We start from the raw sequence: 132,391 nt of genomic DNA on the forward strand, positions 1-132,391 counted from the left end.
GTTCACTTACAATTTTATCTACTTATCCCATGTGATATGTAATCAGAGCTCAGAGCCCCAACAGGAAGTCTGTAACTGTTCTTTCAAACAAACTTAAAAAAACAGTGTAATAACATTATCTAATAGTGTATAAAGCACTGCTTTGCACGGCTTTGATACCATTTTATGATCTCAAGCTCTTGCTTTCCATTTCGAAATAACAGAGGGGCTTATACAGAGAATGTAATTTGACTTTATGAAACTTTTTCTTCTTGAAAAAACGTCTATCATATTTAGGACAAAGCAAACAGTGTTCTTAGGTGTTTTTAAATCCATAATCTACAAGAGCTCTACAGGGAGTTAAGCCAGCGAATGCCATCCCAAACATAAGAGCAACACTTACATAACCAAGTTTCATTTGAATTAAATGAGCTTTTTAAAGAGCAGTTCAATTGGTCACTCATGAATTATTTACATACTGTGTTTTGTGTTGCTAAATTAGTTTCTCATATATCCTCTTTCACCAAGTAGCTCAAACAACCCCAACTTACCCCTATCTCTCCTTTTCAAGATATAAAACCCCGCAAATCTATCTCTTAACTATTTTATGTCTGTTAGCTTTTACCCAGCCCCCCAAGAAAATTCTAAGCAAGGTAAGGGCCTTGTCTTAAACATCAACACCTCACAGAGACCCCATGATTACAATGTGTTTGTCGAGGTTCGAGAGTTGGCCCAGTTCTCCTGTTAATCTCTAATTCGTATGCTTTTATACTATTCAATTCATGTGTGTGTATAGATTTCTAATTCATGTTCTCTTCATTTCTAACACATACATTTGTGTTGACTGCCCCAAAATCTTCAAAACCTCTTGATTTTCTTCAGAATAACCTCCCAACTGTAAGGGCCTATTTCGCCAGAGCGATTCCATCCCATCCAGTTAAACAGTGATTTTGTTGTTTATGCAATAAAACTTCAACTGTCCCTGTCCCCCCTTCCCCCAGGGGACTTACTTAAAAACAAGTCCTGGAAACCAGTCCCAGGTACCAAAGCCCAAATACAAGGGTGGGTCAGGCCAGGTGGAGGTATCCAATCAGTGGGGGCGCATACTCCCTAGGAGTATGGGCCCTGCCCTTACTAATTGGGCGCCTTTTGGGCGCCAATTCTGACCAAGGTGATAGGCTAGTTCAAATATCTACTATAGGATAAATTGTGATTCAATTGGTCACTTATGTGTGACCTAGCATGACTGTGCAGCTTTCTCTGTGTGTTACAATCTCATTGGCCACCTGTGCATGGCCAGGCCCAACCACATGGCCTTTGCCCTTAACAGCTAGTCTGTGAAGCAGAGAGAGGTCGCCCTCTCCGTAAGAGGCGTGGCCCCGAACGTTCGGTTTGATTTTCGATGCTTGGTGCGAAATAAAGCTTTGCTTGACCTTCGCTTTGTATCAGTCTCCTTCCTTTGACCATGGACCCTGCACCAACAACTTAGTATGGCTCTCAAAAGTCATCTTCCCCCACTTACCTTTGTAGCTCGAGCATGACACACCAACACCAACACCAACACACCAGTGCTCCAGGTTCCCCCGCTCCCTCGGCTGCTCACGCCTCCAGGACCTGGTGGTCTGTTGTGTGGCTCTCCAGTCTATGAGAAGTCCGTCAGTCTTTTATTTATTTATGTATTTATTTATTTTTATTTTATTATTTTCTGTCAATCTTTTAAAGACCATGTAAAAAGTTGTCTTCTCGATGGACTCTTCCTTATGAGAATGAATCTTTCCTCCCCCCCCCTTTTTTTTTTTGAAATTTTCCTTTTAAGTGCTCCCACGCCCTTCGGTGTTAGACCACATCTCACAGCTTGCCTTTTACAGTGCTTCCGTGCAGGTCTTTCTTTCCTAATATTCTCTGATGTTTGAGACCATTTTATTCATGCTGAAGTCCCCCAATGAAGGTTTGTAACCCCTTTGCCTAGACAGAATAATCACTCAATATGTGCTTGCTAGATTGAATTTTTTTTTTTAAGATTTTATTTATTTGAGAGAGAGAATGAGCGAGCGAGCGCACAAGCAGTGGGGAGGAGCAGAGGGAAAGGGAGAAGCAGACTCTCTGCCGAGGCAGCCCAACGTGGGGCTCAATCCCAGGACCCCAAGATCATGACCTGAGTTGAAGGCAGGCGCTTCACTGACTGAGCCACCTGATGGCCCCTAGATTGGACAGTTCTTATCTTAATTTCCCTACAACACCAAGGATAGTGTGGAGCACATAGCAATTAATTAACAAATAATGTTGACTGATAAAAGCTCTGGGTCGGGGGGGGGGGGGGGGGCGCGGGGAGCTCAATGACATCTCGACAAAGAAAAGCATATTTTCTAATCCTCTAAATTGCTCCGGCACTGAATTGGTCCTAAATAACAGATGTCTTGATTTACTGAAAACAATCAATGGAGTAGTTTCAATATATTTTTATTTTCAGTGGTTCTTATGGAGAGAAACTATTTTTACCTGAGGAAAACACGTGAAAGAATTTTGGAAGTCAAATTCTTAGGATGTGAATGGATTTTTCACTGTCTATTCAAGATTCATTCAAGCACTTGGTAATGGTCTCTAGACCAGACACAGAAAAAGGAACTAGATCATAAAATGAATATGATAACCCCTGCCCTGAAGGTGTTTACATATCCTGGAAGGCAAGTCTCAAAGGAATCTGGGTTTTGGTGCTTTAGAAAAACAGGGACTACTTAGCCCTATGCTGATGAATCTGGAAGTTCTTTAAAATGTACACTCTTCAGGGGCACCTGTGTAGCTCTGTTGTTAAGCATCTGCCTTTGGCTCAGGTCAGGATCCCAGGGTCCTGGGATCAAGCCCCACATTAGGCTCCCTGCCCAGCAGGAAGCCTGCTTCTCCCTCTCCCACTCCCCCTGCTTGTGTTCCCTCTTGTGCTGTCTCTCTCTGTCAAATAATTAAAGAAAAAAAATCCAAAAAAAAGAAAATGTACCCTCTTCAGTTCAGATTAGAAAAATTACATGTCAATGTATATTAAAAACATTAATAGTATTTTATTTAGAAAACCACTTTGGATTCACCAAAACAGCAAAACAGATGCTATGAACCTGGGCTTGGAAATATAATCAGATGATATGAAGCTGGGCTTGGAAATAGGGTTAGGCAAGAGAGTTTCCTAGTGTAAAATGTAGGGAGACTCTCCCTCCCCAGTTCCTCAGTCCATGCAAGTGCAGGGTCAGCCTTGAGAACCAGTGTTCCCTTAAAATCTCACACCCTAACCTCTCCTGCCTCACCCTAGTTCTGGCCCGGCTACAAATATTTAAGAAAATAATCATTTTGCATTTATAGTCAATTTTGTAGACTTGGTACACTTTATAACAAATGCTTTACAGATTATTTCTGGCTTACCAAAAATGGAACTGTGAAATCATGGGGGAAATGAGACCTATGCAAAGAGCAGGTCTACTTTTTGGAGGTAGGGGGTAGATATTAAGGGAAAGAGGAAACATAATTAGCATAGTATAATAACTGCCAAGTTCAAAGCTGCCAACTATTCAGATTAGAAGTAGTTCTTATATCTAAACTGTTCTATTATTTATAACCATTAATTTATGGGTTTGCTGGCTTCAAGTAACTTTTTTTTTTTTTTTTTTAAGGATTTACCCATTTGTTCAAGAGAGACAGCGTGAGCATAAGCGCGGGGTGGAGGTGGGGAAAGGGCTGAGGGAGCCGTAGAGAGACTCTCAAGCACACTCCCCACCCAGTGCAGAGCCTGACACGAGGCTCGATGTCAGGACCCTGAGATCGTGACCTGAGCCCAAACGAAGAGCCAGACACTCAACTAACTGCGCCACCCAGGCGCCCCTCCAGTAACTTTTGATTGGAGTTTTTCCAAGATCAATATCAAGTGAACTGAACAAACGGTAGTAAAACCACCAGAAAGGTTACGAGACAATATTAATATTCTCTCAAGACAGATTATTTCGAGGACTAGTACCTGAAGATGACTCCCTTCTTAGTTCCTTCGTCTACTTATTGATGGTTATTCAGGACCAAATATGGAAATTCTGGATGCCTTGGGTTGACAGGCCTATACCTCAGTAGTTGATTTAGGTTCGCTAATAAATACAGAATTGGGGATAAGTGATTTAGATTTCAGACATTGACATCAAGTGGAAAAGATTTTCCCGTGACACCGAAGTCATGACAACTTGGAATCAGCCTGTCAAGTATCACTGCGTCTGGGAATTCAATGCTCAGTGTCAGGTAAGGTTGTGAAGCAGCTTTCTGAAAAGTCCCAAATACGGAGTAAAACATTTTCCTCTGTACTGGCTTAATCCTATTTCTCCCCTACATGTGTTTAAGATGTTCAAGAGCTGTCATCCGTTTATTTTGGGTTGATGGTAGATTTCTTCTTCTTTCATTTCACTTTAAAATTGAAATTTTTTATCTACCGAAGTGTGAGGTGTTGGAACTAAGAATTTCATATATAGCTCTCGACTGAGCCTCGGGGAGTTTGGCTGTGATTGTGACTTATATTTAAAACTCTTTGGGGTGGTCCCTAAATGAGGTTCTGCATGTTCTGCTGCAACGGCAGTGAACAAAATCATTCCGAGCTGCTGTAAATAGTGCTGTTTGTGTCGAAAGAGGTTTTATGCATTGGATAATAAAAAGGCTGAGGCTGCCCTTAAATAACATGCTTGGGTTTTTGAAGTCAAACCTCCAAAATCATGAAAAATCTTTTTACCAATGAAAAAGGACAGTTTTAAGAAAAAAACTATTACTCAAATAATAAACTAAAATGACTATAAATGACTTGACCATCTCCCCAAAATGCCTGTTTTTGAGGACTACACAAAGTTTTTTCTAATTGTAAGTTGGAACAACTTATAAGTTACAAAAAGTTTAAAACATCAAAAGCCCGAACAAGTTAAAATATTTTAAATGTGTAATTGAAGTCAGCGGAGAGCACAGGTAAACTGGACTTATTGCCACTGTGCCCCTAAAAGCTTTTCCTCCCTTAAATGTGATCCCTCTAGGGGCGCCTGGGTGGCTCAGGTCCTGATCCTGGGGTCCGGGGATTGAGCCCCGCATAGGGCTCTCTGCTCAGCAGGGAGCCTGCTTCCCCCTCTCTTTCCACCTCCCTTTTAAAAAAATGTGATCCCTCTAACTCTGACCTCCACAGCAATGTAAAATCCAAGCTTGTGAAAATAAAGTTCATGGAGAATACTATCCTTACTGAAATCATTACTGGAAATAATTTTCCATGAAGACATTAATTAAGAAATTCCCCCAGATAATTTCATTGCTAGAGGTAGTGTAAAAATATGCATATACACACATGCATATGTGCATTATACGTGTTTTCTCATTTAAATCCCATAAACACATTTATTTATTTATTTATTTATTTGACAGACAGAGATCACAAGTAGGCAGAGAGGCAGGCAGAGAGAGAGAGAGAGAGAGAGGGAAGCAGGCTTCCTGCGGAGCAGAGAGCCCGATGCGGGGCTCGATCCCAGGACCCTGAGATCATGACCCGAGCTGAAGGCAGCAGCCCAAACCACTGAGCCACCCAGGCGCCCCCCATAAACACATTTTTAACATGCATTGGTCTGTATCAATTTTTTCTTTAAAGATTTTATTTATTTATTTGACAGAGAGAGAGATTACAAGTAGGCAGAGAGGCAGGCAGAGAGAGAGGGAAGCAGGCTCCCCACTGAGCAGAGAGCTCAATGCGGGCCTCGATCCCAGGACCCTGGGATCATGACCTGAGCCGAAGGCAGAGGCTCAACCCACTGACCCATCCAGGCGCCCCTCTCTCGAATTTTTATTTTGGATCAGCTACTTTGTCTGTGGTGGGCGACATCAAGATTCATGAATTATATAATCTCACTTAAAAAACAAAGCTGAAATCTGAACTTCTAGTTATCTGACATCTTGAGTAAACAGTTCAGATAACATCTATTCACACAAACTTTTCGCCATCCTTTATTGGGTGATTACCTAGGCTCTCTGAATCCTCTTCTTTAGTATCAAATGTTGAATTATTTCCCTTGAAATTTTTAAAAAATTTCAAGAACAGGGGCACCTGGGTGGCTCAGTGGGTTAAAGCCTCTGCCTTCAGCTCAGGTCATGATCCCAGGGACTTGGGATTGAGCAACGCATCAGGCTCTCTGCTCAGCGGGGAGCCTGCTTCCCTTCCTCTCTCTCTGCCTGCCTCTCTGCCTGCTTGTGATCTCTGTTTGTCAAATAAATAAATAAAATCTTAAAAAAATAAAAATAAAAATAAAATAAAATTGCACGAACATCACAGCTATAAATCCTAAAAACCAAAAGACACTATGGCAAATTTAAGATTTTTTTATTTAAGTACATTATAAAAGTTATTTCATAAAAATATGCTCCATATTAAATAATTTTAAAGATACATAATTACTTATATATAAAGCTTTCAGTGTCCTTTATCTATGATCAGGAGTCCTTTGGTCCCTAAGGCTGCCTTTGCTGCCTCTCCTGAGGCTAGATGCAGAGGATACCTGCTCCCGATGAAGGAGCAAGAATCCAGGGCCTGGGAGACCAGTCTCCATCATCACTGATGATGCTGAGAGATGCCTGGCACCAGCAACACGCTATTTAAACATAAATGAGAGTGCTCGCTTCGGCAGCACACATACTACACATAAATGAGAAAACAAGCTATCCGAGCAGCCTTCACAAGGTTTTCCACACACAGCATATTTCAGATCACTAAATATTTAACGAGTAACAAGCTCTAGCTAAGTGACTTAACTAGATCTGAGTCCTTTCGGGTCACATCAATATCCAGCTTCCAATTTCCACTCTTTAAAATATTTCTCCATTGTCCTCCTAGATTTCAAGGTGCCAACATTCACGGTCGGTATGATTTTCTGGGGCTTCAGCCACTGAACAAAGCGTTTCATTTCTAGGTAGCTGCTGTGTTCACTGTAAGGGATTCCTGTAACACAAAAGATATTGCAGACAAAAAAATCCAATTATTTAAAAAAAAAAAAATACACAAGCCCAAAGCAAAATAAAAAAGGAAAGCAATCCAGAGTATTGTCAAAAACTCCTTGGTACTTTATTTCTGATAAAAAAAAGGTTTGTTAATGACTTTTATGGAGAATAAAGATTAAAACATTAAAATGATACAAAACTTTGAACATGAAATAATCCTATTACTTTTCTATGTAGACACTTCGTATGTATTTCTATAGACTCTTATTTTTAATCAGGCTTTCTTTTTAAATTAGACTTCTCTGCAGCACTTCACTCAGCTATGGATTTCAGGAATATCCTGGAAAAATTAGGAGAAAGATGTGAAGAGTGACAAGCAAGAGACTCTTGGTTTCCAGAGCAAGTAAGCAGAATCTAGTCCCTGAACTTTGTACACGGGAAAAAAATAAGCAAAATAAATAAATAAAATCTTAAAAATCCCTTTATCTTTCCTAAAGATCAAGTGGCACAGAGAAAGGGAGGGGTCCTGCTTTAACTGGGATCTTTAGGGGATGAAATTAAGTCACTAGTCCAGGGACATATCAAAAACGTTTCCATCAGCCACGACTACAATAAGCGATTTCTGAGGACAAAGGTAAACCTCCACCGGGAAATGAGAAAAAGGAGTCAAGCCTGTCGATTGCCGTCATGGCATCTAATCCAGTCTTCCTGCTGACAGTTGGACAGTGGGTGGCTCCTGAGCTTCCAGGCCCAGTGGCACCATCCGCCCCTCTTCTATGCGTTCCTCGACACAGCATCAAGCACGCAAACGAACCATGTCTTATTAGCCCTTGACTTTTTCCTCCTGCCATGTTCCTGTCTATCAGTGTATGACGTACTACAGGGACAGCTTTAGAGAGTGCAGAGCAATTTGAAACTTGATTTTTAAAGATCCACCGGTGTCCGTTTTTCTGAGATCGAATTTTTACAGTTCCTTTTTAAAAATGCTGTAACAAACATTAAAAGTGAAAAAAATTAATTATACCATATATTGAAATGTTTCCTTTGGTCTGGGGAATAATGTCTGCTATCCTTGTTAACTTGTTAGAATGCGTCCATCCCGTAGGTCGAAAAGCCAAAATCTGATCATATTTTCCACCACACTTCTTCAAATGACTCTGTAAAGCCTGTTAAATAGAAACAGAATATTTATTTAACAGTCAGTGAAGGTGGGTTATGGGGAATAAAACAGAATGATCACATGGGTATAGTCTTAGGTAGTGTGCACCTGGTACACATTAATTTGCAATAACCTAGAGCCGTACTTCCAGAAAAAACCAGAATCATTAAAAAAAATTTTCCCTTTATCTAAAGTTAAATAAGCTTGAGCGCAGGCTGAAAAAAAGTAAAGTGAGGCCACATAAGAATTATGAATTGAAAGATTACAATTCAGATAGCTACCAAAAAAGGAAGAAAGAAAGAACAACAGAAAGAGAAAGAAAAGAAAATAGAAAGAAGGAACTCTCCAAATCCTACTACTATTAGGATACTGAATATACTGTTAGGGTGTTAGAGGTACCAATACTAACACTGGTAAACAACAGCCCAAACCGATCCATATGCATATGTACAACGGAGGACTGACAGGTGGAGAAAGGGGGAATGAGTCTATGAGCAGCATTACATTCAACATGCACGTACATTTCAAAGAGTGCACTAGCACTCTTCTCAGGGTCTTACTCCATTTCACTCTTTAAACATGAACTAGAATACTTGCAAAACTTTTCCTGCTGCTACAATTCGGAGTACTATGCTTTCCTAATACACCCTAAGACAACCAAACTAAAGTTATCAAAAGTGATGACATTTGATGAAATCTGAAAATCAACGACCAAGGTTCAATCTTTGAAAGATAAGGAAAATCCAAATAAAAACAGTGATGGCACCAGAGATAGAAAAGTCTGATACTTTTGGTCTTCAGGCAAAACCCAGTGTTGAGGGCTTAGTGTAAATTAATAATAAAGTTTTAGCATTATTTAAAATAATAAAAAAATCTAAACTGCCCATGGTATCGTTTTGGATTTCCCCAGGTTTGCTTTTCCTGCCTTCATCACCCATATTCTGAATTATTAAAGTCTTGTAGGAGATGCTGGTAGAAAGTTCTGAAGAAAACAAAGACAAACCCATGTATCTGTCTACTCACTCCTCATCTAATATATGTCTGTTTCAGGATCAGGCCATGTTGTGGGTGTCAGAGTGGTGGATACCAGACATAGCCCTTCAACCTTCTGGAAGCTTAGAGCCTAGAAGGGAGATGGTTAAAAAAACCTACTTCTTGGGTCTTTTTTTTTTTTTTTTTTTTTTGTAATGGAAACTATGTTTCCTTTCTTAACTTTTTCTAATTCTCATCATCTATTATACCATTAGCAACTAGAAGCCTTGCAGATTGACCTTTTCACAAAGGACTCATTTTGAGTAGAAATTCCTAGAAATGGGATTGTTGAGTTAAAGGATTTACCCCTAACTTCTAATTCTACCCAAGTGGACGAGAGTGCTAATTTCTCTAAGCCACAGCATAGGAATATTACTTTTTTTTTTTTTTTAAGATTTTATCTATTTGACAGAGATCACAAGTAGGCAGAGAGGCAGGTAGAGAGAGAGAGAGGAGGAATCAGACTCCCCTCCGAGCAGAGAGCACAATGTGGGGCTCAATCCCAGGACGCTGAGATCATGACCTGAGCTGAAGGCAGAGGCTTAACCCACTGAGCCACCCAGGTGCCCCGGAATATTACTTTTTTTAAAAGTATGCCAATTTGGTAGGAGACAAACATATCCTTGTTTTGCTAGTTTTATGTTTGATTACTAGTTAGAAGCTAAACATTTGATTGTGTTTATCAGATATTTATATTTCATTGGTGAATAATCTTCTGATTTCTCCTCTGTATCAATCAATGATCTCTTATTAATTTAAATACCTACCATTTATTTTTAAAGATTTTATATATTTATTTGACACAGAGGGTCAGAGAGTGAGAGAGAGAGCACAAGCAGGGGGAGTGGCAGGCAGAGGAGAGTGAGAGGGCGAAGCAGGTTCCCCACTGAGCAGGCATCCTGACATGGGGCTCGATTCCAGGACTCTGAGATCATGAACTGAGCCAAAGACAGCTGCTTAACCAAGTGAGCCCCCCAGGAGCCCAATACCTACCATTTAAACAGTCGTATTTCTTACTAACTACTGCCTCCCCACAAAAAAGTTTAAGTTATGGATCAATAACTAAGCTTTCATTATAATCTGGCTCTACAAATTTTCAGTGTTTTGTCTCGCTTAGTCTAGGATGTAACTAAAGGGAAAAGGAAATAATACAAAACTGAGGTTTAGAGCAATTACACATTTAATATCATAAAGTGAGAGTCCACTTTTCAATACAGGTCATCAAACACATCCATTCCTATTTGCTCCACAAAATCATTCAGTAGAATTAAGTGAGAGTTTATGCTTTTCATAAAACAAATTAGAGTTACCACAAAAACATCATTAACCTATGCCACAAACAGAAAGAGATTCTCATCCAACCCAAACACACAGAAAAGGCTGCCAACAGCCACTGACTAAATCATAAACCACAATCTGGGAACTACTGCCATTTTATTAATTTTATTAAGAATGAACTAGTCAAGGGGTGCCTGGGTGGCTCAGCTGATTAAGTGTCTGCCTTCAGCTCAGGTCATGAGCCCAGGGTCCTGGGATCAGCGGTGCAGCAACCCTGCTCAGCGGGCAGTCTGATTGTCCCTATCCTTGTGTGCCCCCCACTCCCGCCATGCTCCCTTTCTTTCAAATAAATAAAATCTTAAAAAAAAAAAAAAAGAATGATCTAGTCAACATAAAGTCTCTGATCCATGACTTGTCTGTTTATTGGTAACCTATCTGTGACAAAAATGATTTTGGTATATGCCCCTAGAATTGTTTCTCACAGGTAAATGATCATCTATTACATTATTGTTTATTACTATAATGTTTTACCACATTCGGTTGGCTGGGTTTAAATTAGAGGTGGTAGTCAATCCGTATCAAATAAGTGGATTTGGGATGTCAAACTCGGCAGCATGAATGGTTTTATGGGGTTTCTAGGGCTTTCAAGCCTGCCTTACAAACACTGAAAATCGTATCCATTGACATTTTCACAAAATGGCATTGGCTCTGATGCAACAAAACTATTTTTGGTGGCAAAATATTGCCTTTAAGTACTAACAAAAATACAGTCTCGTGTGACCATCAGCTTTTTTTCCTTTCCTTTTTTTTTTTTTTTAAAGGTTTTTTATTTCTTTATTTGAGAAAGAGCACAAGAGGGTAAGAAGGGCAGAGGGAGAGGGAGAAGCAGACTCCCAGCTGAGCAGGGAGCCTGATGTGGGGCTCGACCCCAGGACCCTGGGATCATGACCTGAGCTGAGGGCAGACGCTTAACTGACTGAGCCACCCAGGCGCTCCAGTAATGTTGGTTTTCTTTTTTCATGTTTTTAGGCTATTTACACCTTCTCATTGACTTCTTAGCCTTCTGCCATCTGGTTCCTCCCAATACCACTTCACTAAAACATTTTTTGTGCAGGTCACCAAAGATGTTCTAATCACCAAATTGCCATTCTCTCCTTATATGACCTCCCTGCAGCACTGGGAACCTTAAAAACTCTTTCATGAAAAGTTCTAGTCCCTTCGTTTCTATAAAACTCTGACTCGTCCACCCCTGCTATCTTCCTAAATGGATCATTTGTTCAAATGGAACAAACTAAGTTAGTAGGAAATAAAACTGTAAGATAAAATCATTAAAAATAATGCTATCTCCTCAAGATATCAATGTTCATTTTATAATTAACACTTCATTAACCGCCATACAAATTAGCAGCCTCCCAAATTTAAAATATGTTTCCAAACATGGCTTTAAAGGGACAAAACACTGCTTTGTTTATCCCTGAAATTTTTATGAAGTATATACTCATGATAGGCCATAAAAATTTCACCTTAATCTCATGAAGAAAGGATTTCTGTCACTTACAATTTCCTTGTAATTCCAGGGATAGAGCTAAAATATTCATTTTATCAATAAATTTTAAATGTTATTATTTATAAGGCAGATACAGTAATGGACATCCTAAGCTATTTCAAAAAGTTCTATAAAAGTTAGTTCATGAAATTATAGCAAAAGTGAAAATACATTCTTTGGTGTACATTATGTTCTGATTTGTTTCTAATACACAAGTCTGATGTATTCATTGCTAGGTTATCAAAATGTTAGTAAATGGAAAGAATCTTAGTATATGAATAAATCTGACAGAGAAGTCCCCCAAATCACAGTGAGGTCCTAACAGATATCTTTTTCTTATTTATTTGTTTTTAAGTAGGCTCTGTGCCCAGATGGAGCTTGAACCTACGACCCTGAGATCAAGAGTCACATGCTCTACCGACTGAGCCAGCCAGTGTGTGTCCCAACCTCTCTGTATCTTAATCCACACCTCAAAGCCGATACCAGAACTTGCTCTTAGGATACACTTCCGCTGGTTCACTTAATCCTTACAACAAGTCATATTCCAACATAAATCAGTGTTATCAGGGATTAATATTAACACAGAAAAGATCTGAAGAAAAGTTCTCTGTTCATTTCCGCACTCAATGGAAAGAAATGGAACACAATCCTAAACACAGAAGATTTGGATGAGCAGATAGTTGCATACTTTTCTATTTTTGTTTCTTTTATAATAATTCTCTAGTTCCTATAGGCCCATGAATTACTCCACACAGCTGCACACACACAACAAATAAAAACATTTCTATTTCCACTTAAAAGATCTTCTAGCACAAGGTTTACTATGACTCCACTATAATTGAATTCCTCTGCATTAAATGCAGCTATGATGGCATTCCAGATTATAATCATTGTATTACCTTTTCTAGTCCATCCTAAAAATGCATGTCTCGTGGATGCTTACCTTAAAGTTAATCTGCATCATTGGGAGGAGGTGAACCAGTGAACTACACATGTCTGTAGTGATGAAGGAATTAAGTTCTGGTATGTTGAGGCACTGCAAGGTTTTATATTTTTCTTGGGACATGCCCACTTTTGAACCTAAAACATCAGCAATGGCTACAGGCAAAGGAAAAGGTTTAAAATGGTAAAACTGCAGCTTATGAAAAAGATAATTAAGTTACAACTTAATCAAAATTTAAAATAAGAATTTACCACCACCAACACCAACAAAAATTCAAAACATTCATGCTTTTGCTATATTTCAAAAAGGCTAAATACTTTTGTTGGTTAAGTGTAGGAAGTAAATTATGAGAAATGCAAAGAATTTCTTTTTAAAGACCTAGTATTTAAAAACTGCAAAAGATATACAGAAAGGGGTAGAGGAAAAGCAGCAAAGTTGGAGGAGTTAAAACCCAGGCTTTATCATTTCATATTTTAATGTCTGACATGACGTGACCATAATTAGGGAGACACAGAAAGTATTTTGTGAAATAGTATAACGCCATCTAGACAAGCTACAATTACATATCCAAAATCATTTATGTACAAAAACTAAAACTGTTCTCTAAAATAATTGATGGTTATCCCCAAAGGAGGCAGCAATGTGACTTTGCACTTGTCATTTTTCAAAGTTCCCTGAAATACTAGTGTAGTGAGGATATTTGCTCTGTAAACATTCTGCAGATGTAAAGGCTACCACAAACACACTTAACAAGGGTTTCCGTTAAGGAAAGCCTTTCAAAGTTTAAATGAATCCAACTCTATCAAATTTTTCTTCAATGGTAATACTGCACCATTTCAGGAAATAAGGATCGAGTGCATGCACCCAGACTGAAAGGGCTTTTATGCAAAAGAGAATCTGATCTTTATAATATATTAATGTAAATTAGAGACAACCACCACCCACCCAGGAAGACTTTCTCTTTTCCAATAGAGTAAGTGCCACAGACGATGAGAACACGTGGGTTTAGAGTTACTGCCTCAAAGGCAGTGTTGATGGCAAATTGGATAACCTCTTGCTGAGATGGAAAGGAGTATTCTGGGCTGCAGTATCTGTAAGATGGAAATATGGTACTTATAAATGAGCAACAGAAAAGCCACAGCTTTAAGGCAGATGCTATTTTAGAAACCAAGCTCTAGCAAACTTACTTGTAACGGTACTGTAATACATTAACCCCGCCGCGGTCATTCCACTGCCTGTGGTTAAAATATTTGTTACGAGCTATGGATAATTTATGATGGAATTCTACATTTCCAATACGGCTTTTACAGTGTGTTTCTTTTATTGCCCTCATATAAGGAAATTGCCTCTTTTGCTTCAAGGGCATTTCTAGCTGGCTAGTTTAGCTGTGAATTGTATACCTCGGCATCTTTTTGTTTTAACTCTCATCACTACTGAAGAAAATACAAGTGACAGGGTTTGTCTTTGAACTAAAGAATTCTGATTTAGTTTAAAAAATTCTTAAAATAATAAAATGAAATGTGAATTTAATGAAGCAGTTTTAAATCAAAGAGTTAATATTCACATGGTTATCTGCTCTTCTGAGGAGATAGAGAAATATATGGAGTATTACAATACAACAAATCCAGTCTACCTCAATACAGTAACACCCAATGAAAAATTAACCCTAAGACTACTAGATAGCTATCTCTATTTGGGATGAAAATTAAGCATTTTTTCACTAAAAAAAGAAGTCATAAAGTACAAACATTAAAAAAAAATATTGTTTTTGCTAGTCAGCCATAAGAAGAGAAAACATTTGTCTTCTCTCTGTGAAAAACTCACAAAGAAATTCAGAATTCTAGTAGAGAACACGAGGCAAAAAAGGGGGGGGAGTTACTTATTATTTTCTTAATTTATTTAGAGTACATATACAAGAATGGAAAAATTAGCTACAGTGTTAGAAAACTGGATGTGGGAAGACCATCTTTTTTACTAAAGTATGCCATCCAAATTCACTTCTCAAAACAGGTTGAAATAGTCAACATAATTCATTTCTAACAAATTGATGAGGTATTTTAAAATGTAATAAAAAATGGCTAGTACCATTATGTTTATAACATTTAGAAATTCAAAGCTGTCACTTATAAGTTACCTTTTGGAGAAGAAACAAAGTAATTTTGAATATTCAGAAACAGAATCACATTTTGGCCTCTGTTTCTTCTTCACAATTATACTTAATAGTTACATAGGAACTTTGAAAAGATAAACTAAAAGGGTGTTTTCCTAAAGTTTGCCCCCCAATTTTTCTTCCTTGTTTCAGTAACAGGATTCTCACATAAACCAAAGGAAATCACAGAAAAGAAAAAACTGAGTTGTAGTTAGTTAAGACATGTCATCCCAAATTTGTTCTTAAGCCACTACGTATTTTTTCAAAAGCAGTTCTTGATAAATGATCTTAAAATGGTAATTGACAATAAGTCGTATTCTTCTTCTTTTTTTTTTTTTTAACAATAAGCCATTGTTTTGATTACCTAAGCAACCATACACATTGTTCATAAAAAGCAGGGCAAATATTGTCAGTGGGAAAACACAAAGAAAGCTTCTCTTACGTTGTATCTAAGTAAAGCGTGTGGATTTTCTGGCCTGCAAGACGAGAACGTTCCATGGTGGGATCTGCTCGGAAGTCGCCCGTGTGTAAGAGGACGTTACCATTAGGAAGATGAAACAGGATCATGACAGCACCTGGACAGCTGAACACAAACATTTCAAAGGAGTAGTCTTAACACACACGAGGCAGCTGAAGGAAGAGGGCTTCTCACGCTCAGCAAGGTAATACACATGACACAGCACGTGTGTGGGAAAGGGCTAATTTGGCTTGTTTGTTCCAACTCCACACTTCCCCACCTAAGCCTGCCTTGAGGACTAGTCCTTGGCTGGCCCTTGAGAGAGGAGTTGAACTCTTGGAATATCCTGCCTGATAAGAGCGCTTTGTATGCTTGAATGAGGCAGGGGCCTGTGTGTCCCTAGTTTAACTGGACAGTCACCATAGATAACATCGTTGGCATCAACTGTCTGTTTTGCTCTAGGGGACTGGAGTCTGAGGAGCTAAGGCAAGTGACACAGGCATTGCATGTGTACAGGACTGACCTTCAGTGAAAGCCCTGGCTGGACTCAAGGCTCAGATGAGCCTCCCCGCTTGGCCACGCGAGCCTCCCCGCTTGGCCACGCGTGGCCCATGTGGTGAACGCCGCTGCCGGGAGAACCAGCGCATCTGTGCTCCTCCGTCGGACACAGGATATCCGGAAACCTGTGCCTGCTTTCTCCTGCACGTGGCCCCCATTTGCCTTTTTCCTTTGCTGATTTTAATCTGTCCTGTCACTAAAACTGTAAGGACAACAGCCCTTCTGAGTCCGGTGGGTCCTTCTAGAGAACCACTGAGCATCAGTGTGGTCTTGGGGACACACTGGGGCTTGGAAATTACTGCCAAAACACATAGAACTTTCAATCTGAAACTTCACTGTGAAAGGAAATAATTACTTTTGTAGCTAAAAACTTCCTCTTACCTCCCTCCCTAAAACTTCAGACTGCAATCACTACTGGGGAATTCTATCAAACACCTAGGGAAGAAATAGCCCCAATACTATACAACAACTTTCAGAATGGAGTAGGAGAGAATAGTTTGTGAGGCCAATATTATCCTAATATCAAAACCAGACAAAAGTATTATTAAAAAAACTACAGACCAATATCCATTATGAAAACAAAGAAGTCTTTAACAAAATATTTAGCATATCAAATCCAGCAATATATTTATTTCTAAAGCAATATATATTTTTCAAAATATATATATATTTATTTATTTTAATTTTTTAAACGATTTTATTTATTTATTTGAGAAAGAGAGAGAGAAAGAGAGAGAGCGCATGAGAGGAGAGAGGTCAGCGGGAGAAGCAGACTCACTGCCAAGCAGGGAGCCCGATGTGGGACTCGATCCCAGGACTCCAGGATGATGACCTGAGCGGAAGGCAGTCGCTTAACCAACTGAGCCACCCAGGTGCCCCAAAAATATATATATATTTTAAAGGCTAAGTGGAGTTAAACCCAATGAAACAAGACTGGTTTAAAATTCAAAAAAGTCCCTCATTATTGTCTACCCTGTTAACATTATAGAGGAGAAAAATGATGTGATCACCTCAGTAGAAGCTAAAGAAGCACTTGACAAAAGTCAACACCCATTCATGATTAGAAACTCTCCATAGACTAGGAATGGAGGGAATCTTCCTCAACCTGATAAAAGGCATCTACGAAAACTGTATTGCTGACATCAAGTTAAAGGGAGAAAGACTGTAAGCTTTCCTTGTAGGGTCAGGAACAAGGTAGTACCTGCTCTCAGCACTCCCATTCAACACTTTACTGGAGGTCTGATCCAGGATCATAGACAAGCTGAACTTGTCACTCTGAACAGAAAGTAAAAAGTAAAACAAAACTGTCTATATTTACAGATGACATGATAGTACGTGCAGAAAATTTTCAGAAATCTGTAAAAAACCTACTATGACTAATGTGCAAGTTTAGCAAGGTCTCAGGATACAAGTTCAATACACAAAAATCAGCTGTCCATCAAGAGGTGAATAAAGACTTCTTGGTGTGCCCTTACAGTAGATACTACTCAGCAAAAAAAAAGAAACAAACTACTGATACACACATCGGCATGGATGAATCTCAAAAACATGATGAGTGACAGATGCTGGAGGCTAAAGAGTGGATACTATAGGATTTCATTTCACTGAATCCCTAGGAAAGACAAATTTAAGACATAGTGTATTCTATAATACAGATCAATGGTCCCCTGAGCTAGAGTTGGGTTTGGGGACTGACTGGGGACTGACTGACTAGAGTTGGGTTTAGGGACTGACTGGGGACTGACTGAGCTAGAGTTGGGTTTGGGGACTGACTGGGAACACAAGGAAATCTTCTGGGGTGGGGGAAATTTCCTATATTTTTCTATAGTGGGTATTACACTGCTGTGCATTTTTGTCAAAATTCAGCAAACACTTTAAATAGGTCTATTTCATTTATGTAAATTGTACCTAATAAAGTTAACTAAAAATATCAGAACTTGGGCTGTTAAAATCATTGATTAAAAAAGAAGCACCAGCAGGGGTGCCTGGGTGGCTCAGTTGGTTGAGCATCTGAGTCTTGGTTTAGGTTCAGGTCATGATCTGCAGGTGGTGAGACTGAGCCCTGCGTGGATCCCTGCATCAGGCTCTGCGCTCAGCGGGGAGTTTGCTTAGGATTCTCTCTCTGCCTCTCCCGCTGCCCCCTCCACTCCCTCTTTAAAAAAAAAAAAGAAAGAAAGAAAAGAAAAAAGAAAAAACAGCAAAGTTAGCAGACAAAAAGTTAAAAGCAACCTGAAGACAGAGCATGGATCTGGATTTTTGGAGACCTAGTCTTAATTTTAATTCTTAAAGCACCTGTGATGGCTAAAATCCTATGAAAACAAGGCAGAAGTGCAGTTGACAGTTGCATTTTGGTAACAGGATACCAACAGTGCTTTATACTAAAAAGAAAAAATGAGGGGGAAAAGGGAAACTACTTCCAAGAAAAAAATCTTCCAAGTCTTTAGTATTAAAAGCCTGAAGGATTTCTTAAAAGGGGGGAAAAAATCCTTTGGTATCTAAATGGAGTGCAAGCTGTTGACCTATAAAAGCGATACTAAAGAAGATGGCAAAAAAATTAAAAAAATAAAGAAAATGGCAAAAGGTTAGCTCTTCAAAACAGCAGCATCACATTAAAATATTTTTTTAAAAAATAAGATGGTCTCATATGTCAAGGACAGTAATTTAAAATGCATTAAAAATGAATTAGGTAACATTTAAAGGATTTCTCAGTACAATTAATCTCTGATTCTGTAAATGCATACATTGTTTTTTTCAGAAGGAGAAACATGTTTTACTCAAAGTTTTTAAAATATCAACCATATTAGTTCCAATACAAGAATGTTCTTTAATACCCAAACTAATATGTTTTTATTTTATTTTAAATAGTTTTTAAAACTAGGCTAGTCAGAAAGTAACTTTAATACTTACTGATTGGCATCAAGCAAAACAACTTTTATACCATTTACTATACATTCCGTGTCCATCGGCAATGGATGGATGTATTGTTTTTGTATGTGAAGTTTGCTCTTCAACAAATTTCCAGTTATCTGCAAAACAGAATGTGCTTATTGCTGATACAGTAGGACACTAGATAAGTCTTTTACTTCAGATCTAGTTTAGAACCAAGCATCTTAGTCTCTCTGTTCTCCCACTTACTTACATTCATGGAAACCCTCCAGAATGCCAGAAGAATTTCCTACCATGACTCTGTCACAACTCTGCTTACACACAGTTCATGGACTCTCCCTCACCTGTGAAAAGTCCCTCATCCCCAGATGACATACAAACCCGTTATGACGGGCCCCTGCTCATTTCTGTGGCTTTATCTTCTGTTGTTCCCTATCTCACGGTTAGCCGTTGGGAATTATCTGAAGAGCCTGCAATGCGTAGATTTCTCAGATGTCTATGCCTGAATGCAAACTCTGCTCTCTACTTGGGATGTCCTCTCCTATTTCCTCTGCCTAGTTCTGGAATCAGACAGACCTGCAAATTCTGACTCTGCCATTATTGGCTCTGGACTTAGGGCACATCACTTAATCTCTCCCAGCCTTGGTTGCTTCATTAATAAAAAGAAATTCATTTTATTTCAATAAAATAATTTAAGAATGCTTGAGGATTAAACTAAATTCTAGTAGAAGCCCTTAGTAGTGACATTAAAATAGTCACCTTTTAATAATTAACTCAAGGTATCTCTTCTACTGTGAAACTTTCTCTAACCTTGGCCTGGGCCAGAATAAAGCACTTTCTTCTACTTGGCTGGTGTTTCCTTCCGTTTTTGGTCACAATACCAATTCCATTGCAGTGTATCTGTGAATGTGTCCCCCGAAGGCTGTGAGCTCCTTGAACTTGGGTATTTCCCCCTGAATGTCTTTTTGGGCATCAATAAATGTTTACTGAATGGAACTTAGGTGTTCTAGTTACACTGTAAGGTTGTTTACTGTTGCCATATACTAAAGCATTTTTAAAAAAGTCTTTTTAAACTACTGACAATAACTCATCTGAGAATCTTAATGCGGAAATCTGTGTTCTCACATCTTTTCTAGTAGAATGATAGATCTTCAAATGTTATTCTTTTTTAACCAAATCGCTTAGAAATTCACTACGTCATAAATTTAGAATTAGGAAGGCCAACACTTACCTCACTACAATAAATTGGAAATGTGAAGTTTTTAGACAATCCAGCATAGTGATCAGAATGAAAATGTGTGAGAAAATAGGCTGTGCACCCCTCAACCAGTCCATACTGGAAGGCGTCCACGGTAAAGCCAGTCCCTGCAACAAAAGAGCACATGGCTGCTTGAGCAAGAGCCAACATCGTGAAAAAGGGCCAGTCTGAGTGTAAACAGTGAACCCCTAATGTCTTTACATCTTGATTCCAAATTAACGTCATAACTTAAAAATTTGTGCAACATAAATTCAGCAAAAAGGCATACTAGAGATGAAAATTAGTCTTTTAAGTTTCTACTAAACATCCCAGGATTGGCTTTTAAAAAAAAATTTTTTTTTTTTTTAGTTTTGTTTGTTTTGTTAAGTAGGCTCCATGCCCAGCGTAGAGCCCAACAGAGGGCTTGAACTCATGACCCTGAGATTAAGACCTGAGCTGAGACCAAGAGTCTGATGTTTAACCAATGGAGGCGCCCAGGCTTGTATTTTTTTAAGTGAATAACTGTACCAAAAAAATTAATTAAGCTGCAAATGAGTTATTATTATTTTTTTTTTTACTGACCCAAAATCCTTTGCTTCTGTGAAACAGCGAAAGGAAAATGCTAATGTTCTTCTTGTATTATTCTATCGTGGCAATTGATACTGGCGCAGAAATGATCACAGGCCCAAATAATCATACATATTACAGTGGTCGTGGCCCTCCATTGGGTCACAGTTCAGTAACAGATGGACAGCATGTCCGTAGCATTTGAATTTCATTGTGGAGAACAGGAGGCAGGGGAGGAAGAAGGGAAAGAAGAAAATAAATGCCAAAGACAGGCTACCTAGAGGAGCAATAAAGAAAAAAAAAATGGCAGAGCTCTTCTGAAAAGTGTTCATGGAAGAAATAACCAAGCGTGTGAATTGTGATAGGTAAGTCAACAAACCCACCTTCACAACTCACTGAGGCTTATCCCTACATATGGCCTACTAGTCTCAGGCTCACTTAAAATACAGAAAATTCATTGCCATAAGTACTAAAAAACAAAACTGGTGCTGTGATGTACAAATATGATAATCCCTACACAAACCTTTTGAGCAAATTATGGATTGCGACTACCAAAGTACTTTAAACAATCTTTCTGAAACCAGGTATATTTTGGCAGATTTTATATCCTTTTCAGGATAAGAATTACTGGTTTCATAAAATTCATTTAGGACGTATTTGTCTAACTCATCTATGAAGGCATGCGAACTTACAAAATAAAAAAAGGATGAGAAACTAAGTTATTATGATAGGGATTAAAAATATCTGGCATCCAAACTGGAAGGAGCCGAGGTGCCCTTTGGCAGCTGAATGGATAAAGATGTGGTCCATATACACAATGGAATATTCCTCAGCGATAAAGAAGATGTGGTCCATATACACAATGGAATATTCCTCAGCCATCAGGAGGATGAAGAGCCACCATTTGCATCGATATGGATGGGGCTGGAGGGGATTATGTTAAGTGAAGTAAGTCAAGCAAAGAAAGACAATTATCATATGGTTTCACTCAAACGCAGAACAGGAGCCATAGCATGGAGGACCATAAGGGGAGGGAGGGAAATTTGAAGGGGGAGAAACCAGAGAGGGAGACGAACCATGAGAGACTATGGACCCTGAGAAACAACTGGGGGGTTTCAGAGGGGAGGAGGTAACAGGGTGATGGGTATTGAGGGCACGTGCTGTGATGAGTGATAAGTGTAACACTGAGTGTTACACTTCATCAATGAATCACTGAACACTACATCAAAAACTAATTATGGACTATACAGTGGCTAACAGAACATAATAAAAAAAAGTTCAGCATTTATTATGATCTATACAATCTGTTAATTTTCCTTCTTTGAGGCTATTTAGCACTTTGTATTTCTCTTAAGCGCTTAGAGACTGTTACTTCACTTTAATTAAATTTAATTATAATTTACATATGTTTTTATTATAATTACTTACAGAGAGCCTCTCCTCCTTCCATATTAAGCTGACCTTTACTCCTCTGGGTCAAATCTGTGAAATCTACCTACTAGTATAGTATCTTGTACACAAAATACGTTTAATAAAAGTCTGCTGAATTGAATGGGACAAAAACATTTAAATAGGCAAAAAAAATCTATGTTACAAGTCAATGATGTATAAAAAACAAAGGAAATACATACAAAAAATTGTTCTGTACAAACACACACAACATAGGCAATAAACACACAATTTTTGAAAGCCGATTCTTTGTAGATACGTAAAGTATTGCTATTTCAACTTACCAGGTATTTTCTTATAGAATGGACATGTCCTTGTTCTTAATTGTCCTGCATTAGGTGACTCTGGGGTTTTCGAGTTCCCTCTCTGCAGCCTGCCGTAAGGTGATTTTACGAAGACTTTGTCTTTCCTTAAATTGACTCTTCTGGATTCTGCCCTGTTAAGGTGATGTGACCTCTTCTGATGTTCTCCTTCCTGTAGTGAATCTGATTTTTTAGGTCTCTTTCTTTGACGCCGTGACCTCTCACTAGGAAGTTCTACAGAGGCCTGACTCTCACTTAAATTCTTTGCATCAAATTCTAAATCACTTAAAGATTTTTCTGCTTTCCTCTTGCGCTGCCGGGAGGACCTCTTTTCATTAGGACTTACAACGGGATTTAAGTTCATCCCTTCCACTGCACCTCCCTCCTGCAATTTCTCTTCTTTCCTTTTGGGTGGGAGTCCAAAATAAACACCTATATCCATTTGTTTCATTACTTTGGAAGAAGGCGGCGTTGCAGGACAGTTGGGACCAGATGGCAACATTTTCTGGGACTCGGGAGTATTAAGTGAACTGGAAGAATTCTCTCTATTGGGAACTGTAACTTTACTGTCTGGTCGACCACCTAATGCCTTTCTGCAGACACATGCTGAATTAGCATTGTTCTTTGCTTTGACGTTCTGACTTGATGATTTTCTAATTTTACTTTGGGTTGGATGCAAAGAAAGACCCCCTTCTCCCTGCCCCTCGGGAGCTTTGGGCATCTCACTATTAAGCAACGGAAGAGAAACCCGATTGCAAACAGCCGATTCTTCAAATACCAGTTTCTGTTTATTTGACTGAGATGGGTGACATTCTGGCTTACCAAGTTTTGCATTAGCGGCCTGATAACTAGAAGTAAGCCCTTGTGCTAACGCAGATGGAAACAGCGCAAAATTATTATCGGTGTGCGCAGGGTCATCGCACGGAAAAACATCCCTATTTTGGAAAAAAGGCTGAGATGAATCAGGTAGAGTGCTGGATTTATACAATACTTCGTGGTATTTATCCTGAGTTAAGAAGCTGTCCAAGTAGGGGCCGCTGTCCTGCTGGTCCTTCAGGAAGGACCCATGGAGTTTTCGGAACAAAGTGGAGGGGCTGTCATCTTCTTCCACGCTGCCATCTTTAGAGCTCCCCGTCAAGAGTATCTCCTGCTGCGAATCACCCAGCTTTTCATCCATACTGTAAGTTTCCTCATCACTTTGAAGTGGAGAATAAGAGATTTCACAGCTACTAAAGTCATTTTCTGGCAGTGGGGAGTATATGTATTCTGAGTTGCTTTGGCTGTCTCGTTCTTCAGCAAGAGCCAAACCGACTCCTACCAGGTTGTCCTTATTAACACTTTCTGGAAATAGTGGGATTTGTTGGGACGTTTGGATAGCTGTCGAAGAAGAAGAAATCTTTTTACTGGTTTCAGATGGAGACTGAGATTTCCTTAGACACGGTGTCACTAACGAGGGGTGAGCTGCAACATTTCTTAAGCTTTCCGTTGGCTTCTGATGCAGAGACCATCTTTCCTCAAGGCCACAGAGAAGGCCTGAATTAGTCTCACTGAAGCAATCCTCTGACCCAGGTAGTGGGCTGCTGAAGGAACTACTGCTTGCCCTGCTCTGAGCCAGCAGGAGATGACTGTATCTCTTAAAATGAGAAGGAATTGTTGAGGTGCACAGAAGACCATCAGGACACTCTGAAAATTTTAAAAAAAGGTAATGCAGGATCAAAGCAGCGACAGCTTTAAAACCTAAGTGGGAAGTCTTCAGTCCTACTTTGAGGCCTTAGCACCATGCCTATCTTTATACAGTCAAAAGATCCAGCATAAAATAATAATAATCCAGCATGGCCTTGCAACATGCTAGTTATTATCTCTAAATCAAATACTTTTCTAAATTTCTTTTCAGATGATTGTTTCCCCAAAAAAATTTTGTTAAGACTAACACCTTTTCCTCCCTTAGTAACTCTCACAAACGTGAGCCCCTTCAATTACCCTCCATATTTACACAAGGTGTTTATAGGTGCTCACTAGTTCATTATTGTTCTGGTAATAAAGAGTGAAAAAGGCTAGTTCACTGGTTGAACTAAAGTTCAACCCCAGTTTTTATCTTATCAAGTAATACGGATTTGTGACAATTTAGAGTACACAATTAGGGTCCGTTATTTAATATTTATACCACATACAATAAGAGTAATAAATATCTTAATTAGTTATAGCTGTTCATACACTGAATAGTTTAGATTCTAAGATATGAAATTGAATTTGATGAGCTTTAATAATAATCGGGGACGTATTCCCCGTCGTCACATTATAATAGAGAAACAGTCTGTAAACCATCATGGCGTAACCCCTTGTATGTTAATTTCCAGGTTGTTTTAAGTTTTATTAATTTAAGCAATCTCTACACCCAGGGTGGGGCTTGAACTCATGACCCCGAGATCAAGGGTTGCATGCTCTTCGGACTGAGCCAGCCAGGTGCCCCAATTTCCAGGTTTATCCAAAAAATGATCCACTTTCCCTCCTCAAAAAGACGTTACATTAAATTAGAAGACCTCGCTGCTTAACTTAAAACCACCTCATAAAAGTTATTTGTTGTGGCACAGAATTCAGTTTAAGAGTCCATCTGAGATTCTATTCAAAGGAGTTTAGTTAGCGAAAAACCAAAAGAAAAATCTCATTTCACCCTGAGAAGCTCACCGTGAGACTCCAACTTCCATTTCTGATTTTCAAGCCACTTAAAACACTTAAAAGCAAATTAGCAGCATTTGACGAGACTTCCACTTTATTAAAAAAAAAAAAAAAAAAAAAAAGCTACTACCAGGGGCGCCTGCGTGGCTCAGTGGATTAAGCAGCTGCCTTGGGCTCAAGTCCTGATCTCAGGGTCTTGGGATCAAGCCCCGCATCTGCCTCAGCATCCCTGCTGAGCGGAGAGCCTGATTCCCCCTCTCTCTCTGCCTGACACTCTCTGCCTACTTGTGATCTCTCTCTCTGTCAAATAAATAAATAAAATCTTAAAAAAAAAATCTAATACAGATTTTTTTTTTCTTTTGTGTCTTTACGCAGTACTTTAAAATAACTAGAGGTTAATAATAAGATGTCCTCTGAATCATAAATAACATGAAAGCCGTACTGAGTAATATATTTATTTTGCTGAATTCTAACTCTTTGAGATTTAAAAATCCATATATGGTATATATAACTTTGAAATATACAAATCATCCTAACAACGCATTCTCCATATACTCCCAAGTAGGACTACCTACATGTTAAACATGACATTATATATCTCAAAAGATAATAAAAGCATAACGTTACTTCAGTTATCATTTGGCACATTTTTAATTCAAATCTTAAAAATCTAAGACTCCTTCCCAGATCTCCTTCCTGTAAAATAGCATGATAAATTCAACATTTACAAGACTCGACTATATGCATAATTCTCTAAATTTCTGTTTCACAAAAGGTAACAAATGGGGAGTTTAACTTTCAAGAATGCTCATCTGTAAAACGTCAATACTACCTACCTTCTGCAATCATTGTGAGAGTCAAATAAGTAAACGGAATGAAGGCAGCATAGTCTGTGCTCAATTAACATTTATGAAAAATCACTGAGATGTTTAGGGACTTCTACGAAATAATACAATGCATTTCAATTGCTTTCAAGTTTGCAACATTCTCTACAATTAAACCACTGACGATGATCTCTTTAACCTCCTCAAGAAGGGTTTCCTTGTTTCCTTCTAAGTCATTTACACTTCAGTGCCTCATCTCCCTTTCACTTTACTGCTTGCCTTGCTCGTTCCATTGGACTGATTCATCGGCCGAATGCAGGTTTTTTAGACTATTTAAAGACTACTCCCTTTTTTTGTCGTCTTACCTGTTTCAGAGACTGGTGGAGAATCCAAACACTCAAAAACATGCCACCGAGGTGTTTGACCTAGCAATGAGGAAAAAGGCATCTGGCAATTTGGGCAGTATCCGTCATAAACTGGACGTATCTTTGGAGACACCTGTTTGTTTTTGCGAGTCCTACTGTGCTTTCCTGGAGTTGTCTCCTTGTCTTGGGACTGGTGAATACCATCTCCACAGCTAGAATTCTGACTAGAAGCTACGGAATTCTGACTATCTGTTTCTCCGAGGCGCACTTCGGGGTCCTTTGTCTTCTCCTTAAGTTCTGCAGTTCTTTTTTTATTTCTGTTGCGTTTTGACTGGTATTTTCCATCTGTTGCTTTTTCAACAGATTTTGGAATATTCTCAGAGCAATTATTTGTATGTACTGGTTTTGGTTTTCTTTTAGATTTGTATTCCCAGATGTCCTCTTCCAAAAAATCATCTTCTAACATGGCAAAATGATTTTTAAGTAAATAAGAATCTATTTCTTGTTATAAAAATTTTTAATGGAACTATTTTGCTGAGGGAAAAAAAATAACAAAACCCCCACTAACTTGATGGGAATCTAAAGCTTTGGTAATGAATATATTGGCAAACTACAAACCTTATACCTGAGAACACCAGCTATTCCATTTATACCACTATAAAATTAAGAGAACCTACCCCAGGGGTAGCATCTGAGAATTTTCCCATTGCGACCACTATTTCATTCCAGTGTGTTAGCCTTTCCAAGGACTTGATTCATAAACATAAAAATCAGTAATACTTTGAAAATTAAGCACTCATAGGAAATAAAGGTCCAAGAGTTTAACTTTAGAATGAGCTTTGTAAAATTGTTATAAAGCTCCTGTCAGTTCCCTTTCAACTGGACGACTGTCCAAATTATTCACAAATAAAACCACAGTCTCTGGGCAATCTGCGTAGCAGGGTTTCCAAACATGAAATGGCTATCTCAGCTTGCTAGTACAACCATAATCACACCATAATCAAAGAGGTGTGTGAATAGGGGGAGGAGGTTTAGTAATTGCCCTTCTTGTCTCTTGGATATCTGACCACTTCGCTTCCCGGGTCAGTCCCGTGTCTTCTTCAGCAGCAATGAGCACACACTGCACAATGAACAAACAAAATTCAAATATGTGAAGTTGTGCCTGCATTGAGGGCACCCACACTCCTAACTCCAGCTGCATAAGTGGTCTACTCTAGATGTAGTCAGCCCTCTCTCCACGAGCCTCAAAACCAAGGGTCACCTGCCTGATGCCTCCCACCTGCTCTGCCTTCTCCTTGAGCTCAGGAGGCTGCAAGGCCAACTTGCAGTGAGAAAGGCCTCACCCCTTCTAAGGCAGGGAATGAGTAAGCTGCAAGCACAGCCGGTTCCATAAGAGCTCTAAAGAGCCCTCCGCTTCTGAAGTCGGAGGCCCAGACCACCCGGATCCTCGCCCCAGCCCACCTGCCACCCGTACACCCTCGGGAGTAGCTCCAGCTGCATCCGCTCCTCTCGGCACCCCCCTCCCCCAGCTCCGCTGACAATCTGTTCGTGCTCGCACTTTCAGCACTGCGGGGCGACAAGATACTGTATTTGTGTATAAGTCAAAGCCATTGACTCTCAACTTAAAAAAAAAAAAAAAAAAGCTAAAACTAAAACCCCATCCCATGAGGATATCCCTACCCGCTTTACCTCTGGTGTCTTGGCGGGAACAACTTCCTCTTGCCAGTGCCGTGTCGAATCGGCTGACCCTGGTCTAAGGGCGGGATTTTGAAAAAGTTTGTGTCCTTTTAGGTCCTACTGATTTATATTATTTTATCTTATTTTTGTTCTAAAACCTGCTAATTTCCAAAGTGAAGTGTGGGGGGAATGGTTCTCACAGCTCCAGGAACGCGGACCCAGAGACTTTCCCCATGCTGAATCTGGCGCTCCGAATGTCCAGGCTCGGTTGTGGCGGGACGCTCTGGAAGGGGCGGGGTGGTTTGGGCCGGTGGCTAAATTACGGGCCCGGGAATTCCGACAGTTTGTGTCTCAGCATTGGAATGCATGATTACAAAAGAAAAAGGTGTTGTTTACGTGGAGCGGGGGCCGGTGGCGAGTGAGGTGAATGTGCTGTTTTGAAACCAAAGGACAGTAATCGCTTCCTCTCTCCCTACTGGAGACCCTCCCGCGGGCCCGGCGGCCGCCTCTGGACTGTCCGGAGAGAATATGGCGGCCCCCGGAGCCCGGGGCTGCAGCCTCGCGGGCCTGCTCCCGGCGCAGACCCCGCTGGAGTACGCCCTGCTCGACGCCGTCACCCAGGAGGAGAAGGACAGTCTGGTCTACCAGTATCTGCAGAAGGTGGACGGCCGGGAGCAGGACTTGTCAGTGCCCGAGTTTCCGGAAGGTGAGGGACAGGCTTCGGGGTGGGGACCCTTCCCGGAACCTCCCCTTCCTCGGGGACGGAGCCCTCCCCTGAAACGGGGGGCGAGGCGGGGTTGTGCAACCGCGCCCGGGCGGATCGCCAGCTCTGCGGCTTCCCCGGGTCCCCAGGCGGCGGGAAAAGGTGGTTTTCTGGAGCGCGGGGAACGTGCACATTCGCCTCTGGATCCGAGTCCCTGCCGGGGCCTTGTGTTAACTCAGTAGACATTCCATGAATGTTTAGTGGCCCCGGTTGGCAAGGATTGAAACGTCCATGCCACCCTCTTCTTTCAGTCTGGCTGCCCAGCATCGTCACTGTCATCCTCTGCGCGTAATGCTGGCGTTTACTGAGCACTTCTGTGCCACACGCAATTGCAAACACATCGGGGGACTGTTCTAGTTACTCCTCTCTAGAACTCGTTGAGACCTCTTCAAGACCTCTTTATAGTTGAGGGAACTGAGCCACAAGTCGGCTAAGTAATTTCCTCAAGGCTTCGCAACTAATAACCGCCGCCGCCGGATGATGCAGACCCCAGACTGGCAGGTGTCTTAGCTGTACCACACTGCGCTGGTCAAAGTCTTGAAATTTGTAATTTTTAAAAAAATCTGCATCAATTACGGCCTGTCTCCAGGGTTTGAACCCCAGCTCTGTGAGGGTTTAGAACCCCAGCGAACGGATACTCCCTGTAGTGCTATATGGGAAGAACATCTTGCATTGATAAATGAAACCGTACTTTCCCTTCTTTGGTTGAGACTGGCCTTGTTTTGTTGGTGTTGGCATGTCTCCTGGCGTGACACTGAAACCACATGTATAGTTAATTGGTTGGTTGTGGCAGGGTTCGGTATCTCATGGGAGATACACCAGAACCTTGCCTTTGAAAATAGAGTCTTATGTGTCTTTCCAAGCCTTTTGCTCCCACCTTCAAAAATGCTTATTTTTTTCCATTACTAATCCTATCCTGAATTTGAAATATTGTGGAGTTATTATGAAAGAATTAGGTTCATGACTGCTTCTCCCATCAAAAGAACTTTAACAGAGTATATACATATGTGCATGTTTTTAAAAAACTTTGTAAGAAGTTAGTTACATAGTATAGTGTTATAAACAGAGAGGCTTCCGGTTAGGTTTTGGGCCAGTGTTTTTATTTTCTAGTCCTGTTTATATTTACAGTGGGTATATTTTATTACACCCACTCTATTATGTATTATTATGTATGTATGTATTATGAGATTTGACCTTAGTGACTCATAAATAATACAACAAAATATTCAGGCTTCATATGTGACCTAGTCAAATTTTCTTAAGGGTCTGATTATTGAGCTCAGAATACTAGGTAACTTTTTCTTGGTTTCTTTAAGCTGTAATCAAGAAGTCATAAACAACTATCTCAGAAACAGTATGCTTTGTTCATTTCTTAAAAGAGATGTGTTTATGGGAAACTGGTGTAGTGGATGGATTCAGACAGATTTGGGATTAAATCCTAGTTATTTCATTTGTTAGTTGCATGATTTTGAGCAAGCTACTCGATTCTCCAAGCCTTACTTTACTCCCTCATAAAAAAGAGCAAGTATTTAGCTTTCAGGCTAATAATGTGGATTAGAGGTAGTATATCTAAAGTTCTTGGTTTTTAGGATAGCTCAATGGATGTTAAGTTTTTAAAAATTATATTCATTGTAGTTATTGTAAAATTTATTATTATTAAGCCTGGTAAGCACAATAACTGACATGTAATATACTTTCTTTACTTTGCAATCTAAGTCACTCTTGAGTATTTACAGAAAATAAATTTAAAAGACCGATTCATAAATGTTTTGCAGTTAAGATGTGAAACATACATAAGTTTGAAGTTTTATATGATTATGTGATCTGGTATACAATTAACACTTTATTAAAATGCACAATTAAGAGCTTACTCTGCCGTAAAACTTCACTAGGTTGGACTAGTTAAGGCAAAAGACTAGTTTGATTTGCAGGTCATTTATTTATTTATTAGAATTTTGTTTTAATTGAGTAATTCCAGTTACTATTATTAGTCATTAGCTGCTGTTATTCACTTAATTCCACCCAGTTTTGTTTTTCAGTTTCTATAAAATATTTCTGAATACTTTTTGAGATGTAATTAATAGTGTTAGTGGCTGTATTTACTTATAAACAATGAGCTCATTATCTTTGTTTTTCTAAATTGGTTAAGTAGAGATGTTGTACTTTTAATCTTTAACAAAATCTTTACAGTCCATAGTTAAAGTTGTAAGTCATGCTCAAGTAATTATAAATTCTGACTTATCAAAATACAGATTAATGAGATTCTACCTTTCTTTGGAGGGAAGGAAACATGTTCTTCATCAATATTAATGTTGCTTCCATGAAATCTGTAATAGTGTATTTTGCTTAACTTTGCATTTAAAATATTTTGTATTTAAGGTTTCATTCAAGTCCAGAGCACTTTAGTTCTTATGAAATTGGCATAGGCATTTCGTATGTTTATATTTTAACACTTTACTCCTTTTTGAGTTTAGTCCTGTTTTGCTTTTAAAATAGCCTCATTCTCAAAAGCTTATTTGAACCTGATTGTGTACTTAGGTCCTCTTAATATTTGCTGTTTACTCTCGCTTTTTACCTAGGTGTGTTGATCTTGCTTTCTTTCACACACAGACTAGTGTACTATTTCTGAAAGAATTTAGTGGTTTTTTCTGATTATATTTGCATACTGCCCCATTATAGAATCTTTACCATCTACCCCACCCACTCAGCCCTTCCTTAGAAATAGTAATGGTTTATGTTTTAATGGAAAGTTTTAGATAAGTTATCTCTGCTTTTTCCTTTAATCATGATAGTCTGTTTTGTGTAAATTTCAGGATTAGAATGGCTGAACACCGCAGAACCTATTTCTGTCTACAAGGATCTGTGTGGAAAAGTAGTCATCTTGGACTTCTTCACCTACTGCTGCATAAACTGCATTCACCTATTGCCTGATCTTCATGCATTAGAACACACATACTCCGATAAAGGTATCTGCCCTTTAATTGGTTTCTAGCAGACTGTCCAGGCATAGGCACTGGAGGAGTAGCTGACTCATTTGCTCATAGGAGAATGAACATTTGGCAAGACTTCAGTGATTCTAAAAGTAATTTCTAATCTATGATTTAAGGACTCCCTGTACCTTCTCATGAAGAGTTAAGCTTAGTGATAATGGTTTGCCTTCCTAAGGAACCAGGATTTAGTATATTTTTTTTTTCCTCTGAGGTTAAGGACATGATTTATTTTTTATGATCAAGTATTTTTTAAAAGTTCATTATGTATATTTAGACTTACCTAAATTTGTCCTATGAGAAAGTAAAACTTGTGACTCTAATCTTACACTCTTCTCACTAAGATATAAAGGTTCAAAGTTCTTATTAGGAAATGTGATTAGACTTCCTTTAATTTCAGATGACATGAACTACAGTGGAATGCCAAATATTATAGCAGATACTTTTTCTTTGACCTTGCTTTATTAAAAAATGATTTATAAAGGTTAATGTTTTCCAAAGCACACTAGGAAATCCTCTTTTATGGTATTACAAATTCTGAAGATGTGAGAGAGATTATACTTAGTATTTGCTTTAGAACTTTGAAATTTTTTCAGATCTCTTTCCTCTTGTTTACTTTCTTCTAAAAAAGAGCATATGAGGTTAATGCAACTAATTAAAGGTTTGATTTGATTAGGCTTAAATTAACACAATTGGAGTGATAAAAAGGGTAGAGGATCACTGATCCTCTAAATGAGGATAAAAATGAGAATATATTACAGAATTGAAAGATAACTTGGTTTTAAAAAAAAGAGTGAATATTAAAAAGGAATGCTGGGTTAAACTCTTCAGTGCAAGTGAAACCTCAGATGCTTATAAATTATAATATATTTTATCTTAAAATTGCCAGTCAGTGAGCTTTATAAAGGTCTCTGGTATTACTGGTAGCTAACTCATGTTTTCAAAAGTTTAATCGGTATTGATTTAAGAAGTAAAAGTATCTTGGGGCACCTGGGTGGCTCAGTGGATTAAGCCGCTGCCTTCGGCTCAGGTCATGATCTCAGTGTCCTGGGATCGAGCCCCGCATCGGGCTCTTTGCTCAGCGGGAGCCTGCTTCTCTCTCTCTCTCTCTGCCTGACTCTCCGCCTACTTGTGATTTCTCTCTCTGTCAAATAAATAAATAAAATCTTTAAAAAAAAAAAAAAGTAAAAGTATCTTATTAGCTGCTAGTTTTGGATCCCTCTGTGTTTTGGTCAAGCTCATGCAAGTGAGTGTATTTTTTGAACATGTGATATATGCAGAGTACTCTGCTAGCTGCTGAGGAGAATGTAACAGAGTTGAATAAAAAGCATCATGGAACCTGTGGAAAAGAGTAATTCACTTTGCTTAGAAGCATTGGAAAAGATTTCACAGAGGAGCAGACAGTTAAGCTTGAACTTGAGAAGTAAGCAGGACTACAGCTGAAAATGAAAAGGGAGCTGGACAAAGCTGGCTGAGGAAGTGACAGATAAGTAGGCAGGCATGGAAGAGTGGGCTGTTTGGGGAGAGGTCAGTGGTTCAGTGTGGCCGGATTGTAGAGACTTCTGGGGAAGATGAGAGGAAGGTGCCTTAGGTTCAGACCAGCTGTGAAAAGTTTCATTATTAGCTTAGCCTTTCTCTTCCACTGAAGGTACAGAGATATTTAAAGTTGTTTTTGATTTATTATTTTTTAAAAAGATTTATTATCTTACTTGCCAGAGAGAGATTGAGAATGAGAGCAAGCGCGAGCGTGCACGCGCAGGAGTTGGGGGGCGGTGGCAGGCAGAGGGAAAACAGGCTCCCCGCTGAGCAGGGAGCCATGTGATGCGGGGCTCAATCCCAGGACCCTAGGATTCTGACTTGAGTCAAAGGCAGACACTTAACTGACTGAGCCACGCAGGTATCCCTGTTTGTTTGTTTAATAGGAGGATGAAAGACTGGGTTAAGAATTCCAGAATTAACTGTTTCCATACTTGGATAACCCGTAAAAGACTGTATGTGGTTAACTTAATTACCGCACACCTGAAGCAAATTCAAGAATTTATTGGAATGGGTCTTTGTAATCTCTTTATCCATTTACTGGAGCATCATTTTTATAGCACATTGTGACACAAAAACTATTTCTACATGCAAATGCACTTCTGAGAAGTAAGATACTTGAAGTGATCCCAACACTGTAATTTCAAAGAAACATTACTTCAGTAATATGCTACTTTATGAAAATGCTGGTAACTTCAAAATATTTTTTATTGTTCAAAATCTACATTCAATTCATATTCACAAAAGCAGGTATACCCAGAGATTTTCATATGAAAGCTCAATAAGCTGTCACTAAATTAATTTGCTTTCTTACAGCGAATGTGTCTTGTCTCATCACTATCTGCTATGTTTCTGAACATATTTGCAGCAATGCTAATAGTATTTGAAGTGACATTCAGCAGCCTATTTTAAATTCCATGGAATATTCAGCTCATTTCATCAGTAAGCCAGAAATGCTCAGCCAACTGAGGAAGTGCTTATTAATCAAAAACAGCCTGAAAAGGGTCCAAATTAATACCCAGTCTCCTTCCTCTGTAAAATAGCTTTTAAAATTAAGTTTGTAACGGTGACCGGTATCATTTTCATGATAGCATGAGACATTATAAATGCCTTTTGATCTTTAGGAAATTCTTAAATGTAGCCGTGCCCTAAGCTTGTTATTGATTCATAATGATTTAGCACATGTTTACATTAACTGATAGGTAACTCACATTTTGAGGTTTTATTTTTCTCTTTGTACTTGAGAATATATAAAACTGCCTTTTTATGCTGGATGCATTAATGATAATGTTATTATATAATACACAAATGTAGCACAATGGCTATTAAGGAAAAGTATTCTTATTTCATAAAAAAATCTATTAGGAACACTTGACATATTTTAAAATGTGACTGCTAGGTATATGTTAATGCATAATTAAATCAGACTTAACCTAAATGCTAGGATTACTACTGGGTAAATGCTGGTATTCTCACTATGTAGTAGATGCTAATTTTCTGTTTTAACTTTATTAAAGATTAGAAGAATGAGTTCTAATTTTATAATGAAACTAAACCTTCCAGTGACTCCATATATAATTTGATGGTGTGTCAGTTTTCCCAGTACCATCCCCAAGTTCCATAATTCTTTAGGAGGACTCTTAGCTGTAATTTGTTACAGCTAAAGGATACAACGTGAAAGCAGCGAAGGGAAGAGGTGCCTGAATGAGGCTAAATCCAGAGGAGACAAAACACAGGCTTCCTATTCCCTTAGTAGAGTCATACCAGGCAACTTAATAGCCAGAGAAGAGTTGTTACAGCGCATTTGAGATGTTACCAGCGACTCTCATTAGAGACTCAGCAACCAAGGTTTTTCCTGGGGGCTGGCCAAAATAGGCAGCTTCTGGAGGAATTTTCTGCAGGAAAATTCTAGAGTCCCAGAAAGAAAGCAGGTGTTCAGCATAAACCATATTATTCGTACACCAGTTTAGGCCTAGCAAGCCATCCTTACCGTTCTGGGAATGGCAGGAACCCTCCTGAAATCCTGGCAAGGGCCACCCTTGTAAGCAGGCCTTCAAAAGAATACCATTTTTTCTCTGTAGCAGTCCTTATATTCTGTTTTATATAGATGAAGTATGATGAAAATACCGGTCAGTTTGTGGCACTTTGAGGGTATGTCAGGAGAGACACAGGGCAACGTCCGTTTTTGAAATTATTAAAAAAACTTTTTAAAAAATTCAAATTTGTTTCAGCTCTGTGTTTTAGTGTTCAGTGATTTTGCCTTTTCATGTTTCTATTGCTTTTAGTACGAAATCTAAAATCCTACCTGTCCACACCCTACTCCTCTTCCTCACGGCGTTCTAGCCTCCCTGGCTTGCCTTTAGTTCCTCAGTGTCACTGCTCTTCTTGCTTTAAGGCCCTGACAGTGTTCTCTCCGCTTGGAATACCCTTATCTTTTCTAGTCTAGGAAGTGTCATCCTTGTCGTTTAGATCTCAGAATGTCTCCATTTACAGTTTCCTAGCATGTAAAACTCCTCAACTGGTTTTCAGTCCTTGCATTTACCTAGGTTATTACAGTGTTTGTGATTTAACTGTGCTTTCTACTATATATTATATAAATATAATGTGATATATACTGCTATATACAGTTATAATCTAGTACAATTCTGTATATTTGTATCTCTGAAAAATAAGACCTTTGAAGTTTTTAAAATGATTTTTTGAAGTTATTATTTTATTACTAATATTTTAGAAGTGGTTATTCTTTTTATATGGCTTCTCCTTCCCACTTCCCTCCCAGTTTCCCTCCTCCATTTCCCTCTCCCTCCTTCCCTTCCATATGGAGTAGTTTTGATCCCTGTGCTGGCAGAAGATTCATAAAGGGAAGGATCTTTCACATTCTATTTTTTTATTGTGTATGATTAACAGAAAAAGCAAAGTATTTTTTTAATCTGTTTACTTTAAGATTATTGATACTGAAAAAATGTGAGGCATCATTACTTAGTTGTCTTTATAGATTAATATAGTGTATTTAGACAATATAGTATGGTTTATATATTGTATAAATACATAAATTTCTTCACTGTTCGTGTCCCATCTAGTCATTGTTTTGTTTCCAACTGTGTACTAAGCACTGTGCTAGTGAATAATGAAACATGCACGATACCTAAATAATTAATAGGAATTATAGTCTTGTTAACAGGGGCAAGACTTATAATCAAATACTCACCAATAGCTTTATAATTTCTGATTAGTGCTAAGGAAAATTATAGGGTGCTATGAAACAAATAATGGAGTTTAATCTGGAGGAATTTAAAGCCTAAGAGTAAAAATTGAGCTTGAGATCTAGATGAGAAATGTGGCTTTACCGGGTGAAAGAGGATGAAGAACATAGCAGGCCGAAGGAGCATTGTGTGTTAAGGCATCAAGCAAGAGGAATAATGATACTCTGGATGAACCGGAAGAAGGCGGGGCTGCCGTAGCACCCTGAGGGGAGGGAAGAAGGAGTGGTAAATGTACTGGGGAGATGAGATTTGGTTTTTATACAAAGGACAGTGAAAGAGGGTGGAATGCAAGAGGGTGATATGATGAGATTTGTGTTTGTTTAAAGATTAGTCACCCTCCTGGATGGGTAACTAATTAGTGTTCAGGAAGGGATGTAAGAGATCTATATGACAAGGTTGTTGTGCTCCCTCTGGGACCTGATAATAGCTTGAAACTAGTTATAGAGGAATAAAACTAATAGCATTTGGTTATGGGTTAAATATGGATAATGAGAGAGGCCTCTTGGGTTATTACAGAGATCTCCTAGGTAGATTTTTGGCTTGTGTAATTGGACAGATGCTGGTGCCATTCAGAGAAAGGACACACTATAGAAAGGACAGTTTGGGAAGGGAAGGTTATGGATTTAGTGTAAATTATCTTTGAGATTTGCACTTCATTCTCCATATGACTTCCATTGCTCTTAAGGATAACATCTAAAACATCCTTTAAATGACTTACAATTTTGATCCTACCTATAGGGGTTTTTTTTTCTTATTTTGTCCCCTGCTTCCCTTTGTTCTCTGCGTTTAGTCACTTACAGTCTTCAATCTCTTCTGTCTTTCATGCACTGTGTTTTATGTGTGTTGTTTTCGCTCCATGAATCTCCTTCCTTATTCTCTTCCCCTGGTTAGCACCTTCTCAGGATTCCCATCTCCCCCTAATCTTCACTTCTTCGAAGAACTGTTAGGTAATGTTTATCGGAAGGAGTGTATGTATGTGTATGTAATGTGTGTTTTGATGTATATATATTGTGTGTATGCATGTTAAACATATATATAAAGATTTGACTCTTGAATCCTTATTTAAATCATTGGGTTATAATCATCACCATCAGTATTCAGATGTTCGTATTTTCCCTGTTTGACGAAAGGAATCCTCATCAGGCTATCACCTGTGTCATTCTGACACGCCCTTAACATTCTTTGAGTACTTCCTTACTTGTCGCAACAAAGTATTTAAAGGTTCCTCTTGTACTTTCCCAGCCCCTTCCCTGAATCAGCCATTTCTCCAGGGAGCTCTGATTCCTTTTAGTATTGAATATTGGGAATGGTTTTGAGAAATCAAGGTCTGTGCTGCTTGTGCTCATTGCTGTTGGGGGTCTTTGCTTCTAGTCCTTCTCAACTAATTCAAAACTAACTTAGACTAGTCTTTCCCACTCCCCATGAGGTTATGTTATTCATTTGAAGTACAGTTAGATTCATTTGTTTGTATTTTTAGTTGATTTTGTTTTTGAGGATATAAAATTTAAACAGGGTCCTGAAAGTCAGAACTGTGTAGACAGTATAGTTCCATCTACCCATATCTTCTGCCTGTTTCTTATTCTTTCCATCCCATTCTTCCGTTCTTTGTTTTCTTTCTTAGAAAAATACTAATGGTGACCTACTCTGTTTCTGTGCATTTTGCTTTTTTTAATGTATCAGTGTATCCTGGTAGCCACTCCATATAGAGAACTTCCTGATTATTTTTAATAGTACATAGCACCCCATTGTGTGTGTGTGTGTGTGTGTGTGTGTGTGTGTGTTGTAATTTATAATAATAAATAATTCAGTCATTGTCCTTTCCTTTGTATCAGCCCTTAGTTTGTTTTCAATATTAAATAGTTACAAACAGTGAATAACTTCGTGAATATGTTTTTATATTGCTGGTATCATATCTTAAGGGTAAATTCTTAGAAGGGGGATTTCTGGGTCAAAGTTAAATACATACAGCATAGTTTTGTTGGGTATTGCTATATTCAGCACCAGGAGACTTGTACTAGTTTGCATTCCTGCTAAGAGAAGGTAAGATGCTGCTTTCCCCACTGCTGCCCCAGTAAAATGTATTGACATGCTTTTTAATTTGGACTGATTTAATAGGTGAGTGGTATCTTGGTGTAGTTTTATTTATTTTTTAAGTAAACGCTGCATCCAGCATGGGACTCAAACTTGCCCTGACACCACGTGTTGCATGCTCTTCTGACAGAGCCAGATAGGTACCCCTTGCTGTAGTTTTAAATTGCATTTTAGAATGCAGTTGGAAGTGTTTTCATTTATTTGTGGCTATTTATTGTAAGTGGGGTTTCACCTAGCCTTAAATACTCTAACTGGTTGTTGTATAGGTATATAAAGGCTATTGATTTTTATCTATTAATTTTATATTCTGCTTCCCGAATCTTTTATTACTTGGTTTGGTTTTATAATTGTTTCTCTGTGGTTTCCCTAACATGCTATATTATCTTCAAAGAAATTTTCCAAATCTTATTTCTATAATTGATTTCTCTTATCTAATTTTGTTAGCTAAAAACCCCCTCCCAATTCATTATTCAGTAGTAGTAGAGACAGTGGGCACCTTTGCCTTGTCTTTATCTTATTGGAAATATTTCTCATTTTTCTCCGTTAAGTAAGAGGCTGGTTTTAGGGTTTAGTTATATTTATTTAATCAGTTAACAAAGTATTGAGGGACAAAATTTACTTTAAGGAAATTATATCTCAGTATAACGGATGTTAAAAACAGGAATCTCTCTCTCCTACTTCTGGGTTTGGAGGAGAAGGAAGGCCACCGGATTTTGAATCTCCTCATTTATCTTTTCATCTTCCTCAAATACAAAAACAAAAAGAGTAACTAAAACCACACTTGATCATTCATTCAGCAGTAGTAAAAGACAGAATGTCATGGCCTTCAAATTACCTGCATTGAGAAATAAACTGAATTCCATTAAAGGTCCTCTTCCTGCAAGCCTGAGGTACTGGAACAGGAATGGGAGAGGCTAAACGACTCCGTGAAAAAAAGGAGAGTGGATCACAGCTCTTGGGCAAGGCACAGAATGACCCCTTAACCAGTAGAAAGAGAAACTCCAAAATTAGATGCAAAATATTGAACACAGTTTTAGATCATAACACTAGCTCTTGAAGGAGGAGTGTGGGACTAAGAACAGAAGCTTGAGAGAAGCATTGCTTCTTAGAGTGAATTGGACATGGAGGTGTAGTTTCCCTTGAAGATAGTTTACTTAAAAAAATTTTTTTTAAATAAGAGGGAAAAGTTAAGGATTTGCAGGGAAAAAAAAAAAAGAAAAAAGAAAGAAAGTACACACCAATCCCTCCTTCTAATGATGCTACCCAAAAATGAAGCTACATAGGGAAAGGGAACTGTTGGAAAAGCATACCCTCAACCTAGGAGCCCTGTCCACAAAATGGAGAATATTAAAAAGCAGATCACATCCATATAAAACTATAAAAAGCTGAAAATGTGGTTCAGAGTTGAAATGCTGATGAACATTCTTGCTTAAAAATGATCAGGGGGTGGCTGGTGGCTCAGTTGGCTGGCGGCTGCCTTCAGCTCAGGTCATGATCCCAGAGTCCTGGGATCCAGCCCCGCATCAGGCTCCCCGCTCAGCGGGAGGCCTGCCTCTCCCACTCCCTCTGCTTGTGTTCCCTCTCTTGCCATGTCTCTCTCTCTAAAATAAATGAAATCTTTTAAAAAAGTGATCCAAAAAATGATAAAAACTGTAACACAACCCATACTGAATTATAGATAGATCAATCTATCCTCAAACAGCATTTAGAATACTGGAAAAGGATCTTGATTCAGAAATTCAAAAACTAAGAATGGAAATGCCCCCCCCCCCACCCAAAGGTGTAAGAAATAAGTGGTGCTTGAATTCAGAAAAGGAGTTAAGATCAGAATTATGTTAGAAATGAAGACTAAATTATAAGGTGCCTAAGGGGCAATAAAGTCATATAAAATGAATAAGGGGCATTGAAGTAAAGCAGGAGGTAAACCAACTTAGAGAAGGAAAATTGGCTAGAAAAAAAAGTAGAAACAGGAAATGATTGAACAGAAAGACAGGCAGAAGAGATCAAACATAAGACTGCTTAAAGACTGAAGACAAAAATCAAAACAACTGACCGAAACTAATAATGTAAAATTAGAATCCAAAAAATGCTATGAAAATAAAAGAAACCTTGAATCTGCATATTGAAAGGTACTACCAGATACCAGGGAAAACTGACACAGAATAACAGCCCAAGAAGTATCCTATTTTAAACTATTATACTTTAGAGATGTTCAAGAAATTACAGGACCTAGGGCACCTGGGTGGTTCAGTGGGTTAAGCCTCTGCCTTCAGCTCAGGTCATGATCTCGGGGTCCTGGGATCAAACCCCACATCGGGGTCTTTGCTCAGCAGGGAACCTGCTTCCTCCCCTCTCTCTGCCTGCCTCTCTGCCCACTTGTGACCTCTCTACCTGTCAAATAAATAAAAATCTTAAAAAAAAAAAAAAGGAAACTTCAGGACCTCCAAGAAAAATGATGACTTTCAGAAGCATGTGAATTGGACAGGACAGACTTTACATACATAACATACAAAGCAAAGCAATAGTACATTTTAAAGAATCTTATATAGAGAAACTATAAACTAAGGATGTTATAGCTAACCAGCTATCTTTCAAGATTCAGTCAGACTTATAGAAAACTAGTTTTGAATGTTCAAGAACTCAGAATCACCTGTGAATAGATGCACCTGTGAATCTACTTTCTGGTGAATCTGCTTTCTGGTGAATCCACTTGAGAGATGGATGGCTGAAGATTTCATATGTATATCCATGATGAGAAATAATAAAGGATTTATTATGGGCGCTTGACATTATATAGTTGCAGGAGCTGCTTATCTAGTCTGCATATGACTGTTACTTGTGTTTCTGGTGCCTCAACTTGAAGTCAGCTGGTCAGGCAGTTGAAAAGGAAAGAGGGAGTTGAAATAGAGGAGAGCAGAAGCAGCTGCCACCTGCAGGCAAGAACTGGGACCCATGCAGACTTCAAGCTAAGTAGTGAGGTGACCAACAGAGTAAGTTGTCCCTTGTTGTGGAGTTCCACACTCATATGACCTAGGAGTTGGAGAAGCTGAGGGAGGAGGTCTGGCAGGAGCTGTGGTTCAGCTGTGGGGGGCTTAGCTGCTATCCCACAACCAGCCGGCCAGCAAGGTGAGGCGGCAGATAAGCCGCAGAGTATGAAATGCAGCAGCGCATGGTCGCTGCACCGGTCTTCCAGGCAAAAGAGAATGTGGCTGCTGCTGCCTCTGCGCCTTCCAGTTCGCTCGTGGAGTATCTCTTTCACTAAAGGATAAGAACTAGGCAGGGAATAGAATACTGGAAAACAGTATCACTTTAGCTAAATTGACAAAATATAACTCTGTCACCTGTGAGTAGAAGAATAATGTAAAATCATATAGAGATAGAATACAAGTAAAAAGAAAGGGGAAAAAAGGAGAGAATGGAAAGCAGAAAACTATTGATTATTGTATAGGTAATAGGTGGGAATTAAAGGATGCCATTTAAAATGATTGACCGGGGTGCCTGGATGTCTCAGTCGGTTGAGTGTCTGACTCTTGGTTTCTGCTCAGGTCTGGATCTTAGGGTGGTGGGATCAGGCCTTGCATCAGCCTCCACACTCAGTGCAGAGTCTGCTTGAGATTCTCTCTCTCCCCTTCTGTTCCTCCCCCTGCGTGCTTGCTCTCTCTCCCTCTTTCTCTTTCTAATTAATTAACTAGTTAATTAATTAGAAAAAATTATTGACCAGATAATAAAAGGTTATGAAAAATGGGGATTAATACTTTTATAAAATGATAAAAGGTATTATTACAAAGGTAACCACTGGAATAAAAATAGAAACCCTCCTGAAACCCAAAGAATATGTTTTTAAATATTAATTGCAGTATAGTTAAGATACAGTGTTACGTTAGTTTCAGGTGTACAATATAGTGTCTCAGCAATTCTATTCTCTGAGCACATAGTGCTCATCATGACAAGTATAGTCTTAATCCCCATCACCTATTTCATCCATCACCCCACTTGCTCCCTTCTGGTAACCATCAGTTTGTTCTCTATAGTTAAGAGTCTGTTTCTTGGCTTGTCTCTTTCTCTTTTTTCTTTTGCTCATTTGTTTTTTAAATTCCACAAATGAGTGAAATTATATGGTATTTGTCTTTCTCTGACTGACTTATTTCACTTAACATTGTACTCTCTAACTATCCATGTTGTTGCAAATGTTAAGATTTCATTCTTTTTTATGGCTGAATAATATTCCTGAGTGTGTGTGTGTACACATGTTTATCTGTTCATTTCTGGGTGGACACTTGGGCTGCTTCCATAGTTTGGCTGTTATAAATAATGTTGCAATAAATACAGGAGTGCGTGTATCTTTTTGAGTTAGTGTTTTTGTATTTTGGGGGTAAATACCCATTTCTGTGATTACTGGATTGTAGGATAGTTCTATCTTTAATTTTTTGAGGAAACTCCGTACTGTTTTTCACAGTGGCTGCACCAGTTTGTGTTCCGACCAACAGTGCAAGAGGGTTCCTTTTTCTCCACATCCTCACCAACATTTGTTTCCCGTGTTTCTGATTTTAGCCATTCTGGTACGTGTGAGGTGATACCTCATTGTGGTTCTGATTTGCATTTTTGCTGCTGATGAGTAATGTTGAGTATCTTTTCATGTGTCTTTTAGCCGTCTGGATGTCTTCTTTGGAAAAATATTCATGTCTTTTGCTCATTTTTAAATTGGGTTATTTGTTTCTTGGGTGTTGAGTTGTATCTGCTCTTTATATATTTTGGATACTAACCCTTTATTGGATGTGTCATTTGCAAATACCTCTCCCATTCAGTAGATTGCCTTTTAGTTTTGTTGATTTTCTTTGCTGTGCAGAAACATTTTATTTTGATTTCGACCCAATAATATATTTTTTGCTTTTACTTCTCTTGCTTCAGGAGACATATCTAGAAAAATATTGCTATGGCTGTTGTTAGAGAAATCACTGCGTTCTTGTCAACGATTTTTATGGTTTCAGGTCTTTAATCCATTTTGGGTTTATTTTTGTGTATGGTAAAAAATTGGTCCACTTTCATTCTTTTGCATGTAGCTGTCCAGTTTTCCCAACACCATTTGAAAAAGACACTGTCTCTTTCTCATTATTTATTCATTCCTCCTTTGTCAAAGATTAATTGACCATGTAATTACGGGTTTATTTCTGGGTTTTCTATTCCATTGATCATTGTGTCTATTTTTATGCCAGTACCATACAGTTTTAATTGCTACCACTTTGTAGTATAACTTGAAGTCTGGAATTAGGAGACCTCCAGTTTTGCTTTAAGATTTTCTTTAGTTTTTCGATAGAGAGAGAGGGGAGAGCACAAGTAGGCAGAGCAGCAGGCAGAGAGAGATGGAGAAGCAGGCTTCCCACTGAGCAGGGAGCCTGATGTGGGGCTCGATCCCAGAACCCCAGGATCCTGACCTGAGCTGAAGGCAGATGCTTAGCCAACTGACCCACCCAGGCACCCCTGTTTTTCTTTTTCAAGATTTCTTTGGCTATTTGAGGTCTTTTATGTGTTTTCCTAGATTTTTATAGCAGGATATTTAATCATCTATTTTAATTTTTTATATAAATGTTTAAGGATCTGAATTGAAGACTATGAATTTTCTTCTGTCATAAATTATATAGTATGTTCATTATCATTTTTTAGAAATTCTGTAATTTCAACTTTTGTTTCACCTTTCTGTCGAGCTGATAGAGAGTTTTAAAATTTTTAAGTGGAGAGGTATTAAGATAATAGAAAATATATATATTGGTCTCTGTCCTGGGTTCCTGGCACATAGGTCCTGACACTCCTGTGACTTCCCAAGTGATAAGAGCACTAGGGCATCATTTGTTTTAATATTTGGTTTTTGACACCCCCCCCCACGCCCCCCAGTTCTTGACAGAGTTCCTGAATCCCTTGGAATTTCCTGGGAGATTAACAGTGTGTTTTATTCTGAGGTGATCTTTGGTGGGTAAGCCATGATTAGAAGTGAGGGATTTTGAACCCTATACCCCCTTTTCCAGAGGAGAAAGGGGCTGGAAATGGAGCTAATGTTCTATAATGCTTATGTGATAAAGCCTCCGTAAAAATTCCAGAGGTATGGAGTTCAGAGAGCCTCCAAGTTGGTAAACACATGAAGGTGCTGGGAAAGTGAAGGCCTTGGTGAGAGAATGGAAGCTCCACCCCCACTCCCACAACTTGTCCTGTGTATCTGTGTCCTTCATCGTATCTTTTTATAATAAACTGATAAACATAACCGTTGCCTTGAGTTTTGTGAGCTGTTCTAGCAAATAATTGAATCCAAGGGGAAAGTCAAATCTCTCTTTTGTAGACAAGTCCAACAGAAGTTGAGGATAATTTGGGAACCTATTACTTGTGATTGGCATCTAAAGTGGCAGGGCCATCTGTCTTACAGGATTGAGCCCTTAACCTGTGGTGTCTGCACTGACCGTGGTTAATATCAGAATTGAATCATGGGACACCCATTCAGTGTTACAGACAATTGCCTAATGGGGGAAAAACTCATATTTCTGGTGTCAAAAGTATTGTGAGTGTGGTCGTAATGTGAGAATAAAGGAGAAATACACAGAAATAGTGTGTTTCTCCTAAACAAAAGGCATTTTGTGTGCCCGTGTATCTCAGTAGGTTGAGTGTCTGACTGGTGATTTCAGCTCAGGTGTTGATCTCAGGGTTGGTTGTGAGTTTAAGCCCCGCATTGGGCTCCACACTGGGCATGGAGGCTACTTTTGTTTTTTGTTATTAATATGCAGTTTTATTATAATGTGGTTAGAGTGTATTCTTCATAATGCTTTCTTTATGTGATCAGTATTTACCAATACTCTGGGTATATTTCAGAAGGAAGTATATTATCACAGTATAATTTGATATGTATCAATAAGATCTACCTCACTGATTATGTTAATTAGGCTTTCTGTATCTGCTTGAACTGGTTCACACTGAGAGTGGCATGTTTCTGTTTTATTAGATTGCTGCTTTTATTATTTGGTACATGGATATTCATTACTTTTTTATCCTGTTACTGTTTTATCTTTGTTGTGAATGCTTTTTGCATTAAAATGTTTGTCATGTTTAATGCTTTGGTGCTTGAAATCTGCCTTATCTAATATTAGGATCATGACCTTGTATTGCTTTCTTTTCCTGGTGCACCTTTGTCTACCCCTTTATTTTTAGCTTTTTTGGTTAACTTTGTTTTAGTTGTATTTCTGGTATACAGAATGTATCCAGATTTTTTTCTTTCAATAGATGAGTGAAGCCCATTCATATTTACTTATGATTATTATGCATAAGCATTGTATGTATTAGCTTTTATTTGTTGTTTGTTCAAACTATGTATTTTCCTTGCTATTTTATTTTAGTAATTGCTTTAGTTAGAAAATGTATTTTTCTTTGTTTATCTTTGTACCTATAACTTTAAAAAATTGATAGTAAACATTCATTGAGCTTTTACAGTATACGAGGTACTATGCTAAATGTCTTATACAGAGTATTGTTTTTTTTTTAAAGATTTTATTTATGTATTTGACAGAGAGAGACACAGTGAGAGCAGGAACACAAGCAGGGGGAGTGGGAGGGAGAAGCAGACTCCCCACCGAGCAGGGAGCCTGATGCAGGACTCGATCCCAGGACCCCAGGATCATGACCTGAGCTGAAGGTAGACGCTTAACCTACTGAGTCACCCAGGCACCCCAGACGATCTCTTTTGATCCTCAAAACTGACCTATGAGGCAGTTACTATTATTTTCCGAATTTTATGAATAAGAAAACTAATGCCCAGAGAGGTTAAGTAACTTGCCCAAAGTAACTCAGCAAGTCGTAAAGCCAGAATTTGATTACAGGGAGTATGACTCCAGAGCTAATGAATTTTTTTAAAACTGTATCTTTGTATACTTGACACCCAGTAAACTACACATATTTTGTGTGTAATTCTTCCCACTCCTCCTCACCACCATTCTTCCCAGTGCCTAAACAACTACTAATCACAATATCATTTCTGTGTGTATTTTCTTTCAAAATGGTTATAGGGTTTGGTTTTTAATCTTCGGTTTTCAGAGCCTTAATGTGATTTTCTTTTGATTTATCCTATTTAGAGTGAATTTCTTGAATTCTTGAATTTCTTGAATTCTGTAAATTTATATCGTCAGTTGAATTTTGGAAGTTTTGGTATTATTCAGACTTTTTTTCTGCCCAGTCTTTTTTCTTCAGTGATTCCAAGTCTGCTTACAGTAAATCATTTAAACTGTTCCACAGGTCCATGAACTTCTGTTCATTTTTGCTTTCCAGTCTTCTTTCCTTGTGTTCTTTATATTGGATAATTTCCATTGAGCTATTTTTAGGCTTATTGACTCTTTTCTCTGTCATCTCTTTTTTACCATTGAGGCCATCCAGTGAATTTATTTTATTTTTTAAAAAATTTTTAAAGATTTTATTTTAGCGAGCACAGGCAGACTGAGTGGCAGGCAGAGGGAGAAGCAGGCTCCCTGCTGAGCAAGGAGCCCCATGTGGGACTCGATCCCAAGATGCTGGGATCATGACCCAGGCCGAAGGCAGCTGCTTTATCAACTGAGCCACCCAGGCATCCTGTGAATTTATTTTAAATATAGTATTTTTAAGTTCTAAAATTTTCATTTAGCTCTTTCTTACAGTTTCTATTTCTGTATTTCCTATCTTTTCATTTATTTCAAGTGTGTTTTTCTTTACCTCACGGAGCATAGTTAAAGTTCCTTTAAAGTCTTTCTCTACTAATTCATACTTCGGCTTTATTTTGGTGCTGGGGTCTGTCCCTTGTTTTCACAGGCATTTAGCTTTGTTGGTTCAGACTCTAAGTTCTGTCTCATCTTCAGTCAGATCTGCTCTGCTTTCATCAGCTCAGCAACCCAATCCTTGGTTCTTCAGCTCAAGCCTCCGCTACACTTTTGTAGGCCTGCCTCAAACAGGTATAGTTTAGGAGTTAAGCCAAGACTTGTGAGTGTTCATACTTAGATGTGGGGGGGTCCCTGTCTCCTGCTCTCCTCCCCTTGAGGTTTTCTCCACACCCTCCAGTCTCCTGGCTCCTTGGGCCAGGAAGGGATTTCCATTGTTTTCACCACCTGCATTACTTCTAAACTGAGGCCCATCTTGAGGGCAAAGCCATGAAAGAGAAAAGGAAACTGGAAACTCCCCTTCAGGGTCGACTTCTCCAAGTTTTGCCCCCCTGCTAACAATGTACCTGCTTTTGTGTACTTTTCTGGGTCCTTAGACAGGGGGGCTCTGTGTGTATGTGTGTGATGTATGTGTTTTGTTGGGAGTTAACAGTTGCAAATGGAAGGATGAGCTATCAGGAAATTACACCCCCAATTATTGTGGTTTTATTTTTTCTTCATGCTGATGTGCATAGTTTTTGATGAGTGGGTTGGGAAATTGTAATTTACCTATTACTTCTGTTATCTTGGTAATCAGTATTGAGTTCTTTCTCTGAATCCAGCCAAATCCTTTTTACTTTTTTTTTCCCTATATCATTTTCTTGACACACTGTTTTGATTAGGTAAAAGAAATATGTTGTTCTTAGTTTTTAGCAGTTCTGCTATCTACAATTAAGGCCTGTTTAAGAACCATTTAATAGTATATTTTTTAAAGATTTTATTGATTTATTTGAGAGAGAGCATGAGAGGGGAGAGGTCAGAGGAAGATGCAGACTCCCCACCAAGCAGGGACCCGGATGTGAGACCTGATCTTGAGACTCCAGAATCATGACCTAAGCCGAAGGCAGTTGCTTAACCCAACTGAGCCACACAGGCACCCCCATTTAATAGTAATTTTAAATAAAGACCTTATATTCATTCTGTTAATCTGTAATGTAGGTAGGCCGGAAAAACCTAAGAGGATAATATGACAATAAATACCAGCAAAAAGCAGTCATAGCCACTATGAATTTTAAAGGGGAAAAAATGACAGTATTTTAGTATCTTTGTAAGAAATTAATGTTTTGGGGACGCCTGGGTGGCTCAGTGGGTTAAGCCTCCACCTTCGGCTCAGGTCATGATCTCAGGGTCCTGGGATCAAGTCCCTCATCAGGCTCCCTGCTTAGCAGGGAGCCTGCTTCCCCCCTCTCTCTTTTTCCACCTCTCTGACTACTTGTGATTTCTCTCTGTCAAATAAATAAATATAATCTTAAAAAGAAATTAATGTTTTTAAAAAATTTGTCTAGATAGAGGACACAAAGAGGTTCAGTCCTGAAATACCCACATTATTTTGATCATATGTATTTTTATGTAATCAAGATTGTCATGAGATTTAAATGTTAATTTTTTTTATTCATGTTTAAATGGAGTTGAAAACACTATTTTAGTTCTACCCTTAAAAAACAAAAACAAAAAGTCTGGACTGTTTATTAAGGACCCATAACCTAATGTGTGGATGGTGACATTCAAACTTCAATGCTTCGTGATGTTTAACTTACAATTTTTCCCATTTAGATGGTCTTCTGATTGTTGGCGTTCACTCGGCTAAGTTTCCAAATGAAAAAGTCCTGGATAACATTAAGAGCGCTGTTCTTCGATACAACATCACCCACCCCGTGGTTAATGATGCAGATGCCAGTCTTTGGCAAGAACTAGAAGTTTCCTGCTGGCCAACTCTGGTCATACTTGGACCCCGTGGAAATATGTTATTTTCTTTGATTGGAGAGGGACACAAAGATAAACTATTTTTATATACTTCCATGGCGTTAAAGTATTACAAAGACAGGGGACAGATCCGAGATAATAAAATTGAAGTAAAACTCTATAAAGATTCTTTGCCACCTTCACCATTGCTGTTTCCTGGCAAAGTAACAGTAGACCATGTTTCACATAGATTGGTCATAGCAGACACTGGACATCATAGAATTTTGGTCGTCCGGAAGAATGGAGAAATTCAGTACAGCATTGGAGGTAAAGTTTGCTTCTAGTTATGATACGTAATATATTTTACAGTAAAAAAGCTCAAGGAAATATATTAAAATTGAAATTTATCACGCTGGTTTTAGATCTAAAACAGGCTCATACTGACATCTACATAGTTAATAAAACCTGTTAAATACATCTTATTAATCCTGCTTCCTCAAGTTGAACTGACATCTAGTAACATAATAGTCAAAAGTAATTCATCTCTTTGCAATCCTGCTTTGGTAACATGCAGCATTAATACATAAAGTAGGGGTTATCTGCATTACCAATGCAAATAAACTAGTCTTATTCCTAAGCCTGGTGCTATTCTTAGGATGCCTAGATACTCTTCCCTTAGCTCTTGAATTTTTCACATTTCTTCTTTTTTGTTTTTGTTTTGTTAGAGTGTATGTTAGTGTTTATGTTTCTTTTGTTTCAGCAATTTGATGTTTGAGTTGAGGACAGGCAGTTATGAGAATTGTTGCTTAAAAATTATGTTTTGGTAGGTTCATTTAAATGGCTAAAAGGTTTTTAATGGTATAATTTTCAGAATGATATAAATATTTTCCTTTGTTAAACAGAAAAACCAGCAGTAAGCTATCTTTCCCAAACCTGTTTTTAGGAATAATGGTATCTTGCAATAAATTGAAAGTTATCTACAATAATTTTTAAAAATTCTGTGGTCAGATACAATTAGGAAATATTGGTTAGGTGTTTAAGAGACATTTATTGGTGTTAGTGTCCTTCTACTCCTCAGTCTTCTACTTTGCTTATGTACCTCATGAATATTCAAGAGAGGTTATACCATACAGTATTTTCCAATCTAAAGGGACCATGATTCTCTCCCTTTTTACCACAGGAAACTCCCATTAACAACAATAATAGTAGTATTAATAATAATAATAGCAAACATATATATACCTGGCATTATTCTAAGCACTTTACCTGTATTAATTTAGTCCGCACAGTGCTATAAGTTAGGTATATTATTACTCCATTTTACAGAAGAGAAATCGAGATATAAAGAACTTGCTTAGATCATTAGCTAGGAAGAGGTAGAGCTTAAACTAAGTCACATGGGCTCTTGAGTTCATGTTCCTGGCCACTACGTTATACTACTTCTCTTACTAACATCTAGGACAGCAGAGTTCTGCAAAGCATAGTTTGGGAGTGCTGACTTACAGGCTTTGTATGGCTTATTGTCTGGTCACAGAGATAACACTTACATGTTTTTGTGTTGTGTACTCTCCACCCTTGAAACTCTGCATGTATTAGAGAAGTTGAGAAGTGGCCATTAGACCAGAGCCACTCTTTGTCTCGCCAAGCGTTTATAGGATATTACAGAACTTTGTGGCAAAGTGAAATAGTAAATATGCAGGTTTCTTAACCTGGGGTACATAGACTATTAAGAAATGCTTGAATGGCCCCCAGGATCTAGGAACCCCTTGAAATTGTGACATCTTACAGGCATATATATTTTTCTAAGGAAAAGGTTCATAATTTTCTGTGTATTGCCAAAGGAGTATATCTTCTAAAATTGTTAAAAAATCATTCATCTAGATGTGAAAAGATTAAAATTATTTTTAATTCTTTCTAGTCCAGGTAGTAGATAATTAAAATAGTTTAAAATATATATTCTCTTCTGATGTATGCTACTAAAGTAACCATTATCCAGTAAGCCCTGTCATTAGCAAAACTTAATCTTGAGAAAAATGTATCTTGAGAAATAGTTTTTAGGTGAAAATATCATGCTATTTATATTAAAATCCCAGCTTTAAATACAAATTTTATTTATTTATTTTGGTTTGATTTATATATGTTGTAAGATGATTACCACAACAGGTTCAGCTAACATCCATCTTCCCCTATAGATACAATAAAAAGAAAATAAAGGAAAGAAAAATATTTGGGGGGGGTGGCAGTGTTGAGATAACTTTTTAAGCGGAAAAAATTGTCTTGTGGCAATCTTGTCTTTTAGGACCCAACCCTGGAAGAAAAGATGGAATATTTTCAGAGTCAACTTTTAATTCACCACAGGGTGTAGCCATAAGGAATAATATCATATACGTGGCAGATACTGAAAACCACCTTATAAGAAAGGTAATTTTCAATTTTAAGGAAAGTTTTAATCTTCTACTCAGAAAAAAAATGGCATTTATGTGCTACATTAAATATTTCGAATGAGAGGGTGATACTTGAAACACTTCAAATCCTCCTTATACAGCTTTTTTTCCAGAGGTAACTGCTTTTGTTTTATTCTTAGGTAGCTTGTTTTTCTGTGTGTCAGCCTGTAGTTGTCACAGAAGACAAACCTGCCAATCAAGTTTTTTTTTTATCCTTTTTTTCAAAGTGCCTAATCACCCCAAAACTTCTCATTTTGTGGTATTTTCCTAACCACTGTTTACAGAGTGATGCTATGTCCTTTTTTCAGTTAAATTTTCTCAAACCGAGAAAAAAAAATCATACCATTCCCACCTCCCTTCAGCTCTAATGCTTTGCCTGGCAATAATTATCAGTCAGTCTTAAAATTTGTTTTACCTCATTTTTAAAAATTATTTTTAAAAGATTTTATTTATTTATTGGAGAGCAAGAGACAGACAGACAAACAGTGACAGAGCACGAGCAGGGAAAGGAGGCAGAAGGAAAGGGAGAAACAGACACACACACACACACACACACCCCCCCCCCCGCTGAGCAGGGAGCCCGATGCGGGACTCTGTACCAGATTCCTGGTACAGAGGTCATGACTTGAGCCAAAGGCAGATGCTTAGCTGACTGAGCCACCCAGGCACCCCTCGTTTTACCTCATTATAAAAGTTATATATGATTCTTATGTACTAAACATGAATTAATACATAAAGGTAAAAAAGGCTTGTACCATCTATTCTGGGTCGCTAGAGATAACTAATCATTGTTAAAATATTTGTCTTTTCAGTAATTTTCTACTCCTGTACAAATAAATTTTTATTTAAAAGGCTGTCTCTAGAGAATCCTTTTTTAAACAAATGACATCATACTGTACATAATAATCTTCTGCAGTTCTTTCAAATTTGTTTTCCATACTAGTCACGTGAATGATAAGACTGCATAGTATCCCACCGTAGAAGTACTTAGTTATTTTAAACATCTCATATTAATAAATATTTTGGCTCTAATGCATTGGCCTTTACGTTGCTGTCTATTTAGAAAATAATTAAGTTCATCTAACCCATCCTGCCGAAGCACATGGTTTCAGGTACTTCCTTGCTTTTCTCATTTTTTTCTCTGTATTGATATTTGTGCCATTTGGCAATATTATCATGTAATATAATAGGAAAAAACATGTATAGAGCTTGTATACCACTTTAAGGTAAATTTCCATGAGGTCACAAAATTTATTTTTACTGCTGAAATCTTAAGCACCTAGGACAGAGGCTGGCCCATTATAGGTGTTCAATAGATATCTGTTGAATGAATTTTTGAGTAAATAACCTATTTAGTGAAATAGTTTCTGAAGTGTGTATTCCTCTTAATTTGAAAACATCTGAGGCAAGGATTTTGTGGATTTGTTAATTAAGGCAGATTTATTCTTTATAAGTCTTAGAGACTTTGTTCTTAGAGACTTTAATATGTTAATATATTGTGAATACATTAGTTGGGGGATATATGTGCAGTATTTCTAAATTTATTTGACGGAGGAGTCTTTTTTAGGCAGACCTTTTTGTAGGATTAATGATTTTATGGTATGTCACCATTTCCTGCTTTGGGAAAAAGTGCCTTTCTGTTGTTACCAATCCTTAAAGGTCACTGTTTCTTTATCATTGTCTTTTCAGGGTTGTATGTATGCTTCTATAATTCAGAATGGTGTCTTAGATATCTAACAAGATGTTAAAATAGATAGTTAGCCCACAATATTCAGAGTGTACTTTTTATAGTTCTGTAGTTTTTTCTTGCTTTAGAATGTAATGGGTTTTAGAGTATTCACTGCATTTCAACTACATTTTAAGTAGCATAATCACAAAAATTTAGACTACATGACCTTATTTTTAAATTATATGACTTAGTTTAATGTCTGCAGAATAAAGTGAGATGGAATTATTATTTCTTTTTTTAAATATATAAAAATACGGACTGTACATTGAATGGTACACTTAAGATATGTGCATTTCATTGTAAGTCTCGGCTCCAAAAAAAAGGGAACTGAAAAAATACAGAATTCTTGTTAATTATAAGCCTGTTGAGATATTTAGGGCCAGTGTACTGATGTTTATGGTGTACTTTGAAATGCATCTAAAAGTGTAAATGGATAGCTCAGTAAGATACGTGAAAAGCAAGTAAATGAAATGTTGATAGGAGGTTGCAGGTATATAGATCTTTGCTGCAAAATTCTTTCAACTTTTGTGTTTGATAATTTTCATGGTAAATGTGGGTGGAAGGATTTTAGGAGATTAAACCAAAGTGCCTTTTTTCAGTAGACTTCATTTTTCCAGTTTATAAAGTGGAGGCAGTGTAATCTAATAGAGCTAGAACTAACTGGGTTTAAATCCCAGATTATGTCTGGGATATTATTGTCTTACCTTTATGATCTGTGCATCAGTTTCCTCAATATTAATCAAAATCACAGTCATAGGTTATTGTGAGGGTGGATGGATGGATGATTCTTGGATCAGTGCCTAGCACATATTAAGATCTATAATTGTCAGTTACTAGTCAAGCATAATTGAAATACATATGTTTACTTTTAAGAAACATGCACCTTTCTAGATTTTGCTTTGAAATTTCAAATTTCACTTTCTTCAACATCTTTTGTAGTTAAGATGACATCAGCACCAATCCTTGTAGAGTCCAGTGATGAGGAAAGCAGGGAGTGGGTGGCTGGGGAAATGAAAAGGACTGTGTTTTGTGCATTTGAATAACAAGCTCCCCCTATTCTTGATTAGTCCTCTTTTAGCTTTTTATTTTTTAGGAGTATTTGTGTTGCAAAAACTTTCTGTATGTTCTATTGGAAATCTTCATGTACCAAAGGGAAAAAAAAAAGTAACATACATTGCATAAAACATGTTAATTTTTATAGATTGATCTAGAAGCTGAGATGGTGAGCACTGTAGCTGGCATTGGAATTCAAGGTACAGATAAAGAAGGCGGAGCTCAAGGAGAAGAACAACCCATTAGTTCCCCTTGGGATGTAGTTTTTGGAACTTCAGGTATGTAAACTTTTAATACTAAATATAAGTAAACTTTGCAACAAATGTTAAAATTTTTTAAATATTCTGGGGACATTCATTTGGATTAATTCTTTTTTTTTTTTTTTAATTCTAAAGATTTTATTTATTTATTTGACAGACAGAGATCACAAGTAGGCAGAGAGGCAGGCAGAGAGTGAGAGAGGGAAGCAGGCTCCCTGCTGAGCAGAGAGCCCGATGGGGGACTCGATCCCAGGACCCCGAGATCATGACCTGAGCCGAAGGCAGCGGCTTAACCCACTGAGCCACCCAGGCGCCCTCATTTGGATTAATTCTAATTGCTACTTGTTTTATACTTTCATTGCCTATGGTGGGATTTATTGTGTAAAAATAAAGCTAGCAGTAATAAATATAACTTACAGTATACATTGTTACATATAACATTGTATATTATATTTTATACACAAGATAGACTATATATTACTCTAATGTTAAAAAATTTTGTCTTAGCTGCAGTTTCCAATTAATACAGTTCTGAATAGTTTTACATTGGAAAGATTGTAGTTTCAGAACCTAAAGTGATTATTCATGAACTGTGCTAGTTAAGAATGTCCTTTTTATTTACTCTAGTATGAAATCAAGAAATGATAGCTGGTTTTTTTTTTTTTTTTTAGATTATTAAAATTTGCATTGAAATATTAATAGCCCCATTTGGGTAGTTAAAGAAAACTTTACTAAATTATATAGATATCGATAGTGGATGAAATTTACATTATCTTTGTAACTTTATTACCTGTATTAATTGACTAAAAATAATCTTGGAACATTAGTACTATTATTTTTCATTGGCCCTCAGTGATTCTGAGATAGTAACCTATTATGTAAAACCAGAGTAATGAATAAAGAAAGTTAGTAGAATACATTGAAAATAGAATTTGGGACTAAATGGTTTGTATGATCTGAATTATATTTATAGAGTGAATAAGATAGTTTAGTGGCTTTACATTTGAGATAATTTCCTATTGTGATGTTAATCCGGTTATAATTCAAAGACCTTAATTTTTTCCATTGTGATTAACTTTATAAAGCTTTTAATATTCATAAAATAATTGAATGAACTTCTGGTACTACTGCACTTATGATAACAACTTGGGTATTTGCATAAGTTACTTTGCGACTTTTATTTTTGGAATTTTGTTTTAGTGGCTCACAGGGAGAAGGGGTTGGAAATGGAGGGGAGCAGTGTCCCAAGGCACAATCAATAAGGGGATGTTTGCAGGGAATTTTAAAACAGCAGTAAAAGCAGCTATAGTTCAGTCTTCTTTTTGTCCCCATGCTCCCTCAATTCTAAATATTTGAGGGTTAAAAATTCTTATCCCCACCAGGACTTATCAATCATCCCTGCCTCCTTGCCTTTGATTCACTGAGCTATTTGAACATAAACCTTATAGACAGAAAAATTGTTTGAAACCTGTCTGTCAGTAAAATAGTCAAAGTGGATGAGAATGGTTACTTCGGTATATGCTGTCACCCTCCCTCATGGGAAAAAGAAAATTTTTCTCTGGTTAGCATGTAAGCCCCGAGGGATTTGAAGCTAATAGTGCGTATAACATTTCAGTTAAAGATATTTATGTTTTGCAACTTAAAACTTGTATTTACTGTATTTGTTAGTAATTGCTACAATAACACTTCATAAGAAATCATCCCCAAACTCATACGAACCTCAAGCTTTATCTCTACTCATACACACACACACAGACACACAGACACACACACACACACACACACACAGGATTGGGGGTCAGCTGATGAAGTCTAAGCCTGGACTAAGTTCCAGGCTGTTTCTTGGGTCTAGATCTGCCCCGTTTGTTTCTCAACCTCCTTGAACCAGCCGCTGTCTGAAGCATATTCTTTTGCCAAAAGGCAGGAGCACAGGAGAGTAAACCCAGTGAAACACATTTTAAGCCTTTGCTCATGTCGTATCTGCTTATTTACTGTTACTGAGCATATCACACGAGTAAGCCCAAAGTCATGGAGCAGGGATATGCACTTTGCCTGCAGTGAGGACATGGTAAGGGTATGGACGTACAGTACTACAACCGAGGAATGAAGAATTAAAACTAGTTAATTCCGTCTGCCACATAAATCAATTTGCATTGCTTAAAAACAGGATATACTTTACTGGATACTTTATTTAGTTGGATTTCTTTAAGGATTTTTTCTAGGCTAAAAGATTTTCATACTTCATAGCATGGAATCTCTGGTTGTTTATTTCCTATTGAGAAGGCACCCAAATTGTTTTCTAAGGGAAATCTTGGCAGTAGAGACAAGTACCCTCCCAGCTTCCAACTGGAGTAACGGGCTGAGACTGCCGTCTTTATTAAGCTCAACTTCTCGATAAGGGAAGTGAGTCCTGCCTTAGCTTAACAGATCATTAAGAGCATATGGCTCTACATTTCGCTTATGATTTAGAATAGCTTCACTCCAGGTACTTAATCTTGAATGCACTCAAGCTTAACACCTTTCAAAATATTAAGAGAAAATGGTTTTCAAGCACTACTTGAAGGACCTGTAATCACAATGACTGCTCCTAGTAGAAGAGTTTTTAACCTTCAGTCGTATACCCCAGGCACTCCTGGTTAGGCTTTTTTGAGGTACTTAAACTTCTCAGAAATTCTGTATAAGATTTGCAGGGGGGCAGAGTGCACCTGGGTGGCTCAGTCAGTGAAGCGTCTGCCTTCGATTCAGGTCATGATCCCAGGGTCCTGGGATCGAGCCCCTCATCAGGTTCCCTGCTCCGTGGCAAGCCTGCTTCTCCCTCTCCCACTCCACCTGCTTGTGTTCCTTCTCTCAGTGTCAAATAAATAAATAAAGTCTTAAAAAGAAAGATTTGGGGGAATTGGTCAGTTTTTCATCGGAATTTCAAAGTTGTACATTACCTGAAAGCATTTTCAGAGCCACTGCTCTCAAATACTCTAAAATCTAGTCCTGGATTAATGTATATTGTCAGAGTATGGGGAAAGTGGTATTTGTTCTTACAGTTTTTACTAAATAGTATTTTGGCATCGTATCATTCATTAAAAAATGTATCAACACATCTATATCTGTATGTGTGTATATGTATCTGATAGTACGTATTTCATCAAAATAGAGTCCTTTGGGACACGTTATAATTTTTACTATAGGGATTTGTTGGTAGTTCAATCATTACCTTATAAATAAATTTCTCTACTAGAGAAATTTTTTTCTGATCTCTATATTATAGATAATACTTTTTTCCTAAGTATTAAGTTTGATTTAAGCTCTTGATAACTTGAATATCATAACTGATTTTATTTGCTTTGTTGTACTGATTGTTAGAAAACAGAGAGAAAAGTTATCTTTAGTAAAGTATAATGGAAACATGGCATTCTTTTTTTGTTTTTAAGATTTTATTTGTTTATTTGACGGAGATTACAAGTAGGCAGAGAGGCAGGTAGCGGGGTGGCGGGGAGAAGCAGGCTCTCCGCTGAGCAGAGAGCCTGATGCAGGGCTCGATCCCAGGAAGCTGAGATCATGACCTGAGTGAAGGCAGAGGCTTAACCCACTGAGCCATCCAGGAACCCCGGCATTCATTTTTTGCTATCAGTACAGCTACATCTCTTTTCTACCCTATTTACTGTCTGCTTCAATTTTTTATTTTAAATTTATTGGTATTTCTTTGTACACTACCTGAATCCTCTGTGGAAATAAAAGAAGTAAATGAAGTAGAATCCATTACTGATGTGATTGACTATAATTGGTCCATATTGGGAAAAAAAATTTTTAAATCTGAGAATCATATAAGTAAAAATACTTTCTTCTAAGAATTACAAATGAACATTTTTAAAAAATATTTTATTTATTTATTTGACAGAGATCGTAAGTAGGCAGAGTGGCAGGCAGAGAGAGAGGAGGAAGCAGGCTCCCTGCCAAGCAGAGTCTGATGTGGGGCTCGATCCCAGGACCCTGAGATCATGACCTGAGCCAAAGGCAGAGGCTTTAACCCACTGAGCCACCCAGGCGCCCCACAAATGTACATTTTTAAGGCAGTCTTTCAATGTAGGACCAAAGCTGTCATGTAGCCTCTGACAGTCTTGTACCACTCCGTATCAACTGTTTGGGTTTCCTTAAAGTGTGATGAGAATTTTGAAACACTTGGAAGGAAGTCTGAGGGCTGCGGTGTTTTTAACTTACTATTTCAATTGTCTTTCCACACTTAGTTTAACAATTTGACTTGGCTACTTGCTTTTATTAAGTCTTTCCATAGTATTCAATTTTGTTTTCATAAAAAGAGCTTTCCATTTGCATTCTTAGTGAATTGGTTGCTATATAAATAAATTATGTAATCGTACAACTAGTTTAAACAGATGTGGAATTAAACGCAACTTGAAGGGGACTAGCTTAGAAAAATTGTTCTTCTAAACACTTGGGTTTTTTAACACTTTAAGAGAATGTGTGTGAAATTCTGGTATAGTTGTGAGTTTGAGAGAGGATGGAATTATCAGGAGGAAAACATGGAAACTAGATTCAGGGTTGTGGTATCTTCCTCCATGAGGATGTCTTGCTGTGCAGACAATGGCTCCCAGCTCCAGCTAGCATTTGCAGACAAGACTCAAGCGTCTGAGTAAGACATCAAGGTACAGAAGAGACCTAAATATGATTTCTCTTACAGAAAGTTGACTACGAAGCAAGACTATACAGTTGACCTTTGAATATGCAGGCATTAGGGACACTGACCTCCCCGCAGGGAAAAATCTGCATGTAACTTGGACTCTCCCAAAACTCAACAATTATACTTAACTATTACTTAACTATTAATAGCCTTACTGACAGCATAAACAGTTGATTGATGCATAGTTTGTATATTGTATGTATTTTATGCCGTATTTTTTTTTCTTTTAAGATTTTGTTCATTTGTTTGTTAGAGCATGCAAGCAGGGAAGGCAGCAGAGGGAGAGGGAGAAGCAGGCTCCCTACTGAGCAGGTAACCTAATATAGGACTAGATCCCAGCATCCTGGGATCATGACCTGAGCCAAAGGCAGACACTTCACCGACTGAGTCACTCAGGCGTCCCTATATACTGTATTCTTACAAAAAAGGAACCTAGACAAAAGAAAATGTTAAGAAAATCATAAGAGAGGGACACCTGGGTGGCTCGGTGGGTTAAAGCCTCTGCCTTCGGCTCAGGTCATGATCTCAGGGTCCTGGGATCGAGCCCCGCATCAGGCTCTCTGCTCGGCAGGGAGCCTGCTTCCTCCTCTCTCTGCCTGCCTCTCTGCCTACTTGTGATCTCTATCTGTCAAATAAATAAATAAAATCTTAAAAAAAAAATCATAAGAGAAAATACAATTACAGTACTATACTGTATTGATTGAAAAAAATCTGTGCGTAAGTGGACCCATGTAGTTCAGATCTGTTTCCAGTGGTCAACTGTACATTGAGAGATCCATCCAGACATAGTAAAATTAAAATAGAAAATAAAAATATGAAAAACAGAAATTTTTAGACTAGTGGTTCCTTGTGGGAAAAAGAGGGGATATGATCATGGAAGGACTTTCAAATAATATTCTTCTTCAGCTTGGTTGTGTGCATAGATTTTTAGTTAATAAACTTTATATATAAGGCATCCATTTTTATGTATTTTTTTTATTTTTTTAAGGTTTTATTTATTTATTTGACAGAAAGAGATCACAAGTAGGCAGAGAGGCGGGCAGAGAGAGAGGGGAAAGCAGGCTCCCTGCTGAGCAGAGAACCCAATGTGGGGCTCGATCCCTGGACCCTGTGATCATGACCTGAGCCGAAGGCAGAGGCCTTAACCCACTGAGCCACCCAGGCGCCCCTGTATGTATATTTAATTAAAAATTGAACTTTAAAAACAATAGATTAGGTAAAGAATGAAAAATAATGTGGATGAATACACAACTGAATGTGTATCTTATCAAGAGACCCATTTAAGAAACAACATACTTCAGGAGCTTAGAGAAAGGTACTTTAGTACCTCTGATTATTTAAATATACATGTATTGTGAAGGTGCATGTATGTATTTTAAACGGTGACTAATGGGCTAAATATTTAGCCCAGTCATGCCATCACAGTAATAAAAGCATAAAAAAAACACAAAATAATTTTTACAAAAGAGATTGTTTCATCTTTGTTCATTTTTTTATCACTGTGAATAATGGTCAGAGCTTCATAATGCACTAAAAATAATTACTAGCTACAATAAATTTATAGGTTTTCAGAATCTTTGCGGTTTTTCTAAGAGCTTTTTTATCATAAAGGTCAAAACCCCTGCTAGTCTCTAAGTACTTTAGACGTTACCTGATTTAGAATAATTTATGGAAAGGACAGTGTGCCCGAATCCCATTAACCTTCCCTGGCCCTTTAATCAGCATTTTATAATTTAGCTGTTCTTCTACAACTTTAAATGTTTGAAATCCAGCTGTTTAGTATGCTAGTCTAAAAATCTAGTGTTGGTAGTTACGTGCTTAGATAATATGCTTCTTTGATTTCCATTAATAAAAATATAAAAAACACCCTCTAAAGTAGATGAGATTTTTTTGAGGAATAAACTTTATACAGCATGACTAATGTGTTTTTATTTTGTTAAAATGGTTTCATATTTAAAACTTGAGAGAAGATTCTTTTATTATCATATCACATTGACTTTGGATTTATAAGATTTTTTAAATAAAATTTTTTGATGAGGTATACTTTATAGAAAGTGAAATTCACCCTTATTATGTATAAGTTCTGTGTATTTTGATAAACCTATACAGTCTTCTAGCCGTTACTACAATTAAGATACACAATATTTCCATCACCCCCAAAAGTTCTCATGACCCTTTGTTCAGTCTCCCTCCCACCCCTTCTACCACTCACTGCAGCTACTGGCAACAATCATCTATTTCTTGTTGCTCATTATAGTCTTCATGTCTGTCTGCTTCCATTTAGCATTTTTGTTTTTTTTTTTAAGATTTTATTTATTTATCTGACAAACAGAGATCACAAGTAGGCATAGAGGCAGGCAGAGAGAGAGAAAGGAAGCAGGTTCCCCACTGAGCAGAGAGCCCGACGTGGGGCTCAATCCCAGGACCCTGGGATCATGACCTGAGCCGAAGGCAGAGGCTTTAACCCAGTGAGCCACCCAGACGCCCCTACATTTAGCTTTTGACATTCATCCCTGTTGCTGCTTATATCAGCAGTTTTTTCTTTTTTTTTTTTTTTTGAGTAGGCTGTAATACACTTTGTTTATTAATTCACTGGTTGATAGACATTTTTAATATCTCTAGTTTATGGCAGTGACTAAAACCTCTATAAACATTTGTGGACAGGTTTTTATGTGGACATAAACATATTTATTTTCTTGAGTCGATGCTTAGGAATTGAACTGCTGGGTCATATGGTAAGTGTATGTGTAGTTTTATAAGAAATTGCCAGACTGTTTTTTTAGAGTCTCGAGTGTCCTGGAATAATACCACTTTAGCCTGGAGAACTTCTGTAACCTTTCTTGAGGCACATGTCTACTGACATTAATTTCTCTTGGCCTTCCTTTTTTAAGTAGGGTGGTTGGAGGTGGGATGTCTGAAAAAGTATTTACCTTCGTTTTTGAAAGGTATTTTTTACTCCATATGCAAGTCTGTATTGACTTTTAAATATATATAATATATAATATATTTAACGTATTATATAAAATATATATTTAATATATATTAACAATTAGTATAAAATAATATATTTAATATATGTGTGTGTATATATTATTCACACATACACTTTGGAGATGTTGTTCTATTGCCTTAAAACTTACATAGTTTTAAACAAGAGGTCTAATTATTTTCCTAGTTCCATGACTGCCATCAAGATTTTCTTTGGTTTGACTGATATGTCCGGGAGTTATCCTGCTTAGAATTCTTGAGTCTGTAGTTTTGTGTCCTTCATTATTTATGTCCTTCAGCTCTTCAAATGTGTCTTCTGCTCCTTTCTTTCTCTTCTTTCTGGGATTTCAGTTACTTGTATGTAAGCAACTCTTACATACCATGTTTTCTTTTTATTTCATCCCTTTTTCTCCCTTTTGTGTTTCAGTTCATATAATTTGTATTGATTTATCTTTAGGGTCATTGTTTCCTCAGCTATGTTTAATCAACTGATGAGTTTGTTGAAGGAATTTTTATCACTGATTCTTTTTGGTATTGCATTTCCATTTTACTATTTCTTATAGATTCCATCTACCTGTTTAAATTCATCTGTATAGGTGTGTTGACCACTTTTTTTCTCTAGATTCTTTAACATAGAAAGTCCATGTTGTGTAGTTGTAAATTTCAGGTCATCTCTGAGTCTGTTTCTGTTGATTGCTTTTTCTCTTGAAAATGGGGTTTTGGTTTTGGTTTTGGGGTTGTTTTATTTTGTTCTTCTTTTCCTTCATGTGTGTCTTCTCATTTTGTTATATTCCAGTAATTTTGAATAGAACTGTAGAGGCTGATGAGATCAGTGTATTTATGCCATTATAAGGGAGGTTGAGTCAATTAAACAGAACCTAGGCTAACTTGGGGTTTTATTGCTATGCTTACTGTCAGTTTATCACAGCTTTCACATCGCTCTGGCACTGGACTGCTGTTACCTTAGCACAGGGGCCTACGTGCTGGAGGATTTTTCTCAGTGTGAGAACCTGGCGGTGTTCAGTCATCCTGTACAGCTGAGCCCCAGGGTGGTCATCTCTCTGCGCTCTCGCAGCTCCTCACGAGGCAGATAGCTGCTATTTGGTATTCTGTACTAGGCTGCAGTGGTGCTAAGGTGGTGTTCTGTTCTTCTGGTCAGCCTCAGTCTCCGGGAGACTCTGTGTGCCTGGGCCTCCTTATTGTTCCTGTTCTTTCTATCTGGCAGCTAAACTCTGAGTGGTTCAGAGGAATTTTCTGCTGCTCCCTTAGCAGTGGAAAACCTGTATTGGTATCAGTATGGGGTCTTTGGCCAAAGGTAGTTCTCTGCCCCTCCTCCAGAGAGAGGTAGAAAGGTTGTTTTTTTTGTTTTTTCGGTTTTTGTTTTCCTACCCTTCTACAGCTACGATTTGTGTTTTCCTGTGCAATGGGGGTGTTAGGCTTTACTTCTTTCTCCAAATGGCCTGAGGTTTTGCTTCCTAGGAGGTTTAGAGACTGTGTAAAAAAAAACTACACAAATGGACAATTTCCCAGTTGCTATTTAGAGGGTTCTAATGATTGGTATCTATTTTTGATCATAGCTGCTTAATATAACACTGAATTTTTAAAAGCTCATTGGTAGGTAATTTGCTTTTATTTTCATATTTCATTTGCTGGTTTTATTCCTGCCTTCAAAAATTATTTCACTAATCCTTACTAATGAAAGATTTTGTCTTTTGAAATACTTGCTAAACCTTTCTCAGCTTTTGGCATTGTCTCTCTTATTTTTAAGTAACTGTTGAAAATCAATAATACTAAGTGTACTCTTAATTTAAAATTGAGATGTTTATGATTGTCACATTCTTGTTAGAAGGAACAAAACTAATACCCATATGTGGTAGTACAACTGTGTGCTTCACATTTCAGACTCCAGGGTGAACAATATACATTATTAATATGATTCTGGTTGGTTTGATAAGCCTTATAAATGCCAGACCTCTTCCTTCCTTCCTTCCTTTCTTTCTTTCTTTCTTTCTTTCAACTCATCATTTTATCTGCAAGAACAAATCCCTCAGCCTTCGGGGGAATGATCGGGCTGGGTAAAAGCTTCCTCAGAGGCAGTAATGCATGGACTGGAGCCAGACCACTTGGGTTTTAATTAGTTTTACATCTTAGTAGTTATGTGATTTTGGACAAGTTACCTATTCTCTTTATGCCCCCAATTTCCTCGTCAAAATTAAAGATATTAATAGTATCTAGCTCAGAAGCTTATTATAAGAATTATGAGGGCTAATATACATGAAGCACTTAGAATAGAGCCTGGCCCCATAGAAAGTACTGCAGAAGTATTTGCTATAATATAGAGTTTCATCTTGTGAGTCACAGAGAGCTGCCGATAAGCTGAAACAAACCAAAAATGGAAAGGCAAGGGATTGGGAAAAAATCCTGGTAAGAGATGATTCGGCCATAGGCTTATGCCACAGGCTATTGGGAGGGAAGGACAGGAGTGAACCTAGGCACACATCCTAGAATAGACAGGCATGATTACATTTAGTCAGATCTCTGCTTCCGATCACACAGAAAATGCTTTTGTGTACTTCAAGCCTGAGCTAAGTCCATGAGGCAGAGGCAGGAGGGAGGGAGAAGTCAAAGGGCCAAGCAAGGACTGGGCCAGAAGAGCCCAGGCTCACTTCTGTATTTCCTGCATTCTGATCAGAACACGAATAATCTGGAGTCAGACTCACTAATAGATTATTATTCCAGGTTTAGCTATGTGAATTTCAATAATTTATTTAGCCCTTTTCAGTTTCAGCTGCTTTGTAAAATGGAGATGATAAGAATAAGACTTACTAAAGTCATTAAAGGAAGTAATCCCCATAAGGTGCTTGTTCCTTAGCTCAGTGCCTTAAATATAGGAGATGTTCTGGATGGTCACCATCCTCCCTCCTGCCCACTGTCCTCATCATCGTCACCATCAGTTGTCATGGGAAATCCCAAGACACTGAACTCATGATCTGACACAGTCTTTGCTTCTCTACTTTTTCTCATTCGTCAGGCTTCTAAAGGAAGTAAGTACACAGAGAGCAAAACCAAGCAAACTGTTTACACTTTACTACTATGAAGTTTGGCCTTCATATAATAGACCCTCGTTGAACTAGGCTGGTCTGTTTGGAGAACTGGTTTGGTTTTTCCCTCAGCTATATACCAACACAGCTCTCCTTTGGCAAGGTAGAGGCTTTCAAAGCAAGTCATCTTCTGATAATTGCAGCTTTATTTCTAATCTTTATACTTTTTGCTTCTTGTTGCACAAATTGGGGCCTCAAATGATGCTAAATAAAAATGTTGATTAGCAGATATCCTTGTCCCATTTCTGTTCTCGGGGGAATGTCTTAGTCACCTCAGGCTGCCATAACAAAATATCACAGTTGGGGTGGCTTAAACAACAGAAATTTATTTTCTCACAGTTTTGAAGGCTAGAAGTCCAAGGTCAGGATGCCAGCATGATTGGTTTCTGGTGAGAGCTCTCTTCTGGCTTATGGATGGTCACCTTTGTACCTTGTCCTCACATGGCAGGAGCAAAATAAAATACTTAGGAAAAGCTTTTGATCTACTCTGAAGGTGATTAAGCAGAGACTGAGTCCCCAGAATAAATGGATGCCCTTGTCACTTTTAATATAATTTTTGTTCATAAAAATATTTGACTATGAAAAATTAAATTGAAATACTTTCCTTAAGATTTCATAGGATAGCAATTAAGAACACAGAAAAAGAGGCAGCATGTGATTCACATTTTTCTGTTGGTCTGCCTGGTGTCAGATTCCTGTTCATTTACTGGCGCTGGGATGCTGGCAAGTTCCCTCACCTCTCTAAGGTCTCAGTTCCTTCATCTGTAAAAAGGGCCTAATAGCACTACCTTTCCCTTGGGGCATTTGAGAAAATGTAAGTGATAATCTCTATGAAGTTCTTGGCACATAGCCACCACAATTTACTGAGAACCATCAATACTATTTTTGTTGTCGTTAAATTGAAAGACACTTGAAGGTAATACAAGTGAAGGAAAACAGGTTCCTTCTGGACACACACTACTTGAAGTTAAAATAACAAATAAAATGGCCTTACCAATATCTTTCTTTTAGCAAAAGGAATATCTGACCAAATTATTTTTAAAAATCTCTACTACATGTAAAAGTCACCTTAGGATACAGTTTAAAATAGATACATTTTTTAGGCCCCTCACCCCCCAACTCACGACTAAGATCAAGAGTCACATGCTCCACTGACTGAGCCAGCCAGGCACTCCTAAATTAAATATTTTAACAGTAGCATTAATTTGAAAAATAGAGCCTTGTCACATTGTAGTAAGTTGTAACAGTCTAAGAAAGTAGAAAATTACTTACAAGTTTGCGTAAACAATTATAATATATTGTATAGTCTATATTGTAATATAGTTTTAGCTTTTTTGCATGTCAACTATAGTTTTTGGAAAAAGCCTCAAAGCCAATTAAATAATGGATTTTCAAATAGGAACTGTGATGTGTTTCAAAGTCTAGCCGATCCTGTGGTGGAAATATATTTTAAATATATATATATATATTTTTAAAGATTTTATTTATTTGTCAGAGACAGACTAAACACACAAGCAAGGGGAGCAGCAGGCAGAGGAGAAGTTCCACTGAGCAGGGAACCCAGTGTGGGACTGGATCCCAGGACCTGAGGATCAGGACCTGAACCGAAGGCAGATGCTTAACCAATTGAGCTACCCAGGCACCCCTTTATTTTACTTTTAAGTAGGCTCCATGCCCAATGTGGGGCTCGAACTCATGACCTTGAGACCAAGAGTCGCATGTTCTACTGACTGAGCCAGCTGGGCACCCCCAGTGGAAATACCCATTTCTTACACTATTAAAAGATAGGGTTTTTTTCATGAGAAATTATTCAAAGAACCTGTTATTAAAGCATATGATTTCAGTGGTTAGTGCTAGGTGTTTGACCGGCAGAGTTTCTTTGGAGAATGTATGTCAACCTATTTTATCAAATAAGAAATCAGATATTTAAAAACATTGTGCCCAGAGATGCAGAGGGACTTCCTGCTATTTAAGAATACTTTGGATTTCTGTGAATTTACAGGTAAGTTCATAAATCTAAAGAAATCTTTCACAAGGAAAATGGAAAAATTTCAAAAGCAACTTAAAACTGTAAATACTTTTTTCTTCTTCAGATGATTTATAAACTTACTGCTGTCTTTAAATTTCTGAAAGACGTAGAGTATTTGTATTAATGAGATATTAATTCCTTTTTATTTTTATAAAGTTTCGGAAGTCCAAAGAAATGATATTCTGTGGATAGCCATGGCAGGGACTCATCAGATATGGGCACTGCTGCTGGACTGTGGCAGACTACCGAAGAAAAAGTAAGTGACCGTCTCTCTCTTTGGGCGAACTACACGAGTCCACAGAATCCCCTCTCCTCGGGTCTCTCTTCTCGCAGCACCTCTGTGCTAGTTGGGATGCGCTGGGCTCTGGCACCGTAACAAACAACCCGGATTCTCAGGAGCGTGAGATAAGGTTGGTTTCTTCTTGCTCACGTAGGTTCGGTGGGGAGCACTCCTCTGCCGAGCTGTTGACCAGGCTGATGCAGCAGCCATCATCTGGACCTTTGCCGGTAATCCTGGCAGAGAGAGGGGTGGTGAGTTGCTCAGAAGTGACACACATCAGCTTTACTTAAATTTCATCAGCCCAGGGATGTCTTGTGGCCACCATCGCTGACTTCCAGGAACGGGGAAGATCAGTGCTGTCGAGCCTCCGGAGAAGTGTTTGGTGGCCCCTCATCTCCCAACACGCGGCTCCTGTACCCCTGCTCAGGAACGCGGACATTTGAACACTACTTGGCAGAGTGCTTAGGGGCTCAGGTTTTGTGGTCCTGCCTAAGATTGAATCGTGGCTCTGCCACTCGCTGTCTGTGGGAGCTTAGGAGAGCCGGTTTAACCTCCGTGCTTCGGTCTCTTGGATCTACTTCATAGGCATGTTTTGAAAACGAGTAATATGTATGAAGAGCTCAGCCTAGTGCCTGGTTTATACAGTAAATGTAGGAGTTTCACCACCACTGTTGGGGACATAAAGATGAAAAAGTAGCACACCTGCACAGTTCCTTACACCCCTTCTGTAGAGCCTTGTCTCTTCTCCCGCACGTTCCAGGTAGAACTGACCGCATTCTTCTCTGTGACCTCATTACCCTCCCTACGTAGTTACTTTACTGCCCTGATAAGTCCCTTCTCTCCCCACCTCCCTTCCTCCTTCCCTCGTTTTCCTGCTCTCCCCGGTGCTGTTTCTGGTTGCATTTACTGGCTTCCAGAACCATTTCCTCCTACTCGGCTGTCCCTTAAAGTAAAATTGGCCCTCACGTAAATAAGAGGAACCCAATATCAGTAAAATATGAGGTATCAAGGAAGGCTTCCTGAAAGAAGCTGCTAAATTAAAACTGGGTAGAGGAGTAGGACTTAGGAGAGTGGAGGTTTCCCAGGCAAGAAGTGACACTCGTTTTGTGAGTAAAAGCCAGATCATGAAGCGCCTTATGCGTCCTTTGAAGAAATGTGAACATTATTCTGCATGCCTTTATGGAAAGTTTTGAGCTAGCTAGTGAAATGATTAGATCTGTGCTTTTGAAAGAACACTGGCAGCACTTGGCCTGGGACAAAACTAGAGACCGAGATAGCAGTGAGGGGACTATGGTTATCTCCAGGCCAGAGATGATAGCCAGACAGTACAGTGACCAGAAACGCTGACATGAGGCGTAATTATAAACAGTAACAGAGATGGCCAGAATGCACTGTTCTAATTGATGGCTGTTTTCGACCCATATGGTCAAGAGTGGGCTAAATTTCCAAATAAGTAGAGTTCTCTTGTCGGATCCCATGGACGTGTATCATAGTTTTAAGGATGCCTGATCTGTATTACTGATCTTACAGTGGTAAAGACTGCTAACATTTTAGAAGTTACTTTTTCTCCCCACTCTTTAATTAAAGAAACTCCTTTTTGAAATTAAGATTCATATTAATTACCTCTTACTTGTTTGGCATATTAGCTATCACATATATTTCCCTGACTACATTTTTATATAAGTTTGTTGAGTAAGTGGCTGACTTTTGTACAGTCTGTGCCTGTTTGCTCTATCTCCTGTTCTCTACCTAATTTAGCATGGGGAACACATCAGTGAATAAGTGGTTGGTGGTCATCCCTAGACTTCGGCTTGCTGGGCCATACCTGGAGATGATGATGAACATGCTGTCTCATTATTTTGCATCCTGAGTCAGCTGCTTCCCCTCCCTCAACACAGCACACCACCATGTCTTCCTTCTGTTTCCTCTAGCATAAACCCAGAAGACAACGTGTAAAACATTCTCTTAGAAAAAGAATCATTGTGAAGTCCTTTAAGTAGAAGTTTCCCTATTGTATATAAAAAATTGATTTTACAGTTGATTAAAACAGCATAATCGTCCTTTAAGAAGTTAAGGTGGGATCCAGATGTATCTGTCTCTGGCCATTTGTAGGAAACACACACACACTATCCAGTCAACCATATGGTCGTTCTTGTCAGGGATTTCCTTTCTGGCAATTGAGAATAGTTTCAATTTTGTGTATGTCCAAAAAAAAAAGTATGTCAATGATTTAGAAAAACTTTAGAAAAAGCTGACTTGCACACTTAAGGCTAAGATCACATGTCTGTCTTTTTTTGTTTGTTTGTTTGTTTTTAATTTTATTTATTTGACAGAGAGAAATCACAAGTAGGCAGAGAGGCAGGCAGAGAGAGAGGGGAGGGGAGGAAGCAGGCTCCCTGCGGAGCAGAGAGCCCAACGCGGGGCTCGATCCTAGGACCCTGGGATCATGACCTGAGCTGAAGGCAGAGGCTTTAACCCACTGAGCCACCCAGGCACCCCACATGTCTGTTTTTTAACAATGCTTATCTCCACCAGTTTCATCACTTAAATTCATTTGATTACTAAATTGGACACAAAATAATGATGTTGATTCCACCTGTGAACTTGGCTTTTTTTAGTGAGCTGAAAAAAGGAACCTGCCTTCGGTTTGCTGGAAGCGGAAATGAAGAGAACCGAAATAACGCATATCCTCACAAGGCAGGCTTCGCCCAGCCTTCAGGTCTTTCTCTGGCCCCGGAAGATCCCTGGAGCTGCCTGTTTGTCGCAGACAGTGAGAGCAGCACGGTGAGAACCGTCTCACTGAAGGACGGAGCAGTGAAGCACCTCGTGGGAGGAGAAAGAGATCCCATGGTAATGTGTGAAGGTCACTTTCGCATGCTACGCCCAGACCCTTAGCATACTTGCGTGTTTCAAATAGTGAAGAGTTAATAAATTTCAGGAGAACTAGTTCTTGGCCTGTCCATAAATTAAAGTGGAAGTCAGGCCCAAGGAATTGTGAATATAAAGAAACACAAGTAACAAAACCATCTAAGAAAAATCAATTGACTCTAATTTGATTACACAAATGTCAAGGCTTCAGGAAGTATGGAAGGATAAATACTGATCACCGAGGGAAGAGGAAAATGTAAATTAGATACTTGGCAGGAGGGTGGAAAGAGCAGATTAGTAGACTTGACTGGTTCCTGACCAGATGTGTGATTACTGTGAATAAAACTACCAAGTGCTGCAGGTAACATAGGTTCAAAACTCTGTCATTTTTTTTGGTCTAAATTGAATACCCAGGCCGATATATATGAAATTAGACCCATTTCCCTTTTAAGTAGAATATGTAGTCTTTTTATACCCTGTGTGGTAGCACTATAAAAATTTTAATGCGTGATGTTTTTTCTTTAAAAAAACAAAAAGAATTTATTTGCTTTTGGTGATGTTGATGGAGTAGGAGTCAATGCCAAGCTTCAGCACCCACTTGGAGTAACTTGGGACAAGAAAAGGAATTTACTTTACGTGGCGGACTCTTATAATCACAAGGTGAGTCTCAACAGAATTCTAGAATATCCTGCTTTTCATCTGTGGCATTTAAAAGCTGAAAGCTTTGTGAGCCTCCTCCAACTGCCACTTTAAAATAGAGAGGAGTAACAGTCTTTGACAACTATGTACAAGCCTTTGCTGTTCTTTTCTTAGTCCTTTCTTTGCAAAGAGGATATGATGGCACTTGGAGCTGGGGAAGGGACTAAATAAATCCCCCATGACTACAGCAAAAAATCGTGAATTGCGATCCATCAAAGCTGCCTAGTGACAGGGTAAATAAGAAGGCAGCAGGTGGCAGGGAAATTAATATGTCAACTAGCAAAGGAACGTTTTTGAGCTGTTGCATAGTTGCACTGCCTGCTAGCAAATAATTCCATTTTCAGCAGCATTTCCATTTTTGTCTCTGTTGCACGAATTATTCAACTGTTGCCATTTTTATTGCATTTTTCTTTTCTATAAAAATGAGTGGAAAATGTTAATACCTTGTGATGACACCATAAATTAACATAATTGAGGCACAATTGGAAATCATTAGGTTTAACATAGGCGGTCAATTCTCAACCCGTGTTAGATGTTCATGAGAAAGAAGAAAGTCTGTTCAACTGCGTCTCATTGTGAAGAAAAAGCATAGCATTTAAAAAAATTTGATTCCAGAGATAATTTCATCAAAGATTGCTGCTGAAAGATAAGATGTAACTGGGTGTTTTACGGAGCTTTTAGCTCTCAAAATGGAGTGTTTCCCCTGAGTCTGTAATTTGAATATTTGACTTTTCAAGAAAATAGGGAAATGCCTATTTTTTTCTTTTAAGATTGGTTGATTGATCTGAGAGAGAGCACCTGCGTGAGTGTGGGGACGAGAACAAGGGCGAGGCAGAGGCAGAAAATCTCAAGTAGACCCCTGCTGGGCACGGAGCCGAATCAAGAGCCAGGCGTGTGGAGTATCGGGCTCTCTGCTCAGCGGGGAGTCTGCTTCCACCTCTCTCTGCCTGCCTCTCTGCCTACTTGTGATCTCTGCCTGTCAAATAAATAAATAAAATCTTAAAAAAAAAAAAAAAAAAAAAAGCCAGACACTTAACTGACTGAGCCATTCAGGTGCCCTGGAAATGCCTATTCTTTTTCTCAGATTTAGTAACAATGCTAATAGCAGTCAAATTCTCTGGTTTGCTTTTCAGGACACTTTTCTATACTATGAACATGAAATTGACCTTCAGATATATACTGCATTGTTCTTTCTTTTTAGATTAAAGTTGTGGATCCAAAAACAAAAAACTGCTCAACATTAGCAGGAACTGGAGACGCTAGTAATGTTACCACTTCGAGCTTTACGGAGTCAACTTTTAATGAACCAGGAGGCTTGTGTATTGGAGAGAATGACCAGTTATTATATGTAGCAGACACCAATAATCATCAAATTAAAGTGATGGATTTAGAAACAAAAACAATTTCTGTGGTAAGCAATCAAAGTATAAGTTAAAGAGTATCATTTTAAGAATGATACTGAAGTCCTCACAGCACAGAAGGAGACACTTCTGGTCAGACTATCTCCAGGTTAGACGTGAAACATGTAGGTAGAGTAGTGAGTGAATGCCTCCTTCCGAGATGCTCAGTTCTTGGTAAGTTAAAAATTCCATTTGTGACAAGAGTGTTTAAGATACTGGAAGTTGGAGAGAATTGGAACTTTCATCTATGTTTAAATGTCTTTAAAAAAATGTATAGACATATACACACTGAACCACAGAACATACACATTACATGGGTTGGGTTGTCCAGTTCTGTGTGTGTGTGTGTGTGTGTGTGTTTAAGGATTCTTGGATTCACCATAGGAAACAAAGATCACACATTAATCTCTTATCAGATAACTTCCCAAAGGAAACTCTAGGAGCCACACTTCTCAACACATTGAAAATAAGATTGGAAAAAACCTTACTAAACAGAGTTCTAGTCAATTTTTAAAGATTAGGATATAGTCTCCAAAAATTTTCAAGCTACCTCTTGATATATCACAGTTGGCTGGGGGAGGGGGAGCTTTTTCCCTAAAATTCCAGGAATTCCCAAAATATATTTTAAAATAAAAATACAGAATACAGTACATAATACAAAATATTATGCCATCATAATATAAGTGTTGTTTTCTCCTGACATAGATCATCTTATAATCAGCAGTGAAAAGTTGTAAAGTGGAATTATATCCACTGCGTTTAAATGATAAACTTTTACTTTAATTTCCTACCATCTATAAACATACTGGACAATGAACTTAGCTCTGTCTCATTAGTATTGGTAATCTTATAGACAGGATGAAATATGTTTCTGAACCTATAAAATAACCATGAGGACGTCTAAATAAGCACTCTTCTCATTCAGACTAGAATGGGGGTTAAGTTTCATTGACACAGAATCTCATTTTTCAACTGTGGTTCAAAAATAAGCTCTTTACGCTTACTATAATGTACTTGTGCTTGAAGTAACAGATCTTCTTACTTCCTAGCTCCCAGTCTTCAGACCTGACAACGCTGTGGTAGATGGCCCGTTCCTAGGAGAGAAACAGAAAACATTACCCAAACTACCTAAATCTGCTCCAAACATTAGACTGTCTCCGGTGGCTGCGTCTCCAGGCCAGACCCTGCAGTTCAAGCTAAGATTAGAGCTCCCATCAGGAACGAAGCTGACGGAGGGCGTGCCCAGTTGCTGGTTCCTAGCCGCTGAAGGTACAAGATGAATCCTGCAGACATTCCAGTATCAAATTGTACTTTCCCGTCTGCCTCCCAGTGGTGTAGTGATCTAAATCTCGGAGTCCATTCTAAAGAAGGAAATTGATTTTCCCTTTGAGTAGGATATTTTTAAAAATACTCTCTTTTAACTGAAGTAACTTGATTTGGGCTTTTCCCGATTCAGCTTTTTGGTGGTTTTACTGTTACCTTTTACTCTCCCACGTCTGCGTCTGTCCAGTGCTTCAGTGCTTTCAGCTGGTGCTTGCTTCATTTCAAAAGGACTTGATTTACGTTAAGCCTGAAGCTACATTTTCTTCTTTAGAGATGCCAGAGGTAGAACTCGAGCCCCATTACTTGCTTGCTATAAGAAAACGGATGCCCAGACCGTGTCTTAAAAGTATGCCATCCAAGTAGACTAAAACATTGTTGAAGGGTATGTAATTGAATACGGATGAATCACTCTGATCGGAATGCAGGCAGAGCCTTTGTCCTTACTCACTACTTTGTAGTCATTTAAGCTAAGAGCACTTCCTGTTTGAGTCTATTCTCAAAGTATTCAGTGACTATAAATTGTGTAAAGATTTGAATGTGTATTTGAATCACTGTGTGATCTCAATTGTTTAAGGACTCAGCCTGCCGCTGGCCTGCTGGCAGTGCTTCCCAGCCCCTCTAATAGAGTGAACAACTACTGTAAACTCCTAGCAGTCAGAACTAAGGGCTGACTCCTTGTCTCTAATGACCTTCCTCTGGCCCGGTCTCCCACGCTCTTTCACATGTTCTCAGTCTTGCATTTCCTCCCGCCTCCCCCCTCCTACCCTCTCACACACTTCTCTCGTGCCTTCCCAGTCCCAGGCTCTGTGCCTTCCTACCTTGCTACTTTCTCAGGGCCGCAGCTGCGCTCATGCAGCTACCCACTGGGCATCCACACCGAGAACAGAGAGATCTCAGTGGTGTAGCCAGGAGCAACTGCTGGGTCAGAGTGGGGAGGCCGGCTCTGGGGTGCCTGACTGAGCCCTGGGAACCACCCCGCCCACCACGAGGTAGAGAGGGCTGAGCTCTGCAGGTGAGAAGGAGGGAGAGGTTCAGAGCCAGCTCCATGGACAGGGACTGGGACAGGGGAGTCCTCAAACCCGGGCCATTCCTCAGTTCTCGACTGTTGGCTTAACTGTTGTGCCGTGTCTGTTAGTCGGCAAGCACTTGCGTCGATTGGGATCACTGTTAATTTCCCGTCTCCGAGACTAACTAAAGAGCAGTGGGTTGATTTTTAAAATATGATATTGTCAGATGAACACAGATTAATAATGAGCCACTGGAATACAAAATACGGGTAGTATTAAGGTGAAGTAGTCTGTAGAGAAAATTCCTATTTTATCCTAGTCCAAAATAGTGGTTCCATTTTCATTGTACGTGGGCAAATAAGTTTTCAGACAAGAGTCCTAAAAATTTAAGGTTTTTGAAAATTATTTTATAGCGTACATTCGTACATTTGTGATTAAAGGAAGGTTTTTCTTCTTGGCCAATTATTTAGAGAACGTAAAACATCTCTAACTGAATTTTGGTCTATATAATCTTAAAGGTGTCAGCACATGTGAAGATTTTAAGCTCCCCCCTTCAAAAAAGGCATTTATAAAAGCACCACTGGCATATTATAAATTCACAAATCCCACATGTGATATATCTGAAAAATATCTAAAAAGACTTTGCGTTTATTTCTAGAATTGGGCATTAAAATAGCACAGTTGTTTTCCTGTTTTGATTTAAAATATAAAAAGTTCCCCGCTATTCTGCTATCTAGCAAAGCCAACCATGAAATAAAACATATTCTCCCAAGAAAGCAAAGGAGGCCAAAGAATTTTAAAGAGAATTTTTAAATAATGGTTTAAAAGCTCTTTACTTATTAACTCTTTAGATTTTCACCTTTTACTTTCTCCTTCTCCAACCTGACATATTTTTCTTAAATTTGATTTTTCAACCAAGAGAGAACTAGAAGCAGTACTGGAAGGGAGATGGAGAGGCCTAATAGAAGCAGGTGTTCTGAGTCTGTTGGCCCATGCTGAGGTGAAAAGAAAGAAAAAAGCTAAAAAGTAGACGTAGAATTTCATTACCACTCAGTAGGCGGTCCAGTGTTTGTACTAATGACCCAAGTCGTTGAGAAGTCATGAGACTGTGCTCTGCCTCTTCTCTTTAAGATGGCAGGAAAGCATGTTCTTGTGTTTTCCAGATGCGGGCTCTTGATTTCTAACCCCTCTTTAAGCCGAAAGTCCATGTAAACTTGGCCTTCCTCAGTACGACACCGACGTCCTTTCTGAGAGGCACTGCCTGAATAAAGACATGTTTAAAATTCTGATACTAGAAGCTTGAAGATTTTTAGTGGTTTACTAGACCTGTGTTATAATGTATGTATTTAAATCTAAGAAGAGTTAGGTATTAAAATGAGGTAGACAGAATCTTGTGTTTACATTATTGAGCCCATCTGAATAATATATACAGTGTTACTTGTTTCTAAAAATGTATTTCTTGGTTTTTACCTTTGGATATTTAATAATTCATCATGATCTTGACTTTGAAAGTCACCACAGAGTTGTACATACATTGGTATACCTTAGGTTATTTTGTAGTTGTCATATGCTCTTCCTAAACACTTTATCTGATAAAAATGGCCTTCTAGAACTTAGTAGTTTTCATTTTTTAACTTCAAGGATTAAGGATCTATAGGCATATTTGCATTATTCAGATTGGTTCCAGTAGAAATTTGCAATTTACAGTGTTGAAAGGAAGAATTTTAGTAATTTGATATCCAGATTATTAGCCTGGGAACTTCTGGGTGGTCATTATATCCCATCTCTGTCCTTCACACAGAGCATAATGCCTGGCTCTTAGAGGCTTTCATTAAATATCTGTTGGTTGAATGAATTTAGTCTTCATAAGTTTTGTCAAATTACCTTGTCTTCTTATACAGTTAGTAATTTACCTTTTTATTTTCTAGGCAATGAGTGGCTTCTTCAAGGACAGATACCCTCTGGAGAAATAGAGAGCATTTCCAGTCAACCAGCGATCTCGCTGCAGATTCCTGGAGATTGCTTATCACTGGAAGCGGTGATATCTATCCGAGTGTTCCTTTATTACTGTAGTGCAGACAGCAGTGCCTGTATGATGAAGGGGATTTTGTTCAGTCAGCCTTTACAAATAAGCAGTGCACACCAAGGGGGCATCGCTCCAGTAGAGCTCAAGTATGGATTTTAACAAGCCACTTAGCTACACGGTCACCATGGCCGTTATCCTCTGTCCTCGTCATCGCTCTGACTTAGGAAAAGCAGCTTTATTTCTGCCTCTGGATACCAAGAAACCCACTGCTCAGTTCTAGCGACTGATATTAAAGCTATGCTCCATACTTACTTATCTATTATAAACAAATTCCTTCATTCTGGCTGTATACCAGCTAAATCACTGACCATCATTTGAACCATGATTTAGTAATCTCTGCTGCTATTTGGCACAAAACTTTAATCCACACTGTAGTCTAGAATATTATCATGAAACTGATTTGCAGTGAATACTGTTAATAATAATGAAACCAAATATTTTAACTAACTTTTTCTACCTTTACTAGCAAAGAGCACATTTGAATATATAAATTTCACAGTAACTTTAAACAGAACCTAGGATCCAGTCCACATGTTGGTATCAAGACACTTGCTATTCAAAGCCTAAGGTCTGTTTTAAGCCAAAAAAAAGTCTTTACATCACAGTAGAAACTTAAAGAGTAACTGGGTGGTAAATATGTTCCTTGTCCTCTTCTGGGATTCTCTTGGTTGAAAGTGATTTAAAAGAGTTTCTATTTTTATTATAAATTATTTGTTATTTTAACATATCATTATTAATGCCTTATAACTCTATTCGGAAAAAGTATGTCAAAGGATGTACAGACTCCTTTAACTTTTTCTGAAGGAATACAGTTTTACCCAGTGATGAATGGGTCCCCAGAGATACCGCACCCTCCACGGAGAGAGGGACTTGGGGACATATTACTGTCTGTGATACTGTTTATGATAAAGAATAAATTGGGACAGTTGCATCTGAGTAAAGGAGTATAAATGTTATAAGCATTAAAATATGCAGATTGGTTGGGGTTTGTGTTTTTTGGTTCCTATATTCAGAACGTAAATTATCATTTATTGTGATGTTTTTAAAAATCAGTTTTAAGCCTTCGAAGAAAATTCTAGTGTGAAGCACTTTCATGCTATTAATATGTATATATATTTATTACTCTTTTTAAAATATTAGGGCTGAAACATAGAGGGCATTTACTGACACTGGGGTTATTTTTAATCCAAAAAGAAATTGTCACTAGAAGATACTGAACGTGTTTTTATTATCATCATTTCTGATTATAGCTCTTTAAAAGCCTATTCTTTGTTTTACTGTAATTGATTCAGTATGTTTGTGATTTAATCAGCTTATAGGATTTTTTAAACGTCAGGTAGACTGTATTTATTTATCCAATAAATATCTGTAGACAAGATGGCATCATATGCCTTTCGCGCTTCAAAAGCAGATTGGAAGTGCATCACCTGCCCATTTTTCTTCTTGAAATAGAGTTTTGAGCATATCAGCTTTATTCCCACAGGTTACCTAAACCTCTGAAGTAAGGAAGTGTGTAGTCCTGACTTGGGTTCAGTTTGTAACCTGCTAATGCTACTTTTAAAGAGATGTAGAAATATACACTTAAGAAGAATCTTGTTTAAAATTATATATAATTACCTCACAAACCTTTTCTTTCTGTGAAAAAACATTCTGTAATAAAGCAGTGTCTAACATTAATACTCTCTTTTATAGAGAATAGGACGAAGTCATGTTTTAATCTCATTTGAAACATAATACTTCTTCCAGTTGGATATGATGAGAATACTTCACTCCCTGAGAAAGAAGTATATGCAGTTTTAACCTAACTCAGAAATACCTGATGATTAATTTTTCAGTATAATACACAAGCACACATATAGTTCTGTATTACATGTTTCTCAGAATCTTTTAATACTCCTTTTGTCTAGACAGTTTTCAGTTAGTAGGCTTATACTCTTCTTTCAAAGTATAGTTTATTGAACATTCTTATTCTTACCCAGTTACCAGTCTGCACGTTTCTTACATTAAAAATATTATTTATATGGATTTAGTATGATTTTCTGTAAATCCTACTAGAGCAGTATAAATAGGTTCCTAGAACTTATGACTAATATAAACCTCTTACATAAGAGGAAGCACTAGAAAGTTTATTTTTAAAAAACTTGATCCCTGTCTGTCTTCTGTTTTCTATAAGGACTTCCATATTTTTTTTTAACTTCTGCTTCTCTTTCTTGTATAAATTAATGGCCAGTGATAGTTTAGAAAGAGTAAGGTTTTCGTTTAAGTCACCTTAATCAAAAAGTATCAGTAATGGGGCATCACACACACTTCGACATCATACCTAGAATCTTTGCCCTAAATTATTGTGCTGCTTTGTCACAATTTTTTCCACTACTCCTTATGATACCATTTCACAAGTGGTAGAACTTTTTTTCCCTGAATTTATACTCAGGATTAGTATGGTCCCTGAAAAGAATTTTGTTTATCTTAAATATGCTGCCTCAAGCAAATATTTGACCAATTTACAAGGAAAAACTTAACAGTTTAATCATCCATAAGTCTAACTTCAGTCAAGTTCAGTGACTACAGAACAGTTTTCTCCTTGACCGTTCTAATACTATAGTCCTAGTATTATTGGGCCCGCAGAAAGCTATAATATTAACCCAGCAGAAACGTTTCGCATGTGTGGACGAATATATGTCATGTATGTGTATCTGTGTACACATACATAGAAAACAAAGATCAAGTCAAGAATTTCCATCTAAGTTTCTCTCCTGGGCAGTGTAGTTTTGAGTTAATATCACCAAATAACTTACTCTCTGCTTGTTTTTCCATGTAGGAAAATGTTGAAAATACATATCAGAAATAATTTTCTGCCTGCACAAAATTTACTGTTAGTTTAGCATATCTGCCAATTAAAAAGACTTCAGTCTGACCGTTGTATTTGGCATCATGTTTAAGAACAATTACCAAAAAATAAATTCCATAGTTCACAGTTGCATAAAAATACATGAAGAGGAACTGTGTCAACAGTGGGTCTCCTGAATAATGAAATTATGAATATTTTAATTCTACTTGTCTGTATTCTTTTTTCAGTGAACAATGTGTTATTTCCAGAAAGAAAAAAAAATTGGAAGCATTTTTTTAAAGATTTAAAATGAACTGAATTATAAGTGCTAATGTAACTTTTCTAAAGTCATCTTTATTACCACGGATCAAAACGTAGTCTGGAGCCCTTCGTTCTGTTGGCTCTCTTAATTACGTGATTTGACAAAGAGAGAAATGATCATGACTTTTTCTTCTGGTGCTTGTATAGTGTAATGTAGTAGAGTGGATGAGAGCACGTGCTTTGCAGGCTCTAGGATTCTAACCCTATACAATGGGGCTGTTCTACCTGTTTTATCGGGTCACTGTAAGGATTCAGTGAAACAGTGTGCGTAAAGCATTTAGTAATTAATGGAACTGCCAGTTATTTGCTTAGTTAATATGATATTAATTTATGAGCATAAACACATAGTTTGACATTTTCTTTGCAACTGAAATTTCTAAAGGAAAATATTTCTCAACCAACTATTTGATATGTTACTAATCTCAGTAGAGCTGGGGTTCAAGAAGAGAAACTGTTTGTAATAAAATATATTACGATTTTATAAATGATGTTATAGTTAGAAACAAACCTACAGTTTTATGAAAAGTTTCTTAACTAGACCCAGAACTAGGAGTCATAAACTTCCTTTGAGAGGGTCCGGACATACTCACCCTGCAGCCATTCCTGTAACATGCTCTGATGGTGCTTTACAAAGTCTTCAAAGTGCCTTCCTGCATTTTTGCCTCACTTGAGCTTCAAAGTAACCTATGAATCAGGCAAGGAGATGTTACGTCCACTTTACAGATGTGAAAACGCCGGTGACGGAACTCAAGTTCTCAGAGTAGTGCTGATGCTGGACCGGGCCTGGCTCGGGCTGCTGCTCGGCCAGTTGCTTGGAGTGACTAAAAGGTGAATAGTGAGTGATGTACATCTTCTCTGAAAACAGGCCTCCTAATTCCTACCTCTGTTCCTAGATGGAGAGTGAAAAACTGCAGAATTAAGAGTACTCCTGTGCATTCTTTCTTCAGCCTCTGCATTATGTAAATAAAGTAGTACAGACAGCTGAATTTATTGAGTGCTTACTATGTGCCTGGCACTTTTCTAAGTGTTTTTAATGCATCAACTCATTTAACCCTTACAACAGCCTTCTGAGAGACAGAGACTGTTTTTGCTTATCTCCCTGATGACGAAACTGAAACAAAGTTCTGAGCAGTTCGGTAGGTTGGAGATCCTGCATGTAGGAAGTGGCGGGGCCGGGATGAGTCTGCTCCCCCTCCGGGCTACACTGCCTCTGAAAAGTGGGGGTTTTTTTAGACCTAAATCTTTCAAAGCTATATATAGTAAAGAGTAATTAATCCAAAGAATCCAGAAAGTCCTAGTGATGATTGTTTTTGAAATTTAAATCAAATCCATTAAACTCTGTTAGCTCGTTGGACTTTTCATTATACACTCTTATCCTTCCTGGCTTGGAACAGTCTGTATACTTCTGTTTCCCAAAAGATTTTATGTACCGTTCTTTCTTAAATTCGGATATTATCCAGAATTTTTCTTGGCAGACGGAAGTATTAAAGAATTAAGTAGATTTTTCAGTTTTAAAGTTCCAACAGTGCTATTTTAATTGGTCTTCAAAAAGTAATTATAAGACCTTGTCATAAAGGATAACAATTCTTAGCACAGAGTTGTCTCAGACCCTAACCATCTTCATATTAAAGAAAATTCTGTTTTTAATAACCGAAACGAGTTAGAAGCATAACATTTGGCCAGCCTGTAACACACGGAGAGCCCCTAAAGTTGTATGCTTCCTTCCTACGTGAAGGATGTTTGGTATGAGACCCGCCACCACTCTCACCCTCCACCCCAGTGACTCAAATATACGTGATTCTGTTACAGCAACGTTTGCACCAGGCCAGCCTATTCTACTGTAGGCACTGCAGGGAAGGAAGTAAAATTTCCCATACCACTGGGATTCACGATCATCCAGGAACGTGATTATAAACATCTTTTCAATAGATAGTCTGTTAATTATTAAAATTTGTTAATTTTTATAAAATCCCATTCTTGAAACCCATAAGGATTTGTACAACTTAAAAAGTCATTACTGTGTCATACGTTAGAAGTAGAACTCACTATTAATCACCAAGATTTCTTCCTCTTTCTCCTGGCGCACATACATGATTTATTTAAATGAATTCACACTAACCAAAATCACTATTTGATCCTGAGTAATTAAAAGCCCATTTTCCCCACTTCCTTGCCATAGGATTAACTAAAGAACAGCATTACAGCTGGGGCTTACTGATCTACCTGCGTGTGCTCCATGACCAGCAAACTTTGGCCCTTCTCCATCAGACCTGCAGGTTCCCCTGGCCGCTTCTGGCCTCCCAGCAGCCCGTCTGACGACAGAGGTCCTGGGTACAGTGGACCAGGCAGCTTTGCTGATTGCAGCCCTTCCATTTCTTCATGTGCTGATTTGGTTTAATTATTTTCAAAGGTTAGAGCTGGAAAATGAGAAACCTACATCCTGGCTGTGGAGTGTTTGCCTAGAGTTCTCCACTGTCCTGTGTGTCCCTCTTCGAGGCATGTCACTCTCAAATACCGAGGGGTATTTAGTTGTGTTGAGAGCCCCCAACCTAAAGGAAAGAGTTACAGGTATTTCCAAATGGGCCTCCCTGCCTGTACCAGCAACCACATCCTAAAAAACACTAACCAAGCATATCCCAGGCCTTTTTGTGACTGTCTGTCTGGGCATGGTAGGAATTGCTTCCCCTTTTAGTAGCAACAGACAGAGCTGGTGTTTCTCAGTAACAGAGCGAAGCAAAGTCAGTGTTGAAAACTTGAGACTATCAATGACAATTTATTGCCTCTGGTTTTAATATACTTGGTTATATACTAAGATTTGAAATACAGTGAAATGAGACTTCATACTGCTGAGAACTAGGAATAAAAAAAAATCAGCCTTCAGATTTGAATGTGCCCAATCTAAGTGGTCTTTTTCTGATTCTTCATCTACCGTGCTGTGCTCAGGAAAAATATATACTAAAGTTAGCAGGGTGAAACATCAGTTGATAAATTATGGTAATGAAGGGTAAAAATAGGCTCCTTTCTGAAAATGTAGCAGGACTCTGCCATCTAACAGTCTTCTGTTGTTAGAATTAGAATTCCAGTCAAGCTGCGAGCACCAATGGGAAGGGCTGCTTAAGCTACTTTATACCATTCGAAACTGACAAGTGTTTGCTTGTGTGGAGTCGAGATGTTATTGTTCATGCATGCACACCTGTGATACTGCTCATCATCCACATTTACCTGTGAAACAGACACTTCCACTTCCTCTCCACACCTTAGGCTTCCCTTTCTTTAAAAACAATAGTAGTTTCTGTAGAAGTTTCAGTGAGGAGCTATGGTTTCACAAATAACAGAAGGATTTTGTTATGCTACTTTTTTTTTTTTTTTTTGAAGATTTATTATTTATTTAACAGATCACAAGTAGGCAGAGAGGGAGGCAGAGAGGAGGAAGCAGGCTCCCTACCAAGCAGAGAGCCTAATGCGGGGCTCCATCCCAGGACCCTGGGATCAGGACCCGAGCCAAAGGCAGAGGCTTTAACCCACTGAGCCACCCAGACGTCCCTGTATTTTTTTTTTTTCTAGAATTCCTAATGATATCTCAGTTTCCAGAAGAGAACAGTACCCTGTGTGATTTAAAGATTAATTTCTCCCTAATTGGCAATATACCTTGCAAATATTTTAGGAATATTTAGGTTAATATTTTTTAAAGGTTTGAAATTCTATTAGGATGCATTGAGAACCAACTTAGAAATGTTTTCCTTGCTGTCATTACTTTACATGTGGTTTATGGACAAAGTTTGCTGTGTGCTTGAGATCTATATGTAGAATGCACTCCTGAATTGTAACATTTCATAAATTTGTCAAATTTTAGAGACTCAGACTCTCCCATCTTTTGTGTGGATAAAAATGTGGATAGAGTTTGTCTGCTGTGCTGACTTCATATCTGTCATTCCAAAGGTTTGATTACATTTATTTTTCCTCCAAAGAGAAAATGCAAGGAAATCCAATGTATAATTCCATATACTGGTATTCCCATTCATGCTCTAATTCTAAAAATTAATGTGGTTTGCATTTTTAAGTGTTTCACGCAGACAGATTAGTATTTTTTTTACAACACTGTATTTCTACATTTATTTCAAGACTATTTCAGTGACTTTTTCAAGTGCATGTGTTAACAGAAGATCATTTAGAATGAATTTGTGCACCAGCCTTCGTTACCAACTCTAAAGTGTAATACATGTGATTATAAAAGAATGTATTTATATTGTACACTAACGCCTAATGCCTCTTTTCTAAAACTTTGCACATTTTTCCGTGAAATAGATTAAATATTTTCTCTCTAAAGCCATGTTTCTGTTTTTAATATGCTTTCTGTTTTAAATATACCATTTACTGCTTACAAATCTGTAAGTCACAATTTAGTATTTGAACTTTTGGGGAAGTGAGTGTAGTATGTAATTAAAAGAAAAAACTGCAAGCAAATAATCAAAATCATGCAATCATAATTACAGTAATTAAAATCTTAAGTATAAAAACTGCAATTAGGAAAGGTGTTCTATTCAGTAAATGATATTGGAAACATTTGAAAAGAAAAAAGATCTCTAAGGAGGCCTGAGGGGCTCAGTTAAGCATCCAGCTCTTGATTTCAGCTCAGGTCATGATCTCAGCCCTGCTTTGGGCTCTGCACTCAGCGGGAAGTCTGCCTGAGATTCTTTCCTTGTTCCTCTACCCCTCCCCTGACTCATGCTGTCTCTCTCTCAAAATAAATATATATTTTTTTAAAGGCAAGAAAAAGGATCCCTACTTAACACTATATACAGAACTTGAAAGGAATTAATGGCAACATAGAAATTACGAATACCAAGTGCCAGAAGAAATGAAGACTATATAGTGTCGGGGTGGGAACGGCATTTCTAAGTATGACCTAAAACCCAAAAGCAATAATGGGAAAGATTGATATGTATGACTACATAAAAATTTTAAGCATCTGTATAACAAATGAGAACAGAAATGAAAAGGTATTGCAAAATATAAAACTGGACATAAAATTAATCTTACTGCAAGCTCCTACGACTATATATACGTGTATATATGTATATCTCAACTGTGTGTGTCAACGGAAGATCATATATCCTATGAAACATACCCCTGTTGGAAAACAGGCAGAGAGAATGTGTGCATACAGCTCATAAAGGAAAAGCCGAGAGAAGGTGCTCGCATCACTAAAGCAAATGCAGATCCATCGTTCAGCTATTCACTGAGCATCTCTTACACTTCTAGGTCCCGTGATGAACGCATCAGACAAGGTCCTTGCTCTAGAACTTGCATTGTACTTGAAAGGAGAGATAAGAGTAAATAAATAAACCAAAAGGGTAACAATGAAACAGGTAAATAAAGGCCTCCACCGAATTATGAAAGTATGGGAAAATGAAAAAATAAAGCGAAAGTATCGCACTGTAGTTTAAACCATTACAAATGTTGAGAATAAAACTTTCATTTCTTTATAAGAAAACATCAAAAGTATTTGAAAGGTGCCTGCTTCTTTCGCATCATAAAATTTCTAGCAGCAAATATTTTTCTCAAAGGCAAAACTCTTTTGCCTAGGTTTGGATCAGTTTCCAACATTTTCAACCATGTTTTCAGTGCTGTGCTCCATCTCCCCTGGTTTCCTTAATGTGAAGAATTTTCCATCATCACTTCCTCTGGGACATCATCCTCATCCTCATCACAGCCACTCTCCTCATGGACATCAAGGTCACCACCCTCCATCAGTGCCCCTGTACATCGAGTCTACTGAACAGCAACAGCATTCCCAAGGCCAGCTCTTGCTCCATGTACATTCAGTCAAATGTCACTTCCACTATGTTCATGTTTCTTTGCTGGACTTCTGTCTTTCTGGCCAAATCCCTCTCAGTTATCCAACAAGAAGTCACCACAACTACACACTTTGCCGTCTGCACAAACTGGCACACAGCGACCAGTCACCAACAGACTTTGGAAGAAGTGACAATACTGTCACTGATCGTGGGACATGTCTGTTACTGCACAGTGATTTGTGAACTGAAGGGCTGACAGTGAAGTTTGTGCTTAGGTGATTACAGTCAGTAATCTGTGCGGCTGAAATTAGAACCGTGTTCTTGCGGGAGTGGTGTTACTTAAACTGTTGGAACTGACACCGGACACACCAGAATTTTTCAGAGCAAGAGCTGACTGCATATGTATAGGGATAAAAAAAAAAAAAAACCAGATAGAAGGAAGAATACAACAAACCCTAATAACTATATAGAGCTGAATATAGGGGAGAGGGAGGGACTGGTATTTATGTACCCTATATATTTTTGTATTGTTTGAAATTTTACAAATTAATATTACAAGTTTGTAGAGCAAACTAAAGTGGGAAAAAGATTACTTCTGTGTCTCACAATCACATTGCTTACTTTGTGTGTGTCCTGGAAAAGGTAACCAGGAGGGTAATGAAGAGTGATACAAGAAATGGGGTTGAATACATAAATACTTGTGGGAAGGGAGAAAAAGCCTCTACTGATATTTTAGCATATGTGAAGAGAAATCATGCAAATGAGAGTAAATCTGTCACGAGGTGTATTATGTCGACAACACAACTTTGTACCAGCTGACCTGACACTATCACTTAATCAGAATGGGAGCAAGTTACTTCCTCTCCACGGATACTGTTTGCTCATCTGTTAAACTAGATATCTTTACCTCATGGAATCATTTTATAACATTAGAAAAGAACCTAGCCCCGTAACTAACAACTAGTGAATACGCCAAACATTGAGTCATACACGCCATGGAGAACACGGACTTCTCTGCGTGTGAATGTCTTCAAATAGAGACTTAAAGACAGTTGTTGTGTTTATCCCAAGTGGGGAATGCAACCCAAAGACCTCAGGTTCTGGGCCATTCCAAGATTCTGCAATTTGAAATATACAGTGAAAAATCTGCTTGTTTAGCTTTAGTTCAAAATAACAATACTTTGTTGTTTACACCCAGGGACTTTTTTTTTTTAAGGATGAAACACACACCTATAAACCAACTCAAGTTTTAGTACATTTTAAGATACACAGATTTTTTAATAGGACTGAGGAAATCACTTAAAACACTATCTCGCCAAAGGCAACCTTGTCAGTGTAAATAATGTTCTGCAATTCCATTCTCTAGCTAATTCAATTGCTTTTGTGAACTCCTAACTGGGTAAGAAACTTCAGACTTAAAAGAATGTTGAAAGGGAAAAAAATTAGATATTCACCCCCTCCTTTTTTAATAATGAATATGCCACAAAATATTTGAAATATTCTTTAGGTATACAAAACCTTATTTAGGATATTTTAAAACATTGTTTAAATGAAGGTTTATTTAAAAAAAAATCACGGGTTATCCAACATACAGTCATACTATTTTTATAGATTCATGACCTTGAACTTAGCAGCTTTCCAAAAAAAACAAATTACTCTTTATTACATGATTCATTCTTTCATGACACAGGAAGTACATCTAGACATTGAGAATATGTTGTGCTCAGTGCTTATCTTGTCAGCTGTTAAGGAATCAGGGAACTTGGATAAGTGATGTGATAGGCAAATGTATCTCCAAACTCCCACCGTCTGAAATCTCCCCTGGGTTGGGGGAGCAAGCCCTCATCGGCATCCAGGGACGTGTCCAGGTGGTTTGCCATCCAAGAGGGCAGTGAGCCCCTCAAAAGAAATTAACGGATCACGTCCAATCAGGTGTTCAATCATCCGGTTTTAGTGAAACTAAGATGAGACACCAGTTTGTCAGAAGAACGCGCACTGAACTTCATTTTGCTCTTCGGCAAAGCACTCCAAGTGGCCTCCTTTATGTTCGGAGGGTTTCACTTTTTAGCTTAAAGACATCTCCATAACCTCCAAACCATGCTTATGCCTTCGGACTTTATAACACTCATTCATCCTGGGGCACCTGGGTGGCTCAGTGGGTTAAGCCTCTGCCTTTGGCTCAGGTCATGATCTCGGGGTCCTGGGATCGAGCCCCGCATCGGGCTCTCTGCTCAGTGGGGAGCCTGCTTCCCCTTCTCTCTCTGCCTGCCTCTCTGCCCACTTGTGATCTCTGTCAAATAAATAAATAAATCTTTATAGTATTCATTCATGTAAAAAAAAAATTCTCATCCTAGTTTCACCAAAATGTGATGACTTTAAAACTGATTTGAAACGATGTTTATTTATCTTCAGGAGCTTCAAGAAGGGGCTCCCCTTCTTGAAAAATAAACCTCAGCCCCCAGACATCACTGGATGGTGACAAGGGCTTACTTCTCCTACCAAAAGGCAGTGTTCAGCTTGCAAAACTTGGGAAATGTATCTGCTTGTCATTTCAGTAATTCGAGTTCCTAGATAGAGATCTATCTGTATCTAGATACAGTTTAGTTATAATCACTATGGATATATCACTATCTGTGTGTGTGTGTAACACACATACATAATTTTGCTCTGCAAATATAATTTAATGTGTATCATCCATGGGTGTGTATATTTGGCCAGTTGTAGTGTCCCCCTTTTGACCCCAAAACTCAAGTTCCATTCAAGCTTAGAGCACAACTTTAATAAGTAGTTAAGTTTCATTACACTCTAGAAATTACGATTTAAATCTAGGCCCCGCATACTTTAATTTCATTCCGTTGCTAAGAGAAACTGCTAGACAGTATCACTGTGCCTGTTGTTTCTTCCTCCTCTTATTGAAGAAAACACGGACTTGCCCTTCGCGGAGCAGAAAGGTCGAGCTCTGCGATCCTGCCAACCGAGAGAGCATTCACTGACCCGGATCTTTTTAAGATTTTAAGTTGAAAAGCATCATCTCCTTCAATAACAACTACCTCTTTAAACCGAACCAGTTCTATATTAGGCATTTCGTTGGAAATGGCCGCACAACCGAGTCCCTTAGAACAAGAAAGATACGGAGGATAAATATTTGAAGTGTAGTTTAACTCCCCGTTCCTGGAGAGGGAAAAAAACAATAGCTTGCCCGTGTTCAGGAAGCTGACATGACCTAAGAATCCAAGCATCGCAAGGGCTCTAACAAGGCTGTTTACCCCGCGCCCCAGTCTTCGGGCAGCAACACACCTCGGTCAGCCTTGCAGGGAAGCCGGTAGGAAAGACAGCTGCTCGTATTTGTTTAACTTTCTGGAGGAAGAACAAAATAATCATCCGTGTGGCCCAGAGCCTTATTTGGTTTGCTTGCACCTTGCGATTACAAGCTCTAAGATATTCCTGGGTGTTTTGCGGTGGTTCGGAGCGGCAGGTGAAAGGTACAACACCACAGTTATTTTGATAATTTGTGTTAATAAAGTGGCTCTGTCAGATTTTATCATAATGAATGAGGTGACAGAAAAGTTGTGTGGAAGGAACAAGTTGCAGGGAATTTAGATGGTTATTTAGAAACCATTTTCACCAGTTATGGTTGTCCAATGGAGAGAGAGTGTCCTCAGAATTTCTCCTGTGGCATTCTAGAAGTATGTCTAATCTCCGCTATTAGCTATTCTTTTCCCAGAATGCCCTGCTTACTTAATTCTTGGTTTATGGCTTCAGGTGGCCGTGAACCGCTCAGGGAGGGCTGACGGAACACAGAAGGCGGAGGAAGAGAACCTAGGGGGCATTTATGCAGGGAATTACTGTTGATTTGAAGACAGTGCTAAAATACGAAATGATTAACTTTGAAAAGAGAAGGATAAGGGTATGAAGAGCTCACACACGTGTTCGTTGAGCAACAAACAAGTGGAACGCCTTAGAATGCAGAGCAAGGTCCTTCCACACACAGATCATCTCTTCTTAAGGTTGTTACATAGTAGAATGGACTCCCCACAAAGGCTGCAGAATCGCATTTTAGAACAGGCTAGACCCTTATTTTTAGATCTCATGAGTGACTAAAATGCAACTTTTCTGTGGCCTCACCCACTGGAGTGGCGCTTCTGTCATACTGATCTGGGGTAGGGGGTGGTGTGGGACTGGGTCATGGCTCTAGTGCCACAGATTCTCAAGCTTTTTACCTAGATTTACACTTTCTTGAATTAATGTTTCTTCACCAGTGGGTGAGGCCAAGAAGCTCGGACTCCTTCTCCCCTGGTTCCTGGGAGAGGGCTGCTTCGGTTCCCCCAGGAAGGTAGGCTGCCGACATTCTCATCTCCCCAACCTAGGGTGGAAGAAGCTAAACTCCAGGTGCATGCAGTCAAGAGGTCAAGGTCTGTCTTCCTTCACCCATGGCCACTCATAGCGCGGAGGCTCCACTCCAGTGTGGCAAGCCAAGAATTCTGGACACTCTCAGCCGCCCTCACTCAGGGCAGAGGTTCCACAGTAGATGCAAACCAGAAAGACCAGAGGCCACCATGCCCCCTGGTGTCTTCCTCACAAAGCATCAGCATCACTCCCCAAACGCAGGCCTCTATCCCTACTCCCATCTCCAGAACAGTGATACAGAGAAGCAGAAGGGAGGACATTACTACCAACCTTACAGAAGTAAGAAAGATTATGAATGGAAAGTATTAATAACTGTAATAAAATGGGCAAATTCCTATAAAGACAAAATGACTGAAACTGACTCAAGAAGAAATAGAAAATACTCCAAGATCTATACAAGTTAATAGATGGAATTAGTAATTTAAAAACTTCCCCCCCAAATATTCCAAGAACAGATGCCTCACTGGTAAATTCTTCCAGGTGTTTCTAGAGGAGTTAATACTAATTCTTCACAAAACTCTTGCAAAAAGTAGCAAAACACTTCCTGACTCATTCTGTGAGGCTGGTACCAAAAGAAGATAAACATGTCACAAGAAAATTACAAACCAATCTCTCTTAAAAATAGAGATGTACAAATCCTCAATAAAAAAAAAAAAAGGAAAAAATGGAACACACAGAATCTAGCAACATGTAAAAAGAATGGAAAGCCATGACTGTTGTGTAATAAAGAATTGACCTGGTCTTCACCTCAGGTTCCTGGCATGGGCCTTCTAAAACCCTTGGAATCTGAGTGATGAAGTCTCTTTTGTTCATGAGCCCCTGGGATCATGTCTAAGTTTATGCTAATGAGATGAGTCTTGGGCAGCAGGATGGGGACTGATCATGATTGGAAGGACTAACCATGTGACTAGGGTTAACATTTTGAGCCGTACGGTATCAGCCTGATTTCCTGACCTCCAAAGAGGAGAAGGCAGGGCTGGAGTTTGAGTTCAAGCACATGGTCAACATTCAGTAAATCATGCCTCTATACTGTAATCCTAATAAAAACTCTGGACACAAATGGTGGAGACTCCTGGTTGGTGAGCACATCACTGTGCCAGGAGGGGGACAGACGTTGATTCCATGAGGAGAAGGTGCAGAAGCCCTGTGTTCGGGATCCTCCCACACCTCAAGAGACAAATGTCTCTTCATTTAGATATTTTCCCGAGTTCTGTGAATTGGTCTGGTGAATTACTGAACTCATGGAGGTCATGGGAACCTTCCAGGCTTGTAGTGTTGATCTGACAGGAGATCAGTCTTGTTGTAGAACTTTATTAACCCCTTAACTTGTGGGGTCTGTCATAACTCTATCTGGTTGACAGTTTTTTGTCTTGGAGCACTTTGACTATGTTATGCTACCTGCCTCTGGCCTCCATTGTTGCTGCTAATCTTACTGGGATTCTCTTGCATGTAACACATTTTTCTCTTACTTTCAAGATTTTTGTCATCTTTGACTTTCATATTTTTTATCATGATGTATCTATTCATAGACCTCTGTTTTTATCCTATTTTGAGTTTAATTTCTTGGATGTACAGGACACTGTTTTCCAACACATTTGGGACTTTTTTTCTTTGATAATTTTTCTGTTCATTTCTCTCTCTTCTCGTTCCAGTTATCCTGTTGATGTGTTTGATGCTGGCCCCATTTCCCTGAGGTGCTCTTCCTTTTTATTCATTCCTCTTGCTCCCTGTTCTTCAGCTGACATAATTTCTATTGGTTTACCTTCAAGTTCACTAACTTCTTTCTTCTGCTAGTTCACATATGCTGTTGAGTCTCTAGTAAATTTAATAGACTTTATTTTTAGAGCAGTTTGAGGTTCCCAGCAAAATTGAGCAGAAAGTACCGAGATTTCCCATGTATCTGCTACCCCACTCACACACAGCCTCCCTAACAACAACCCTACACCAGAGTGGTACATCTGTTATAACTGGTGAACCTGCACTGACACATCCTTATTACCCAAAGCCTGTAGCTTGTGCTAGGGAACACTGTTGCTGTTATACATTCCATAGTTTGACAAATGTCTGATAATATGTATCCACCATTATTGTATCAGACAGAAAGTTTCACTGCCCCCAAAATCCTCTGCCTATTCATCCTTCCATCCTACCCAACTCTTGACAGTTACATGGTTTTCCCTTTTCCAGAATGTCGTATGCTTGAAATCATAATAATGTAGCTTTTTCAGATAGGTTTCCTTCTCCCAAGTATGCATTTAGGATTTCTCCATATCTTTTCATGGCTTGACACCTCATTTATTTTAGAGCCAAATCATATTCCATTGTCTAGATGTATCACAATTTATTTATCCATTCATCTAACTGAAGGATGTCCTGGTTCCTTCCAAGTTGTGGTAACTATGAATAAAGCTACTATAAACATCTGTGTGCAGACTTTTGTGTGTGGACATAAGGTTTCAACTCATTTGGGTAAATACCAAGGAGTACAATTGCTGGATGTGATAAAAAATATACATACATATGTATATATATACACATATATATGTGTGTGTGTGTTAGACAATGCTTAGTTTTCTAAGAAACTGCCAAACTGTCTTCCAGAGTGGCTATACCACTTTGCACTGCTGCCAGCTACTAATGAGAGTTCCTGAGGCTCCTCGTCTTCATCACCATTTGGCGTTGTTGGCGTGCTGTATTTTGGCCATTCTAATAGGTGTGCGCTGGTATCTCTTGTTTCTTTAATTTGCCTTTCCCTGTTGATATGTGATGATGAGTGTCTTTTCATAGGTTTATTTGCCACCAATATAGCTCCTTTGGTGAGGCATCTGTTCATATCTTTGGCCGTTTTAAAAAAAAAATCAAGTTGCTCATTTTCTTATTGCTGACTTCTTGGGTAATAGTCCTTTATCAGAATGGGAGTCTGTGACTTGTCTTCTCACTCTCTTGATTTAGTGAATTTTTAATCTGCTATTATATTTTTAAACTCCAAGACTTCCATTTACTCCTTTTTTTACCATTTTTATCTCTTCACTGATGTCCTCTATGCAATGCAACACTGTCGTCATACCTTCCTTTACTTCGATAATCACGCTTTCCTTTAGTTCTGTGGACATATTTATAGTGGCTATTTTGAAGTCTCTTTCTGTTAAATCCAACATCTTGTCTCTCACAGGCAGCTTCTGCAGCCTGCTTTTTTTTCTGGTGTGTGGGTCATACTTTCCTGTTCCATTGCACGCCTCGTAATTTTTTGTTGTTGTTGCTGGAAACTGAACACTTTCGATAATGTCCTGCCACTGCTCGGGTCCCCCAGTTGTTATTGTTCCTTGCCTGTTTAGTTTTAGTGACCAGCTGGATTACAGTCACCCTGGGGTGACTGTGGTATTCACAGGGACCCCTTCCTCTCTTTCACTGACCACACCCAGCTATTAAACTCTCCTAATTTCCAGATGACTGCTCTATTGTTTTCAACAGTGCACTTGGGCATAAATTGCTCCACAAATGAACTCAGTCAATGTGTGGCTCCTTTGAAGGAATAGTTACTGAGGTCCGTGTTTGGTGTTTGTTCGGACCTCAGGAGGGCTCCTGTCCAGCTCGTATTCCTCTGTTCTGTCCTGCAAACTAGCCTGTCTATAGTCTAGGCTGTTCGTGAAACTGACGAATCACCTGTCAGTTGCCTTTAACCATGATCTCCACTGCTCTCCCAAGCGCCTTTACACTTGAACTGTTTCAGTCTGTGTTGTAAATGAAAGTAGTCCCTCCATGAAGAGATGAGCTGTTTTATAAAATTGCTGCTCCCCTCCACCATCTCCCCCCACCCCCCACCCCGGGGCAAAATATCAGAGCCAGGGCCCTGGAACTGGGAATGCCACAATGACAAGATGCTCTCTGAGTGGCATTTTTGCTCGAGGAGCCCAGCACTCCCTGCAAGGGCCAGGGGCAGCAGCCGCCTGAGGTCCTCCTGGCTGGCCTCTCCTGGCATGGGACCACAGCCTCAACAGCAGGGGCATGAACAGTGTGGGTTCCAACGTTCCCATCACCCCTTTCCCAAGGTCAAGTCCCTATTCTGCAAACGGGGGCTGGGCAAAACAGGGAAGCCCCCACCTTTTGACCATACTTGCCAAGACTAAGCCTCAGCAACTGGAGGCTGGGGGGTTGGAAACATGAAGTTCCTGCTCCTCCCAGGAAGAGAGCCCTCCACTGGGAGCTGGGTTGGTGGCCACCGCTGTCTGGAGTAGGGGCTTCACTTTGCCGAGGGAGAGGGCACTCTTGTTTCAGATACCCCAGACTCTCAACTTTTTACCAAATCTGCAAAGATTTTCTCACAATGTTTCTTCATTTACTGTTTGAACTGGGGACCATTTCCAGGGGCTTTCAATGTTTGCTTTTTAATCATTTTCACCAGTTTCTCCGGGGAGCAGGTCCATAGAGTTCCACACACTGTCATTCCAGAAATAGGTCTCCTCTCCCATATCCTCACCTGCTGTCCTCTGGGCAAGGGCCATCATTCCCTGCCCTGCACTCATGAAACTCTTCCTTTATGACTTCCACGTTAGCCATCTCCAAAGCCATCGTGCATCATCTCGTGTCGTCAAAGCTTAAGGCTTTCATCCAACCACTAATGAAAATGTTAAGCTGCACTAGTAGAAATTCAAAAACCCTCCTGAAGCCAAAAATCTCACCTGGCATTCAAGGGTTCGAAGTAGGGGTGTACGTGTGTGTGTGTGTGTGTGTGTGTGTGTGTGTAGGACTGGGACTTGAAGGTAAGAGTTTTAGTCCTTTTGGGCTGCTATTATAAAAATATCACAGCCTGGGTGGCTTATAATCAATTTTACTTCTCCCAGTTCTGGAGGCTGGAAGTCCAAGATCAAGGTGTCTGTGTACTTGGGTTCCAGTGAGATGTCTCTTCTAGACCACCAACTCCCAGTTTCTCAGTGTCCTCCCCCAGTAAAAGTTGGGGGCTAACTTTGTGATTTTGGGGGTTTTTATTTATTTATTTTTTAACAAGAGCACTAACCCCATCCGCGAGAGTACCACCACCCACATGACCTAAGCACCTTCCCAGCACCCCCATCCCCATCCTAACCCTATCACTTTGGGGATTAGGATTTCAACATATGATATTAAGGGGTGGGGGTGACAATTTCATATCTTCTACTCACATCTCTAGTTTTATTATTTCTACTTGACACATAGGCCACATTATGAAATTGATGTTTCCCAAGGTATGTTCTGGGAAATGCTAGATGACACAGAAAAAAAAAAATTCCTCGCTTAGTAATTTTTAGGTTACATAAAAATAATTCCAGAGGAAGTTTGGCTCTGATCTCACTAGATCTCAGGAGTAAGATTCAAAGAACAAGTCTTGTATTCATTACACTAAAACTGATGAGGGAACAAAAGGCAAGCTGAGGACAAAGCAGGAGCTGACACCCCACAACCCCCCTCTCATGAGATACATGCGACATTCTCAGGCCTTCCTGGCTGCCCTAAAGGAAAAACAGTTAACTTGTAGAGATCACAATCCTGCCAAGACCTGAGTCTCCCTGCATGTACAAATGTCCTAGTGATTGACAAGGAATCAGCTTTCTTATCAATGACTTAACTTCCAAAGACCCATAACTCAGTTCTTGAAGCCCTAACATCATCTTCCCCTCCCTATAACTGAGGGAGGCTGAGGCAGAGGGAAATGTAAATAAAGTCAAATTTCTTCTAAACCTAAAGCTCATTGATAAGAACGCGTGATAGCAGGACTGGGACATTCCCCCCGGAAGCTCCCAACTCTCTCACTGTTAATGCCTTGCTAAGAAGAAAACAACCATAACCTGACAAACAGCAAAGCCTCCCATATTCTGTGTGTCTTCTTTCAAACCCTCCCTTTTCCTTACCTCCCCCAACCATGTAGTATATAACCCGCCACCCTTCACAGCCCCAGTGCAGTAGTAGCTCTTTCCGCCCACACGTCCTGTCCCCATGCTTTAATAAACCACCACTCTGCACCAAAGATGTGTCAACAATTCTTTCTCGGTCATCGGTTCTGGACCTCACCCCACTGAACCTCACTTATATTCTAAAACTTCATCAAAACCAAATATGGGGGCACCTGGGTGGCTCAGTGGGTTAGGCCTCTGCCTTCGGCTTGAGTCATGATCCCAGGGTCCTGGGATCGAGCCCTGCATCAGGTTCTCTGCTCATCAGGGAGCCTGCTTCCCCCGCACCCCCCCCCCCGCGCCTGCCTCTTTGCCTTTTTGTGATCTCTGTCAAATAAATAAATAAATAAAATCTTTTAAACAACATGAACAAGTAATAGTATCCCCATTTCATGGACAAAGAAGCTGATCCAGGGAGATGGGAACAGTACTGGGCTTGAACAGTGGACTTCCCAAATTCGTGTCCACCTGGAACCTCAGAATATAACCTAATTTGGAGATAGCGTCTTTGCGATACGGTTTACATGAGGTCATAATGCATTAAGGTGATCTTAATCCAAAGACCAGTAATCGTACAAAAAGAAGGAAATCTGGATACAACCACAGGAGAGAGGGAAGGCCGTGTGAAGACAGAGGGACCCCGAGACACACAAGGAGAAGGCTGTGCAATGACAGAGTAAGAGACGCAGTCACACACCTACCTACAAGCTAGGGAGTAGCAAGGATTTCCAAAAGTTAGGGAGAGAGGAAGGGAACAGCACCTTCTCTGGACCCTGAGGGAGCTTGGCCCTGTCAACACCTTGAGCTTGGACTCGCAGACCCCGGAACAGGAGAGAAAGTATTTGTTATTTCAAGCGGCCAAGTTTCCTAAGCAGCCTTAGGAAACCGACACAGTAACTATCTAAAAAACCTGCAAATATTCACTATTGTTTTAAAAACAATAACAGCAAGGCAATATTGAATTGTAACTGCCCTTACTGTTTTTTGGCCTAAAAAATACAGTGGATTTAGAGGCGTCCAAACCACAGGAACCCACTTCACTATTACCACTGGCTCTTTAAGGGTGATCTCCGAAAGAATTTGTGAGTATTCGCTTCTTGTGAGCTAAATGCTTGTGAATTTGGAGTAAAATCTCTTCTTACTCCAGATTAATTTTTTTTAAGACTTATTTATTTAATTATATGACACAGAGAGAGAGATCACAGGTAGGCAGAGCAGCAGGCTGAGAGAGAGGGGGAAGCAGGCTCTCTGCTGAGCAGAGAACCCGATGTGGGGCTCAATCCCAGGACCCTGAGATCATGACCTGGGCCGAAGGCAGTGGCTTAACCCACTGAGCCACCCAGGCACCCTCCAGATTAATTTTTTTTAAGGTTTTATTTATTTATTTGACAGAGAGAGAGATCACAAGTAGGCAGAGAGGCAGGCAGAGAGCCCAATGTGGGGCTCGATCCCAGGACCCTGAGACCATGACCTGAGCCGAAGGCAGTAGCCCAACCCACTGAGCCACCCGGCGCCCCTCCAGATTCATTTTAAAATTTTTATCAAAAACTCATTGAGCATTTTTTGAGACGTTTCTGCAGTCAACAAATTTACTTAATTTTTTTCTTTCTTATTTTCTGGCATATTGCTAGTTTAACAGGTTCTGAAAATAAGGTCTTTTAATTAACTAATCCTTCAGAAACAACATATGGTTACCAGATTAAAGATTAAAACACGGACAGATATTGGTCTTTGTCAAAGGACTATTAGCTTGCCTTTTCCTATCCTCACACTATCTCAAATGAACCTCATGACCACAGCAGGCCACTGACCCACAAAGAAACTTTCTGATGATTTACTGAGCCTACCTCCCTTTTAAAAAGATATTCTTCTGGAGATTGTGATTCTGCTGGGAGAGAGGGAACAGAAAGGGAAGGAATCTTTTAAAGACAACATTAGACCCCCCTCAAAGGAAAAGATCTTCTTTAAAACTGTGTCTTGTCTCAAAGGCATAGGCATATCTCCATTGCTCTTATTTTTGGTAGCTGTCTTGGCTAGTTGGTTTTTGAAGGGAAACTCAGCAACAGTCTCTGCTTAAGGAAGCACTCCGATTTTATTTACTGTAGGGGAAGGAATAGGTACAGCCATGGTGAACCCAGGCAGGGCTTGAATAAATACAGTAGTTTGGTGAAAACTCCCTTTACTCATTTCGGAAGCACGCTGGGGTTTTTCCTATCTTCTACTATAAAAAAATGTATTTTTTTCCTAAAGATTTCGTTTATTTATTTGACAGACAGAGACCACAAGTAGGTAGAGAGGCAGGCAGAGAGAGAGAGGAGGAAGCAGGCTCCCCGCCGAGCAGAGAGTCCGATGTGGGGCTCGATCCCAGGACCCTGGGATCATGACCCGAGCTGAAGGCAGAGGTTTTAACCACTGAGCCACCCAGGCGCCCCCCTCTACCTTCTACTATAGACAAAATCTCCCTCCCTAAACTCGTACCCAAAAGATTCAACAGCTTGCCTACTTCTGAAGAGCCACCCTCCACAACCAAAAAAATCCTTCTTTTCCATTTGTCGCCTGGGCGCCTAAAGACTTGTAAAATACAATAGATAATCTCTTCTAGATCTATTTACACAGGTTTCTGTGTCTAACTGACAAGTCGAGTTAACGTTTTGATAAAAGGCACAGGGAGCTGTGTGGTTGTTTTTTTGTTTTTTGTTTTTTTAAGAAAGAACACTGAAGGATGGGCTCGGTTTAAAACCATGCCAGAGGCTTTGGACTCCTGGCCTACTCACAAAACTAGTCAAGTCTGACGCGAGCCTCCCTGTTATCAGCGGTCACCGTGCCCCACTCTGCCCCGGCCCTTTGCATGCCAGGAGTCGGTTGTGTGGTGAGCAGACTGATGGCCCAAAGATACCCACATCTCAGTCCACAGAACCTGGGTGACTTCGTCACCCAGGAATGCATGGGGCTTCCAGAAGCTGGAAAAGGCAAGGAAACCATCCTTCCTAGAGCCTCCAGAAGGGAAGCAGTCATGTTTTTGGCTCGCTGAGATATTTTGGACTTCTGACCTCCAGAACTATTAGACAACAAATAGGTGCTATTTTAAGCCGCCAGGTGTGTGGTCTTTTGTCACAACATCGCATCAAAAACTGATACAGTTGGGAAGTTGTGATTATAAAAAAGAAAAGGAGGGAGAATGGAAGAAGGAAAAAGACAAGCAGGCCCCGGAGCCTCTCCTGTCTCAGCCCCGCAAAGGTGTTGGTGGCTTAGGTCAACCTACTTTATAAAACGGCTTTCCTTGGAAAGACCCAGAAGGGAGTCCGAAGGCCAGGCTGTGGGCTCTGCACACGGGCACCAGGCCTGGCAGAAGGCACTCATTGACTGATGGATGGTTTTTCACTGTTTCCCAAGCTCACCTACTTCTTTTTTTACCGCTATCTTAGATTCACCCTCTTCCCATGTGCCCCTCATAGCCTCACACTCAACCCTGTCTCAAAAACAGCCTCTGTTTTTAAAAAAAAAAAAAAAAAAAAAAAAACAAAAAAAAACAGGGGGGTTAAATAAGACTTCTTCCTATAAACCCAAGTCTCAGATAGAGAGTAAAAAGAACAATTAAGAGGAAAGCAAGAGCGTCACTCATTATGCGGAAAGCAAGCCCGAGGCGGCAACAAATCCTGGGACTTCATGGGGTCCTGACAACATCATGGTTGCCGGCGGGCTGAGGAAAAGGAAATGGCTTCCTCTGGGAGCATCTTACTGGCAAATAAAGCATTCTTCACGTTCATTCTCATGGTTTGCTACCAAGCTTTTATTCTGCCTTGGCAGCATTTTGAAAGAATATCTGTGCTTGGACCAAGCCAAGACACACAGTTGAACTGGTGGCCCATTTTCCAGCAAGACACAGCTTCGTCCTCTGAGAACAACAGAGGCCCCAGTCAGGTTTCTAAGTGCTTCTGGCTGGAGTGAGTGGACACTGTTTTCAGACGGAGCAGGCCTGACAGTGTCAAGCAAGCCCACGTCAGGAAGCAACAGCAGCCCGCACTCCCACTGAGAGACAGCTGGCCTGCCGGCAAGATGGAGACAGGGACGGGCAGCTTGGAACAAAACCAGGAAGGTTCTAAAACTCCCTGTGAAGACTTTCTGTCACCGGGGTGGGGCCTTGGGTACGTTTTCTTGGCCATCTGGATGATCACCATAGGCTCTAGGTAAACATATTTCTTCTTCAAAGGAGCCCCCACATAAGCCTGGGGCCCGTCCACCTGATAGTGGACACTGTCCCCGAAAAGAACATTTCCCGTGTGGACCCCCATGAGTGGGGCTGGCCGGCCCACCTGGAGTCCCCCAGAGACAGCCAGATGGGGTCTTTCCCCAGGACATGGATACCTGCCAGGAAAACCACATCCCGGGGGCACTTTTTGTCAGGTGGGTATTACTAGATGGGATTTTACCACCAGGGAGAGCAAACACCCCGCATGGGGGATGGACTGCCTGCCTGAGCTGGCTGGAGGCCTCAGGAGGTCACAGAATTGTGGGGGACAAGTTAGTGGAGCCATCGTAGCCTTGGGGGGGGTCAGGCCCACACTGCTGATGACCAGGGCCCCACGGCAGAACAGGCCTTAGAAGCCCGGTACCCCGAAACGCTGGGGCGGGGCCCTGACTTCGCATTGCCCCATATCACCACTCTTTGTGACAGTCCAGGTGGCCCTAAGGCTGCTGAGCCACTCATGCTGCCATTTTCTCGCCCTCCACGTCAGAAAAACCGGAAAGAGGATGTTCTTTCATCTGCTGTTTACTTTGTCTGAAGACTGATAAAATGTTTCCGTGCCCATAACAAAATGCACTTGTTTCCCCTGAGATTAAATCTGTTATTTACTGAGGGCTGCAGCCTGGGCATATCCTGGGAAGGCTGGAGCGGAGGCATCTGCGGACCCGGCCTTTGCCCAGTGAATCGGCAGCCCCCAGGCCGTTCTCAGAAAAACCCGGTTCTCCGCCAGGGTTCCTCACCTTCTGTGCTCAGTCCCGCTGGCGATGCCCATAGATGGGGCCATCTGGTCTCCACCTGCCACCTGTAAGTGGGGATGGCCATCGTCCCCTGAGGTTAATGACATGCCCAGGGGCACCCAAACAGTGCTGCCCACCCAAGATTCAAACCCCAGTCCGTGCCTCTCGAGAGCCACCAACACCACTTCCTTCCTATTAAAAGGGTGTCAGTTTGGAATCTGACGCATTTCAGAGATAAAGTATAAAAAGATCTTAGGAGATAGTGTTAAAATGGCATGCAAAAATAAATTCAAAACACGTCAACGTCCATAAAAAAAGACAAGTGACATTAATTAAAAATATTTGTTGTTTTTCCTTCTGAGCACATCTCCCCAAGACCTCTCTCTCCCAAGCAATGTTCTGTTTCCTTAGGTTGAAAGCAGGCAAGCTGCATTTCCTTTGCCACAGCCTAAACCTGACTTTGCACCGTTGACATGGACGTCTTACCTAAAAGATTACTTTATTAACATAGAAGTTTTAAAAAGCAACAAGGAAGACATTCGACACATCCTTTCTGCTGGGAAGTAAGCAGGCTTCAGAAACAGACTCACAGTCAAGTTTGAGGACAGAACAGAGCCACACCCAGCTCTGGCTGAAGCCACTAATTGTCTTTGCCTGAGAAACAAACATGAAGCTCCAGAAAAGCCAGATGTCTTCAATGTCCATGCCTGGCGTTTCTTTCTGTTCGCCGTCCGCATGGCGTCTTCCTTTGATGTCTCTTCCTTTGCCAGGTGCAGGTGCATCATAACTGAATTTGCGGCATCGACATGGTTTTCAAAACCAACTCCAGAGACCACTACAAATCTACGATCAGGGTTAGGCACTTGAAAGGGTTCTCGCATTTCATTCGAAAACCAATCTCTGTAGGGCTTGTTCATAATCCTCACCACAATGACTGGGGATTTACAAGGAGGGAACAGCTTTCTCATTTGGAAGAAAGGCAAAGCGGATTTGCACCATACCCTACTTCCAGGCAGGGCAGGGTAGCTGTGTCTGGATGAAATGCTCCCGGCCGGCCCGGTGCACCAAGGAGAAGGGGCAAGGGGAGGCCATAGGAGAAATGGAAGACAGAAATGCGCCACTGGGCAGCTTAGGGGCCTGTGAATCTTTCTGCCGATGTACTTCTAATTCAGGGCAAGGCCGGGGGAGGGGAGTGGGCTGGTGAGAAAATGGAAAGCTCATTTTAAGACAGGGAGAGCTCTGAAATCTTATTATGCTGAGTAATTGCCGAAGGCTTAGAAATCCCTGCACCACTTCGGAGATTTGGCATCAGAGGAGGACAGAAGTGATGTGATCGTGGCTGGAGAGTCCCCCCGCGAGCCAGGGCACTAGATCTCCTTAGTGCTGGTCCTTATCATTACTTTTCCAATGCCACGCAAGGCAGGGACACATTTGTGCTGGCCCTTGAGGCAATCAGATGCTTAGGCCAGTGAGGAATTGATTCAGGAACCGGGGGCACATGCAGATGTCGACCAGACCTCAAAGCGGCTGCCCCAAGAAACAGAGGAAACCGGAGCTACCTTCCACCGATTCCATCTGTAGAAGCCAGAGGATTTGAATTCTCCTTGGTGTTGAGCTATAAAGCCAAATAGCTTTAAAAAAGAAATTTTTAAAAAATGGCAAAAGCTTTAGAGTCCCTAAACCCTCCAGAGTCAGGGTGTGGAGGCAACTTAATAATGGGAATTACCAAGCAGAACGTTCCTCAAAGAAAATGGAGCGCTTTGGGTGCCTTTTGGTCTACTCCCCACCAGAACCGGAAGTGGGAAGCTGGGTGACTGGAAAGACTTCATGGCTCTTACCTCACTTGTTTCCTCATGCAGTTAAGAGAAGAACTTGTAGAATAGAAATGTCAAGACCAATTATATGCTCAGAGTTACAATTACACCTCAGAACCTCATCTTTCTCTCTTTTCGAAATCTGCCACATTATCATTAATCAAGGCAAAGCTTGCAACGTTGTAGCTATGTAAAACCTTCACAAAATCATTTGGTCCTTGTTTTTTTCTACTTTGTTCCTTTTCAGTTAATGTAAGATAATTTTTTCCCCCCTTAACATCTCCGACTTCAGGAAAGACTTTGACAACCCCTCATAAGCCTGCAGATTTCGTGACAGATCTGTGATTATATTTAAGGAGGCTTGTCATAGGAAGTACACTCAAGTTTTTTTTTGCTGTTGTCCTGATTTTAATGAGTGCAGCGAACTCATGATGTTCTAATGAGAGCCTTCTGTGTCTCAGAAAAGGGGGAGATGGGGGGACCTACAGAAGGGGTAGTTACCGCTAATAAATAAAAGCAAAATAAACAAACATTCTGAACTAAGCCATGCTAAAGAGAGGCAGGCTGGACCAGGGAAACTGAGGCAGGGTGACCTGAAAGGGTCCAGTTGGGCGAACGGATCCACGGTGGGGACAACTTTCCTACGACACAGAAGCTGTAGTCTGTGTTGGGATAGGTCTGCAAGGCAGCTGTCAGTGGATACAGCCGGAAGCCAGACTCCCTCTGATCACAGAGAAGAGCTTGACAACGATGAGACATGATTGTAAGTGGAATGGAGAGGAAAGATGATGCACTCCCCATTTCCAGAGGTGCTCAAGCAGAGACTCGGTAATCAGCTGGCAAAAAGCACGTGGAAAATATTGCTCCTTTGGGCTGGATGAAACTAGATAACCAAAGGACCCACGTGCCTTCCAGATCAGTCTGTGATTTCCTGGCAGTGGACCACCAGTAACCCACTCCGGGGCTCAGTTTCCTTATCGGAAAGAGGAGGGCCCTGACAGAAGATAGACATCGAAGATGGTTCTCAGCCCAAGATGGTGTCAGCCCATCACCCGGTAAACTGGTGTTAAGCTGGGAGCAGTGTTCAGGCATCCTAACTCCCTGTCCAACCTGCAAGGGGTCCCTGAACTTCTCTGGGCCTTCCTCTGAGGTCTTTCCTATAATCCGTAGACAAGATTGGAGACTGGGACAACATAAGGCCACCAAGTGTTTGAGGCAGCACTATAAAAAGCAATAGGTCAAAATGCCTGAAGCCAAAACATTTGTGAAACAGAGGTTTTCTGAAGTGTTTTTCAGACAAAAAGCAATCAAGAAGAGTATTGGGATAATGCCTTTGAGTTCCCAGCGTGGGATATAAGGGAGCTCACAGGTTTGGGGAGAAAGTTTCGGGGCTAAAGGGAAACTCTCCCCAAGGGAGGAGGGAAGACTTTATAACTTTACACCTTGCCCTACCCCAGGACTCTTCCCTTTTCAGCCCCATTCATGTTTGGTATACAGTTGGTGCTTAAAATATATTTGGATGAATAAAATAAGTTTTACTGAAGGAAAATACAGCAAATCTGTTCTAAACTTACATATCTATTTCAAACATGCATATTATATAACATACTCTTTAATTACCTTGGTAATTGTTGTTGAGACACCAGTAAGACAAAGTCAGTGGGGGCAAGGTGGGGATAAGGACATCTGTAACAGCACAGAGACAAGTGTCAGGGCTACCTGGATGGATGAAGCCCGGAATGCCTTGAGACGACTCCCTAGTACGCTCCCTAATTTCTGGTTAAAGTCATCCATGATTGAAAGATCTGCCTTGCTGGTAACCATTTGCCTTATACAGAAAGAAAAGACCTTTGCACCAATCCAGAAAGCAACATGGACTTCTTTTCTCTCTAAGCTGTTGAAAAAAGAAAGAGCAGGGATACTTTGCCTATAAAACTGAAATGCAGAGACTTTAGATCTCTTCCTGCTTGCTGTGGTTTGCATCTCCAGGCCCCCAGCCAGTGAGCTCCTAACAGGACCGGCCCTGGGTAAAGTGGTAGAATGACTGGAAGAAACAGATTCTTTCCCACTCCCCAGGACCTTCTCTCATGTTCTACCCACTCACCCTGCATGCTTATCCCCAAGGCCCATTGAGAATAGCCCCAAAGCATTCTGTTGATGCCTATTTTGTGGTCTTCATAAGATTCCATCTCCCATTCAGCTCAACAGACCCATGCTCCCAGATACACTTGAGCATCTCTGGACCCCCTATCTGAAGAGGGGCTTCATGTGCTTGCTGAAGATACAGTTCACCTACGGCTTAGGTGTTACTCTTCCTAGAATAGAGATGTTTTAAGATTGCGGTCCAAAGAATGAATCTGTCAGAGGCAAAGTAGGAAGGAGGTAGAGAAGTTGGATTGGGTAGAAGAAACCCTGGCTGAGTGACATCCAGTTCTTGCTGACCAACAGTTAAAACACATGAACTAAAAAGAGAATATTTTATATCAAAGCTATTTTGAAAAATTCAGGATGTAGGATTGCCAAATCTATGTTCCACTAACTTTTCAAATGATATAGGTCAATCGATGGTACCTCCTTGTGAGACCATGGCCACTAATGACTACTATTTTCCAGTTCTTCCAATGGTTTGCTAGATGGGAACTACACTCTCTGGAAGGAGGAGTCTAACTTGAGGTCTAGTTCCTTGCATGCAAGTGTTTGCTCTCTGATTAGACAGTGAGCTCATTGACAGCAAAGATCTTGCTATAATATTCTCCGTACCCACAGCACAGAGTGGTGGACCCATAGTGATAGGTAGAAGGACGAATGGTTGAGTCCGCCATGTAAACTACAGATGCTGTAGGGATCGAGGTGGTACAGACAAATACAGAGGTCAGAAGAAGACATCAGAACAGAAGTAGGGAGACAAACAGAGGACAGAGCCCTTGATCCAGCTGGGTTCTTGGGGACAGGGAAGCTTCTGGGCAGACTGGAGAGAGTCTCTGTGCCTTTGCTTCTCTTTCTGCCAAAGGAGTAGGTTTAGGCCAACCAGTTCTAAGGTCCCTTCCAGTCTGAGATGCTTTTGGACCACAAACTGTGAATCACTAGTCACTGGGCCCTGCAGAATACAAGTGGGACAGTTGCTTTCATCAGAAGGCCAGCCGGAAGGTGGCAGGCACTTAGGCATGATTTTTAGTGTTATTTTAAGGATAATCCTTAAACCTTAATCATAATTCAGATGATGAGCTATTTTTCCTTGTACAAGAGGAAATTCTTGCATTTCAATAGCTGCAAACACGAGCAAAAGTCCTTTGCCAAAGCTCTGAGTCCAAAGAACATCCTTTGAGCCTCCCTCTCCTTTGATGCAATGCTGCGGATTCCTCTGTGTGAACCCACCGTGGATGCACAGAAGGACACGTCCCACAGCCATCCTGCCACACCCACCCCTTTTCCAGGTGAACCCCGACCTCTGCTTCTTATTCTAAGTCAGCACATGCAAGGAACAGAGACTACGGACGACTCCATACACACACACGGAGCTATTGTGAGCTGGTCGTTCCAAGTGCCTTCAAGTTCAAGGGAATGAGGGGAAGAAGGGCAGAGGGATTCTAATCTTTGGCCTGTCACGTGGAAGAAGAAAGAAAGTCTCACGGACCCACGTTTTCTGTCCTGTAATGTTTATCATCTTAGATCAGAGGCAGAGAATCTACTCACCGCGTCCCTTTTCTTCCCCCGAGTCCTGGGTTATGGCTGCTGGCTTAGAAGACAGGCTGTTTAGGCCAGGAGGGGAACTGAGGGAACTGGATTCTGGATGGAGGCTAATCCAGAGTCCTTGTGCTTTGTGAACCACTATCAACAAACCCTTTCGCCATGCTGTAGACATCAGGAAGTTTGTGGCTGAGATCTTTTTCGAGGGAGACAATACAAATATTGGTTTCCTGGAGCTCAATGACATAACAAATGACAGCCAACTGGGTGGCTTCAAACACATTTATTCTCCCACAGTGCTGGTGGGTAGAAATCTGAAATCAAGGTGTTTGTGGGTTGACCGGGCCTTCGTAGGCTCTAAGAAAGACTGCCTCCTCCCAGCTTCTGATGGCTGCTGGTAATCCTTGCCCTTCCTTGGCTTGTAGCTACATCACCCCAGTCTCTGCCTCCATCGTTGTATGGCATCTGCTCCCCAGCCCCCATGTCTCTGGGTCTTCACATGGCCTGCTTATAAACACACTGTCATTGGACTTAGGGCCTACCCTAATTCAGTATGACCTCACCTTAATTAAATACATCTGCAAAGACCCTAGCTCCAGATAAGGTCACATTCATAGGTTCTGGGAGGATATGAATTTGGTAGGGGTGGGAGATGGGGAAGGGGACACTATTCACCCTAGTACCATAGAGCAAAGGGCAAAGGCTGCAGCCTAGAACTCAGAAGACCTGAGTTCAAGGTCTGACTCTTTTACTTACTTATGTGGACACAGAGGAGTCATTAAACTCTCAATGTCTTTGCTATAAAATGGGACCACCACCACCGACACCTCAAGGTTGCTGTGAGACAAGGGTAAGAACCTCTGGGGGACGGGGGTATGGAATTACTTTGATGAGAAACCAGCCCCCCAGTCCACCAGCGGGCTGTCTAAGCTGCAAGTCACAGAACTTTATGTGACAGGCAGCTGCTGAGATGGCCCCCATGCCCCTTGTGTCCTAATAGCCACATCCTGGTATAATCCTTTCCCCTGGAGTACTGACTGGACACCTAGTGACTTCCAGTCTAATGAACCTGGCAAAAGTGATGGGCTGTCCCTCCAACTTCTGTCTTACTCCCCTTCTCTGGCTTTCTCACCGCCTCACCGTGATGGACAACAGCTGCCATGTAACTGCCCTGTAGAGTGGCCCACGGGGCAAGGAACTGAGGGCTCTGACCAGCAGCACAAAGAATCGGAAGGATCCTGCCAATACCACCTAAGCAGCTTAAAAGCAGATCCATCGCCAGCTGACCTTGAGACGGCTGCTGCCCAGCCAAAGCCATAATTATAGCCTGTGAGAGACCCTGACCAGAGGAGCCCCCCAGATTCCTGACCCATAGAAAATAGGAGAATAAAGGTTTGTTATTCCGAGCCACTAGTTGTGGGATAATTTTTCCATAGACCTAGAGAACTAACTGCTGTAGACTGAATGTTCATGATCCTCCCACCCCAGTCCTTACGTTGAAACCTAATCCTCAGTGTGATGATATTAGCAGGTGGGGCTTTGGGGAGGTGATTGTGTCCTAAGAGTGGAGCCTTCATGAATGAGATTAATACCCTTAGAGAAGAGACCCCCTAGAGCTTCCTCTCCCCTACCACCTTGGAGGAGGGCACAGTGTGATGACAGCCATCTCTGAACTGGGATGTGACCAGACACCCAGACTAGCATCCCCTTGATCTTGAACTTCCCAGCCTTACAGAACTGGGAGAAATACATTTCTTTGTTTATAACCCACCCAGTCTCTGGTATTCCACTATAGCAGCCCTCACTAAGACATTAATACAGTTTATTAAATCAATTTTTAAAATCGAGAAACAAGGGGAAAGAGATGGGTTAGGGTAGTAGTCAAAGACCATACTATCAGAGCTTTAGATTATGCAGTGTTTGGGTAACCCATCTCTCTGGGCGCCATTAACCTTCCCCACTGATAGTTTCACTAAGAAGACCAGAGTTGATGTTTGAGCAAAAGGGACTCACAGGCAGAAGATACCTGGGCCCATAACATGCATTTGCTCCTTGAGGGAAATGCAGGGGCAAGTGCTCACGGCCATAATAGTAGCTTGTCGATTACCTTGTTGAGTTGCTCTGCATTTCATCCGGCAGGGAACACAGGGGACCAGAATGGGAAACACCACTATGTGACCACTGTAAGACCTTATAAATATTCAGTACCTGGTATAACTATACTTAGTATACCACAAGTATTTGGTGCCTTGTATGCTATATGTGTATTGTGTTCAGTGCCTCCTGGGTTTTTCCATCATTTTTAATTTGCTAAAAAGGCAGTTTCTTAATCTTAAAACATTACAGAACCAAGAGAAGCCCTATTATTGTCACTCCTGCCACCTGCTTTACTGGCCACAATTTTGCCATATCTTTTGCCTTCCTTACAATACCTTCTGCCAGGCCTATCAAACTCCTCTTTGCCCTCCAAAGCCCAGCTTAAGTCCCACCTTCTCCAAAAAGCCTGTCTTGAGCCAGTAGGGTCCTAGAGCTGGCTCATATCAGCTCATGAGAGTTAACTGGTAATTTTTCAGGAATTTTCCAAGCCAGTTCTTGAACATGGGCATTAATAAAAGTTGCATTGTGTAAACTTACAATGAAAGAAATTAAAGACGGAGGTAGTAAATGCTCATCACTTCTGAATTACTATCATATGCTTGATGCTAATCTCTGCTTGAGTGTCTTTGCATCTACTGCACCTTTGTGGCAGAACTCCTCCATAATGATGGGCTCCTGTGTGTCTCCTGTGTCTCCTCCCACCTCCACATTTCATGAAGTCAACTTGGTGACTTGAAATTAACCAGGGTGGAATTACGGTATTTACACCATGGAAGTGGCAAACACTACAAAATAAAGCTTTTATTTTCTTCCCCAGGGGCTGGTTGTTAAAACATATACCAGCGCTACCACAGATTCCAGCCAAAATAACCCCTCTGAATTCTAAACTCTCATAGTGCTTCTTACCTTTTCTGCTCAATGAATGCACATTTAGCATTTGCTGCCTTAGTTACCAGGTATGTTTCCTGTGTGTGTGTGTGCGTGTGTGCGCATGTGCATCCACCTTCTCCCCCTAACTGCACTGTTGCCAGATTTCAGGGCAGGAACAGTAGTCCCCTTTATCCTTTCTGAGCCACCGTGCCCTTAAATAACGTCCTCCTCCTTGGTGTGAAACTCAGGACTATCTCTAGATTTCCCAGCACTCCAGGGGCTCACATTCTCACCATGTCTCCCACTACCATTCTGGCTCCTGACCTCCCTGGGCTGCTGCTCTTCTATTTCTGCCCCATACCAGCCCCCATCACTCCTCCTTCTCCACTCACCCCCCTCCCAACCCAGCACCATGGAAATGGCAATATAGTTTTACCAAGGGTTTGGATCTAACGGAACTGGAGAACAGCACAGGGATTGGTAATAATTCAACACCAGACTTCCCTGATATAGACATTCCCATCACCAGGGAATCTCTCCTTGCCCTTTTTTCCCTGGTGGCCCCCTCTCCACCAGGACTTTTATCTCCATGTTTGAGGGTCCTCACACTCTTATTTCCTTACCCAAAAAAGGGAAACCACAATTTGTGTAACTTTATGATGCCTAGAGATTTGCTATGAATCCCTCCTCAACAAGGACCCACTTTGCACATTAAAAAATTATGATAAAAACTTTCAACAAAGTAGGTACCTCAACATAATGAAGGCCATATATGATGAGCCCACAGCCAACATCATACTCATTGACCAAAAACTAGATGCTGTTCCTCAAGGATCAGGAACAAGACAAAGATGCCTACTTACATGACTTTTATTCAACATAGTATTGGAAACTCCAGCCAGAGCTATCAATCAAGGGAAAAAAGTTAAAAAGTCAGCCAAATCAAAAAGGAAGAAGTCAAATGGTCTCTAATTGCAGATAACATGGTACCATATATAGAAAACCTTAAAGATGCCACCAAAACTGTTAAAACTAATCAACAAATCCAGTGAAGTTTCAGGATACAAAATCAATATACAGAAATCAGTTGAGTTTCTACACTCTGATAATGAACTGTCAAAAAGACAGTTCTTATTAAGAAAATAATTTCAATTATAATTGCATCAAAAAATATCTAGAAATAAATTTAACCAAGGGGATGAAAGACCTATGCAGTGAAAACTGTAAGATACTGATGAAAGAAATTAATGAAGACACAAATAAATGGAAAAATATGTTGTTCCCATGGATTGGAAGAATAAATTTTTTTTTAAAAGATTTGTATTTATTTATTTGACGGACAGAGATCACAAGTAAGCAGGGAGGCAGGCAGAAAGAGAGGGGGAAGCAGGCTCCCTGAGGAGCAGACAGCCCGATTTGGGACTCGATCCCAGGGCTCTGGGATCATGACCTGAGCTTTAACCCAGCAATCTACATATTCAGTACAATCCCTATCAAAATTCCAATGGCACTTTTCATAAAAAGAATAAATGATCCTAAAAATCTGTATGAAACTACAAAGACCCCAAATAACCAAAGCAATCTTGAGAAAGAAGAACAACACTGGAGGCATCATGCTTCCTGATTTCAAACTACAGTGTGTAGCTATGGTAATCAAAACAGTATGATATTGGCATAACAATAGATACATAAATCAATGGAACAGTATAGCGAGCCCAGAAATAAACCCACAATTATATGGTCAATTAATTTACAATAAAGGAGTCAAGGAAATGGGGAAAGAGTAGTCTCTTCAATAAATAGTGCTGGGAAAACCAGGCACGCACATGCAAAAGAATGAAATTGGACCACTGTCTTACATCATACACAAAAGTAATGCAAAATAGGTTGTTGTTATTGTTTTTAAGATTTCATTTTCATTTATATGACAGAGAGACACAGTGAGAGAGAAAACACAAGCAGGGGGAGAGGGAGAAGCAGATTTCCCACTGAGCAGGAAGCCCGATATGGGGCTCAATACCAGAGTCCTGGGATCATGACCTGAGCCAAAGGCAGAGGCTAAACAACTAAGCCACCCAGGCACCCCTCGAAGTTTTTTAAAAAGTTTTTAAAAAGATTTTTAAAAAACTTGACCATAGACCTGAAACCCTAAAATTCCTAGAAGAAAACAGAGGCAATAAGCTCCTTGACATCAGTCTTATGATTTTTTTCAGATTTGACAACAGAAGCAAAGGCAACAAAAGCAAAAATAAACAAGTGGGACCGTATCAGACTAAAAGATTTCTATGCAGCAAAGGAAACCCAACAAAGTGAAAAGGCAATGGGAGAAAATATTTGCAAATCATCTATTGGATAAAGGGTTAATATCCAAAATACATAAAGAACTCCTACAATTCAATAGCAAAAAAAAAAAAAAATCTGATTTAAATATGGACAGAGAAACTAAATAGACATTTTCCCAAAGAGGACATACAGATGGCCAACTGGTACTTGAAAAGGTGTTCAACATTATTAATCAGGGAAATACAAATCAAAACCACAGTGAGATACCACCACACACCTACTAGCATGGCTATTATCAAAAAGAAATAACAAGCGTCGGTGAGGATGTGGGGAAAAGGGAACCCTTGTGCATTGTTGGTGGGAATAGAAGTTCATGCAGTAACTATGGAAAACAGTATGGAAAAAAAAAACAGTATGGAAAACAACTATGGAAAATTAAAAATAAAACAACGATACGATCCAGCAATCCCACTTCTGGGTATTTATCCAAAAGAATTTAAAACAGGATCTTGAAGAGATAGTGGCACACCCATGTTCACTGCAGCATTATTCCCAACCAGGAGGTGGAAGAAACTAAATGTCCATAAACAGATAAACAAAATGCGGCCTAGATGTACAATGGAATATTATTTAGCCTTAAAAAAAAGAAGGAAATCTGATCAGATGCCACAATAAGGTTGGACCTCAAAGATACTTTGCTAAGTGAAATAAGCCAGTCACAAAAAGACAAATATTGCGTGTTTCCATTTATACAAGGTATCTAAAGAAATTAAACCCATAAAAACAGAAAGTAGAATGGTGGTTGCCAGCCACTGGGGAGAGAGGAAAAAGGGGAGTTGTTCCGTTGTAAGAGTTTCAGTTTGCAAGGTGAGAAAGTTCTAGAGATCCATTGTACAACAATGTACCTACAGTTCGCAATATTGTAATGGATGGTTTAAAATTAAGAGGGTACATTTATGTGTTTTACCACAATTTTTTTAAAGGACACAGGCACTTTCATTCTACAAATACGGGATTTTAGAACAGAACTCTAGAAATAGGGGCGCCTGGGTGGCTCAGTGGATTAAGCCGCTGCCTTCGGCTCAGGTCATGATCTCAGTGTCCTGGGATCGAGCCCCGCATCGGGCTCTTTGCTCAGCTGGAGCCTGCTTCTCTCTCTCTCTCTCTCTGCCTGACTCTCTGCCGACTTGTGATCTCTCTGTCAAATAAATAAATAAAATCTTTAAAAAAAAAAAAAAAAAAAAAAAGAACTCTAGAAATAATAGAAGACAATCATGTGTGTGCCTGCTATAAATTATTCTTGGACTCCCTGTGGTTTTGGACTATCTGGGCTGCTCTTCACTGTCATTGTGAATAAGAAAGAAGTATGTGTCATGGGGTGTCCAAGTGTCTCACAGAGCCCACTTTTAGTCCAGGGATATTCGGTACACTGTATACTCTTTTGATGACTGGAAACAAGCTTCTCCCATGTTATAAATGCAAGTGCACATGGCAGGCACAGAAAAGGGATGGCCCCACATAGGGAGTGCTGGAGAGAGCTGGTCACCTGTCCTCACTCCCAAGCTGGTCTGGTGCCTGGCCCAGCACTTGCCTCTGCCCAGCCTCTCCCCGCGGATCCAGATTACGCTTCACTATTTTGTGAAGTAACCTTTTTGTGAATACCATTTTCTTGAAGCAGAGGACTCTCTCCACCATAGTGGATGGTTTTTCTAATGCTTATGCAAAAGGACAGCCTCCCTTTGTAAGAGCATTTGACACTCTCCTCGAAGGAAAAAAAATTTTTCACTTTACCACCCCCCTCCCCCCCGCCTTTTTTAAGGAGAACGGCAGACATCTGAGATAGGGGCCAGATGCTGCTGGAGACCAGCTCCGATGGAGGACGGTTTCCACACAGGAGTTGTCTTGCTTCTCCCTAGCGACTCCAGAGCATGGTCTCAGAGTCTGTTCCGACAGCCTGTGTCAACGTGGCCAGAGGTCTGGTGCGCCCCTTGGAAGAATTTTAATGTTTTTGACAGACTATCTATTAAAATGCTTGTGCCCTCATTTGGAGTTTCCAGTCTGTGTTTGCACTGAGCTCCATCCAGGTGAAAAAGAGAAAGAAAATAATCCATATGGTCTTTACTGCAGGGTTCAGCCAGATGGGGACCAATGTTTATTGTCAGTGGCACCAAAGTCTGCACCGTCTACCCAGCCTGGAGGCTCCAAACGGCTCCCCCAGGCCATGAGTCTCATGCAGAGTTGGGGTTTGGAAAAGGCCAATCTGGATCTCGCAAGTGTACCCAGGCCATCTCCCAAGCCTGAACACATTTATCAAACTGATTTGAAGTCCAGATTAACAGCAGATGGTTTTAGCCACATGCCCCCATTTAGGTCATAAAACCATGCATTTTTAGACCTAGAAAGGATCTGAGAGGTCTTCTAGGTCAACGCCATCATGCTACAAAGTAGGAAAGTAGGCGGGCAGTGAGTCGAAGGGGGTCATTGCAGGACACCTGCTGGTTGGTAACGGAGCCTGGGCCCGAAGCCAGCCAGGCCTCCTGACTCCCCACAATTGTATCTTCCCACTACAGCCTGGCAGAGTTTCCAGATAACCGAAATATTGACAAGACCTTGCCAGCAGCCCACCAACTTCAGTCAATATTTGCTACGACAGAATTCCAGCAGAACCTAGAGATTTGGAAATTTACCTTTGTGGGGTTTGATGGTTCTAGTGGAAAAAGAGGATTTTTGACTTTTCTAGAAGTGGTCCGTTTACTTAGTTCACTCACACCGAGTGTTTTGTACCAGACTCATGCTCAGTAAGTTCATGTTCCACAAACATCCACCCCATTTTCCCCTATATCTGCATGCCCAGAAATAACCCAGGTGACGAACGTCTTCTGGGCCCTTGAGGCAGACTGAGAGGGGTAGCAGGTAGACCTAGGATTTGGGGGTATTTGGTCCTGGGAACTTCACTTAATGGAGCCATTGACTCAAAAGCCAGAGACCCTGGGTTTGAATTCGAGTCTGGTCAGTCCCTGTGTGGCTCCCTCAGGGTCAATCCCTGCCTGGCCTCGCAAGAGGGATTTAAGGAGCTTGTGCCCTCAGCTCTCAGCTTTGACTCAAGCCAACTGCCAATTTCCTAATTTAGTGCCTGTGCTCTGTCCTTCTGCGCCTAAGGGGTTAGCTTCCCCACATCACCTACCAGATTCCATGATTTGTTCTCAGCATAGGCCCTGACTCTCCCGCACAACCCTATGCCAGATGTCCCTAGTGCTGGGTTCTGGATTCCCCGTCCCTGGGTCCTGCCTTCCTTTTGGAACACAGGACAATCTTCGCTAGACCTCTCTGCTGCTGAAGGCTCGAGTGAGGCAGCTGGTGGTTCTGACCCCACACGTCTATGCCTTCCGCCGATGCCCCACAAGGATGAAGGGGAAGCTGCAGGCTAAACAGCTCTCTGGCTTCCTGCCCGTTCTCAACTAAGTCTGCCTCACCCCCTCCTTCAGTCTTTGGCTGGGTCCTGCTCTAGATCAAGCCTAGGTTTTCTGACAGACGTCAAGAAGGCCAGGCTGGATCCGCTCGATTTAAAGCGGCACCGTACTCATATAAATAGGCAAGCACGTGGGTTAGCTCTCCGGTTGTTGGCATGAAGGCATACAGGACAGGGTGCCAAGAATTTGGCCGTTAGAAAATGAGGCCGTTGGGTCTCAAAGGTAAGTTTGATTATTTATGGTCTTTACAGTGATCTGGTTTTGAAAGGGAGCTGGAATGTTCTCCTTAAACGAAGAAGATGAAAACTTAGAGACTCTGAACATGGCGATGCCTCCGTCCTTGTCCCCAGGCTCCCAAGGATGTCCCTGATATGTGGACTCATCAGCCATAGGAGATCAAAACAAGACTTTGAATCTTGAGGACCTATTTTGAAAGCATATGTGTATGTGTTCCTTGTTAAAAGGAACTAAATTGGGGGATATAATGAATAGTCTCTGTTTCTATTTAAGTCTTGTTGATCAAATAATCTGAGTTCCAAAAAAAAAAAAAAAAAATCTGAGTTCATGATTTGCCCCCTTGACAATTTCCAAAAGCATGCACCTTGTTTATATGGTTCTCCAAATTGAATCCAACCCACGCCCTTGTCCTATGCTCAAGTCTTGGCTTTTTCCTGGAGCCCTGAGAAAGGTCGAGCAGGGAGTGTAGTGGGAATAAGTGACGACCCCTGGGTGGAAAACAGTGCAGCCTTAGCTGATGGGGCAGCAGTGGAGGCCCCCAGAGGCCCGAGAAGATGAAGGCTCCGGGTCGATCTGGTGATGGGGCGGCGAGCACAAAGTCAGAAGCAGGGTAGTCACGGAGGCGGAAGGCACTCAGTAAATTATGGAACAACTAGTGTCAGGTCCCCTTTGACCTCTCGTTCTGTGCTGACCCCAATAATTCAGAGATGTAAGATTTGTACAGTCAGTTCTGAGGTTATTTCAAATGGTCATGCCTTACAAGAATGTGTTTCACTTGCAAATTTTCAAAAATGCTTTTGTAAACTGCCTTCGGTTGGATTCACCAGAAGTAGGCTCAGAAGAAGATTCGTGTGAGAGTGATTTACCATGGAGGTGCTCCCAGGAGAAACCAGCAAGAGGGGGGAGAAGCAGCTACTGCAGCCCAAGGGCCATCCACCGAGGGAGGTCTCAGGTTGGAGCCTCTGGAAGCGAAGCCTCAGAAACCAGGGGATGGGCTCACAGAACCCATCAGCTGGCTCCAAGCAGGCCTGGGAGCAGCGCTAATAGTGGACACTATCAGCTAGCTCCCTCGGTCCCTAAATAACTCATGGAGGCAGGACGCATTGTACCCCCCATTCACAGAATGGGGAAGCTGAGCTAAAGAGAAACTGCCCCGGAAGTCACACACCCTCAGTGTAAGTAACAAGATACACAGAACTCACCCGGCTGGGCTCAGTCCTCTGGCTCTTCTTCCTCTCTCCCACGAAAGGGAATCTTCCCGCTGTCGGTCCATGCCGGCTTCCCACCTGGCCATGGCATTGGGCGTCCAGGGCAAGCAGCATAATTAGGAGGTCAAAGCAGCTGCGTTCCAAACCAGCTGGAAATTACTTTGGGATTTGCTGATGTTGTCAGTTGCCCGGCTTCTTAGCCCCCTAAATCAGAACAGATAATCAGGATTTGGGAACGGTTTTGTGCTTATTAATTGTAACACTTCTAGGAAACAAGCCTCGGAATAGGGTTGTTTCTGATAAACTCGCTCTTCGCATTGTCCCAGCCTGAACTTGTGCCGCTCCTGCCTGGGCGCGCCACCGCCGCCCCCACCCCCCAACCCCGGCCCTGTTCTACTCACTTCCTACCCACATCCTCCTGGCAGTCAAGACCCACTCTGAGCACGTCTTGCCAGAGGCCCCCACCGGCCCCAAGGGGACTGCCCACCCTGGGCGTGGGCGGTGCAGACTTCGGGTGGTACCTCCTCCTGCCTACCTTTCTAATGCACTTGCTTCTTTCCGCCCAAAGCGAGGATCTGTTTCTTAGGACTGGCTCCCCAGCCAGTGTCATACTGGGACGTCCCCTGAAGTCTAGCATGATGTTTCAGAAACGGTCGACATGGGAACAGTGGTTAGTTACTCGGCTTTGGAGACAGAGAAATGGAAGCACCGGGAGGAGCCCACCCGGATAAAGCACGAGCCATGCACAGGCAATCACTTCTTCTCAATTTTGCTTGTTGACATCGGGCCGGACCCGAGATCCCTGTTCGAGACCACCCCTTTTAGGGCTGGCAAAGAAAGGGGCAGGCTCTGGAGCCAGACCTGCCTGCTGAGTCATTAACTGTGTGATCTCAGCTAACCTACTCAGGCAAACCTACTTTTTTCTCTGCCTCTTCTTTCCACCTGGTAAAATGAGGCAATAATAGCACCTGCCTCAAGAGTCAAGGAGTTCCATGTGCGTAAGGAACTCGGAAGGCTGCAGGTCAAGCGTGCCGCTTGTTAGCTCTGTTCTTACCATGACTATTGCTAGGCATCCAGAAGGATAAAGAACTTGCCTAACACCCCATTTCTGGGTAGATTGTGCTCAAATATCACCTTCACTGTGAAGCCTCCCCTGGCCACCCCCTCTGCCTGTTTGGACCCTCCCGCCAACCGCCTTGGGCTCGGGATCCCCACACCTCCCCCAGATTCCTAGGAGGGGCTTCAAGGTTTCCTCACTTGCAGAAGCCGAGATGCCAAGATCTGCCTGGCCTGCCTGGTCTCCCCCTTATTACAATCGGCAAGGTGGCTCAGGGCGCTGGTGCTGGGAAGGCAGCCCCAGCCCAGGGGAGAGGCAGGGGATGGGCCCCGAGCCCCAGGCTCTCCACAGACCTGCCCTCCTGCAAGATCATGAGCCGCAGGACCCAGACCCTTGCTGAACCCCGGCGGCTGGGAGTTGCTCGGTGGGCTGTCCGCCCCCGGGCGGGTTTTTTTTCTTATTGCCAAGAATTTCCGCTTCCAGAGGCATTCATCTTTCCCAGGAACACCCCTCAGCTAAAGAGAAAAGAAAAAGCAAACAAAAGAAACCCTCCCCGAACAAGGAGACTTTCTTTCTCTGTGCGTCCCTGATAAGAGAAACCTTCTGCCAACGTGGCATCCTGTTCTAGACCTTTCCTGTGGCTCCTCGCCACAGCCAGGCCCTCGGGGCTCCTCTGGGTGTGAGGAATGGAGCTGGGGAGCCTACAAGGTCAGCAGGAGATGCTCTTTTGAGACTTGGGGATGTGAATTGAAGCTGTTGGTCAAGTGTGCAAAATTGCCCAGCTGAGGCCAATTAATTTCTCTCTCTCCCATACGCACTTTTTTTTAAACTGATTTATTTATTTTTAAGTGAGTTCTCTGGACAACCTGAAGCTTGAGTTCATGACTCTGAGATCAAGAGTCACGTGCTTCCCCAACTGAGCCGGCCAAGCACCCCATCGCCCATACACATTCCTTTTTTTTTTAAGATTTTGTGTATTTATTTGACAGACAGAGATCACAAGTAGGCAGAGAACCAGGCACGGAGCCCGACATGGGGCTCGATCCCAGAACCCTGGGATCATGACCTGAGCCAAAGGCAGAGGCTTTAACCCACTGAGCCACCCAGGCGCCCCACCCATACACATTTCTTAGTAACAACTTAGACACATTGCCTACAGGACCTTTAACCCACTGAGCCACCCAGGCGCCCCTCCTACAGGACCTTTAAAACAGAAATGACTGTATCGTCTTTTCTATTCCAAGATACCTCTTCCATTTTGCTAATGAGCTCCACAGGCATGGGTCCCCTGGAGACTGAATTCTGTTGCACAGGGCTCTGCAATCTGATATGGAAACCACTTGTCCCATGTGGGTACTGACCCTGGAATGCAGCTAGTCCAAACTGAGATAGGCTGTAAGTGCAGAAGCACACCAGATATCAAAGATAAAGTATAACCCCAAAAGGTAAAAGAGCTCAATAACAATTTTTCCACTGATTACATGTTAAAATGATAATATTTGGGATATACTGGGTTAAATAAATACATTAACAACCATTTTTTACTTTTCCAAATGTGCCCACCAGAAAAGATATAATTACGTCTACAGCTCATATTATGTTCTATTAGATTGTGCTGATCTAGAACTTAGTTTATTTGAATTCTGAGTTTCCACATTCAAAAAAGGAAGACAAACATTTTGCCTCGCCCACTGTCCTTGGATATTCGATCTATTTTTGTCATGTTACAAGATAAGCGAGAATAACGCTTTACTTCTCACTAGTTATTCATTCCACAAGCCCTGGGAAGGGAGGTGAGCACTGGGCTTCCATCCATCAGTCAAAAGCTCCAAAAGGCATTAAGGTCTCATTTTCTCTGCAGGCAAGTACCGGAGTTTCTGTAGTGGGCAATCTTCAATTCTAACTGTATCTCTTACTCAGAAATATTATTTCAGAATCCTCTTTGTAAACCCACTGGCCTCCTAATTAACTCATCAAGAGAAGGTGTTTGAAAAGCCTTTTATTAGCAGCTGAGTTAGGGAACTCTTGGCCGGAAACATTTACGTTTTAGCCTTCTTGCTTCCTGCTGCCCTGACCTGAATCCCCTAAGAGACGTTTCTACGACTTGTATCCAGGAAACAGGAACGCCGACACCATCCTTTGACAAGTGGTTCTATGACCTGAAGGAATCCACTTCCCTGGGCTGAAGTTTGGCCGTTTGTGAAGTTGGCAGATGGCTTCTAAAGGTCCTTCTACTTTTTGTGCTCGATTTAAAATCCTAGACTTAAAAAAAAACCCAAAACTCGGTTTTCCAGTCTTACATCTTGATCGTGACAAGCTTATTGGTTGGTGTCATATCAAGTGCAGTAAACAAAACCGCTGTTTTGTCATTAAAACCCAAGCCTCTCTGGTCTCAAAAAATAAAAAAATTGGGGCACCTGGGTGGCTCAGTGGGTTAAGCCGCTGCCTTCGGCTCAGGTAATGATCTCAGGGTCCTGAGATCGAGTCCCGCATCGGGCTCTCTGCTCAGCAGGGAGCCTGCTTCCTCCTCTCTCTCTGCCTGCCTCTCTGTCTACTTGTGATCTCTCTCTGTCAAATAAATAAATAAAATCTTTTTAAATAAATAAATAAATAAATAAATATTCTTGTCCTAAGTCTGGGGTGATCAAATCTAAGCAGGAGAAGTACCCGTAGCATGTCCCTGATTATTTGACAGTAAAAACCATGTCCGGCGTGTGCAATCACCCCTGGCTAGCAGTCTGGGCGTGTCTACCAAGAACTGCAAAGTGCACGTCCCATGATCCTGCTGTCCACTTCTTGGGATCTATCACAGGAAGCTATTGGAAATTTGATAGATTTATATGGAGAATGAATGAACCAGGCTACTTAACTCAACATCATCATAGGAAAAAGTCAGATGCCAGGTGAATTGTAAAATAAATAGATTAAATAGGTCTGTACAATGGAATAATATTACAGTGTCAAAATGGTTTTAAAGAGCTATTTCAGAACCTAGGAAAGCATTCCTAACACATAGTGTCAAAGTCAGGTTATAAGGAAATTCTTCAAAATGATAAGAACGATTCTCCCCATGGAGTGACATCTTGTGAGTGATTTTTATCTTCACAGTCATCCTTTTCTCTAAATTTTCCAAATTCTTTAACAATTCCAATTACTTTAATAAATCAGAACAATGGTGACTTTTACAGAGAAACCCGTCACACTTTTCTCAGCCCTGCAGGGCTCCAGGCTGTATCTGATTTTGTGGCAGATTTGAAGCTGAACTGGAAAATCTGGGGCTCTCGTTGCTTTAGAAAAGGGCATAGTAGGGCTCAGTAAAGATTTGGTTAATGACTGAAGAACCAGAGGTGATAAAATACATCACAAAGAGTCAAATCAAATAATTTTTAAGCTTCAGCTGTAATTTTCAAATGAATGGTTACCAAAAATAATTATGAGTGGAGAGGAAAAATGACTGCAATGAACTGAGCTCAAAGGAAAGTTTTTACGGAGGGCACCTGTATTGGTGCGCTTGGGCCGCCATCACAAAGCACCAGAAAGGCATCTCTCAGAGTTCCAGGGGCTGGAACTCCAAGGTCAAGGTGCCTACAGGTTTGGTTTCTGCTGAGCCCTCTCTCCTTGGCGCACCCATGGCTGCAATCTCGCCATGTCCTCATATGGCCTTTCCTCTGTGTGTTCCCATCCCTGGTGTCTCTTTATTTGTTTAAATTTCCTCTTCTTATAAGGTCACCAGTCAGACCGGTTTGGGGCCCACCTTAACAGCCTCATTTTAACTTAGCTCACCTCCTTAAAGGCCTATCTCCAAATACAGTCATATTCAGAAGTCCTGGGAATCAGGCATTAAAACTCAACATGTGAAAATTAAGGGCACGCAGTTCGGCACATAACAGCAACCATCCCAAGTGATTCCACTGACCTTAAATCTTCCAAGTAATCCCAGCTGATACCTGGGCGCTCAGAGGCAGACAGGCCAGGGAGCTGGCCAAAGACTTATTACCAACGGCCATAAACCCTTGGTTGAGGGCTGCTAGTGAAGAAGCCGGAGAGGGAGGAGCTAAGTGGCAGGGCTTGGATCTGAGACACCCAAGACTTTTTTTTTTTTTTTTTTAAGATTTATTTATTTATTTGACAGACAGATCACGAGTAGGCAGAGAGGCAGGCCACAGAGAGGAGGAAGCAGGTTCCCTGCTGAGCAGAGAGCCCAATGCGGGGCTGGATCCCAAGACCCTGGGATCATGACCTGAGCTGAAGGCAGAGGCTTCAACCCACTGAGCCACTCAGGTGCCGACCCCGGCCCCTCCCCCCAAGCCCCAGACTTTTATATGGAGCTGAGGATCCCTTTAGGGAAGTTTCTGGAGGAAAAGTGAGGAACCAGGGGCACCTGGGTGGCTCAGTGGATTAAGCCTGTGGCTCAGGTCATGATCTCAGGGTCCTGGAATCGAGCCCCACATCAGGCTCCTTGCCCCACATCAGAGGGAGTCTGCCTCTCCCTCTCTCAATCAGGTAAATAAATAAAATCTTAAAAGAAAAAAAAAAATGAGCTACCAAGTTGGAAGAGTCAGTGTAGCTAAGCCTTTCATCCTTGGCTAAGAAACTGGCCTGGATCCTGTAGATAATGGGGAACCATTAGACAATATTAATATAATACTCGTGTGACTTCCCTGTTTCTTATTTGTTTTGTTTTTTAATGCCAGCAGCTGAAAATGTCTATTCTGTATAAGCCTACAGAGGTGTTGCTTATTAATACAGAGCATTTGAATAAAGATAACCTTGGCAAACAAGGCTTGGGGTTCAAAGAAAAGACGGCCTTTGTTCCAACAAATAAAAATATCACAGAATTGAATAAGCCCTTTTTTGTTTCCCTGTGCCTACACAGCCAAAGGAAAAAGTTAAGTCAATTATCCTGATAATCCTGTTTTATTTAGGAAGCTTTTAGCTTTACTGGAAGATGCCTACCTAGTCTTACTCCCTTTTAGAAGAAAATCATTAAATCCCGAGCCATCTAAATGCAAGAGGTAAAATGAACATTCTTTCCAGAATTTTCTTTTTTGGAGTTCCTGCATTGTACAGGCTGATTCTTTCTTAACCTCTGACTTCCTCTGCTACCCTCAGGAGTTGCCAAGTTCCCCCACCAAAAGATCCCCAGAGGAAGGAGGCTACAAGAAAACTCACTGGCTGTGATGGGGCCTGCTTTTCTTATTGAAATGGAGATTTAAGGTCAGTGAACCAAACAAAAACCAAAACACAGCAAACTCATCAAAATGCAGGCCCCTAAATTGAGACTAACACTGCTTCTCTCTTAATTTAAAAGAGAGATGGAACAGAATGCCACTGGCTTCCCAGAAAACATGGCACTTTTCCCTAGTTAAGCAAAATAGATTTAATTTGCCTTCTATTTTAAGGCTCGGCCCTCTATTTTGTCTCTATCCTTGTCCTTTTACCTCATCTCTCTTACCGCCTTCCAGTGCTTTTTATCTTTGCAAACACCTTAAATCTTTTTTGGAACAAGACACCCATACAGACACACTCATCCCAACAAATAACACTTGAAGGTCCTCGCTGGTCACGTTCCTTCCCCGCTGCTCAGACTCGTTCCTTCCCCCCACTTTGGCTCCTGAAAGCCTGGAGAGTGCGAAAGGAAACAGCTCTGTCTGCCATCTACATTCTCAGCTGGGTGTTGGCCAAGGTGAAGGCGAGAGGACATCTGACAGAGGGTCTATTCTCTGTGTCCCGGGACGGTTACCATGTGCTGTGGACTGAATAGTGTTCCGCCCACCACCCCAGATTCTGATGCGGAAGCTCTAGCCCCACCACGATGGTATTTGGAGGTGGGGTTCTCGAAGGAAATTCATGTTTAGATGAGTTTGTGAGGATAGAGTCCTCGTGATGGATCAGTGTCCTTATAAGAAGAGGGCTAGGCTCCAGAGCCTCCTTTCTCTGTCATGTGAGGACACAGCGAGAAGGTGGCCATCTGCAAGCTGGGAAGAAGGCCCACGCCAAGAATCCAATCTGCTGGCACCTTGATCTTGCACTTTCCAGCCTCCAGAACTGAGAGAAAGAAGTGTGTGCTGCTTAAGCCACCCAGTCTGTGGTATTTTGTTCTAGCAGCCCCGGCTGACGAAGACACCATAATTGCACCGGCTAAGGCTTGAAGGCAAAGCAGCAAACCTCCCACTGCCTTTAGCCTCCAAGCCTCCTGGCAAGTCACGTGCACGCCCCACAGAGAGCTCTGAGGGGTTTCCATGAGCTCCTCGCCCAGTGCCTGTGACGGGTGGTGCACTCGTCATCCCGGAGGGTCCCCGAGCCTCCACCACGTCATTTCTTAGAAAAACCAGAAGCACCGGTCCTTACACCCCAGCTTTTGCTATACTGCGAGGATCTGGTGGCATTTCACAGGAAATACCATTTTCCTCTTGTGTGTTCTTGGGAGCTGGCCTTTTCTCTGCTAGTGTTGCAGTTTCCATCAAGTTTTACCATGTGGCATCTCTCTAAATTTATGGCTAATTTACTTTTTTTCTATCCCATTCAGTGAAGACCAATCACAATAAATTACTACATTGCGATTCGCAGCCCCAGCACATTCCAGTTGACGACAATATGTTAATTACAGAAGCTTGCACTGTTCATCTAAATGAAGACTGGTAAGGCCCAATCGTCTGAAGGGGGGAGGGGCCATTCTAAAACCTGTGCCATCGCCAAGGTCTTTGCCGCCCGCCAGGCAAGCTGACCGTGTTCCCCCGCAGCAGCTTACACAGAGCAGGGGGGAGCGGAGTTAGGATGATTATTCTGAAATTCATCTATTTGAAACCGACATAAACTCGCGTGACATTTGGATCGTGATCAAACACAACTTTCACTCTTGCTCTCTCATGTCTTTTAAAAATTTCATTCTCACCTGCAGCCAGGTGGGAACTCCAGCAGCTGCTCAGGGCTTTCCACATTCCCACAGTCCCTTGAAGGCCCAGACGGACTCAGTTTGGAAACAGAATGTCCTTCCTCCTTCCCCAGCATGGCATTATTCCGGGTGGGAACCCTGACGGGGAGGGGGCACAGTTCTTCTTCTTCTCCTTCCTCTTCCTCCCCCTCCCCCTCCTCCTTCTGCTTTTTTAAAGATTTATTTATTTATTTTAGAGCCAGAGAGTGAGCAAGCAGGGGAAGGGGGCAGAGGGTAGGGGGTGGGGCAGAGAGAGAGAGAGATTGAATACTGAAACACAGACTCTCCACTGAGCCAGGAGTCCACTGTGGGGCTCCAGCCCAAGACCCTGAGATCATGACCCGGGCCAAAAGCAGGAGCCGATCCCTTAACCAACGGAGCCACCCCGGCGCCCTGGGGAGGGGGAAGCAGTTCTTCTAATCCTTATGCTCGGCTCACGCTTTACTCTCTCCTCACTCACCGGCCCGTGGAGGATGGGAGGGGGAGGGCGGTAGGAGACGAAGGAGAGAAGAGAAGCGGCGGCTGCAGACAGCTCCTGTTCCAACGGGAGCTCCTATTCCAACGGGAACTCCTAAGCCCCCGTTTCTTCCCGCCCAGCAGAGTCCAGGCTGAGGCTCAGGCCGGGCCCTTTCAGAAATGGAACTGCCGTGCCCTCTCTCCTGCAGCTCCCTAACAGGATGGTTAGATCCTTATTTTGGGGCCATCCTGACTTCCTCTAGGTTACACCTCCAGCCTCCCTAGCCCAGGTCTCCCGGCCCCTCCAGGCTGGTCCTTTAGCACAAGACCCCAGATGGCCCTGCGGCTGTTCTGCTCCCACAGCTGTGGGAACAGAGCAGGGGGCTCCCACCAGCACCTCTGATACACTCGGTCCTTTCTGGCCTTCCGATTTCCTGCAGCACTTAGACCCCTAGAGTCAGAGGCCAGCCCCCCTGGATCTCCCAACTACATCAACACATTGTCAACACTCAAGGGCTGCTCTGGAAATCCCGCTGGCTTAGGTTTGGGTAAGGGGTGGGGAGAGCTCACAGCACAACCCCCTGCTGCTCCTCAGCACTCGTTTGACCATATCTGATCCTTTCTTCGTCATTGTCATTCTGTCTTTGGGTCTAAGCATTGTGGGGCAGTTTCTGGGGTCACATCCTTTGGAAAGCTACATAAGGGGAGGGATCCGTATCTACCCTAGAGTCCAGTGGTTCTCAGTCCAGCAACATGGCCCCCATGTCCTGGTCCCAGCACATGGAGATGTACGAGAATCTTCTGGAGGGTTGCTGAAACAGTGGGTGCGAGATTCTCCTAGCATTTCGTGCCCGGGAGGAGGGTTGCTAAATGCTCTGGAACATGTGGGGCATCCTTACACACTGACCCAAAATGTCAGAGAGACCACTCTCCTAAAGAAATGCGAGTCATCAAAAGTAGGGCAAAAAAGTTGAATTCTTATAAACCCATATAATCTGGAGACCCCTTTATGTTTAGTGAGACCTTCTCCTAAGATTGAGTCACAAAGCTAAGTGTGATCAGGAAAGAATCCTCCTTTCTACCTAGGTCATAAGCAGCTTGGGGGCGGATGCCATTTCTGACCCTTTGAATGGCACTCTGGGTACAGCGGGTTCCGATAAGGTCGGTTGAGTGTGATGAACTGAACTGCATTCCACAACTTCATGAGAATATGAGCAAGGACCCAAACACATAAAATCTGAGAAATAAGAGAGAAAAGTCTTGAGTCGACAGGAAAAAACCAACAGCGTTGAGGAAATGTATTTGTTGTCCCTTACTGCGTTCACCATCCCCTCCCTGACGGCTTCTATTTCCAACCCAACGCCAGCCTTCCCCCTTCCCCACCACCCCTCCATCCCCTCCACTCACCACCCCTTTCCTCCCTCCCTCCCTCAACCCTTCCAGCATCCCAACCCCCCACCGCAGCCTGGCCAAGAATTCCATAAACACCCAAACATCAAGTCTAGGACTTCTGTTGATCAAGCAGTGGAGGAGAGCCATGACGAGCGAGGGACATGAGAAAGACGGACTTCAGGAAGGCACAAGTCAACATCCCAGAAGGGAAAGGGGTCTTGAGGAATCTGAGAGGAAGGGGGCCAGGAGAGACAAAGTGCAGGCAGCGCCGTGGTGGGGAAGAGCATGGAGATGGGGAGCAGAGGCGCTGGGGACGGCCTCGGCATGGCAAAGTCTGAGGGTCTTCAGGCCCTGTATGCTCATTTTTGTTTGTATTTTTGAGCTTCTCTCCTAGGTTTGGGAACTCCCAAAAGGGATAGGCTCTGCAGATATCAAGTCAACAAACAGTTGACTGTTACATGAGGATCTACTATATGAAAAGCCCAAATCGTCTTTGAAGAGCCTTTTTATTTTTATTTATATTTTTAAAGATTTTATTTATTTGAGGGAGAGTGTGCCTGTGAGCAGGGGGAGGGGCAGAAGCAGAAGTAGAGGGAGAAGCAGGCTCCCCAGTGAGCAGGGAACCTGAGGCAGGGCTCAATCCCAGGACCCTGAGATCATGACCTGAGCCAAAGGCAGAGGCTTAACCTACTCAGCCACCCAGTCGTCCCTGAAGAATATTTTTAATTGTGGCAAAATACACATACCATAAAAATTTACCATCCTCACTATGGTTGTGTACACATCAGTGTTATTAAGTATAGTCACAGCATTCCGCAGCTGATCTCCAGAACCTTTCCATGCTCCTAAACAGCTCCCCATCACCCTGCCCTCTCCGGCCGCTAGCAGTCAACACTCTGCCTCCTGTCTCTATGAGTTTGACCTCACAGAAGTGGCATCATCACAGTATCTGTCTTCTTGTCGAGGAGCGTGCGTCTTTCAGTCCTACTATGTGTCTGTGACTGTGTGTGACTGTGAACTACGGGAGGAAGGGAAATTTAAAACTGGGGTTGTTGCCACCACCACCAATATTGTCAGCAAATCCAATGAGAAGCCCGCCCTGGCGACAGCCTTTTTGTACCCCTGGTCCCATGGCAGAGACACCCGCATCCCAGCTTTTATTTCTGTCCTGACTTTCCTCCCTCTCCATTCCCCCCCATCCAAAGCTGCCTGGACCAACTATCACACTGGACTCTGGAACAAACTAATTCACACAAAGCTGCTAACAGCTGACAGTATAATAAGTCACATTGTGTCTCAACATAAAGGACTCAATCTCTAAAAGTAGAATTTCGGACCACAGCCTGCTATAGAGTGTTCGTGCCCTCCCCCCATTCATCTGTTGAAACCTACTCCCTGTTGTGATGGTATTTGGAGGTGGGGCCTCTGGGAGGTAATTAGGTTAGGGAGGTGGAGCCCTCTGGAATGAGATTAGTGCCCTTATAGAAGAGCCAGTAGGGCCGCCCTGGCCCCTCACCAGGTAAGGACACACCAAGAGTCTGTGAGTTGGGATGCGACTGTCATCACACACCCAGACTGCCCAGCTTCCAGACTGTGGGGGATAAATGTTGCTCAGAAGCCAGTCTATGGGGTGACAGCAGCCAGAACTGACTCAGACCCAGCTGTGGTTTGGTAGAGGAGACCCTATCCCCAGCAGCCCTTTAGATGTCTGCACAAAGTGACAGGGTCCATCTCTGTCACCTGAACTCTGTGACACTCAGATCTGAAATGCTTTGCCTTATGGATGCATCCTAGGAAGAATGCATCTACTAAAGCTGAGCCCCAACTGCAGAGCACTTTCCAGAACCCCCCTGTGCCGGAGCCGAGCTGCCACCCTCGGCCTCCGCTGCCCAGGTGAACCTTCTAGAAGAACCAGGAAACCAGACTGGGTAGGGAAGCCATCGATGATACCAGTGGAGAGACCTCGGAAGGCCAGCTCTTCAGGACGGGCGGCTGATACAGGACGCGCTGTCTTGCCTGAGGCAGGAATGGGAGGCACGTGACGTACGGAAGGAGGACACAGCAAGAACGGGTCTCAGAGCTGTGACCCGAGGCACGAGGGCCCTGGAGTGTTTGCATATGGCGGTCCCAGCAGCCACGCAATCCCTGGAAGCAAGGGGGCTGGCCTTCGCAGGTCTCCGCAGAGGGCGGGGTGGCAATGAGGGCCCTCGCCCGGTGAAAGGATCCGGCCGGTTCTTCCAGAGGAACATGAACAGCTGCGTGGCTCATGTAGGCAAACCACCCACATGCTAGAAATCTGAAGTGGTTGCCCCTAGAAACAGTAATAAACCATGGTCCAATTATGGAGCGATTTCCCTGGCTACGGCAGAGCCGCGCAGGAGAACTTCCTGGTGGGAGAACTCGGGCAGAAGCTGAAGGTGCTGATGGTTTCCATAAAGGGAGCTAGCCATTACCTGCTACCAGGTAAAACACCGACACAGCACTTTCTCCGAGAGAGAGGAGAAAAGAGCTCGGTACACAAGTTTTACTGCCCATGAAACCCAATTCATAAAATTCCCTCTGATACGAATCGGCACCAGGCAGGCATTTAAATATTTAGCATCTTCTTCTGAGATGTAATTAGCACTCTGCTCTGCCCATCTGTGTTTGCCGTCCCCTCCGGAGGGAACAGGATGCCATTTCACTGATTTGGCGGATTTATCCACCTGGCTTTTGAGCAATTGGTCGTTTTTCCATCTGATGGCGAATGCCTCCCCCCTCTGCCCCACGCTCAGCCTACAGGCGGGTCCCCCCACCTCAGTGCTCCCAAATCCAAGAGGAAAGCTCAAAGAGAACTCGAGAGAGGAGCATTGGTTTTCCCATCACTTGCCTGCCCTCCGATCCTTCTGGAACATGCAATGGGCAATCCACTGTGACGTGAGTGGGAGCAGCTCAGAAGCCCAGAATTGGCACATGCCTCAATGACATATCCTGAGGGATAACATCTGCTTGTTGACCAAGTGGGTGGGCCCCGGGGAGGTGTGGACAGGCTGGGCGGGGCGCGAAGGCCTTGGTGCAGGGGACGCAGCTGGCTGGCAGGAAGGCACTGCCATCCCACAGAGCTTGACTCTGACCTTCTAACTCAACGAATCATCTCATCTGGACTTCCCCTCGGTTTCTGGCAGGATTTGTTATCATCAAGGTAACACTGATTTCAAGGAAGTACCTTCTTTGTTTCCTTATGGCTGAATACCACGTCAAATGATGGTTTGCCCCACCCAGAAGTTCCAGAGTGCCCAGACTATGCCCTTCAGGGTGGGGTGTGCCCTCCTTCAGCCCCGGACGGATGTGCCTTTGTCCCAAGGAGTCAGCCTTTCTGGGTGAGTTTCCAGCGCTGGGGTTCAGTCAAGAAGAGTCGAGATCCCCTAATCACATGGAAGAAATGAGCCTTCTCTTCTGCTGAAGTGCGTTGTCCACTCCATCCTGGGGTCCCAGGAGCGCAGCTCTACCCTCTGGAGTAGAAAGTAAGCCATCAAGTATAGGGACGGGCAGGCATGTGGATGGCGTCCCACGCAAGGGGTTCCGCGCTTGCTTTGGCTTAGCTGTCTTCGAACAGAAGCAGAACCTCCACATGGGGCAGCTCAGGTTAGTGCAGACGGAAGACCTGACGCCCAGCTCCTTCCACTACCTCCCTTCCCCCACGGGCCCTGAAGGAGCCCCACGGAACCTGCTGGAATCCCCAGAAACTTTTGGAAACCACTGATCCAGTGTGACTCCATCTTCTGCACATGAACATAAATAAATAAACAAACCAACCCAGTGTAAACAGGAAAACAAGTCAGGGAGCAGATCCGTGGGGCAGCTGGGCCTGAGACCCTCCCCAGTCCGCAGGCAGACAGTTTGTCCTGCTGGGACACATCCCTTCCTAGGTCAACCCCTCTCCCTGGTCTCTGCTCCGCACTAAATGCCAGACAGGGTGTTTATTGTTCCCAGGCTCAGGTCCCTGCCCCTTCATCCCCACAAACCCACGAACCCCGTGAGCCCCTCGGGCCCCAGCCTCGTCCGTGTGTGTCCTGGGAGGGAGGCACCCAGGCTGGGGCAGCGACTGTTTGCCTTGCTGAGGCAGAGGACTAGCATGGCTTCTTTTGTTTGATGTTGCTAAGTTATCAGAAAAAAATAAACCCACAGCTCCACAATGAGGTTTTCCGTCTCCGGGGGCCATGGGGGCCAGAGCTGAGGCTGAGGCTGGGTGACGGGACCGTGGGGCAGAAGACAGCAAAATGGCAAGGAAATGACATTAACTTTCCAGAGGCTTCCAACTCCACCGCGTCCCCTAAAGGGCATGCCTTACGTCTGGAAATGACACAGGCCTCACACCTCGGGGTCCTGCTTTTCTCTGCCTCGTGCACCATCTTCTTTCTGTGCTCTTACTTTCTGCCTCTGTCCTCTCTCCCTTGTTTGCCCCTTTTCGTTTCTTTCACTCCCTCGTTCTGTGTGTCTGTCCCCACATGTGGCTCTTCCTCTGTCTTTCTCTGTTGGTTCTCTTTTCCTGCTAGGCTCCTGTCTCTCTGCTTCTGCTTTTCCTTTGGTTGCATGTGTGAACACACGCATACGTACACACGTGCGCATGGACACGCAGAGGCATGCACACAATTCATACTCCCAGACACACACATACACACAAGTGCCCATACAGTACACACATACACACAGATGCAGAATCCCACAGAGTTCACACGCACACGCACACACACTCTCTCTCTAACTCTCCCCCCCCCACCCCTGCCTCCCGCACTGAGCCAAGTAAACTCCGAGGAAGACCACCTCCATCCCAACAGGCTTGTTGACACCTCTTTGTATTCAAAGAACAATTAGTAACCATTAGTAACCACAGGGGTGACTCGGTTCATCACAAAGTTTCGTTCGCAGCAGGCGAGGACCAATATGCTGCCACATCGCCTCCTGGAAAGGAGCTTCCTGTCTCAGTCATCTCAGCACGTGGTCACCTTGGTGCTCCCCCCCCCCCGCCCCCCCACCCCCGTCAGACTGCTAAGAAATGGAACATCTTTTGTGCCTTCCGAAGATGCTTGTGGTTGGAGTCTGGAGGCCTGAGTTGGTTTAGGTTTTCTGGGACTGGGTGTGGGAAGGCAGTTTTGTTTTGGGAAGGGAGACCATAGTCAGGCTAGTTGGTTTGGTTGGTGGCTCTAGTCTTGTTTAAAGGACCCACCCCCAGAGAGCTGCTAGGGCTGCCATCAAAGTCAAAAGCAAGACGGTAGACTTATCAGGTCAAAGAACAGAGAGAGACAAAGGCGTTTGAGTTTCCCTTGTGGCTTGGCTACAGATGAGCTGTGGGATGTGACAGCCAGGTAACTCCCTGTGGCCCGCAT

The 132,391-nt window shown here is 41.1% G+C and overlaps 2 protein-coding genes and 1 long non-coding RNA gene across 6 annotated transcripts; 1 reads left to right on the plus strand and 2 right to left on the minus strand.

The window, feature by feature from the left end:
* Positions 1-6,345: 6,345 nt before the first annotated feature.
* On the minus strand, positions 6,346-28,230 carry DCLRE1A (DNA cross-link repair 1A). 2 transcript variants are annotated; one of them, XM_032313819.1, is made up of 10 exons: positions 28,075-28,230; positions 26,386-27,505; positions 22,503-24,203; positions 20,197-20,330; positions 18,987-19,105; positions 15,507-15,647; positions 13,861-14,006; positions 12,916-13,070; positions 7,982-8,123; positions 6,346-6,958 (listed from the first exon to the last, which is right to left on the minus strand). In XM_032313819.1, exons 2-10 carry the CDS (start codon positions 26,849-26,851, stop codon positions 6,798-6,800), a joined length of 3,165 nt encoding a protein of 1,054 aa, XP_032169710.1. In that variant the 5' UTR covers positions 26,852-27,505; positions 28,075-28,230; the 3' UTR covers positions 6,346-6,797. The 2 variants fall into 2 exon arrangements, with proteins under 2 accessions (XP_032169710.1, XP_032169709.1); XM_032313818.1 differs by lacking the exon at positions 28,075-28,230 and adding an exon at positions 27,847-27,993.
* Positions 28,231-28,332: 102 nt separating this feature from the next.
* Positions 28,333-81,391, plus strand: NHLRC2 (NHL repeat containing 2). Its single transcript, XM_032313820.1, has 11 exons — positions 28,333-28,768; positions 31,639-31,791; positions 49,172-49,627; positions 51,600-51,721; positions 54,675-54,804; positions 67,751-67,850; positions 70,493-70,724; positions 71,280-71,402; positions 72,643-72,852; positions 73,891-74,110; positions 77,100-81,391. Exons 1-11 carry the CDS (start codon positions 28,591-28,593, stop codon positions 77,354-77,356), a joined length of 2,181 nt encoding a protein of 726 aa, XP_032169711.1. The 5' UTR covers positions 28,333-28,590; the 3' UTR covers positions 77,357-81,391.
* On the minus strand, positions 67,845-119,173 carry LOC116573630. Of its 3 annotated transcripts, none has more exons than XR_004278898.1 (8): positions 117,722-119,173; positions 117,181-117,390; positions 80,996-81,089; positions 77,085-77,259; positions 76,219-76,432; positions 74,321-74,474; positions 73,846-73,935; positions 67,845-68,107 (listed from the first exon to the last, which is right to left on the minus strand). It is a non-coding gene; the product is annotated as an uncharacterized LOC116573630 (long non-coding RNA). The 3 variants fall into 3 exon arrangements; XR_004278899.1 differs by lacking the exon at positions 117,722-119,173 and adding an exon at positions 117,595-117,708; XR_004278897.1 differs by lacking the exon at positions 117,722-119,173 and having other exon boundaries at positions 117,181-117,588.
* Between the last annotated feature and the right edge of the window lie 13,218 nt (positions 119,174-132,391).

This window comes from Mustela erminea, chromosome 14 (genome assembly GCF_009829155.1).
Source record: "Mustela erminea isolate mMusErm1 chromosome 14, mMusErm1.Pri, whole genome shotgun sequence".
In the NCBI taxonomy this organism is placed as follows: Eukaryota; Metazoa; Chordata; class Mammalia; order Carnivora; family Mustelidae; genus Mustela; species Mustela erminea.

What these genes read in the sequence shown, in the direction of transcription:
- DCLRE1A (XM_032313819.1), bottom strand. Translation starts at nt 26,851, where the DNA reads ATGTTAGAAGATGATTTTTTGGAAGAGGACATCTGGGAATACAAATCT. An exon ending in TTCCAATTTATTGTAGTGAG is followed by an intron (nt 19,106 to 20,196) that starts GTAAGTGTTGGC and finishes TCTGTTTTGCAG; the next exon opens with ATAACTGGAAATTTGTTGAA. An exon ending in AGGAAACATTTCAATATATG is followed by an intron (nt 6,959 to 7,981) that starts GTATAATTAATT and finishes TTTGTGTTACAG; the next exon opens with GAATCCCTTACAGTGAACAC.
- NHLRC2 (XM_032313820.1), top strand. Translation starts at nt 28,591, where the DNA reads ATGGCGGCCCCCGGAGCCCGGGGCTGCAGCCTCGCGGGCCTGCTCCCG. An exon ending in AATTCAGTACAGCATTGGAG is followed by an intron (nt 49,628 to 51,599) that starts GTAAAGTTTGCT and finishes CTTGTCTTTTAG; the next exon opens with GACCCAACCCTGGAAGAAAA. An exon ending in AAACAAAAACAATTTCTGTG is followed by an intron (nt 72,853 to 73,890) that starts GTAAGCAATCAA and finishes CTTACTTCCTAG; the next exon opens with CTCCCAGTCTTCAGACCTGA.